Genomic DNA, 107,079 nt, shown 5'->3' with positions numbered 1-107,079 from the left:
TTTTGGAAATAACTTCATACTATATGTATTGTACTATAATAGTAGTAAGAATTTACGTTTATGTGCAAAACTAGGCTTAAGATGTTTTGCGAAATTGGGCCCTGGTGTGTGGGTAATGTGCGGCATGCTTCCATTAGATCACTTAATGTTTGCATATACCATAGTTTGACACTCAGTAGCCGATGTATGTTTCGTGCTGGGGTGTCGTTAAACATTCATTCATTCATAATTCCATCAGAGACCTATTCAAGCACGTCTGTTGTGGGTACAAGCTCTGACTTCGCCAGAGAGTTCTGTCTAAACCATGGAGTCTTGGATCAAGACATTTTGCATATTATATTATATACGTCTTTTGTTGATTGGACAGAGCTATTCTATTTTAAGAGTAACCTACAACAGCCAGCGGGCGAGTAGAATGATTTGGTCTCGCTCTTTAATTTTTCACTTTAACTTATTTTAGTGCTTATATTCAATTAAAGTTCAAGCACGCTACCCTGGGCACACACCTCATTTACCTGGGCTGTCTGTCCAGGACAGTGGGTTAGTTGTTGGTTGGTTAGTGGTTAGTGAGAGAGAAGAGGGTGCAGTAGCCTTACACCTACCCATTGAGCCCTTAAGAACTTGCTCTGGGTTGGGACCGGTACCGGGCTGCAAACCCTGAACCTACCAGCCTGTAGTCCGATGGCTTAACCACTGCGCCACTGCGCCACTGCGCCATTAATGTTGTTTTATCAGTTGATCTTTTGTGAGATACGCTAGTTTGATCAGCTGTAACCACCAAGCATCTCCAAGCCATCACAATCCAATAAAACCTTCATGAACCTAACATTATTAACCGATGTCGACAGATAGATAAGATGATGGTGATGTGTGTGTGTGTGTGTGTGTGTGTGTGTGTGTGTGTGTATGTGCGAGCGTCTGTGCCTGTCTGTATGTGTGTGTCTGTGTATGTGTCTGTGTGTGTGTGTGTGTCTCTGTATGTGTGTATGTGTGTGTGTCTGTGTGTGTGTCTCTGTATGTGTCTGTGTGTGTCTGTCTTTGTTTGTGTGTGTATCTGTGTGTGCGCGTGTGTGTGTGTGTGGGGGGGGGGGGACTATACTGTCAGAATTACCAAATGTTTTACGTCCAATAGCCGATGATTAATGATTAATAAATCAATGTGCTCTAGTGGTGTCGTTAAAGAAAACAAACAAATTTTAACGCGATTTGACTCGCCAAACAAAGCCGTTTTTCTTTTACGCGGCTGTCTTCCGTGTTCGGGGAGGGACGTAGCCCAGTGGTAAAGCGTTCGCTTGATGCGCGGTGGGTCTGGGATCGATCCCCGTCGGTGGGCCCAATGGGCTATTTCTCGTTCCGGCATATCAAAGGCCGTGGTATGTACTACCCTGTCTGTGGGATGGTGCATATAAAATAACCCTTGCTGCTAATCGAAAAGAGTATCCCATGAAGTGGCAACAGCGGGTTTCCTCTCTCAATATCTGTGTGGTCCTTAACCATATATCTGACGCCATATAACCATAAATAAAATGTGTTGAGTGCGTCGTTAAATAAAACTTTTTTTTTTTTTGGTTCTGTGTTCCGCGCTACCGTAACGCCAAAAACTATGCACCAAGAAAACGATCCTTACTTGGTATACTATCAACTGCCCTTTGTCCTGGACAAATAACTGAACAGCACGCTGAAATCTTAATTGGCCATAAACAGTACTTAATGATTCTTCATTCAGCTTGGGTTTCTATTCCATGGTGTATCAATATCGATATAATTTCAGCATTAAACTAGCATATGTTAGTGTACGTCTGAATATTAACACAGGCAAGCCAGTATTTAACCCATGAATAGACACGGCTACGGTCGGGCTGCTGGTGCTCCATTGTACCTGCCAGTGGAGGCGGTCCCTCCTCCTCCCACCCCCACCCGTTTCTGTCCTGGACGGAGGAGTCGGTCGAGGCCAGCACCTGTGCCCAGGACAGGCGTGCGCTACAATAGCTTGCTCTGAATGTGCACGTTAAACAATTTGGTATTGGTCATGGGAATGAAATGCCGCAGTGTTTGGAATGTTATCGAACTTTAATTCATTTCTATATACCGGCCTTGGTGGCGTCGTGGTTAGGCTATCGGTCAACAGGCTGGTAGGTACTGGGTTCGGATCCCAGTCGAGGCATGGGATTTTTAATCCAGATACCGACTCCAAACCCTGAGCAAGTGCTCCGCAAGGCTCAATCGATAGGTGTAAACCACTTGCACCGACCAGTGATTCAGAACTGGTTCAACAAAGGCCATGGTTTGTGCTATCCTGCCTGTGGGAAGTACAAATAAAAGATGCCTTGCTGTTAATCGGAAAGAGTAGCCCATGAAGTGGCGACAGCGGGTTTCCTCTCAAAATCTGTGTGGTCCTTAACCATATGTCTGACGCCATATAACCGAAAATAAAATGTGTTCAGTGCGTAGTTAAATAAAACATTTTTCTTTCATTTCTATCCCACTTACGCGGGAGAATAGCAGTATAATACTATTCATGACTGTCAGCTGAAATTCATTGGGATTTTAATCATTATAATGTGATAATGTTAAAGGTGCTTCTGGTTACGGTTTTCTTAAATTCATTTATTTATTCATTTCATAAATTTCTCTTTCTTTTCCTATTAATTTCCATTTCATTTGTATCATTTTATTTTTATTCAATTCCATTCATTTAATGTCTCTTCATTTCATTTCATATATATGCATTTCATCTGAACTAATTTTTTTAGTATTTTGTTTTTGTTAATTAATTTCATCTGTATTCATTTATTTCATTTACTAGTATATTCACTTCATTTCATTTAATTTATATTTATTTCATTTGTATTCATTTCATTTCATTTATATTCATTTTATTTCATTTTTATTCATTTCATTTATATTCATTTTATTTCATTCATATTTATTTTATTTCATGTTTATTAATTTCATTTGTATTCATTTTATTTCATTTTTATTAATTTCATTTATATTCATTTTTATTAATTTCATTTATATCCATTTCATTTATATTCATTTCATCTATATCCATTTCATTTCTGTTCATTTGTGATATGGTATGCAATGCTAAATACATGAAGTTTGTAATATTTGAATATACATTTTCATCCCCGTTTGTGAGATAACCTTACATCTGTTCTTCTGTAGGCCTACTATTCATATTAAAGGTTATCTAATTAGTGTCATAATGTACAAACTTAAGAAACCAAACAAAAATCTGTCTTTAATGAACCATTCGATGCGATCGGTGTAACCAAGTTCACTTGAGGACGCGTCTTTAAGAAAGTAAAGGATAGTGTGTACCACTGTCATAAATCTCTAAGACAGTGTTAACAATGCCGACAACGGTATAATTGGAACAATTACAAGTAATAGATATTTTGAAAGCGGAAACTTCAAACAGAAATTCAAAGTGGCTTTTATTAAGAACTGTTAGATTATTCAGATTTGGTTTTGAAATTCTTGCACTAGACAACCTTATCGCCACTGGCCTCAATATCGTTGTTATCTTCGGACGCAGTTTCATGAGGTACCATAAAACAATTAATGTGTGTGTAATTGTGTTGTGTGTGTGTGTTGTGTCTGTGGTTTTGAGTTGTATGCGTGTTGTATGTGTTGTACATATTGTGTTGTGTCTTGTGCTGTGCGTTATATGTGTTGTGTTGTGTGTGTATTGTGCGTGTGGTGTGTCATGCGTGTTGTGTCATATGTGTTGTGTATGTGTTGTGTTGTATGCGTGTTGTATGTGTTGTATATCTTGTGTTGTGTGTGTCGTGGTGTGTATTGTGCATGTGTTGTGTCGTGTGTTTTGTGTTATGTGTTATGTGTTGTGCGTTGTGTTATACTGTGCGTTGTTTTATATTGCAAGCGCGTGCGTGCGTGTGAGTTGTGTTGCGTTGTGTTATATGTCCAAACAGCGTGTGTTTTTCAAATCATCGCTGAAAAATTTAATTATAAATCAAACGAACCAACTATTTGAATATATAAAAAATATCTTATATATGTATATAAAATAAAAATGGTTTAATGATGATCTATGTTTAGATCATTCAATGCAGTGATATCAACGACATTAAAGGTAGCAGCCGGAAGTAACACGTCACGCCACGTGTCCTGTTCCCAGGTTTTGATCCGATAATTAAAGTTCTCTAGTGGCAATGCGATGGCTATTATTGACACCTCCCTCGCGTCATGAACGTATTACGGGTAACCTTTAAAACATAAATAGTTTGGAAATCACGATTTTCGATAACCGATCGATCAATAAGTCTAGGGCGATGAAAATAGAGACATTAAGCTGGGCGTCAGCCGACCGCTTCCAAATGCATTTCAGTGCAGTGCAATTACAATCGGGAACGATTTTTTTTTTTTTTTTTTTTTTTTTAAGTAAATTAAATAATAATATAAAAAATATACATAATTAACAAAACAAAAAAGTAAAACCCAAAAATCTGAACAACAAAAACATTTCAAAGCGAAGGTAAATAATTTTGACGGGAGGCGTCGTTAAGCCTATACATGTATCTTTGATAAGCACCTTTAAGTCCGATTGCTTAACCAGTATGTCACAGATCGGTCCCTGTGTATGCTAGTGACACATATCCAAGTACTAAACAATTGAAAATATTTTGTTAACGCGACACCAATAAAAAGTACACAGGAAAACGAAAATTCTTGGGTCAACCCGTGTAGGGAAACTCGAAAATCGAGCCAATTGTCATATTTCCGAGGTATGATTCGTGGAATTTGTCAAATACCGGCCTAAGTCGTTAAGCCATCGGACTTCTAGGTACTGGGTTCCAATTCGCATTCCGGTACTGGCCCACACCCACCCACAGCGAGTTTAACGACTCAATGGGAAGGCGTAAGACCACTACACCGATTTCTCTCACAAACAATTAACCACTAACCCATTATTCTGGATAGAGGTTGGACTATACCAATTAAAATCCCATAGGCGACCATGTTAACGTTTATGTTTAAAAACACTATATGCAATATATCAACCAAACTGTGACCCATAAATGTCAGTACTACAACCCCTACCTCAAAGTATTAACTGTAGAAAATGGTGCCTGGCTCATTTTCGGTATAACCAGATCTTTCTACAACACCCCTAGTTTTGCACAAAATTTGAGTACTTTATTTTACAGGTACCCCATACATGTTCGAACAACAAAGCTACTTGACACGGTGGTACTACATCAAATAATATTGCATACATTTTTAACCCAGATTTTTTTTACAACCAACACACTCACATTTATAACCAATCACAGGACTTGTGGTGTTAACTTTTCTATCAAAAGTTAGGTGAACCTCTAACTTTGACCCAGCCGGAAATTGATTGGTTTAGTGCTACCTGTAACATGTCTGATCCAGAACGTTCACTTCTTGTTTCTTTCTCTTTTTTTGAAAGAAAAAGCAAAACAAGAAATAGACGTGTCTGCAGCACCCCGACAGTTACTGTCAGAAACTATTATACCTTACATTTAGCAGCGACCGACTCAGTGCACCTCTCGCTTTAATCCTGGCGGGAAAACTTTCTCACTTTAAAACATATGGTTTGTGAACAAACAATAACATGAAGGTACATACGACAGTACAGACTTTTAAAAGCGCATGGTCAGTGCAGTACATTATATCAGAATTGATTCTTCAAATCAGTATGGTCTTTAAAGGCATATTGTCACAGACCACTGACCTATTTAATGGTCTAACAAAGTATTACCTGAACAAAAATAATTTGATTTGTCACTAAATGTACTTTATTCAACCATCTTCATAACCACCATACTCCATTTATTAATGGCATTTTGTAAAAATAATTGAATTATGGCAATGGTCCATAATTCAAAAACTAAAATTGTTGAGAGGGTTGACATGGATTTCACTCCATCATGGTTCAGTTACGGTGATGCGATAGCTAGATTTGGTTTCCTACAATTAATGTAATTTTTATTTAGTATCCATTTTTAGAGAAATATTCATATTCTGATTGAAATCTTTTTTTATTATCCACGGAAGTCTCACTGGGTTGGTCTGAGCAAAGCCAAGTCCATCATGTATTTAGATGACAGGTCATTCGGCCAATCAAAACACCGCTGGTATTCGGACTTGCTGCTAACGACAAAAGGTCATCAGAACAATGAAATTTCATTGGCTTATGTCAGAGCTAATAACGGACATATCCAACACGGAGTGGATAGTATGATCATTTATTCAGATTGCCTTTCATATAATTATTTAAACAAAATGCTTTAATGGTTGCCAAGGTAACCAAATTGGCAGCTAAAAATGTCAAAACCTGACCAAAACATTGGTATTTTTCCAAATATTTTCTCCGCAAATATTATGTGCTTGAATGTCTCTGTATATGTATGTACGCACGCAGCTGTGTGTGTGTGGTAACAATGCAGGTACGTTTGCGGGGGGGGGGGGGGGGTGTACGCACGCAGCTGTGTGTGTGTGGTAACAATGCAGGTACGTTGCGGGAGGGGTGGGTGGGTACGCACGGGGTGGGTGTGTTGTACGCACGCGGGAGGGGTCTGTGTGTGTGTGTGTGGTAACAATGCAGGTACGTTTGCGGGAGGGGTGGGTGGGTTGTACGCACGCAGCTGTGTGTGTGTGGTAACAATGCAGGTACGTTTGCGGGGGGGGGGGGTTGTATGCACGCAGCTGTGTGTGTGTGGTAACAATGCAGGTACGTTTGCGGGGGAGGGGGGGGGTTGTGGGTCGGACTCCTTATGCTGCCAGAGATTTTTTTCAATGTACTTTCTGGTGGAACAAGACCCGAACCCTATAAAAACTTCATTCGCCACAGTCTAGACCCCCCCCCCCCCCCCCGAACATGCACATGCAATGCGTAAGATCGGGCAATCTATATATAATGCTTATATATTTCAGACAACCTATAAATGCATTCACCCTTACACATATGAATTAACGTAACATCTTTAATACTATTTCAACAAAATGTAATCGTACAAACTGACATATTAAAGGCATATTGTCACAGACCACTGACCTATTTAGTGGTCTAACAAAGTATTACCTGAACAAAAATTATTTGATTTGTCACTAAATGTACTTTATTCAACCATCTTCATAACCACCATACTCCATTTATTAATGATATTTTGTAAAAATAATTGAATTATGGCAATGGTCCATAATTAAAAAACTAAAATTGCAGAGAGGGTTGACATGGGTTTCACTCCATCATGGTTCAGTTAAGGTGATGCGATAGCTAGATTTGGTTTCCAACAATTAATGTGATTGTCATTTATTATCCATTTTCAGAGAAATAAGGTCCTTAAATCCGTGACAGTATGCCTTTAAGCAGTGTACCGTATATACCGTTCAGAGATAGAGAGCTGGGCGGTATACCGGATATACCGTTCGATATCGGTATCATGTCATTTAGTAAAGCGCTAACAATATATCTGACGGACGCAAAATAGCAGAAAAAAAAAAGAGACACGAGGGCCTTGTGTATGGAAATACATTTTATTATGAAATTAGCGTCGGGTGAAACTTAACTCGGGCATGCATTCAAAGCCGAGTATACCGAAAATACCGCTCGATACCGAATACCGTACCAATACCGAAGTAAATTACCCCTAAAATACCGATACCGATACCGATACCGAACCTGAAATTTCAATATCGCCCAGCACCGATAATAACAGGCCACGTTTTAATACAAGTTCGTCTGGCTTCTTGATACTGGTTCACCTTTATTTGTGAGATGCGATGAACATTTCATAATTTTCAAAGTTTTAACCTTTGCGTGTGTGGTATAAAAATACCCAATACATTTTCCTGTCTTTCATCTTATTATAAATTTATCACTTAAGATTGCACGAGCGATTTGCAGAGGCGTTGACTGGTTCCCAGCAATCGCAGACGTGAACTACCATTGTCGTCTGGTACTGGCTTATTAGAACACAGAAGGATGTTATCTAGATCCATTAGCGAATACCAAACCATCTTACAGTGTTAGTGTTACAGAAGTCATTTTTACTATTTAGTACACACTTCCCTCTGGATACTTTCTTTTTTGTCTCTTTCTCTCTCTCTCTCTCTCTCTCTCTCTCTCTCTCTCTCTCTCTCTCTCTCTCTCTCTCTCTCTCTCTCTCTCTCTCTCTCTCTCTCTCTCTGTGTCTCTCTGTCTCTCTCTCTCTCTCTCTCTCTCGCCCCACCCTACCCCTCCTGTCCAGTCTGTCTTTCGTCATTGCTTTTTTTTTCTGTTGTCATCTTTTCAAGCATGTGTTATTTTAGCCTGTGTATTGTTATTGTCTCTTTCCTCTGTACTATTCACTTTATCCGGCCCATTAGCTAGCTTACTATAATCCGTCCCACAGGGAACGCCTTTTGTCATGCTATGGAATTTATTATAAGTTATTTATTTCTGAGCAGATTCTTTTCTAAATTGGACGTAAAAGTAGTAGGGTGGTTTTTTTATTTACAAAACACTTTTGACGTTTTTTTCTGACGTCAAACAAAAATGAAATTATTTGCAAAACTATAGACTCAACTTCAGTTTCCATTTGATATCATAACCAATCCAAGAACTGTAATATTGGCATTTTAAATGTTACAACAAAACTAGTTTTATTATAGACGTGTGTCCTCCGCCACAATGTGGTTACATTTGATTTTCTGTTTTGAAATATTTAGTCCTTGCCTTGTTTTCATGCAAAGTAGTAATATACTCTTCAAAAGAAGAAACGCAAAACCACATTGTCGTAACATTTGGAGAATTGATTTAATTATTGAATGGTGACTCCGATAATTACCAAATGTTGCAGGATTGTTCATAATTCACTCTAGTCCATTGTGAGTAAGTGATAGGACACACCACCAAGGTGAAGGTCATCTGGAGTCAATACCGGGTGTGGCCTCCGCGTGTGTTGACAACTGCCTGGCACCGCCTGCCCATTGAAGCAACCAGAGTACGGATGACGTCCCGGGGGATGGTGGCCCACTCGGCCTGCAAGGCTGCTGCCAGCTCGGGCAGGGTCTGGGGCTGTGGTTGTCGCTGTCGGAGGCGTCGGTCCAACTCGTCCCATAGATGCTCAATTGGGTTCAAATCCGGTGATATCGATGGCCAAGGAAGGACATTAATGTTGTTGTTCTGTAGGAAAGCCGTTGTGAGACGTGCTGTGTGAGGCCTGGCGTTGTCATGTTGGAACACTGCGTTGGCGTTGGCCATAACTGGAACGATGTGTGGCCGGAGGATCTGGTCAATTTAGCCCTGTGCATTCAGGTTGCCCTGCACGTGGACCAGGTCAGTTCTGCCAATGTGTGAGATGGCTGCCCACACCATGACACTACCCCCGCCGAATCTGTCCACTTCCTGAACGCAGTTTGCCGCATAACGTTCACCACGACGCCTATACACGCGACATCTTCCATCATGACGTCGGAGCAGAAATCGGGACTCGTCACTGAACCACACCTGTCTCCATCGCAGTTGAGGCCATTGTCGATGAATCTGGCACCACTGCAGTCGGAGTCGACGGTGTTGTGGTGTTAAGATGACACCTCGAACTGGACGTCTGGCACGAATTCCTACCTCACGTAGGCGGTTCCGTACGGTCTGGTCGGATATCCTGCGCAAACCTGGTATTGCTGCGGCTGTGGAGGTGGCAGTAGTCAATCGTTCCCGAAGGTGGCGTACCCGGATGTAGCGGTCCTGCCCGGGGGTAGTGACCCGTGGTCGACCGGATCTAGGGAGGTCACGTGTTGATCCATGTTGCTGGTAACGGTCCCACAGTCTGGAGATGGTGCTTGGGGACACATGGAATGCCCTGGCAACGGCCGTTCTGGATTCGCCTGCGTCTAGTCGGCCGATGGCATTGTTTCTCTGCGGTTCACTGAGACGTGGCATGTCCTGGATTGTCAACTGTCGGCCAAATACAGAGGCCAGGCAAGCGAACACCCTGCACTTTTATACTGTCGGTGTTCATGTTGCACGTGCAGACAACGCACGTGCAGTGGTGACATGGTTTGCACGTGGCTGCGTTTTTGCGAATATTCACATTTTGGAACTTTATTGTACAGTAGCTGCGTTTTATCGAATGTAACCGTGGGAATGTGTTTGGGACATGCAATGACCTTATATTCACAAAGCATGAACCGGTAGGAAACATAAAATCGGAGTTATAACCCATTTGTACCCTTTTGCGTTTCTTTTTTTGAAGAGTATATTTCTCTTTGCTTGAATGCCAACCTAAACGTCAGAATAATCGGATTTGAAACTATCATAGTCAGTCCGCAGTTATGTCCCTTTAGCTTTGATTGGATCTAACATTGAATAATTTGTATATTGAGTGTAGCTTTTGTTCAAAATAATCTGTATATAAGTAACTCTTGAAAGTAATCTATATACATGTATAAATAAAAAAGATGGTTAGAATAAGTTATGAAACTGTATTCAGAAAATATATTTACATAATAAATATCTCGAACCTGCGTGTATCTTATCGAGCACTGTACTTTTGGAATCGAGATGTCAGTTGAAAACTTATAATCTATTTCTATATTCTGTCGACCCTGATAATACTAGGTGACAAACGCTAGCAATTAGTTGGGCTTTTGCCTGTAAATACTTTGTACACTATTCAGGGACGGGTGCAGGAATTTTGTAGGGATGGGTTGCACAACGTTGAAAAAGGGCACCTCTAGTATTTAGGGAGGGGATGGCAACGTTCTAAAAGAACACCAACAGTACTCAGAGATACACTTTCTGTAAGGTATTCTTCCACATAAATATCAGGCTGAGCAAGATATTACAAGTTCCTTACCAGGGGCGGATTTAGGATCCCGTGCCCCCCACCCAAAAATGTTTGCGACAGTTATAATTTTATTATATATTAATTTTTTATTTTTTTTTACGATCCCCTCCAAACCTCCCCCAAAGTTCCATTGGCATTCCGCTTCATGTCACTGCCCCCCCCCCCCCCCAAATGGATTTTGTGGATTCGCCACTGCTTACTAAAAACGAATAAATGCACTGCATTCGTCTACTAAACATAACACTGGAATTATCGGAGCACTTGTAATTTCGGGGAGAGATGCACACTCCAGCACCATCCCCTTGGATCTACGCCTGATATTTCTGTCAAAGACAGTTCCCGACTTACATATTCTATGCATATCCGTCTGCACATTTAGACGATGTTTTTGGAGTCTGTACTGGCACGCGCTGCCTTACAATGAGGTCAAGACCAGCACTCCTTCTGTTAGTGTTGGGAATCGATTAGAATTCCATTATCGATCATCAGTTATAATCGGTTGGCACCAACCGATCAACTTTCGATTACACAATCGGTTAGAATTATATGAACATAAGAAGGATTTGAATACTAAGGGTCATGTACCTATTGCCGTGTTCACTAGGATCTGGACCCTACAAATGGTACATTTTACCTTTAATAACTATTTAACATATCTTTTTATTTATGTTAACATGAAAATAAACACTAACCCTAACATATTTAAATCAATTCTAGCATCTAAATTGAGGGTACAATTACAGTTAACATTTCCCCACACAATCGATTATGGATTTTGATAATCTATCATCAGATCGATAGAACCAAACCGATCAATTTTCGATTAAAATCGATATTTGTAACATCACTACCTTCTGCAAACAAAGAATCTGACGGCGATTCATGGGCTTCCTTTGGGCTATGCATTTCTTGTGCAGAGATAGGATATTAGATATGCCAGTGGAAGATTCGTAATCACCATGGATGTTAAAATAAATTTTGCTTGAAAGAACACATTTTGTACATCACGTCAAAGAACGTAGAAGGCAGTCTATTATATCCAAATTTGAATACCGTAAGGTTGTGTTAGGCGGCTGTTGCCAACAATGTTCTGTCTTCGTGCAACTCATCTGTTTTTGACAGCCCTATCCAGTCAACTTGCCAAATTTTGTGGATTCGCCATAAGATAGGAACCTAGTCGTAATGAATGCGACTCTGCACATTGCAATTTCGATACCCCTGAGTTAAGTATGCAAAAATTATGCGGGAAATCGATTAATCGATTAATTTGTAGTTATTTATTGCAAATAAATGTATGATATAACACCTTTACATTTAAATTAGTAATGATGTTTGAGATACAGTTCAAAGCTTAAGAATGTAAGCCTAGACTGGTTGTTGAGAAGGGAAGGAAGGAAGGGAAGAAGGAAGGGAAGAAGGAAGAAAGGAGTGTTTTATTTTACGTAACGCTACTAACGGTTATTTGTCATCAGATATATGGTTAAAGGGACACACCCTAGTTACGTTTATTTGTTAACCATTACGGCGTTGTTTTTCGCTATTAAACCCCATTTTTCACAAATAAAATTGCACTTTACTTACATTTTATTATTTAGAAAACACATTTCCATTCACCTGAAGTGCTTTTTGGTAATCCTGATGTTTGTAAAACCACGAAATGCATTTTTTCACAAGACGTGTTGTCGAGAAAAAACCGTTAAGCAAGCGAGGTCCAATCTATTTTTAGAGGGGATATTTCCATTTCAATGTCACAGACGTTGGTATATCACGTGACCGTTATCATTTTGGTTCGGTTTGCTTTTTCTCGTGCACGGTTCGCGCAATCAACATCCGATTTGTTGTTGTTCATTTGTGAGATTTTTCTTCACAGTTCGTGAACATTTTCAGTAAAAATAAAGTTCAGACAAGTAAGTGTCTCAATACAAAACGTTACAAACCCTTAAAACCAATAATTTTGCTAAGTCTTACGATATCTGGAGAGGGGATACAACCAGGACAGAACAGTTGGAACATGTCCAGGAGAGGTGACACGAACGCACCCCAAGTCTGTGAAATTTGTCGTGACGTAGGCATTGTTGTGCTTCGAGCGACATCTACCGGTGACATCAGAATACTAACTTTCAAAATTATTTCAAGCAATTGGGACATGGGGATTCCCATGGTATTTATCGATATAAAACCTGATTTTTCACTCCATTTGATAAAAACGTGATCTAAGTGTGTTACAGGTTTGTAGATTCAAATTATAATTTATTTTCGCTGGATGGAACTAGGGTGTGCGGCTTTAAGGAGGTCGGAAAGAGAGACTCTCGAGCAAGAAATAGTGTTGATAACAATATCACAAATATTCCCGAAATGTGTCTGTATCTGAAAAATAATGTAATTATTACAACAATTAAGAATGATTCAGTCATTTGGGAACGATTTCTCTTGCTAACTAGATCCCAATTCGTATCTAGTTCCAATTATTATCGTCTGGTTAGCGGTTTCGCCTTGACATTTGGTCCGCTTCCGTGTGCTTTGTGGAATTCGGCTCCATTATTTATAGATATATTGCTTGTTATTAAATACCGCCAATAATTAGTTATCACTGCGTGGTATTTCCAGCTTTTCTCATTAACATCACGTTGTTGGAGAAATGATCGCCAAGCATTCGATTAAAACATCCTGATTTAGCCATTGTCAAATTTGTGATATCGAAGGACGACTGTGTCAATAAATTGACGAAATCAGTGCGTCTCATATTAAAACGAAACAAGACGTCTGCGTTTCGGCTTATAGATTTTATACAATTACTGCCCCGGTTCAGAAAGTCGGGGGTGTCACTGATCACTCCCTCGAGAGCACTTGATTGTGATTTTAACATGATAAATACCGTGGAATACAGCAAAATAGATCAGCTTTCATCTGGTGAATTGGTTCTGCGTTACATTGGCAACATTTGAGAACCCTTCTGTCAGAAATATATATTGACTGGTGGAAGGAGCGCAGCCCACCAGCTCAATCTGAATGAATGAATCTAATATCGTGGCATAAATATTTATACTCCATTCGTCGTTCATCGTTATTGGTACCAAAGGGACATACAGATAAAGAAAATAGATTACATCCGCCCACGAATTTTTATATTTTCCAGGCGCGCGTGAGGGAATTTATGCAGTGTGTGTGCGTGTGTGTGTGTGTGTCTGTGTGTGTGTGTGTGTGTGTGTGTGTGTGTGTGTGTGTGTGTGTGTGTGTCTGTGTGTGTGTGTGTGTGTGTGTGTGTGGGGGGGGGGGGGGTGTCTATAGACAGGTGAACGAAGTGTCTAAGGGAGTCGAGTCCTAATTCCAATATATTTAAAGAAAGGAAAATTTGCTTTGAGCAAGGTGGGGGTCGATCCCCACCATTGTATATGCGCCTGGGTTTTTTTGTTGTTAGTTGTTGTTAGTTGTTATTTTGATGTTGTTGCTTTTTGTTGGTGGTTTGTTGTTTGTTTGTTGTTGGGGGTTCTTTCTTCTTTCTTTTTTTTTTGGGGGGGGGGTTGGGGAGTTTGGGTTTTTTGTTTAAGTTTCATGTTTTGCCATTGTACAGATTTAATTACAATGGCTGGTGTCGATTCCAATGCAGGTGTTTTTGGATTAAGATCGTTTTGCATTCATCTCTAAAAAAAATTAAAAACATTATCGAAATATACTAAAGTAGACACGCATTACGTGTTTTACTTAAATCTGTATTTTTATCGAATCGAATTTTATAATCAAGCGTTACAATAAACTTTTGCTTCATGTAGAAGGAAATGTAGGAATCATATTTCTAATGAAAGCCCGGGGCAAATGTTTTGTAATGAGATGACTTCAAAAATTATTTCCTAGCATCCAGAAAACAAAATAGCAATATTTTAGATAATTTTGCTTATGAATTGTAAAGGCTAGTTTTGTTTTTGTATGTACAATGTAAAATGAAAAACAATTACATTTTGTGGCCAGCTGGGGGCCACAGGCCATCGGCTCCTTCCCCGGTTCCAACGTGACTGACAGGAGTGTTAGATATATGCTTCTTATTAAATAACGCCAATAGTTAGTTATCAGGCGGGGTATTTACAGCTTTCTCATTAACATACGTGTGTTGGAAGAAAAGGACTCGCCAAGCATTTGAGTATTAAAACATCCTGATTTAGCCATTGTCAAATTTGAATCGAAGGACGACTGTGTCAATAAATTGACGAAATCAGTGCGTCTCATTATTAAGTCTCAACGAAAACAAGACGTCTGCGTTTCGGCTTATAGATTTTATACAATTACTGCCCCGGTTCAGAAAGTCGGGGGTGTCACTGATCACTCCCTCGAGAGCACTTGATTGTGATTTTAACATGATAAATACCGTGGAATACAGCAAAATAGATCAGCTTTTCATCTGGTGAATTGGTTCTGCGTTACATTGGCAACATTGAGAACCCTTCTGTCAGAAATATATATTGATGGGGGAAGGAGCGCAGCCCACCTGGTGGAAGGAGCGAGATCGAATGAATAATCTAATATCGTGGCATAATATTTATACTCCATTCGTCGTTCATCGTTATTGGTACCAAAGGGACATACAGATAAAGAAAATAGATTACATCCGCCCACGAATTTTTATATTTTCCAGGCGCGCGTGAGGGAATTTATGCAGTGTGGGTGCGTGTGTGTGTGTGTGTCTGTGTGTGTGTGTGTGTGTGTGTGTGTGGTGTGTGTGTGTGTGTGTGTGTGGTGTGTGTGTGTGTGTGTTGGGGGGGGGGGTGTCTATAGACAGGTGAACGAAGTGTCTAAGGGAGTCGAGTCCTAATTCCAATATATTTAAAGAAAGGAAAATTTGCTTTGAGCAAGGTGGGGGTCGATCCCCACCATTGTATATGCGCCTGGGTTTTTTTGTGTTATTTTGTTGTTTGTTATTTTGATGTTGTTGCTTTTTTGTTGGTGGTTTGTTGTTTTGTTTTTTGTTGGGGGTTTCTTTCTTTCTTTCTTTTTTTTTTTGTTGGGGGGGTTGTTGTTGGGGTTTTCTTTTTTCTTTCTTTTTTTTTTTGGGGGGGGTTGGGGAGTTGGGGGTTTTTGTTTACGTTTCATGTTTTGCCATTGTACAGATTTAATTACAATGGCTGGTGTCGATTCCAATGCAGGTGTTTTTGGATTAAGATCGTTTTGCATTCATCTCTAAAAAAAAATTAAAAACATTATCGAAATATACTAAAGTAGACACGCATTACGTGTTTTACTTAAATCTGTATTTTTATCGAATCGAATTTTATAATCAAGCGTTACAATAAACTTTTGCTTCATGTAGAAGGAAATGTAGGAATCATATTTCTAATGAAAGCCCGGGGCAAATGTTTTGTAATGAGATGACTTCAAAAATTATTTCCTAGCATCCAGAAAACAAAATAGCAATATTTTAGATAATTTTGCTTATGAATTGTAAAGGCTAGTTTTGTTTTTGTATGTACAATGTAAAATGAAAACAATTACATTTTGTGGCCAGCTGGGGGCCACAGGCCATCGGCTCCTTCCCCGGTTCCAACGTGACTGACAGGAGTGTTGGGTCTAGTTCTTATATTGCATTATTTATGTGCAGCGTATGATAAGGAATATATTTTAATCTACGACTATTTGGTTTGAGTATTTCGACGGTTGGTAATGAGAGAGAGAGAGAGAGAGAGAGAGAGAGAGAGAGAGAGAGAGAGAGAGAGAGAGAGAGAGAGAGAGAGAGAGAGAGAGAGAGAGAGAGAGAGGGCGGGAGGGAGAGAGGGAGAGAGAGAGGAGAGAGAGAGAGAGAGAGAGAGAGAGAGAGAGAGAGAGAGAGAGAGGCAGACAGAAAGACTATGTACGTGCGTTTCACTGTTCGTGTATATGTGTACATGTTACGAGATCATGTGATATATGAATTTCTTTTAATTTTAATTAATTTGTAAATATTTCCATGTTCCACGCCCACATAATATGTTAATTACTTTTGAATACTGAAATTTGATTGGGATTTGTTGAGCAATCATTGGGACGAATTAATCAAGTACTCGGGTGGGTTGGTAACTTTTTGATAGGGGTGGGGTCGAGTAGACTACACAGATTTGGGAGAGTTGACCAATCTATGGGTCGAGATGATGAGGGCGAGTTAACCTCCTTATTAAACTCCCATTATAGTTTTGCCCGATTCTGTTGATACTGCCCCTCCCAAGTCCTTAATTATTTTAGGCTGTGTACGGCCCGTTAGTTGAAGTCTAACCCTGTTGTGCACAAGATAGTTTTGGAAGTGGATAGAAGTTAAACATGTCGGCTTATATCTAGTTTTCATTCAATGACATCTGTTTTTATCTTGATTATATGGGTAACTGGCCCAGAAACCGTCGAACTGTGATGGTATTTGGCCTATTCTTATGGACATGAAAGGTGAAGGTCTCATTTTATAGTTTGGCGCCAAAGAAGATGTTTGTAAAATTATCTCTGTCATTGTTGTGATTGTTATTCATTATATTAAAAGTAGGTGTTGTTGTTGACAGCTTGATCAAAACAGAGACGTGAAGAGGTTTGTTCAACAGTAGAACCTATTCCCTCCATTAATGTATAAGCCAATGCTTTACAGTCGAGCATATTTTGTCTTTGTAAAGGTGTCTTTTTATTTTAGATAATTTAGTCCGAAACCGGCGAACTTCCGTGAAGGGACGTAGAATGTGTGGTTATTCTACGTCCGAACCTTGTTGCATACCCTATATGTAGCTAGTATTCAGGAAATGTTCGACCCGTACCCCTCTATATCAAAGGCTCTAAAGACTAGCCCTATCTATAAAACGACCTTAATCATTGAAAGGGGGTACGGGTCGAAGTCATGTCAAATGTATAACCTACCGTACAGGGCGTACTCACTAAATCCTGATTGAAGTACTTTTGTCATTATTAACAAAATAAATCTTTCAACCGTCAAAAGTCCCCAGCCATTTTAAATATGCTACATAGACTATATATACATATGATAGAGGGAAGCAACTCACCATGCATGTTACGGGTAACAGGTTGTTTCGCCATTATTACTAGTTCAGCCGAGTCATTTTGAGCAGTAGCGATTTGTACCTCCAACCGAGTTGTTTCGATTAGCCCAAATTTTATTTTATTAATAAAGTACATTTATTCATTGATTTGTCCTATATCCATTGTTTTTGAGATGTCACACATTGCGATCTGTATTGTGTGTTTATATAAATTTACAGATTAAAATAATATAATTTTATTTCCAATATCATTTACTCAAGCCATATACTGTATTATACACGAAATATGTACAGGCCTTAGATAATATACAGACAATGTATTAACATGGGTACCAGACGTTTCGCCCCCCAGTCAATTTTCCACCAGGTCTGTTCGCCCCCAAATAGGATGTCAGTTCGCTCCTACAAAGGTACCAGTTCGCCCCCAATCAGTTCGGGTCATGTTCCTGGCCTGGAAAGTCATGAAAATTTTATATTGGTCATGAAACGGCCTGAGTGTAATAAAGTTCTGTTATGATATATCCATACATGTTTGTTCTGTGTTGAATACGAATTCCAGGCTAGGCAGGTCAGGTCATAGGGTTTTACATGCACATTCAGAACAAGCTGTTGTAGCACACGCCTGTCATGACAGGCCAGGCTAGGCTGGTCGTACGCGCTTTTATGGCCATTATCACGCGTTAACTGTTATCAGTCATAGTGTTTTTATGGTTACTAATTAGTGGCCAAAAGAACCCCCGCAATAATCCCTCAGTTAGAATAATGCTCACCAGAAGAGGCCATATCGAATTGCTGTTCAAAGCCCTCTTAGGTGTTAGCCGAAGATGCATAATCAGCATCAAGGTTATGTAGCTGATTAACCATTGTTTTATTTCTTTCTTCTTAAAACAGATCATATCTGGCAGGAATGGATGTTTTAATAATGTTGATGATGTTTGTGAACTTTGTGAAAAATGTGTGTCTATGCTTATTCGGAATTACATCTGAAAAAAATATAACCCCGTATTACAATTCTCATGATTCATGATCAGTCCAAATTGTGGAAGGACAACAACCCCTCCCCTCTAAGAAAAGAAACAAACACACAGACACACTTTAACATCCTCTAAAGAAACAGTACAATAATTGTTTAAAAGTAACAAATAATTGGGGGCGAACTGACTAAAAGTTGGGGGTGAACAGGTCAAACTGGGGGCGAACTGGCTGGGGGATGGGGGGCGAAACATCATGGATTCATTCACATTAATAATTAATTTATGAACAGTCACACTGCATACTACTGATGTGCTGTGGTTTCTTATTAAATATACTACATACCCAGCTACGGTTCAAATGCCAAGTATGGTATGTTGATTTCACCTAGCTTCACTTGACAGAAAGTAAACATTAATATCCAAAGACAGAAAAATTACCTAATATTTGGTAATGAATAATGAATAAACAAGAAAAAAATACTTTAAAACCATAGTAAATATATTTATTTAGGGGTGGCGAAATGACTCGGTACAAATGAGATTTAGGGAGAACCAACTTAGTCCAGTCAATATATATGGAAAAAATAGCTTAACCCGCAACAAAAGGTTTTTTTAGCATTTTTGTATTCCACATTTGTTCCTTATTAACAATAAAAGTAGAGAACAGTGTTTGAGATTAAAATTTTTGGCCAGTATCCCAGTTGGATACTAACATTTCAAAATCTGGTATCCCACCTGAGAATTTAGTATTATATGGCATCCCGGTGGGATACTGGGTTCTTGAAGTCTGGTATCCAAAATTAAATTCTGGTATCGCTGGGATATCGGGATACTGTTAATCTCGAACACTGGAGAAGTATATATAACAGGGTTTTTTTTATGAGTTTTAAGGGTGGGTGGGGGGGGGAGGTATTTATTTTGAATATTTAAATTTATGACTAGGTATGTTTAATTACAGTCAATACCATCGTGCTTATTTTGAATATTTAAATTTATGACTAGGTATGTTTAATTACAGTCAATACCATCATGCCAATGGCATACTATTATCAGCTGCTTGTATAAATGTCTTTGTCTATAAATATAACAAATAATATGACAAATAATACATCTAATTCTACCACTGCCCCCCCCCCCCCACCTTTCCAATACATAATATAAAATTATAATTGATAATTGCTTAGTAATTAGAAATAAAGTATTTTCCCAAAAATATATCTGACCTAAATATATTTATATATAATAATTAAACACACCAATTATTTAATAACACTTTAACATGGACACACACACACACACACATCTACACACACACACACACACACACAAAAACAGTTATGCACACACATGCTCACGTGTTTGTGCATGCACATGCATACCCCATTTCCATATATGTGCATCTATATACAGGTAACTAATGTCCTATAGATGAGGCACTTCATACAAAATCTATCAAAATACCTTTCGACTCTACCTTATGTAGAGATACATTTTTTTAAAAGAAAAATGGTTTTATCATTCGGATTTGCTAGTAGTAAGGTGTCCACATCATCTTCCAAATTGTTTAACTGGACAACTAATGCCACTGCATTCAGCGCAAATAGCAGCGCATCCCAAGCCATGCTTTCCGCAGGTGCAGCGAGCCGTCATGCAATCAGTCTTGCACTTACATCTCACTACTTTCAGCAAGCAAACAATCTGGAGCAGGTAAATTCAGAGTTTGCACAGCCACCATTTTTCCTTTAGACACTTTCCAACCCCAGTCTTCTGGTTTTAAATCTTTGTTACCCTTTCATGGAATGGAATGGGAACTATTTTAACGTGCCCATATCCTTACGGTTTGGGCACGCCCACCATGGATTCGGATTCTGGCATAGCCAGTCCACGATTCCATGGTGGGGGTTACCCGTTCATGTTTGTATTTGGTAAAACGCTCTTAGGGTTAGACTATGATGCATCGCTGCTGCAGACGTTGGTGGTATACTATTGGGTGTCACAAATGTGTTGCTTACAGCCACTTTCTGGAAGAATTTTAACGACTTAGAGAAGCTATTGTTTCTTCAGGTTTCCCATTATAAAGAATGACTAAAGCCTTTTCTCCAGCTTGCACAACATCCATCTCATTTGCATTATCTCGATCAAATACACGTGCACACTCACGGAAGTTCTCATTTAAAAAAAAATTCTTTAGTGAAATACCTTTTTCCAATGCCAAATAGATGAGAGGTTGTATTACGTCCTAAAATTGCATGTACGAAAAGTATGTTTTGGCACAAAAAAAATTCCCAACCTTTTCTTTGTATGTTTAATATCCCAGATCTTGGTTTTGCCTTTCATGTGTATCTTTGGTTAAGGTTTGAAGTAAATGGTATAGGAATCAAGGTCAGCATAAGGCAAAGAAGTACCAATAAATCTGTTTAATCTCCAAGAACAACTGTTGGCCTTGTTTGTGCATTTTCAACAGCACTTGTAATTATCAGAACATCTACATTACCCGCTGCCTGGTGTGTTTTGATTCCAGTTATGTTCATTTCCTCTTTCAACAGGTCTATCAGGCGTTGCTTGTTCTGGGAGTTTGCAAGACACATGTCCAACGCCATGTCACTCTTATTCATGGGTACTGCCTGATCTTTTTTCTTGTAAACAAAGTCACTGACACATTTTTCCCTCCATGGATTGCAGAATTCTGCATCCACATTCTCGGGCAGTGTCAGCATTAACTGTCTCATCTGCAACCATACCACTAGAAATGTTAAAAAGAGAAGTGTCCTCACTGAATGGAGTTTTTGATTCAAGAAACACAGCTAATTTGGTCATATCATGAACATCTCTTAACTGCCTTGCCTCGCTATTATCCTTATGTTGTTCAGTGGAAGTGTACATTATGCCAGTAAGATGTTGCATTGCCTGATTTACATCAGCACAGTCTGGAGAAGACAACAACCAAACTGTCCATTGTAATTCTGTCATACCTCTCCCTCTTGTGAGACCTCCAGATGTTTTCGTGGTGCGTATAAGCATTTGTTCAATAGCCAAATCTGTTGAAAGACCACCCCAGTATCTATGACATCTTCTTATGACATGGTATCCTTCTTGAAAATATTTAAGTACATCAGGCTGTTCTTAACCCAGCTGGGACATGCTATTTAAATAAAGGTATACATACTTTGTATAAAATAATGTCCTGAAGCGGCAAAGTATGGCAACATTTCGGATAAAGCCTGGATTATGAATACCCCAGTTTCCCATACGTTCTGCTTTGATGAATCTTGTCAAAATTTCAGTCATCTCAAGGTGCTGTATCCATAGTTTTACTGTTCTGTGACCTTCCATCGATTTTTTTAAATCCATCAATTGCTTTGTGAATTTTTTTCAAGACATGCTGTCTGTATGTCAATTTGACCATTGCCCAATTTATCCAAGATATCTGTCACCAATAAAAAATAATTTTTTACATTCACTATTCAGGATTTTGTTGATCTGTTATTGTGCTCTCAGGTTTTGGTCCAGCATAATATTCAGTGCAGCCATCTGTAATTTCGTGGGTTCCTGGTTCATCAGGGCTGTTTTCAGTATCATCTGGGGTTTGCTCGGCTGTGTGTTGTACCATAGAGTATTCCATCCTGTCAACTGATTCTGGATCAGAATGTAACTCACCACCAACCTGGATAAATGGAATAGACATCCCATAAACGTTCAGGACTGCTTCTATGAGAATGTGTCTCCTTATAGCCCTAGATACGGCCTTGCCACTAAGCATTTGTCCTACAGCAGTATCAGCATAAATGGTCTCCAATAACTGATGAAGCCCAGAACCTCCCATCAGATGACCCATACTTCCAAGGAAACTCATTTAAATATGAAGTCCTCCATGTCTAAGCACAATACTTGGATAGCACTATCTGAAGATCTGCAAGCATAGAGGCTGGTCAAATCTGAAGAATCACCTTTTTGTGACATCATATATTGCTTAGGCCTGCTTCTTGCAAACTTCATGGAATATATACATGTCTCATCATTAGATCATTGGCATGAGATTGATCTTGGCGCATGCAAATACAAACTGACGATTTCCCAGGTGTGAGGACCATGCTGAACCATCTGGCATGAATCCATTCCTGTAGAGGGTTTAGTAACAAGGTTGTTCCAAAGCAGGTACATTGGTGTGTTATCGAGCTGGTGAATCATTTTGCTTACTATCTGTCGCAAAATTTAGGGCTTGCCCCCCACCCCCCTTACGAAACTTCAATGTGTGGAATAGAATACATATGTCTCAAATCATTAGTATGGTTCATTTTACTAAATCAAATAAAAATAAAATACAATTTCCAGATCCCCCACCCCCAGACAAAAATTAAGAAAAAACCCTTGTTACATACCCTATAGTACAGCTTCTGTTATTTTGTTTTGGGTCATTTTCATATAACACCCTGGGTGTGGCACCATGTTTTCAACCGTTTCTCATAACCTGCACACTAAGATAAATTGTAAGTTGAAATAGTTTTGTCAGTACTAAATAACGGGTAGCAGGTAACACACAAAACTTTCCGCCACAAAAAATGTTATCAATCAAACAGACGAAACTTAGTTCGACGTAGTAAGTAAGTATGGCGTTCTTACAAATCCCATTACCCTATGAAGTACTTGGCACCATGTTTTCACCGTTCATCCCAACCGAAATATTAAAAAACTAAATCTTCCCAATGAAATCAACCTTAAAAAAAATCTTCAAAATCAACCTTAAAAAATATCCACGCCATTTTTAATTTGCCAAGTAGAAGGAAGCAACTCACTGTGCACGTTAAGAAAAGTATTGACTTAACATGCCCCGTGCACTAGTTCTTTCTATGTCCGGAAATTGTTATATTATCCTATATGTAGCTGGTATTCAAAAATTGTGGCACTATGTTTCAACCGTTTCTCAACCGAAATAATGCAACAAACCAAAAATTTCATGTATAACCTACCGTATTCGTTAAATCCCAATTGAAGTATTTGCATTATTAGTGCAGGACGCACATTAAGTCAATAGTTTTCTTCTTTTTTTCTACCTCTGTTTAGACTATTGCATTATTACTAGCAAAATAAATTTTGACTTAATGTGCACCCTGCACTACAACTGGTCCCAATGGTTAGTGAATTCTCCCTAGGGATATTCAATCTCATGTCAACAAATATTTAGGGTCGCTCACGCACTTTGGTCTCAGATTCACTTGAAATTTTCCCAAAATATTCCTTAGTCATCCACATGAAGGCAATGTTTTATTTAATGACACACACTCAACACATTGTATTTACGGTTATATGGTTAAGGACCACACAGATATTGAGGGAGGAAACCCGCTGTCGCCACTTCATGGGCTACTCTTTTCGATTAGCAGCAAGGGATCTTTTATATGCACCATTCCATAGACAGGATTGATCCCAAACTGACTGCGCATCGACAAGCGCTTTACCACTGGGCTATGTCTCACCCCTCACCCACATCAATAAATCTGAAATTTGGTGTCTGTATTCCAAGTAGTTTTTGAGAAATTGTCATTTTGCTAACAGGGCTGCAGAAAGTACCAGTCTGATCTTTTTTTTTTCTGACTTTTGTTTTGTTTTGAATCCACGACTCCACATCAGCCCTGGGAGAATTCCAAAGCATTCAAAGAAACTGTTCAGAATTATGACAAAATACACATCAATACATGTACCGCATTGCCAATAGACGACTGATGTTGCACGCTAGCGCAACATCCCGAAATATATAGGTTATCTAGCCAAAACAGAAACTAGAATTGGCTGAAATGGCACCACAATATATGGCTAAAACGAAACCAAAATTTAAAAGATATATGGCTAAAACAGTACCAGAATCATTATAAATTGTGAACAATGATATCTTCAGTAAAACAACAGCTATATATTAATCATTTATTACTTTGTTTCGTTTTTATGTCCATGTAGACCTAAATAATAGCAGCTAGCTCGGGGTTTTATCACCCATGTTACTAGACTGATAATCAGCATAATTCCCCACCATTCACAAAAGGCTACGTCGATTTTTTATTCTCAATTTTGGACTAAAACATTCCAAATCTGAATGTAGGTATTTCTTTTGTTTGTTATTATATACAGATATATTTTGAAATTGATATGTAACATAAGTCAGATTTTTAGAAATAAAACCCTGTAGCTAGAAGTCAGCGAAATGCAAACAATCGTAACCATCATTTTTTTTGCATTATTTCAAGTCCCATTACTTAGGGAAATTATGTACATAGAAGGATTAAATTTTGTATGAGCACTAAGATCATAAAGTATGTATAAAGAGGGAACCTCGCCCTAAGTGTAACCTTTAACCTTTAAACTAGCGCTAACAATAGGGGGTAACAGTCGGATCAGGGCTTCTAGGATTTTTTAAAATTCATTAGCCATAGGATGAGTGTGTTTTTTAATTTACTAGCCACGATTAAAAATTATCTAGCCCTATCATTAAGTTAATATAATTTTACTAAATAATAGTTATAATCTGATATGTTACCTAAAGAGGGAGATAAATATTAAAAACACTAATGTTGGGGTACGGTCAGGATATTCATATTTATAAAATAGACTTAACTGCAACATTTGACTCTTTGTCTGTTTTTCACTAGCCGTCGGGCATGGTAGTAGTAGTTATTTACCAGCCCAACATTAAATATCACTAGCCATGGGAATGGGGCTACCATAATCTAGAAGCCCTGCGGACATTTTACCATTTTCAGTAGTTAGCCTGACTGCTTAGAGACAATTGAAAAATCTTTAAAATGCCATCTAACTTCTTTTTTTTTTTTTGTCAAGTCCACCCCACTTGCTGTATAAATGCTAAATATTGCAACTTTGTGATGATTAATTATGGAATAACATCCTGAAATATGTGTACCAAGTTTCATTATCTGGATATCCTTGAGAAATTTATTTTTCAATTATGTCATGTTTTAGCGTTTGCTGAACATTCACAATAACAGACATTAATTACACATTCATGACATTCTCTGATCTGTTTACATTAATAGAGAATCTTTTATTTCAGGTTTACCGTCCAGCTATGGCCTATGGTTGTACTTAGAAATACAGATGAAGACAGACATGCTGGAAGAAAAACAAGCTGATGTGAGCTCACAGTATATAATTTCCTTTGTTGTGTTTTTACATATTGTCTTCTGTTTATTTGTTATTGTTTATTCATCCTCAGAGCTGCCAACTGCTACACTTTGGGTGTAGTTTGCTACGCTTAGTCGACGTTTGCTACGCTCATGCCCAAATTGCTACGCTCAATTGAAAAAAAATCCAGTATGATACACTAATGAAAACCAGTAATAACTTTTGCAACAGATAAATATAACTGGATGATTAGTGTATTTGGCCAAAGTTTCTACTAACGAATTATGTTTTATTTGGCAAGCGTATACATTTCATCTTTATCACATATTATAGGTCTACAGAGTAAGTTGAAAAGCAGTCGATTTCTGGCATTTATACAAAAAATTTGATGTAATCTTGGAATACAGTAACTAAAAACTGAATTTGTCATTTCTGTGGCTTTTTTTTATTTTTAATTCCAACATATAAAAGTATAATTTGCAGATTAAGAACCATTGTAAAACAGTTGTAGTAAAATGTATTCAATAACAGACATGTAGTTTTACTGTAGGCCGAACCAAGTCTCGTGTACTATAAAACCTTCAAATAACTGTTCTTTAGTTATGTTACGCTTGCATGCCATGAATATAGAAAATTGCATGTGATAGTATGCCAGTTAGGAATAGAATAATTTTAATTTTAACTTGAAATAAGAATACAACTTATAAGCATTCAAATTTAGTATTGATCACATCATCACACAACAGTTAAATTTGGGTTTATTGCATTTCGATGCTGTTTTTAAAACAAATTCTGGTCATTCATAATCCTGTCCAAATCGCCCGACTTATTTGACAACATTCGTTGCATTTTGGGTATGTTTATATCCTTTAACCGACGACAAGCGTTATCTATGCTAAAAATAGCATGACCCAGTCTTTTGCAGTTACTATGACATAGTCATTTGGTGTTACTTGGTGTTTTCTTTTGCTGTTGTTTATGGCATTTGGCCATGCTATGCTCAGATATCATTTGCTACTCTCAGCTTATCATGAATGCTACTCTCACTTGTGGCAAGGCAGGCCATCGGATTTCACGGTAACGATCATTACCAGTAGCGTGTCGGCAAAACCACGGAACTGAAATTTCTTTTCCCATGATTTTTGTTGGCTGGATTGGAACCTTTATTTGTTGTAAAAAAAAAACAAAAAAACAGTCAGTTGGCTGGATTGGAACATTTATTTGATGTTAAAAAAAGAAAGAAAAAAAAGTCACTTGGCTGGGTTGGAACATTTATTTGTTATCATTTAAAATAATAAGTCAGTTGGCAAGATTCGAACATACATGTATTACCCAACCTGCATAGCATTTTGACAATCCATTGCATTATGGTATAAGAAAAGGGTTCCCATAACTTGTTTTAATGGAACCTACATGTAAAAACAGCTTCCGATGGGTTCCCATGATTTTAGGGAACAGAACCCAAAAAGTGTTTCCCATGAAATTAGAAATCCTATGGCTTGCTAGGGGTTGGCAGCTCTGCATCCTACATTTAGCATGTAGGTGATTGAAAACATTGTATAACAATGTTGTGTATAATATATGGGCATCGACATCAAGGAGGTTTTTTGGGTGGGTTTTTTTAGGCTTCCATTGGAATCATAAAATTATTTAATACTTGTATAAATATTTTTGGATTCCATTTCCAGACCTCAGAAAATTACAAGAATGGTCTTTTCGTTCACATAAATCTAATTTGTGTAACCTATGTTTCATTGATGAATGCATTAAATTAATGACATCATTTACGTGGACATTACAGGTTATGCAAAATGGAAATGTGTTACCTGACAGTGTTCGAGATTAAATTTCTTGGCCAGTATCCCAATTGGATACTAACATTCCAAAATCTGGTATCCCACCTGAGAATTTAGTATTATATGGCATCCCAGTGGGATACTGGGTTCTTGAAGTCTGGTATCCATAATTAAATTCTAGTGTCCCCGGGATATCGGGATACCGTTAATCTCGAACACTGCCTGAATTTTTGTTTTGCATTACTGATAAATGGTAAAATTACATGTATGTGGTATCTTTATTCTGTTCAAGCACCATTTATCAGTACCTGTTTTTCTTTTCATTTCTAGGTTTCTAAAACAGGACAGCAATGCCTGGGTGCTTCTGGACCACAGAAATCCATTCTGGATTTTTTTAAATCTCCAGGAAAGGAGAACTCTAATAACAAACGGCAAAACGGTAATAACACAGAACACCTTGAAAAAACTCCCACCCTGTCTGCATCTTCGAAGTTTGTAAAGAAATTCACAAGTGAGAAATCGACTGCTGAACTCGGGGATGAAATTGATGCATCTCCATTACCTGATAGTCAGTGCCTATCTGACCTGAGCAAAAGTTCTAGTAAAAAGAAAAAGAAACACAAGAAGTGTAAAACTTTGGACGCTGATTGTGAAGCGGTTCCTGTCGAGGTTGTTTGTGTTAACAGTAGTTTTGAATTAAAGGAATCTGTAAGCGATCAGTCACTCTGCGACTCATCAGAGAAGAAGAAATCTAGAAAAGGAAAGCAAGGATTTGATAAGAAGTTTGACACGGAAGGAACGTTGTGTGGCAGCGGAAATGTTAACAAGAGTGACGGAACAGAAAATATCTTCTTAGAATCGCAGGACAGAGGCTGCTGTGCTGTCAGCGACTATGTTACCATAAATGAAGATGAAAGTGTACAAGATGAATCTAACAGTTCTAGAGATAAGAAACTCAAGAAAAAGAAATTAAGACAACTTGAGCATAATGATAAAAAATTTACAGACGGAATAAGCAGAGAAAAGGAGGATGTGGGTGATGTATCTAACGGCTCAAAAGACAAGAAACACAAGCATAAGAAATCAAAACAACTTGAGTGCAATGATACAAAAATTACAGATGACGTTAATGGAGAAGACGAAAACATAGGTGATGTACCTAACAGTGCCAAAGACCGACACAAGCATAAGAAATCAAAACAACTTGAGTGCAATGATACAAAAATTACAGATGATGTTAATGGAGAAGACGAAAACATAGGTGATGTACCTAACAGTGCCAAAGACCGACACAAGCATAAGAAATCAAAACAACTTGAGTGCAATGATACAAAAGGTACAGACGAAATAGGCAAAACAACCGAAAACATAGGTCATGTACCTAACAGTGCCATAGAGAAACACAAGCATAAGAAATCAAAACAACTTGAGCATAATGATACAAAAGTTGCAAACGAAATAAACAAAGAAATGGAGAGAGATGTTGTTGATGTGTCTATCAGTTCTGAAAAAAAGAAACATAAGCATAAAAAATTGAGCCAGAATGAGCTTAATGATACAGATGCTGTGGGCAAAATGCACAGTGAAATGGAAGCTGTTTCCATTGTTGATGAAAGTGGTGGGTTAGAAATGAAAGTCTACCTAAATAATGACAAGGAATGTGTCTCCAAACATCACAAAAATAAAAGAGTGAAAAGAAACAGAAGTGGGTCTGATTCATTTCAGGATGAAGTAGATGGTGATAAACTTGGTGAATGGGAAAATGGTAACCGTAGAGAGAAAAACAGCAATGAAGAATGCGTAAGTCTCGGAGAAACTGATGATGTGGATATAGATGGTATGGAGGAAATGATAAACCTGTTGGAGGAACCGGACAGTAATAGTACAAATGGTTCTGAGAATTTGGAAAGCCACAATTCATCGAACAAATCTAACTCTAAAGCAAAGCTCAAATCGCCAAAGAAAACTGGCACAAAGAGGAAATTGGAATTGAGTTTTCAGTCGGATTCTGGTAAAGGTTGTCATGGTAATAAAAAACATAAAACGGACAAGGAAAATGCTAAAAGTGAAGATCCTGAGACTAAGTCAACCAAAAAGGTAGTAACAATGTCGTACCACGATTACTTGCAGACATTGGTTTCTACTGTGGATTCTTGTGATACGCCTGATGAAATGTCATCAAGATCAGACAATTCAGATCCCAGCAACTCGGAACATACTGGAAGAAAGACAAAATTAAACAATAAAAGTAGTCCTGAAAAGCAGGATATTACAGAAGATTCTGTTGTTAATGAGAACAAAATTGAAAATACTGAACCGAAGTCTTGCAATGGGAGCACCCCATCAATTATGATTTTTTTCACAAAAAAGTCTGAAAGTAAATCAAGTGAACAGGGCGTCTCTATGGTTATACAAGCTGATGTTCATAATGATCCATTGTCGTCGCCAGTTGTGAAACGGTCTAGTCAGAAAAAAGAAGTGTCTTCTGGGAAGAAGGAAGGTTCCCCAGTTACGAAATTATTGACATCTTCGTCACCTGGTGTGATAAGAATAAGCGATGATATTGAAATTCTTAGTTCCGAGACATACGCGGATGAAACTTGCTGTAAAACAGATAGTAAAGGAAAAAGATGGTCTAGTCCAAGAAAGAAAGCTAAGCTTAAAAAGTTACATGAAAATGCCACTAATGTTAACTCGGCCATAGTGAAAATATCGGGTAAATCTAAGAAAATTAAAAACTTGAAAAATAAATCTTTTGCTAAGAAAAAGGAAATTGTGGCTAAATTTTGTGACAAAACTGATCCTGATGTTGAAATAACAAAAATTGATGAAAAAGTTAATCAGCAAGTTAAAAATCACAAGAAAAATAACAGTAATTCCAGTGTTAAAAAAACACAGAAAGAAAATACTGATGGTCTAATGCAGGGTGAAGATAAAGAAAAACGTGAAGCCTTTCTGAAAAGTACGGGCACTGTAACGTTTCCTGCAAAGACTGCACAGGCTAAGCTATGTTTCACCCAGTCTGGTCTTTCAGCTGATAAATCTAGTGTAGCTAAAACGAATCACAATACACGTGTGAGAAATACTCCATTAAGAAGTGAGAAGAAGTCAAAAAAAGTTAACAAGATGTCCACAAGTGAAAAATCTTGTTTGATAACTGACATTGTTAATTCTGATTTTGTGCAGTCTCTAAGTGTCAAAAGAAAGAAGAAAAACTCTAAACCAATGACTGATGGAGAGGTCGTAGACGTTGAAGAGATTAAAACACCAAGCCGGAGACCTCAAAGGACCAAGTACAAAGTTTCCGGTTTCCAGTTTGATGATAGCAAGGAGACCCCTATAAAAATAAAAATAAGGTAGTGTATACATGCATCTATGTACTTACCATAAAATAGGCTCATATTTAAAAAATTTGTGTAGTTCTCATATCAACCCCTGCAATTACCTGTGGCAGTTGGCAATGCTGTGGAGATTGCCGCTGAGTTTTTCGTTCTCTGCGGCATTTTTTTTTTTTGCCGTGGACTATATTGGATTATGTTTTTCAAGATGTATTTTTTCTTTACTGTTAAAAATAATGAAAACAGATTAAAAAGTAAATTTTAAAACAGTAACTGCACCGTTATTACTAAGTATCTGAATCTCAGCATCATCGGGCATGATTGTACATACATGTAAATTACTAGCATGAAGCGAGTATCAACTAGGTCACTGAACTCTGTTGACTGTTCATAGCACATGCATTGCAGGGACCACTGGATTGCAGGGAGGTGACAGCTTATACATAGTTGAACCATGGCTATGGTGCATTACAGTGTTTTATTGTCAGTAAAATGTTTAACATACACTCCTACAAGTTACTTGAAGTGTTATGGTCAGCCTGATGATTAGACATTTGTAGATATACATATAGAGAGATCTTTCTCATAGTTTAATAAGAATTTCTGCGTCATTTATATTGGCAAAATATACTACCCTTTTCTGGTGCTGAGTAGCCTAATCTCTCTTCTTCCCCCCCCCCCCCCCCCCCCCCAAAAAAAACCCCACTTCACTGATTTACTTGGGGGCACGTCATTCGCATGCTAACTGTTATTTCACTTTTAATCAACGAATACAACCACTGGTATAAATAAATCTTACAGCATATTGGCAAACAACACAAATGACAAACTAATCATTCAAATTATTTACTTACAATCTGGAGTTGCAAACAAGTTAACGGAAAAATTGCCGAGGACACTATTTTTCCACAGGCAAATTATTTGCCGTGGACATTTTTTTTAATTGCAGGGACTGTCGTAATACAGGGTTTAAGCTGGGTAAAAATAAAACATTTAGTTTTAGGTTGGCATTCTGGTGAATTCTGTTTAAAAATAGTTTTAAAGTGAGTTTGTCTTTTGTACAATTTCCAATTAACTTTGTAAAGAAAGAAAGAAAGAAAGAAAGAAAGAATGTTTTATTTAACGACGCACTCAACACATTTTATTTACGGTTATATGGCATCAGGCATATGGTTAAGAATTAACTTTGTATCCCAGAAGAAAGAAAAGAAGTGTGATAAAAATGGGTGCAATAAACATTTATCATTACATTTCTTGGTGCTTCATCATGTTCTGCTTTCAATTACACCCGGTCTGAATTATAATATTTCCCATTCAAAGAAATCCCTGGATTTGCCAAAATTAATATTTTAATCACAAAGTTGTGAGGAATGGGTAATTTAATGGTTAAAAAACTCACTGGAAACCACAACTGTTTTACTCTGCATAATAACTAAGGTCAGTGCCATTCAATCTATAACTCAAACTATACATATATATATTTACAGGTATTACAAATCTCCTGGTGACGAAGAGAGTAATTTCACTCCCAAATGTTTGAAATCGAAGGATAAAAAGGTAAAATCTGCATTGATGAATAGTTGTTACATAGAGTAATTTGTGTTTGGATTGCAGTATTAAACTGTGTACATTTTTGAATTATGTATTGTTATGTTAACTTAACTTGTCTGCATATAACATTATTAGGACAAATTAGAGTTCAAACCTGACTTTTGATAGTTTTTACCTGAGCAATCCAGGGCAGGACTTGGCCCAGTGGTAAAGAGCTCACTTGATCCGCAATCAGTTTGAGATCAATCCCAGTCGGTGGACCCATTGAATTATTTTTCGTTCCAGCCAGTGCACTACATCAGCCAGTACACTACAAAGTCTGTGTTATTGTCACTGATCAGTAATCCACAGTCCACCAGTAGATTTTGCCTTACAGTGAAATTCAAAGACTTGAGTTACATGTATGTCCATGGATCAGTCCTTGACTAAGTGAAACCTGCTGAAGCTGCCACCTGTGTTAAAGAGGCCACATTTTCATTCTCCCAAATTGTCTCATATAGTATAAACTGATCTGTATTAAAGGGACATTCCTGAGACTTTTTAACAATTGTAATTACATATCAAATATATTTTTCTGCATAAAATATTAGTGGCTGTATATTAAACGTGTTTCAGATCGTTCTAATATTTGTACTAGGTTAAATTTCATTTTATTTCCTAATTTATTTATTTGTTCCCGTACATACGAAATTATTTGAAGACAAAATCCATTTTGGGCTTCTTACAAATATTAAGATGACCAGAAACACATTGAATATACAGACACTGATATTCTAAACAAGAAAATATATTTAATATGTAAGTTTAATCGTAGAAATGTTTTATTAGTCGGAAACATCTTACAATGCAGCAAACTCAGGAATGTCCCTTTAACGGCCTGTTTTTAAAAACTCTTTGGTGGCTGCTTAACACGAGTGCAACTATTTGGATTGGCTGTCCAGGACAGATAGGTCAATGTAGTGGTCTTACACCTTCCCACCGAGTTATACATATTAAGCTAGAGATCGGAGGCTGTTTGCATGCAATATTTACTCACCTATAATATTACGTTGCATGCTGTGTCATTAACCTTTATGTGCTATGTTGCATCTTTTTAATGCACAACAATTTGAATATTACCAGATGGAAGCAAGACTGGCTAAAGCACAGGAGCTACTCCATAGGGCAAAGAAACACAAGCGCAAGAGAAAGCTGTCATCTTCAGGAAAACCAAAGACTAAGAAGACTAAAAAGAAGAAAAAACACAGTAGAGAGCGTCTGGAGGAAGTCGCCAGTAATGACGAAAGTGGTCGGCGGAGAAGTCGGCGGTTGGCTGCTCATGCAAACCAGAGTCTGGAGGAATCGGTCATCGAGATTGACGAGGAAGAGGTTACAGAGGTTCGGTCAAAAACCAAGTCAAAGCTATCCACGAAGCCTGGAGCAAGTCCAAGAACGAAGAAAACAAAACCTTCAGGTTTCACCAATTCAATTCTGTTTGTCTTTATAATTCAACTAACAGGTTTTATAGCATTCTGTGTATGTTGTAGTGTTAAAATTATTGAGTTGTAAGAACTGAAATAATGTGTGTGACCATGTCATTAGAAGGAAGAAGGAAATGTTTTATTTAATGACGCACTCGACCATGTCATTAGAGGAGAAATGTAATTTTTTCCATAAACTGCAAAATTAATAATATTTATGTGCATTTATTTTCAAAATCAAATAGGCATTAAAATGTTTATTTCGATTACCAAAGCTTTATCTTTACATACTTAATGTATTTTTTTATCTAATTTTACTTGTGTTTTGTAGGAAAACTAGCTCCAATATTCATGAAAGGAGGAAAACCAGATGAATTTGCAAACATACCAAAACAACCAGAAGATCCAGAGAAAGCACGACTAAGAAAAGCTTTCCTGATGAGCGGAATTCCCGAAGAACTGAAGAAACAAACCACTAGCCAACCTGCAGTAGTTTACCCAGAGTTTGCTCCCTTGCCAGTTGTCAGTCATGTACAACAAAGAGAAAAATGTTTGGATTCAGGTGTGGATTTCTGGCATTTACCGCCCGTGTCTTTGTGTCTAAGATGGACCGGATCCCTGGTTCACTCACACTGTAAGTGGTCTTGTCTTGGATGGAAATCGCTGATGTCCAGAGCTTCCAAACGCATATTTGAGGTAATTTTAAAAGTGTTCAGTATATCACCACTAGAGCACATTTAATTGATTTATTAATTAATCATCGGCTATAATCTATTGGATGTCAAGTATTTGATAATTCTCAAAAACCAATTCAAAGCTGTCCACCCTCTATATTTTTCTAGCATCGGGGATCTTTTATGTGCACATTCCTTTTTTCTCTCTCTCTCTCTCTCTCTCTCTCTCTCTCTCTCTCTCTCTCTCTCTCTCTCTCTCTCTCTCTCTCTTTTTTTCCTTTTTTTTTTCTCTATATTATTTTTTTAATTATCATTAACCCTTTTACTGATTATATACAATCATTACGGTTTTTATTCCATTGTAACAATTAAAGTATTTTATTCAATTCTAAAGAAAAAAGGTAATGGTACACAAATGAAAATTATGGCACTTATTTGTTTTCACTCCCCCCCCCCTCCCCTCCCCCCCATTACTACCACCCTCCACCTCTATCAACACATGGTGACAAAAGTTCTGAGTTGTTTTTGTGAATTGCATAAAATTTGAACAGAAAAAAATTAATAATTAGAGCTCTTGAATGATACGTGGTCGGTTTGGGATCAATCGCTGTCGGTGGGCCCATTGGGCTATTTCTCACTCCAACCAGTACACGATGACTGGTTTATCAAAGACTGTGGTATAATGCTGTCGGTGGGCCCATTGGGCTATTTCTCACTCCAACCAGTACACGATGACTGGTTTATCAAAGACTGTGGTATAATGCTGTCGGTGGGCCCATTGGGCTATTTCTCACTCCAACCAGTACACGATGACTGGTTTATCAAAGACTGTGGTATAATGCTGTCGGTGGGCCCATTGGGCTATTTCTCACTCCAACCAGTACACGATGACTGGTTTATCAAAGACTGTGGTATAATGCTGTCGGTGGGCCCATTGGGCTATTTCTCACTCCAACCAGTACACGATGACTGGTTTATCAAAGACTGTGGTATAATGCTGTCGGTGGGCCCATTGGGCTATTTCTCACTCCAACCAGTACACGATGACTGGTTTATCAAAGACTGTGGTATAATGCTGTCGGTGGGCCCATTGGGCTATTTCTCACTCCAACCAGTACACGATGACTGGTTTATCAAAGACTGTGGTATAATGCTGTCGGTGGGCCCATTGGGCTATTTCTCACTCCAACCAGTACACGATGACTGGTTTATCAAAGACTGTGGTATAATGCTGTCGGTGGGCCCATTGGGCTATTTCTCACTCCAACCAGTACACGATGACTGGTTTATCAAAGACTGTGGTATAATGCTGTCGGTGGGCCCATTGGGCTATTTCTCACTCCAACCAGTACACGATGACTGGTTTATCAAAGACTGTGGTATAATGCTGTCGGTGGGCCCATTGGGCTATTTCTCACTCCAACCAGTACACGATGACTGGTTTATCAAAGACTGTGGTATAATGCTGTCGGTGGGCCCATTGGGCTATTTCTCACTCCAACCAGTACACGATGACTGGTTTATCAAAGACTGTGGTATAATGCTGTCGGTGGGCCCATTGGGCTATTTCTCACTCCAACCAGTACACGATGACTGGTTTATCAAAGACTGTGGTATAATGCTGTCGGTGGGCCCATTGGGCTATTTCTCACTCCAACCAGTACACGATGACTGGTTTATCAAAGACTGTGGTATAATGCTGTCGGTGGGCCCATTGGGCTATTTCTCACTCCAACCAGTACACGATGACTGGTTTATCAAAGACTGTGGTATAATGCTGTCGGTGGGCCCATTGGGCTATTTCTCACTCCAACCAGTACACGATGACTGGTTTATCAAAGACTGTGGTATAATGCTGTCGGTGGGCCCATTGGGCTATTTCTCACTCCAACCAGTACACGATGACTGGTTTATCAAAGACTGTGGTATAATGCTGTCGGTGGGCCCATTGGGCTATTTCTCACTCCAACCAGTACACGATGACTGGTTTATCAAAGACTGTGGTATAATGCTGTCGGTGGGCCCATTGGGCTATTTCTCACTCCAACCAGTACACGATGACTGGTTTATCAAAGACTGTGGTATAATGCTGTCGGTGGGCCCATTGGGCTATTTCTCACTCCAACCAGTACACGATGACTGGTTTATCAAAGACTGTGGTATAATGCTGTCGGTGGGCCCATTGGGCTATTTCTCACTCCAACCAGTACACGATGACTGGTTTATCAAAGACTGTGGTATAATGCTGTCGGTGGGCCCATTGGGCTATTTCTCACTCCAACCAGTACACGATGACTGGTTTATCAAAGACTGTGGTATAATGCTGTCGGTGGGCCCATTGGGCTATTTCTCACTCCAACCAGTACACGATGACTGGTTTATCAAAGACTGTGGTATAATGCTGTCGGTGGGCCCATTGGGCTATTTCTCACTCCAACCAGTACACGATGACTGGTTTATCAAAGACTGTGGTATAATGCTGTCGGTGGGCCCATTGGGCTATTTCTCACTCCAACCAGTACACGATGACTGGTTTATCAAAGACTGTGGTATAATGCTGTCGGTGGGCCCATTGGGCTATTTCTCACTCCAACCAGTACACGATGACTGGTTTATCAAAGACTGTGGTATAATGCTGTCGGTGGGCCCATTGGGCTATTTCTCACTCCAACCAGTACACGATGACTGGTTTATCAAAGACTGTGGTATAATGCTGTCGGTGGGCCCATTGGGCTATTTCTCACTCCAACCAGTACACGATGACTGGTTTATCAAAGACTGTGGTATAATGCTGTCGGTGGGCCCATTGGGCTATTTCTCACTCCAACCAGTACACGATGACTGGTTTATCAAAGACTGTGGTATGTGCTATCTTGACTGTGGGAAAGTGCATATAAAAGATCTCTTGCTGCATTAGGAAACATTTAGCAGGTTCCCTGTGATGACTGTGTGTCAGAATTATCAAATGTTTGACATCCAATAGCCAATGATTAATTAATCAATGTGATCTAGTGGTGTAATTAGATGTAGTTAACAGTGGGTTATGATGCTGGTTCTAGTTTATTTACACTGACTAACATGAATGTTTTAATTTCTTAAAAGAGAAGGAGAAAGTTATTTATTTTATTTCTTAATTGACTTTTCAGAATTTTCTTGGCCATGATGATATCCCCGAAGAGGTCACAGTTAAACTGATGGAGGAGATGAAAGCTTTCAACAGGAATTACCCGTTTGCCGACTTATTTAAAGAATTGCGAACCAAGAGACAGGATGATATTAATTTACAGAGTACTGATGATCAAAGTATGTAGTTCTGGTCATTATTCCAATGTAACGCAGAGTCATAGTCCGTCTGTGTAAAGGGGTGGGACATAGCCCAGTGGTACAGCGCTCGCTCGATGCATGGTCGGTGTGGGATCGATCTCCGCCAGTGGGCCCATTGGGCTATTTCTCGTTCCAGCCAGTGCACCACGACTGGTATATCAACGGCCATGGTATGTACCACCCTGTCAGTGGGATGGTGCATATAAAAGATCCCTTGCTGCTAATTGAAAAGAGTAGCCCATGAAGTGGCGACAGCGGGTTTCCTCTCTCAATATCTGTGTGGTCCTTAACCATATGTCTGACTCCATATAACCGTAAATAAAATGTGTTGAGTGCATCGTTAAATAAATATTTTCTTGAACAAATTGCCATCAAGAGGTAAGAATTAGTTTTGTTTAACAACACCACTAGAGCACATTGATTTATTAATTATCAGCTGTTGGATGTCAAACATTTGGTATGATTGCCATCAAATTGTAAAGATTAATGTCATTTTTAATGCAGGGGTGAAGACAAAATGCTAGCACATCCTTAGCTGCATTGCTATTGAAATACTCAATAATGCAGTACACTGAAACTAAAGGTAGAACTGTGTGTTCTCTACGTTGGCTGTTTCATCAGTTGCCTTCATACCTGCATTGTAAAATAAGATTTAGCCTATGCAATTTGATAATAATTTGTAAAGACACTTATTTACACTGAATTTGTTTTAAAAAATGTTAATTGAATTGGTATGGGTTTAAAATTTAATAATATATTTTTACAGGAATTTTAACTTTATTCATTATAGAGGTATATATGCCAATTCATTGGTTCGCTTTGCACACAAACAGACTAGTGTATTCTTTGCTTTCTGACAGATCTGGGACTGGGGGGGGGGGGGGGATGTAATGGTGGTGTTTAAACAAACAGCAAAAAGAGAACAACATAAATAACGATTATTGCTAATTTTGTTCTCCTTTTCTCTCTCTCTATATATATATCCTATATGTTCTATAGTTATAACAGTTATAAACTTTTCTGCATTCAGTAAAAATAGGTTCTTACTTTTTTCAAATGGTCTTCTGTTTTTAAAGATGATGAACCCTGTCTTTAATAATGAAATAATCTGAAAATTTAATTTTCATTAAGTTGCAATTTAGCAAAGCCAGCATAAACCTTTGTCTTGTGTTCATTTACAGCAAATCTCCCATGTCAGGAAGCTGTGACTGAGCATGAAGTTGTCAATGTGGATGATATTGTTTGTAAGAAGAAAAAACACAAAAAGAGACGCAAGTCTTCCAGCGATCACGAAGTAACTGTTGAAGAAAAGGATAAACCGAAAAACAAGCTCAAACTGCTACGGGAGGCTAAAGAAGGCAGCGAAAAGTCTGAATCAACTGCTGGCAGTGTCACTGAGTGTGTTAAACATTGTGTTAAAGGTGATAATAAGTTTTGGTCTTCATAATATCTCGTGTGGTGTGGTACCTTAAATGCAGATGGATGCAACAGTTGTCTCCCCTTTTAGGTTTGCATGAATTTACTTTGTCCATAGTGGCACTGTTGTATGGTGCTCTTAAAATTATTTTTGCTTAAATTTGTCGTTTTTGAAATTCTGTGATTGGATTTCAGATTTTGGCCTATAACTAAATAAAAATTTCTTTTTTGTTTTAATGACCATTCTTGTCACTGGAACTTAGCTTCCAAGATATGTGGTTGATTTTCACTCTGACCAGCCATAATTCAATGTTTTTGATGAATAACAGTATTTGATCTCTGTTATTGTACTGAAACATAGGAAAAAGAAAATAAAACTTGAAAATAAGTGTCGTACATTTTACCAATGATCGGTATAAAATAAAAATAATTATTAAAGGCTATGCATATGAGACTTTTCTGTGGATTTGTCATGATTCGGATCATTCTTGTGATTCATCTAAGAGGTTGTAAGTAATAATTAAGTTATTTCGTAGGGTCCACCACTGTTAAAGGCATATGGTCACAGACCACTGACCTATTTAAAGGCATATGGTCACAGACCACTGACCTATTTAAAGGCATATGGTCACAGACCACTGACCTATTTAAAGGCATATTGTCACAGACCACTGACCTATTTAATGGTCTAACAAAGTATTACCTGAACAAATATAATTTGATTTGTCCCTAAATGTACTTTATTCAACCATCTTCATAATCACCATACTCCATTTATTAATGGCATTTTGTAAAAATAATTTAATTATGGCTATGGTCCATATTTCAAAAAATAAAATTTCCGAGAGAGATGACATGGATTTCACTCCATCATGGTTCAGTTGAGGTGATGCGATAGCTAGATTTGGCTTCCAACAATTAATGTAATTTTTACTTATTATCCATTTTTAGAGAAATAAGGTCCTTAAATCTGTGACAGTATGCCTTTAATGAGGCTTTCTTTTAAAGTCCCAACATTCATTAATCTTCAAATACTGCTCTGTAATTTCAAGGTTATGTACTTTATGTATATGTGTCATTATGTAGAAAATTTTAAATTCTGTCCCTTTTTCCCTGGATTGGGACAGGGTTTTCATAACTGGGTTTTTGTGAATTTTTTTTTTTTTTTTTAAATGTAATCATTTTACCTTTAAACAGAACTAATGTGGACTGATCGCTACCAGCCAGGCCATTCATGTGAGGTCATAGGTCACAGTAAGAATATCTCTAGAATGAAAAGCTGGCTACTGGAGTGGAAACACAGAACTGACCTCGAGGAGAGAAAAATGAGAAAGAGAATGATGCAACAGACTAGAGGAAAGTCTACCACCAAAGGTGGGTAGTTTCCAAGTTAGTCAGACCTGCTTTTTAAGGTGTGCGGGTGAGATCGTGCTCGTACAATGCACGTAATTTCAACCTGACAAGTGTGAAAACCAACTCATGTTAAACTCAACAAACGGCGCACATAAAATAGATGGGTATATTTATTTCCATTGTTTACAAAAATCAACAGTTTTCATAGCTCTTTTAGCGGATAGAAAGGTCCTTGTATTAAAACAAAAAAAAATTAAAACATGGCAGTGGCTTCCATGCAGTTGTTAAACTGGTATTTCTCTTTTTTGAACAAATTATGAAATACTAACTTAATAGACTATTTTGTAGACGTACCAGTCAAAACCCAATCGCAGCTACTAAACTGGTATTTCTCTTTGTTGAACAAATTATGAAATACTAACTTAATAGACTATTTTGTAGACGTACCAGTCAAAACCCAATCGCAGCTACTAAACTGGTATTTCTCTTTGTTGAACAAATTATGAAATACTAACTTAATAGACTATTTCGTAGACGTACCAGACAAAACCCAATCGCAGCTACTAAACTGGTATTTCTCTTTGTTGAACAAATTATGAAATACTAACTTAATAGACTATTTTGTAGACGTACCAGTCAAAACCCAATCGCAGCTACTAAACTGGTATTTCTCTTTGTTGAACAAATTACGAAATACTAACTTAATAGACTATTTTGTAGACGTACCAGTCAAAACCCAATCAGAGCTACTAAACTGGTATTTCTCTTTGTTGAACAAATTATGAAATACTAACTTAATAGACTATTTTGTAGACGTACCAGTCAAAACCCAATCAGAGCTACTAAACTGGTATTTATCTTTGTTGAACAAATTATGAAATACTAACTTAATAGACTATTTTGTAGACGTACCAGTCAAAACCCAATCAGAGCTACTAAACTGGTATTTATCTTTGTTGAACAAATTATGAAATACTAACTTAATAGACTATTTTGTAGACGTACCAGTCAAAACCCAATCAGAGCTACTAAACTGGTATTTCTCTTTGTTGAACAAATTATGAAATACTAACTTAATAGACTATTTTGTAGACGTACCAGTCAAAACCCAATCGCAGCTACTAAACTGGTATTTCTCTTTGTTGAACAAATTATGAAATACTAACTTAATAGACTATTTTGTAGACGTACCAGTCAAAACCCAATCGGAGCTACTAAACTGGTATTTCTCTTTGTTGAACAAATTATGAAATACTAACTTAATAGACTATTTTGTAGACGTACCAGTCAAAACCCAATCGGAGCTACTAAACTGGTATTTCTCTTTGTTGAACAAATTATGAAATACTAACTTAATAGACTATTTTGTAGACGTACCAGTCAAAACCCAATCGGAGCTACTAAACTGGTATTTCTCTTTGTTGAACAAATTATGAAATACTAACTTAATAGACTATTTTGTAGACGTACCAGTCAAAACCCAATCGCAGCTACTAAACTGGTATTTCTCTTTGTTGAACAAATTATGAAATACTAACTTAATAGACTATTTTGTAGACGTACCAGTCAAAACCCACTTCATGTCTGCTGTGCTTTACCTGCATGAAGTTGGATTGTATGGGTTTTTTCTTGTCTTTTCTTTTCTTTTTGTTCCCTTTCCCATGATTGATATATCAAGGTCGCACACATTTGAAAAGGCCCTAAATTTGAAGGGTTGCCCTAAAATGTCCCTATTTTGATGATCTAGCCCTAAAAAGCCATATTTTACAGACACGTTCACAAAAGACCCTAAATTGGGCCGTATAAGCCCTGAAATTGATGGACATTTTTCTTCTTCCAGAAACATTAAATAAATTGCCAAAAATACATCGATACTTACTTTCATTTGTTTATCTCTGTGCTCGCTCGAACGTTGGTGTGTAAACAGTGCTAAAATGATACCAACGATTCATTTTTAAAACATCGTCAATGTTTGGTATTGTTGGTAAAAGGATTCATTCGTAACTTTTGGGAGCGCTTGATTGGTCATTCTAAAACGAAACACATTTCTAAAATACTAACCAATCTTGAGTCTTAGTATCAGTGCAAACTAAATAAAACAGAATATTCTAAAATTATCTAAACTGAATCGGATATTTATGCCTATGTGGATTCTACATATTTATGTTTATGAAAATGTGTAGGACAGTTCTCTGTCGATTCCGACAGCCCGCTCAAACACTCCCATTATTTTTTCGAGTTCGAAGGTGATTACAAATGGCAGACAGCAAAGTTGTAGTCCCTAAATTTTACTTACATTGACCCTAAAAGTCCCTAAAAAGCCCCTAAATTTAGGTTTGAAATTTCTGTATGGCAGTGGTATATATTGTCATGTCCGTGAGAGCATACATGTTTAAAGATTTCTTGATCCTTATTCGTTGGAGTAGCTTATGTGGTGGCAACAGGTTTCTTCTTACTTTCTACCGGCCTCGGTGGCATTGTGGTTAGGCCATCGGTCTATAGGCTGGTAGGTACTGGGTTTGGATCCCAGTCGAGGCATGGGATTTTTAATCCAGATACCGACTCCAAACCCTGAGTGAGTGCTCGGCAAAGCTCAATGGGTGGGTGTAAACCACTTGCACCGACCAGTGATCCATAACTAGTTCAACAAAGGCCATGGTTTGTGCTATCCTGCCTGTGGGAAGCGCACATAAAAGATCCCTTGCTGCCTGTCATAAAAGAGTAGCCTATGTGGTGACATCGGGTTTCCTCTAAAAAAACGTGTGTTAGCATGCCCATATGTTTGACGTCCAATAGCCGATGATAAGATAAAAAAAATCAATGTGCTCTAGTGGCATCGTAAAATAAAACAAACTTTACTTTACTTTTTTCCTCACTTTCTATACAGAGTATCACAGTAAGCATATGTTAGACACCAAATAATAGTATTTTAAAATATGCTGAGATGGTGATAAACATTTTCTATCTTTTTATTCCATGATTAAACATTTTAATTACAATATGAATGGTAGTAAAAAAAAATCTGCATGATATGGTTTTACTTACTACCTTTATTTTTCAGAAAAAGAGCCTGATGCATGGGATAGTGATAACAGCGATTTTGACATCTACTCTGAAAACAGCGATGATGATGATGATGATGACGACAGACTGTGTAACACATTGCTCATCACTGGACCCACCGGCATCGGCAAGACAGCCACAGTGTACGCTCTAGCACAGGAACTTGGCTATAAGGTTCGATTATTTTCCGCTTTGTATCTTCTGGGAAATTTTGTAGTGAATGAAAAAACTCAATATTGTTACTTCTCAGAAGGGGCAGGATGTTGCCCAGTGATAAAGTGCATGCTTGATGCGTGATCAGTCTGGGATCGATCCCCATCGGTGGGCCCATCAGGCTATTTCTCGTTCCAGCCAGTGCACCACGACTGGTATTTCAAAGGCCGTGGTATGTGCTATTCTGTCTATAGATGGGATGGTACATATAAAAGATCCCTTGCTACTAATGGAAAAATGTACAGGGTTTCCTCTCTAAGACTATATGTGAAAAAATTACCAAATGTTTGACATCCAATAGCCGATGATCAATAAATCATTGTGCTCAAGTGGTGTTGTTAAAGAAAACAACCTTTAACTTACCAGACCACATATTATTGTCTATTAATTTGGAGATACAGATATAGTAAAACATTTTTAAAACAATTTCATTGTTTGCTATTATTTTTCAATTAACTATATATTATATTTTCAGGTGATTGAAGTAAATGCATCGTCATCTCGAAATGGTAAACGTATTCTCTCACAACTACAAGAAGCCACCCAGTCTCACCAGGTGGCTCAGAGCAAAGAGGGGACAACTAACTGGACGAACATTACGCAGACGGACAGTGTTCAAGGTGATTGCTTGAAACAGAATATGCATGTCACTCCTCTTCACCCCTCTCCCTCCCTTCCTCTTCACCCCTCTCCCTCCCTTCCTCTTCACCCCTCTCTCTCCCTTCCTAATCACCCCTCTCCCTCCCTTCCTCTTCACCCCTCTCCCTCCCTTCCTTTTCACCCCTCTCCCTCCCTTCCTCTTCACCCCTCGCCCTCCCTTCCTCTTCACCCCTCTCTCTCCCTTCCTAATCACCCCTCTCCCTCCCTTCCTAATCACCCCTCTCCCTCCCTTCCTCTTCACCCTCTCCCTCCCTTACTAATCACCCCTCTCCCTCCCTTCCTCTTCACCCTCTCCCTCCCTTACTAATCACCCCTCTCCCTCCCTTCCTCTTCACCCTCTCCCTCCCTTCCTAATCACCCCTCTCCCTCCCTTCCTCTCCACCCCCCTCCCTTCCTCTTCACTCCTCTCCCTCCCTTCCTCTTCACCCCTCTCCCTACTTCTTCACCCCTCTCTCTCCTTTCCTCTTCACCCCTCTCTGTACCTTCCTAATCACCCCCTTTCCTTCCCGTCCTCACCCCTCTCCCTCCCATCCTCACCCATAACTGAGCCAACTTAAGCTACTGCCTTCCTCCCCTGTTTTTCCAATGGAAGCTCTTGTTGCCGATCCTTCCACCCTCGCCCCACTCCTAAGTTTAAGGACCATTAACCTTATGAACCCGAGATGCCAGTTTTCACGTGGTCTTGTTTGTAAACAAACTGTTTGCCAACAGTTCGGCATTATTTTCAACAATCAGAATTAATTTTACAGCATAGGTATTATTGGAAGTTATCTATCTGTGTGAATGTAAATTTGCAGAAGTTTTTTAAGTGTCAGTGGTGAAGAAGCGCTAAGTTAATAATGTCCGACAATGAAGGTGAGCTCGATAATGACACATACGACAATGAAAGCGACTTTGAAACTGAAAGTGATGATGTGATGTGAATTTTTACTGTATTTTAATGTGCAATAAATTTCTTAGCTTTTCAGAAATCTCAAGAAAAACCTGTGCCAAAATTGCCTACAGCATTCACCAATTTGTTTCAAAAGGCAGCAGCCAAGAAAACCTCTCCTATTGAAGTCATTGACGTGGATAAGAAATCGAAAAAACACCCCAAGAAGTCTAAGAAATCAAAAAAGGAGGTAGCTGACGAAGGAACTGACACGTCAAAAGATGCCAAGAGGAAAAGAGGCCACGATTCTCAAGGTTTCTGTTATAATGAGAATAAGAAACGAACCACTATATTACTCGGTGATCACCAGGCGCCTAGTTTACAAAAACATCATAAGCAAAATTGCATCATCCTTGTTAAACATTTTGCAATGCACTGCAAAATAGAAACATTGCAAGAGTTTACTTCCATTATTAGGGTTTCTGCCAGATGGTAAAACGGGTATGGCGCCATACCCAACTTTTATTTTTTTAAATTAACCTTTCGACAAAATTAATTACTTTTATCATTATTGTATAATTTTCTTAACCTGTTAAATCTAACCCATTTTCTTTCTGGGGGAGGCCCGCCCCCCCCCCCCCCCCCCCCTACCTCCTGTCGACTGGTTGCATTCAGTACACACATTGGAAATATTAAATTCCATAGTGCCATACCCAAAAATTTCTTTCTGGCAAAAATTCTGGTTACTTATAGTCCTTCCCATCAGGGAATGTTCTCTTACTATGGTATATACAACAAGTTATTTATTTCTAAACCGATTGTTTTCTAAATTGCACACAAAAATAACTAGTTGGGGTTTTGAAGGGGGGGGGGGGTGTTATTTCCAAAACACTTTTACTTTTCTTCTTACATCAGATGAAACTGAATTTTTGTATAAAAAACATACAAAAAACAATGTTCATGGATGCTAGGAAGGACTATAGTTGGTGCCATGCAATGTGACTGACGGATTATTTTTAAAAGTATATCTTGAAAAAATATGATCTCACCAAGCTTATAAAATCTGTATTTCCCTTGAAATAAATACATATACAATGAGTATGCAGATCTTTATGTTTAAAGTAGTGTTTTCCCTAGCTTGTTTTAGCATCAGCACCATGCCTCAATAGTCTAGCACCATGCTGCCCTGAGATTAAACACGCCTTTTTTACTAATTAATTCTAAAATTGCCTTTATAAAACACCTCAAAAGGTATTATTAATTAATAAAATATGCCTTTTATATCTTTTGCCATTCATTTATTAAAGCAAGCACATAAATTACATTAATGTTTATTTCAATTAATTTTGGTGTATTTTTAATGAAAAACAAGTGCCCCGAAAATGGTGAAAATGCCCCAAAAGTGTTTGGTCTACCATGCCGTGACAAATTTCTAGGGAAATCACTATTAAAGGCAGCCATTTTTAGCTCTTCTTAGCATGTGGATTTATTTTGTTTTAAAAGATGTAATTACATGTAGCTACAGTTAGTTATCAGTTGAAAGGACTAATTTACTGTGTAGAATAATGTAGCAATCTCTGAAAATGACAGCTAATCACGATGTGAGACCATACTCGTCTGTGCTTGAGCCTTCTGTGGATGTTAGTACGAGTCAGATGGTTGATTGACTGATAGACTGACCGAACAAAATATTCCCTTATCAGTATGGTAATATCTTGACTGGCTCTCTATAATCTAAATTAATGGAACAATTAATCCCCTCAGGTTTTGTTTTTTTGAGGGGGATGGGGGGGGGGGGGGGTCTTCTGACCATACGAAGTCTGTTGTCTGCTACGAGTTGACAATGGCTTTTAGAGCCATGTATTGTTATTCGCTGTGAGCTCTGAACCTCCAACATTTGCATCATTGAGCTATTGCATTACCATTGTTTGAGAAAAGTTGTAGAACTCGTAAGTACCAAGTTAATGTCCCCCGTCCCCCCCCAAAAAAAGGTTACACTTGGACACAACATATTTACCCAGCAATTTGCTTTCTTTCTAAATGTTGTATGGTTAAAAAAAGAAAGAAAAAAAAGATGTAATAGATAAATAAAATTGTATTAGTTAGGGGCGGGAATTCTCGGATCCGCGGTTTTCCTCTCGTGGAACATTGTGTTTTCTCGCATTTTAATCGTCCTTTCCGCGGGGGGAATCGGTCATGTAAACTTCTGCGCCCAGATTTTCGAATCGATCTTAGCGCTACGATATCGTAAAACTGTCTAAATGATGATGTTACACATCATATTACGCTGTGACGTCATTATGAATCAAAATGCGGCCGCGCTTCTTATTTGGTTTCATTTGCAAAGGGAGCGAGTAAGCTTGAACCTGTCATTATATCAAGGAGGTACCAACATCTGGACAAGTGATTTTCACTCTTACATTCCAGACAAAGATTTCTTCAATTTTGGCGGTGAAATGTTTTTTGCAAAGAACGATTCAAAACTTTGTTACAATTACAAATTCATATAATCATCACACTTTATTACATGTATATTAAATACTAATATCTTAGTGTTTTTATTTTAGATGGAAGAAGTCCCAAAAAGGCCAAGAAAGACAACACACAGCAGTTGTTACCATCGAGAATTCACGAAGACTCCAGTCAGACAGGCTCTCTGAATTTGTCTTCTACAACTCTGATATTGTTTGACGAGGTACAGAAACTTTTATCAAAATTATATAGTGTTGATGAGAAATGACTTAAAATTGCAGTTACATGGCTTCCCATTGAGGTAACTGATTGTTCGGTCACTGTTGCGCGGTCGGTGTGGGATTGATGACTTAAAATTGCAGTTACGTGGCTTCCCATTGAGGTAACTGATTGTTCGGTCACTGTTGCGCGGTCGGTGTGGGATCGATGCACGTTGGTGGGCCCATTGGGCTATTTCTCGTTCCAGCCAGTGCACCACAACTGGTTTATCAAAGGCTGTGGTATATACTATCCTGTCTGTGGATATAAAAGATCCCTTGCTGCTAATTGAAAAGAGTAGCCCATGAAGTGCCGACAGCGGGTTTCCTCTCTCAATATCTGTGTGGTCCTTAACCATATGTCTTACTGATGCCATATAACCATAAATAAAATGTGTTGAGTGCGTCGTTAAATCATTTCTTTCTTTTTCTTTCTTTTGTTTAACGACACCATTAGAGCACATTGATTTATTAATCATCCGCTACTGGCTGTCAAATATGGTAATTCTGACATGTAGTCTCCAGAGAAAACCTGCTACATTTTTCCATTACCAGCTAGGGATATTTTACATGCACTTTCCCACAGACAGCATATACCACAGTCTTTGAAATACCAGTTGTACAGCACTTGTTGGGACAGGGGGGAAACAGACAGAATGGATCCACCGAAACAGTTTGATCCTGCTACCCAGGCACCTCGGGCAAGGACCCTAGCAACTAGGCTAGATCCCCTCCCCTGATTGTTGTTCAGTTTTGCAAATCAGGCACCTCGGGCAAGGGCCCTAGCAATTAAGCCAGATGCCTTTCCCTGATTGTTGTTCAGTTGTGCAAACCAGGCACCTCGGGCAAGGGCCCTAGCAAGTAAGCTAGATCCCTTTCCCTCATTGTTCAGTTGTGCAAACCAGGCACCTCGGGCAAGGGTCCTAGCAAGTAAGCTAGATGCCTTTCCCTCATTGTTCAGTTGTGCAAACCAGGCACCTCGGGCAAGGGTCCTAGCAAGTAAGCTAGATGCCTATCCCTGATTGTTGTTCAGTTGTGCAAACTACCTTTGCTAAACTTGTTGGCTCTTTTGACGATGCCTTCGGAAGTTCAAGAGTTAAAGGTTATTTTGTTTAACGACACCACTAGAGCACGTTGATTTATAAATAATCAGCTATTGGATGTCAAACATTTGGTGATTTTGACATATAGTCTTAGAGAGGAAACCCACTACATTTTTTCATTGGTAGCAAGGGATCTTTTATATGCACCATCCTAAATATATTGATATACCAATCATGGTGCACTGGCTAGATCGCTGACTGACCGCGCATCAGGTGAGCATTCTAGAAGTCCAATGCAATATATTATAAACAAAAACAGGATTGATAGATGGTATTTAGCTTAGTTGGTAGAGTGGTCACCTGAGATACTTGGGGTCATATGATCAAACCACCTCAGTGGACCTTTTCTGCAATTGGATTGTTTTCCCCAACCCAACTAGTGCCTCACAACTGGTATGTTGAGGGCAGTGGTATGAAAAATGCATATAAAAGATTTCTTCCAGCTAATCAAAAACTAGGAGGCTTCATCAGAAGACTACATACCACAATTGCCAAATGTTTGACATCCAATATGGTTAATACATTGGTGTGCTTTAATGGTGTAGTTAGACAAAAACTTTAAACTTAATGGGATGAGGATGTGGAAAAAAGTGTTTTTGGTTAAAAATGTGGACAATTATAAAATGACACCTTGGCTAATTAATATTCTGAGCAAATGATATCTTATTTTATAATATTTCATCTTCATTTACTTCTATAATGGAAAATTGTCCTTAACCAACTATTTGAAACCACGAAATGTCATACCCTGAATCTTGTAGAGGGGTGCTACCGTATACATTTTGCTTAAATGTTATTTGTTCTTATTGTAGGTTGATATTTTCTTTGATGACTTTGACAAAGGATTTCTTCCTGCAGTCCAACACTTTATGTTCACTGCAAAGATCCCTATCATCCTAACAACAACAAACTCGAACTTCAGCCGTCAGCTACAGACGAGATACGAACAGATCACTTTCAAGCCGCCTTCACTGGTAAACTTTCATTGTCTGATTATCTTGGACGGGGGAGGGGGTTGATGGGGTTTTTTTTTTTTTTTTTTTTTTTTTTATGTTATTTCCTGCATTAGTAGATGGGGATATGACTTGCAACCTGTTACTTGTCGAAAAGGTACAATGTTTGCTGACAAAACCAAATGCAAGATATGTGATAAAATTACTTATAGTCCGTCCCATTCTTCTACAAAAGTTTTTTGTTTGTTAATAATTTCAGTTTGGTATGACATTTTGGAAATAACAAATATTATTTGTCTGTGCAAGTTACAAAACAATCGGCTCAGAAATAAATAACTTGTAGTAAATTCCATAGTATCAAAAAAGGCGTTCCCTGTGGGATGGACTATAAATCAATAACAATAATACAAAGAGTTCAGCCCTCTACATAACTTTTTCATCTAATAGCTAGATGGTACCTACTTGTATTTTTTATATAGATAGTATGGAATGTTTTAGTCGCCAAATGAAAAAACATAGTCTTGTATGCGACCAAAATCGATCGCAATGTAGAGGGCTGGAGATTGTGAAATTAAGGTTTCTTACTGCAGTGTTTTATTAGAAACATGTTGTAGATCTTGTTGGATTGTATCATTCTCACTAATGAGAAAACAAAATTGTATTTAGGGGAATGTGTTGAAAAAAATTAGGTAGAACAGTTTGTGGGGGTTTTGAGGGGTTTTGGGGTTGTTTTTTTTTACTGTATTAACCCCTACAGGTATAGATAAAATGTTATGCATGTACATTTTTACCTACTTTAAATTAAAAAATCAAAGAAAAAAATAACACTTTGGAAAACAAATTGGTGCTGGTTCATTTTTCTGGGTATGGTCGGTTCCTGGAAATACTGTTTTTTAGTCTTTCAATACAAAGGTATCCAGACATAAGGTAATGTTGTTTTTTGTTTCTTACTTGTGGGTTGTCAGGAAAAAATGCAACTCCATGTGATCCTATTTGGAATGGCCCTTGTATCAAAATTTATCATGCAACCATGCTTCCTATTGACCTTATAACCCCTACCTAATAATTCAAAGTGTTATCATGTCACAAGGAAATGAGTTGTGCGCATGACGTACTTTTGCTCAGTTTTCAGGTATGTCGTTTTCTCATTTTTAAAACATCCATTTACAGCAATAATTGTTGAACTGCATAAATAAATATAACATTTACACTTCCTGTAACATCAAATTACCTATTATTTTTCAATTCTCCATTATTCGCTCCCAATCGGAACTAATCATTGTTTTAAATTAAAAAAAGCAAGTAGCTTCCTGCAAAGAATGTTTACACTGGAACAGCATCTGACGTCACAGGACCGGCGTCGTGGTTAGGCCATCGGTCAACAGGCTGGTAGGTACTGGGTTCGGATCCCAGTCGAGGCATGGGATTTTTAATCCAGATACCGACTCCAAACCCTGATTGAGTGCTCCGCAAGGCTCAATGGGTAGGTGTAAACCACTTGCACCGACCAGTGATCCATAACTGGTTCAACAAAGGCCATGGTTTGTGTTATCCTGACTGTGGGAAGCGCAAATAAAAGATCCCTTGCTCCTAATCGGAAAGAGTAGCCCATGAAGTGGCGACAGTGGGTTTCCTCTCAAAATCTGTGTGGTCTTTAACCATATGTCTGACGCCATATAACCGTAAATAAAATGTGTTGAGTGCGTCGTTAAATAAAATATTTCTTTCTTTCTGATGTCACTGCCACTAGCAGCCAGTGATGTAGATCTTCTTCAGTTTACACATTAACTTGAGTTTAGTTTCATTGAAAAAGTACAAAATTTGTAATGTTGTTACACAAAGACTTTGAAATGTAATCAAAGTATTTATTTAAAATTTGGAGACCCATAACTTTTAGGCTGGCTATGCTTTCGGGCACCTACTATTGTCCGACTTCCAGTAGTAGTTTCTACACGATAAAACTAATAATTTCTATACCACTTTTGACTGAAACACATTACAAAAATATAACTTGAAAGGGGTTGCATGATAAAAAAAAATATCAGGTTACTATGTTTTGATATCGTGGTTATTTTGCTCAGTTCGAAAATAGTGTAACAGGCTCACTGAAGCTTGCCTGTTACACCGTTATCTAAACTTAGCAAAATAAACACGATATCAAAACGTAGTAACCTGATATTTTATATATAATTTATCATATGGTGACAGCATATTTCATTGTTGCGTTAGACTAGTAGTTTAGGTTAATGTAGTACTAGGTGTCTGTGTCAAATATTGACACGAATGGTATACTTTGCATAAATATTGAAGGTGGCTGTGTGACAAACAGGACTTTAATTTCTTGCATTGTTTCAGCCTGATATAGTGAGCCATCTACAGACGCTGTGTCTGGCAGACAACCTGAGGTCTGATTATCATGACATCGTGGGTCTGGTTCGGTTTTATGACGGAGATATCCGCAGGTGTATGCTGGCCCTACAGTTGTGGGTGGACTCCGGAGGAGACCGGAACAGTGAGGAGCGGCCGATCTCTACCAGTGTGAAGACCGTCAAACAAGATACAACACTGTCGGATATTGCTTTGGGAGATTCGCAGGACACACAAGGTATATATCAGATTTAGAGTCTACCACAGTGATTTATCCAGGCGTTCTGTGGGTCCAAACATGGGCCTCTTCCCAAAAGAAAGTGGCACTGAAATTTCCCTGTTTTTCTACTAAAAATTCCCAATAAATATATACAGACACAAATATCCTTAGTATGATTTACTTGCACTAATTTTCCCAATCCCATCAGACGTTGAACCCTGGCGAAATATCCTGGATAAAATCCTTGTATTGTCAAGGTGGTGGATATTGTTAGGCTTTACCCAAACCCACGAGGCATCACAGGCTCACGGAATAATATGTAATGATTCATTATGCAAATTTAGAGATAGCTACATAATTTTAAAATGATGTATGGTAAGGGACTGGCTACTGTCACTAATAAAAAGTTAAACAAAACAAACTTTAACCTTTTTCTTGTTGTTTTTTTCAACATTTAAGTTGAGAATCTAAACTTAACATCAGTAACTTATTTATTTCTTTTAGAAGAATCCCCAGTACATCTGACTGGTTTTGATGAAGATGAATCCGAGTTTGACACAGTAAAACGATCGTCGAAGGGTAACCGCAGTAGGATTATTTACGATGATGACGCCAACTGCAACCCTTTTCCTGTTGCTCTGACGGCAAGTGAAAAGAGTGGAGAAGATCTCCCCAAGGTACACAGGGTCAAGGTGGAGAGGTTGCTGGGAGCACTGACCACAGAGTCGGAACTTCAAGATAGTGTGTGTCGGTACTTGCAGGTAAGATATATATACTCTTCAACAAAAGTAGGGGAACTCAAATAAAAATTTACAATTGAAAGAAAAAAGTAAGAAAGAAATGTTTTATTTAACGACGCACTCAACACATTTTATTTACTGTTATATGGTGTCAGACATATGGTTAGGACCACACAGATTTTGATAGGAAACCCGCTGTCGCCACTACATGGGCTACTCTTTCCGATTAGCAGCAAGGGATCTTTTATTTGTGCTTTCCACAGGCAGGATAGCACAAACCATGGCCTTTGTTGAACCAGTTATGGATCACTGGTCTGTGCAAGTGGGTTACACCTATCCATTGAGCCTTGCGGAGCATTCACTCAGGGTTTGGAGTCTGTATCTGGATTAAAAATCCCATGCCTCGACTGGGATCCAAACCCAGTACCTACCACCCTGTAGACCAATGGCCTAACCACAACGCCACCGAGGCCGATAATTTACAATTTCCAAAATTGTAAGGTATATTAGCTGTGGGGAATGGTTATATGTTAATAGTAAATTAATTTGGGTAAACATTACAACCGGTAGTTAGTATTACAGTAGGTTTTATGACCACCAAAGATCTTGAAGGACGATTGGGGTCAGAAGTGAAATTTGAAAGTTGACGGGGTTTTTTTTATCAGTAAATCGCAAATTCAAACAATAAAAATGACTAAAAACAAAAGAATAACAACTGTATGATCAACAGAATGAAAAAGATTGACAGAAATAATGTTCCACAGTGATTAATGGACTTTCCTGGAAATTGTCAAAATGGAGAATGACACCCACGCATGTGTATGGGGCAATTGCGTGATGCATGCGCAAAATATGGAATGTGTTTCGATGTGTTGATAAACAGACCTGAGCGTTCTTTACTAGGATGTCTGTGGTCAAAACGTATGTTTTAATATTTCAGGTTCCCCTACTTTTTTAGAAGAGTATATAAATATAAAATATAACTGACCCTTTAAAGCAAAGTCACAGAAAGAAAGAAATGTTTTATTTAACGACGCACTCAACACATTTTATTTACGTTTATATGGCGTCAGACATATGGTTAAGGACCACAGATTTTGAGAGAAAACCTGCTGTCGCCACTACATGGGCTACTTTTTCCAATTAGCAGCAAGGGATCTTTTATTTGCGCTTCCCACAGGCAGGATAGCACAAACCATGGCCTTTGTTGAACCAGTTATGGATCACTGGTCGGTGCAAGTGGTTTACATCTACCCATTGAGTCTTGCGGAGCACTCACTCAGGGTTTGGAGTCTGTATCTGGATTAAAAATTCCATGCCTCGACTGGGATCCGAACCCAGTACCTACCAGCCTGTAGACCGATGGCCTAACAACGACGCCACCGAGGCCGGTCCAAAGTCACAGAGTACTACCAGTAGATTATTGCTTTTCATATGACCTGATTGAACATACTTGTTTGCCTTGAATAGATATTTATATCATTAATTTGAGTCGAAATAAAGTTTTGCATTTTGATAAATTAACAAAAAGTATGTGTTTATTGTGGAATATAAGCTTTAAAACCCCCGATTTTTTAATTGCTCTTAATTATAAGCATCATGCACCTATTGTTATGTTCACTGGGATAGTCCCTACAAATAGATAATTTTGCCTTTAATAACTATTTATTATTATCCATATGGTTCGACATAACCCAGTTAATAATAATCATACAAAGCACACGTGTAATAACAAGTGCATGGCTGTTAACTGTCTGTCGTGAGACTGATTTCCGTCATCAGAGAATTGTGGAAATTATTTTTTCAGTCAGGGTTTTTTTTTTTTTTTTTTTTTTTTTTTATTAAATGATAATCACTTCGGCCGTTTTCGGTTTCCGTAATGTCAACCCGATCGCTTCGGACGTTTTCTTTGCCCCACTGACCCCCTTTAGGGACCCATCCCAGGGTATAAACTACTATACATTTTGGGGCAGGTGAACGGCCCCATTCCCCTAACGTAAATTCCCAATCCAATATCAAACTTTTCCCCAATTAGACCCTTCGACCCAACAGTTTCCCAATAAAGATTCCTAAAGTTGCTCTTATCGTGGACACTTGGAACTCATAATTTTTTTTACAAATTTAGCTAACTGTATATATATTTTTTTTAAATGACATCGAAAAAGTTTCGTTTTGGTTTTCCGATCGATTATGAACACATGACGAACAACTTTGACCTGGATATGCAAATTAGGTGTATCCTGTTTTGATACAGTCTGTTGTATCGTAGTTTTTAGTAATAATGCCTACATTGTCTGATATAATATATTTTTGGTAGAAGAATATAACTTTTTGTTTTAATCCATCCATTTGCTTTAACACATACTTGGTATCTATCGCAACACGTCCAATCCACTATTTACGGACGTAGAAAGTAAAAGTATTGACTTAATGTGCATCCTGCACTACCATTTGCTGTGCTATTTTAAGCAGATGATCTTATTTTGTAAAAAGGTGTGTACATATGTTTCGTACATTTTTTCTTCAGATATTTTATTATTATTTAAAAAAAAAATTAAATCATGTTTGGTACGGTTTTTGTAATTAAACCCCCCCCCCCCCCCAAAAAAACCCACGTTACTACAGTAGTTGTAAATTAAGTGAAAAAAAAACCCTAATTTAAATGTGCTACTCACTCCCTTTGAAGTAATGGCCGTACCCGATGTCACACCATGTGACGAACAGCACGTGCAAGTTTGAACACTGTTACAATGTAATAGTTCTGCTTGGAGATTATTAGATTGCGTATTATAGATACTGAGACTTAATAAAATTGATCAGGTGAAAGATTAACATTTACTGACCAGCGGTATGTTACTTCTTTATTATTTACGATTGAATAATGGGGTCATTCGAGAACTACTCAACATGCACTAAGGAGAGTAGGAATTATGGGATGTGTGACAAAACGTAATTTGGGGGGTGGGGGGGGTGTTGTGCAACGTAATGTTAATTAATAAAGTATGCAACCAGTCATTGCTGTTTTATTTTAATATATATGTATTACTAAAGACCCCAAAGTAAAATATGACATGGTCACAAAACGTTACACGAGCGAGAGGGGTATTAAAACTGCAAGATTTTGCGTTACGTATTTGTTAAATGGACACAAAAGATCAACAGAGGACTATTCAACGTTAGCGTAATGCAGTATCAGACATTGGCTTTTACCCCAATTTTTAACGACCATAATGAATTTGCAATAAGACTACGGCGACCCGATGTAAATGTATTTGAATATTTGATTTGCCGTCCATTAGCTGGTGGTCAAGCCTAAATAAATATCAAGTAATAGGCCCTAATGCAAACTTTAAAAAAAAATTCCATAGCTTGTGAAAGAACACCACAGCAAATGTCAGCCTAATAGGACTATTTTTATTAATATATAGGTTCACTGCAGGACCCATCAAATTAGTGTTTTTTGTCCAATAAAAAAAATAATAACAGGGTTTGGGTGGAGAGAAATACATGTTTAAAGTGGACTACAATTGTCATGTAAAACACTACCATTTTGAATGGTGATATAATCATGGCACTGACATCCGCCATCTAAACCCCCAACCAGGGCAATGCCCTGTACCTTGAAATTTCAGTCACAACATTTTACTTTTGTTAACAGCCATGCAAGTGTGATGACGAAATTTTGGGAAGTGACGTCATAACATGATGTTGCTTCTCCAGTCCTAGCTCAGACTGTGCATTTAAAATATGACGACATTTTGTCGTCTCCTTCTAGTTGTGGCTGACACATTTTGAGTTGGGTCTTGTTATTCATAAAGAAAACAACAATAATAATATGGATAATAAAGAAATTATTACACTCGCGTGAGTCATGTTGATTTTATGAAACAAGTGTTACGATTCATGTATTACCCTCACTCTCACTCAGGCAATACAAAAATCCTGACAATCGTTTTGTAAAATTAGTACGAGACACAAGCTCGTATAATAATCTCTATATATCTTTTTCTTTACTTATACATGAAAGTAAGCACCAACATGTTTACATCGTTTCCATAATCTAAACTCAATTGTTTTTATAATCTATCATGATATCAGGAGATCCAAATCAATAAACATTTTTTATTATAATTGATCATTGTAATATCATTACAGTACATATTTCTGTTTGTTTTGTTTCAGGGATCCGACGTGGAGTCGTTATGTCTCACACTGCAGAATCTTAGATCTTCAAACATCGACGTACTTTATGACAACATTCTGCATTTACTCCCTTTACCCAAAACACACCTCGAGCCCTGGGTTAATGATCCACCAAAAACAACCCGTCCTGGTAAGAAGTTTAAGAGAATAAACAGTGATATTTTCGACAACGAAGAATCTCTGGACAGTGTTGCGGAATCGGAAGAAGAAACCAACAAAGAACCAACATTGTGTACCATGACCAAAGATGAAAAGGTTTTGAATTTAAAATCTTTGACTTCTTTTTCCGATTTCTATGAAACGATGTGTTTTATTGACACTCTGGAAGCTGTCAGTGCTAGGAGTGACTTGGACAGTCCTGCGATTGCCGACTCCAGCAGAGGAAGTTTGTGTTATGGAATGGACGCGTCTGTGGTCCAACACGAGTACTCGCAGTGGTGTACTCACTCGCTGAATCACGAGTTACAGTCCGAGTTACAACTACGAAGTGCGAGGTCATTTTGTAATAGTATTGACAATGGTATGACGGAGTATAAGAAAGTTTCTGGAATGCATGACATTCCAGATTTCGTGCATCTTCCCGTTGAAAATGGCAGCACTCTGTTAAGAATTCACAAAAGTTGTGGACCAAGGTAAGTTTCTTTTTTGCACTTTATGTTTTTGTGGAAAGTTTGAGTGGTTACAAGGGGATATTTTTTAGATATTGCTTTTTTTGCTATTTAAATTACTCTAATATTGTTATAAAAACACATTTTGAGTATCAATATTAGACTTGTGCATTTATCATACTTTTTTTTTTAATATGTTTTTAAATTTAAATTTAAATACTAACCGTTTCACCTGTAAGTTATTCTAGTCCAAAGTGGTTCACAGGGTTTAAATAGGTTAAATTCAGATTGCATGACAAGATCCTCAGTGTATTCATTTCTTCATCCTGTTTTGTTGCTTTCCATTAAATTTTCTTAATTATCATTCCTTTAATATTTGCTGTTAATTGAGGATGTGGGTGATTATTCTGTCCTTGTTATTTTCAGAATGAGCGGTGCTGTGCGGAGAGCCAAGGAGAACGTCACCTCGGTACTTCCCCTGTCACTGTACTGCCAGCCTCGAGTGGTCTCTCTCGACTACCTGCCCACGTTACGCATCATCACTAAAGTGGAGCAGCTCAGACAAGTGGCAAAAGCCAAACGAAGGTAATTCTATCTAGGAGTACTTACACACATACCTAGGTTTTTAACTGATAAAAAAAAAACATAAACACACCAGAGCCCCGTTCCACAAAGTGATCTTGGTGCTAAGATCACCGTAACTGGTTATGCACTTTAGGTGATCTTAGTGCTAAGATAGTTTCATGGAATTTTGTGGTCCTTTATTTATTATTTATTTTTTAATAGTTTACAGGGGTTAATTTTCAGACATTGAAATAATTTGGGAACGGTCGTTTAGGTTACCAGAAGGTTCCCACATGTCGATAAAACCAAAAATGGGACTTCGTTCTTCACTAATTCCTATTTAACAAAAACTACACCCCCTAAATTTTGATCACTTGTGTGTCAAATGTAAGATATGTATATACAAGTATCAGTACAATAAGAATAGTGCTATTAATGAAAAACAAAGTATACATGTGTCTTCTTATGAATTTTATAGCACATGTATGTAATAATAATGGGAATTGTAAACTTGATAAAATTTGATAAATGTATCATAACCCACAGGGTATCTTGTCTGTATTACAGTGATACCCTGAGCAAGGGCTACCAGGATCCTTATTTTGATGCCCAATTTTAATAATAAAATATGAGTAAATCATGGGACTTTGCAAAACGTCTGGTTTTGAAGAATTCTATTTTACTAAGGTTTTTCACTGTTATGTATAAAACTATAAAATGATATTTTCAAACATTCAAATTACACATCAATTATTAAATTACTGTCATATTTCATACTTCATAGTGTACTTGTAAAGGTAATGAAAATTGCAACTGAAAAAAATAATATTTATAAGTAAACAGCCCTAAGAGGATGCTTTAGATATCGCTGATTTACCATCCAGAAAACAAGATTTTTTTTTTTTTTTTTTTTTTTTTTTTCTTATTAAAGTTTGGCCATGATTTAATTTTATTCTGACATACAATTTTAAAAATGTGTGGTTTATTTTTCAGATTTCACCACTATTTTGACCACATTGGCCTGACACTGAAGGAGTCCACCTTGAACGTATTTCTGTCTACTTACTAACATATTCACTCAGTGTCTTGTGGTTTTAAAAAATGTTTATTTTATTATGGAATTGACCTGACTGCATGAATAGACTGCAAAATGGGAAGATGTGGAATTCAAAGCATTTCACTTACTGGTATTGACAGTCTCAGAGTCTGTCATATTGCTTTACATCAGTTAATTCATCGTTTTAGTATTTCTAAATATTTTGAAGCCATTTTTTAAATGTATATTTGTACATTGGACAAAAGCTGTGTATTAGTTAAAAACACTTCAGTCAATTTATTATAGAATCAACATGGTGTATTTTTTCTTCTTTCAAAAGCACAAGCTTTCGATGACTGTAAAATGTATTTCGACCATTGATTTATTTTGATATTTATTGTAGGGAATTATAATGTTGTATTTCTTTGTCATGACCATTCTTGGCCCGGCCATTAGAGCTGGGCGGTATACCGTTCGGTATCGGTATAATGTCAATACCGAATTACCGTACTGGACAAATTTTAAAATACTGAAATTTCGGTACTGAAAAATATTTCCTGCCATTTAGTAAAGCACTAACAATATATCTAGCAAACCCAAATGGGTTGGGTATAAACCAGATGAGGGCCTTGTGTATGGAATTTAATATTATTTTGATGAAATTAGTGGGTAAGTCTTAACTCTGGCATACATTTAAATCCAAGTATACTTAAAATACTGATCAATGACGGTATCAGTATTGTGTCAATACTAAATACTGTGTCAATACTAAATACTGTACCAATACTAAATACTGTGTCAATACTAAATACTGTGTCAATACTAAATACTGTACCGATACCGAGGTAAATCACCCCCACAATACCGATATTAATACAGAACCTCAAATATCAATACTGCCCAGTTCTAGCAGCCATGGTTCTTGGTTATCATATTATATACAAGTATTGTCTGCGTGGTCTCGCGCTCATATGATGGGATTAGTCTTCTTGTAATGGGAACTAGCGTCTCATTGTTCATGGATTAGTTTGTGTTGAAAATAGTGAACCGTAGTCATCATGTTGATCATATGTATCATTGCTATGTATATATTTTTGGAAGAGGTATTTGTTAATGCGTCAAAAATCAGTCTACATTTTTAGCTACAGTATTTATTTGCTCTATTTATCTTGATGAAAATAGAATGTTTAAACAGTGAATTGCACGATATTCATTTTGCTCAGTGCATATTAATGTGGATTTTCTCTTCCAAGTTACGTTTTATTTATTTATTTTTATTAATTTTAATTCTTTTTGATGTTTTGTTTTATGTTCTCTTTGATGTGGAGTGTTTATCAGTTAAGAAAATATTAATAGATCTCTGATAATAAACAAGTTACCAGTACTTCAGTGATGTGAGGTTTTCGCGGAATTCCGCGTTTTCATGACCCAAATTCCGCATTTTTATATTTTTTCCGCGAATAAATAAAAATATAAATTTAACGGTTTTGTCCGACTTTTAATATTAAGCTTTTTACCGGTATTTCCGTCTTTTAATCAACACGGAAGTCTGTCGACTTATCTCCCTTCCCGCACCGAACAGTAACGAGGTTTGCCGAGGTTTTCTGTTGTTAGGCAACATTTCATTGGTTCGTTTTAGCCAACCGTGTATAGCATTAGACAATTAGCCCGCATTTTGTGAAGCGGCAATGGCAACACGGCGTAAAGATATCGTGAAGAAATCAGATAAATTAAAACTTGACGTAAACAAAAAATCCCTGGCAATGGGAATGGCTAGAGAAACAGGTGGATGGTGTTCAGTTAGAAAGCGTTTTTGAGAAACTGTCGGCAAGTGGAAAAGCCTATTGCAAAATTTGTCAGAAGGAAATCAAATACGCCAACCAGGGTCTTAACACAGTGATTTAACACACTTCATAAATTTGTTGTTAAGTACCATTACATGACCATTTCTGTGATCTAAATAGGAAAAATAGCTCCCCCCCACCGGGGCGTTGCCCCTGGACCCTTTGACATTTGGTCACTCACATCCCTGGTACTTACCAGATTATGTTCTGAGTGAAATTATTTACACTTTTCACAAGCCTTGGCAAGTGACAAATGAACATTATTTACACTTGTCACAAGCCTTGGCAAGTGACAAATGAACATTATTTACACTTGTCACAAGCCTTGGCAAGTGACAAATGAACATTATTTACACTTGTCACAAGCCTTGGCAAGTGACAAATGAACATTATTTACACTTGTCACAAGTCTTAGCAAGTGACAAATGAACATTATTTACACTTGTCACAAGTCTTAGCAAGTGACAAATGAACATTATTTCATGAGGGATGTAAATTCAATTACTGGTTCTTCTATTTATTAACTCGGCTAGTTTTCTCTAAAGAAAAGTAAATTCTCTCTCTTTTTTTTTTCTTCTCTTTTTTAGGTCAGTTAAGTATTCATAGAGAGAGAAATTATCCAAGTTTTCAAAAAATTTCAGTATATATATGGATATAAAAATATTGTAAACAACTTAACACCTATGTTGGGTATTGCTATATCTTTGTATTTTATTGATGATCACAAATAATTTTAAAGACCAAAGTTGTATTTATTCTGTTCAAAAATGTTTTTTTTTTTTTTTTTACAAACACAAAAACATTGTAACAACATTTATATTTATATATCTTGGAAGTTGGAAGCAATATAAAATAACATTTACACAGCTTGGAAGAAGAATTCAAATATTTGATATTGATTTTTATTGATGAAGAATATTTGTAAAAGTACTAATGTATATACTTTTGTTTCCTGTATAGTATTCTGTAGTAAGCAAATTTGTACATTTATTTTCAGTTGTGAATATTCTTAATTTATTGGTGTATTATTTTCATTTTAATAAAAAAAAAGTATGTGCTATGATCAGAACTATCTAAAATCATTAACACTCATAGGGCTGAATTTACGAATCCTGTTTATGTCTTACACATGTGTAACTACATACACTTACAATGTTTAAACTCTTGTTTGTGTCTTACACATGTGTAACTACATACACTTGCAATGTTTAAACTCCTGTTTGTGTCTTACACATGTGTAACTACATACACTTACAATGCTTAAACACCTGTTTGTGTCTTACACATGTGTAACTACATACACTTACAATGCTTAAACACCTGTTTATGTCTTACACATGTGTAACTACATACATTTCCAATGCTTAAACACCCGGGTTTAAGAAAAACAGCCATCGTAAATTCAGCCCATAGTGGGGGGTTTATTATGCTGTGCATGAATACATAACCTCCTGAAAAGTTTGGAGGTATCTTTTTAATCTATAGTTGGGTTGAATATAACTGGCAAATTGCTGCAGTGTCTTAATTAAATGCTCTAGTGCTCTAAAACAATTAAGCATGGTCTCATGGCCAAACTGTCTGTGCCTTATTTTGCATGTTAGTAACTGGTCATTGTATTTTAACACAACTCCCGAATGTTGTTTTATTAAAATGTGGAACAGTTCACATTTATTTATTTTGAACGGGTGCTATATTAAGACAAATTTGTAATGTTTGCCTTGTTGTTTTCTGGCCAAAATACCACCAAAATACATCTCCACTACTCTTGGCCAAATGGCCTTGCCCTTTAACTTCACGGCGTGATAAGCTCTTAGAGTGCGTAAGTACTTAGACCCTATATGTACCTACAAAAAAGGCCTGACCCAAACTTTTTTCCAGTGTATTGTTATTATCATTTAAAAAAAATTAATGTGGCTGAATAAGAGTACACTGTGAGACAACATTCTCTGGACTTGCAACACCTGCATTTAAAAAAAATTACCACAATAAAAAACAAATTTTTCCATTATGGTCAAACAAAATAATATTTGTGGTTTCGATTACTTAACTGTCCCTAGAAAAACTCAATTGATATCACGAACAAGCAGATGTTTTGGTTTAACTTTTGCACAATTAAATTGCGTTCAGTTTGCACTTTGCTAAATATGAAATATCTCAGTCTTTAAAAAAGAAGTTTATACAATGTCTCAAAACAAAAGGATTTCAGCCTACCTATCCTAATTTTTCTGGTTTATGTAATCAGAACCACACATTATTCTGTTTGGCTTAACATGTTTCTAACTCTGCATACAATAGGCAAAATAACTATTCATAAATGTACCAGTGGTGGAGATGCTCTCTTCATTCGACTGAAAGTGATGTAACAGTTATTGCTTAAGAATTAAAGGTTATAAGTTTTGACATTCATGGAAGTATGAACCACAGAACTGCTTTACACCCTGTGAACTGTGCAGGCATTAGGGTGAAGCCATTCATATATAGGTGTGTAAAGCATTTTTGTGCTTCATACTTCTATAATGTCAAAAATCTATTTAAAAAATAATAATAATAATTCTTAGTTTATAACTATTTGATTAATTTTTATTATTTACTTCTAATTTGTTTTCAGTTTCCAAAGTATATTTTATTTTTAACAAAAAAAATGTGTCGCAGATAATTAAAAAAAAACAACCTCTGTGGCAATCTTCACGGCATTGACGATTACTCTAATAAATTAAAGGAGTTGCCCTATAGGGATGAATGTAGTACCTTTCTCACTTTTTGTTTTGTTTTAGGTCACAGTTAATCATAATATTTGCTATTTTGTAGTTGGAAAGTTATCTTGAAAGTAACTTGCAACATTAATATTATTTTATGTGTATACATTATGAAAGAATAATATCACAAATTTTTATATTTGTGTTTGAATTTTAAAATAAAAAGTGCTGCTTAAAAAACAATTATAATTGAAATATTTAACTTATTGCTTTGATCAAATTTGTTATTCATTTACTGTTCTACTGTGTAATACATTATGTCTCATAATTAGTTTTCAAAATAAAGCATTTTATTATAATACGTTTTTATTATAAAGTATGATATCTGTGTATTCTTTATGCAATTAACATTTAAAATATTTTTTAAGTGTACATTTTGGGTGCCAATATGTTTGTTTTCCATTATGATACTTACCACTGGCTTTTCCTGTTTCTTCTTTACAAATAAAGGCACTACATTAACTCTTAACATTTACTTAAAGAAACAAATGTTTTACTTAAGACATTTTTATACACCCATCTATGTTGGATCGTATTATGGTATGGCGTTGTCCGTCTGTTAAGTTTCTTGTCTGGACCATATCTTGCATACAAGACCATCAAAACTCACATGTAGGAACAACTTGGGATGGCAGTTTGTCGTGTATTATTACAAGGTCACTGTGACCTACTTTTCACGGTCTACTGCACATAACAGTAAATCCTTGTCCGGACCATATCTTGCGTACAGGACCATTAAACCTCACATGTAGGAACAATTTGGGATGGTGGTGTGTCACATACTATTACTAGGTCACTGTGACCTACTGTTCAGTCTACTGCACATAACAGTAAATCCTTGTCTGGACCATATCTTGCGTACAGGACCATTAAACCTCACATGTAGGAACAATTTGGGATGGTGGTGTGTCACATACTATTACTAGGTCACTGTGACCTACTGTTCAGTCTACTGCACATAACAGTAAATCCTTGTCTGGACCATATCTTGCATACAGGACCATCAAACCTCACATGTAGGAACAATTTGGGATGGTGGTGTGTCACATACTGTTACTAGGTCACTGTGACCTACTGTTCAGTCTACTGCACATAACAGTAAATCCTTGTCTGGACCATATCTTGCGTACAGGACCATTAAACCTCACATGTAGGAACAATTTGGGATGGTGGTGTGTCACATACTATTACTAGGTCACTGTGACCTACTGTTCAGTCTACTGCACATAACAGTAAATCCTTGTCTGGACCATATCTTGCATACAGGACCATCAAACCTCACATGTAGGAACAACTTGGGATGGTGGTGTGTCACATACAATTACTAGGTCTCTGATACAAATAAATCAAATAATTTGTCTATTCTGAACATCATATGGTTTTCCATCAAACTCCCGACGGGCGTATCATGTACCTCATCGGGAATCTTTGTTGACTATGGTTATATTTCATCAGACAGATTTAAGGACCACATAGAAAATGGGAGAAACATCTCTGTCACCACTTTGTGGGCTGCTCTTTTTGATTAACAGACAGGATTGTACATAACATGGCCTTTGTTATACCAGTTGTGTAACATCTACTTGCTCTCCATTGTGCTTGTCCCAAACAAATGTTTTCATGTTAAATAAAATTTGCCGAGTGCTTTCAAAATTCACAATTGGCAAATTTGTCAAGTGCCAGAGCTAGCTCTGCGGCAAGCAAACAACCTCATTGGACCCACTCTCTAATTAGATTTCCCCCTATTCAGACTAGTGTTTCATATCTGATATATCAAAGTTTGTGGTATGTGCTGTCCTGTCAGCGGGAAAGTCCATATATAAAAGATCTTACTGCTAATGAACAAACTATTGCAGGTTTCCTCAAAGACTACTTGTGCTCTAGTGGAGTTGTTAAACAAAAACTAACTGATCTTGGGCGAGTAGACAAGAATTAATGTAGAGTGATGCATTTGTCAATAAAGAAGCAGGACGTAGCCCAGTGGTAAAACACTTACTTGATGCGCAGTCTGTCTAGGATCTCATCAACGTTGGGTTATTTCTTAATTCCAGCCAGTGAACCACGACTTATATCAAAGGCTGTGGTATGTGTTATCCTGTTTGATGGTGCGTATAAAAGATTCCTTGCTACTAATGGAAACATATAGCAGGTTTCCTCTAAGAATTACCAAATGTTTAACATCCAATAGCCAATGATTAATAAATCAATGTTCTCAAATGGTGTTGTTAAACAAAAATTAAATTAACTAACTTGTCGATAAAAAGGACAGCCCAGATTATTATTTAATCAGCAGCTATTGGGTATTTAACAGCGTTATCATTATTATTATTAAACATGAAATTGCAGCATGTTGAGAGAAAACCGGCAAGGGATATTGACAGCTGTGAGCTATTCTTAATATGGGTTTTGCCTGTGACAAACACCTGGTATCATCACTTGTTTTCACTGATTCATGAGTGCATGCCGTAACAACTTTCAGTTGGGGTGTAATCAGTTCAGTCCTACAGATATCAGTAAGACTGTATCAAAGATTACAAGCATCCAATGACTGATGATTAATAAATCAATGTGCTCTAGTGGTGTCGTTAAACAAAACAATTGTTTGTTTTTTTGTTGTTGTTGTTTTTTTTGTGAGGTTGCTATATAACGATAACCCCAACCCCAGTATACAGCAGTTGGGTTATTGTTTACCAGAATACATCCACGGCTTCAGTGACCTATTGTGATCCGTTTTCGCAGTGCATAAACCTTTCACGTATTATACTTTTTTCAATCAGATTTTGTGATAAGCATCCTTGGCAAATGGAGGATAAAATTTGTGAATTTTGTCATTCTGACACACACACACACACACACACACCTGCGCACGCGCCTGAAAGGCCGTGGTATGTACTATCTTGTCTGGGATGGTGCATATAAAAGATCCCTTGCTGGTAATCGAAAAGAGTAGCCCATGAAGTGACGACAGCGGGTTTTCTCTCTCAATATCTGTGTGGTCCTTAACCCTATGTCTGACGCCATATAACCGTAAATAAAGTGTGTTGAGTGCGTCGGTGAATAAAACATTTCTCTTTTTTTTTTCTTTGCATTCAGTGAGTAGTAGATGGGGGTCAACAATTTACTCAAGTGATTGTTTAGGCCATTAGGCTTGTTAATTATTGAATTATTTAATACTTCTACAAAAGTCGGAATCACAGCAATAGAAAAATAAGTGTACATACACGTTTTACAACTAATTCGTCAAAGCTTCTGGAAATGTCAAACTGTCATAATCCACATGAATGAAATTTGATGCTTATATGTTTTAACATTCCTCAAGTTCTAATGAATTTCAATATTAATTAATTCAGTAATGTTTTTTGTTGGGGTTTTTTATCAATATTTCCTATACACGTTTCTACAAATGTAGTAGGGTATATATTTTAATATTGATGCTGTGCGGGATTTTGCTCAGTCGCCAAAGGTCCTTGCGTCGCAGGATCGCACCACCTCAATGGATTCATTCAACTGATTGGTATTTTTCTCGTTTCAACCAGTGCACCACAACTGGTCAAAGGCCATGGTATGTGCTTTCCTGTCTGTGGGAAAGTGCATATAAAAGATCCCTTTCTGCATTAGGAAACAATTAGCGGGGTTTCCTCTGATGACTACCGAGTCAGAATTACCAAATGTTTGACATCAAATAGCCGATGATTAATTAATCAGTGTGATTCAGTGGTGTTAAAAAAATAATATTGATTCATTCAATTCTTTTTATAACTTCACGACAGTGAAATTATTATACGAGTGTAAATGTTTAGCATCGATTCATTTAGCACTTCCACACACAGTAATGCATCTTATTCACGTTAATGATTATTATAGTCTCCAATATCGATTCATTCAGTACTTATACAAGTAGGATTTAATTGTGTATAGGTTTATTCGGTATTTTTTGTAAATTGATTTGGCAATTTACCACCCATGAATAATTGGCTTGAAATCGGAAAGAGAGGGAGTAATATATATATATATATATATATATATATACTGAACAAAAAAAGAAACTTCCGATTTGTACATATAGTATTTGTGTTAAAGAATTCATTGTGTAATGAAATTATATAGGTAGTATTAGCCTTGAGCTGTATTATCAGGATTCATGAATTTTATCTATTATTTTTGCACTGTTAATCGTCGACAACGTGAAATTCAATTTGCACGTGCATGCATGGTTCGACATGTCCCGTGTAGTATTCGGTCAATTTGTTTTACTTGTCTTACTGACATTGTTGTTAAGTGAACGAAAACGCTTCAAAATATGTAAAAAAAATTAACGTTTTTTTTACATTGTAGCATTTTTAGTATGCCAAGAATACCCAATAATTTACGCGAACGGGCGATTGGCATGCTTGATGCTGGCATGTCGACAGAAGACGTTGCAAGGCATGTTGGGAGTTCTAGTCGAGCGATACGAAATCTTCGCGTAAGATTTCGAACGACAGGAAGCGCCAACGACTTGCCACGTCGTGGACGTCCGCGTGTTACAACGCGTGGTCAAGACCGCTATATCATGAACACGCATTTGCGCAATCGATTCCAAACTGCCACTGCTACTGCTGCTAACACACCTGGGCTTCATAATAACCGAATCAGTGGGCAAACTTCGTATTCGTCTGCGGGAGAACGGTTTACGTGCACGACGTCCTTACGTCGGATGCGTTTTAACGCAACGTCATCGTCTAAATCGTCTTAATTGGGCACGTGTACACACTCGTTTGATACGGCGACGCTGGAATACCGTTCTTTTTTCGGATGAATCCAGATTTTCTTTACAACGTGGTGATGGCAGGGTGCGCGTCTACCGTAGGAGAAATGAACGCTATGCTGACTGTTGTGTTCTTGAACGAGATCGTTTCGTGGGTGGGGATTGTGTCATGGTCTGGGCAGCCATTGCCCATGGTTATCGTTCACCACTAGTCGTCATTGATGGCAATTTAAATGCTCAACGTTACCGCGATGACATTCTCGCTCATCACGTCATTCCTCTGTTCCATAACAACGCCAACATCTCGATTTTTCAGCATGATAATGCCACCTCTCATACAGCTAGAGACACTGTAAATTTTCTTAGGACAAATAACATTGATTTCATTGATGACTGGCCCGCTAAAAGTCCTGATCTCAACCCCATCGAGCATGTCTGGGATAGTCTGGACAGACGATTGAGGCGTCGTCCCAACCCACCCGCTAACGTCAATGAACTTCGTCAAGCGCTCATTCAGGAATGGAACAATATTCCACAGGCAGAAATCAACACTAGTCAATTCTATGCGCCTGCGATGCACTGCAGTGGTCAATTCAAGAGGTGGTCATACCCGTTATTAAGGTGTTTTTTTTGTTTTTTTTAACCCTTACCACACTTGGTCAAAATTTCTCCCAGTTTCTGTTAACTTATGGCCATGATTTTTGCACCAAACGATGCATCATGGAACACTCTTTAAACGCATATATAACAATTATTCCCCCGGTTTGTTTTCATCAAGTTATGTTCAAGCAAAGTTAGCGGAAGTTTCTTATTTTGTTCAGTATATATACTTGTAAAACGACATTTCAAAACGTGTGATCTTTTTATTCATCAGTATGTATTGAGGTGAAATTTGGCAAGTTGTAGCAACTTTGTGAGTATATCACAATACACATTTTGAAAATTTATTTTGTTCTGAAGTTATTTGAGAATTGCATCGATAGGATCAACTGTTGAGGAGGGTCACCGCACATCTTATATTTGTCAAAAAAAATATAAAATTGCAAATTGGCCAAAAATGTGGACGAAATATTGCCAGGGAGTCGTGGGCAATCGGTGTACACCATAGACCTAAGGAAGGCACACTCTTTCTCCCCCCCCCCCCCCCCCACACACACACACACTCCCGATGTCTGGCATACAATGTGTGGCAACATAAAACATAATTTCAAGTCTAGATTTTTATTAATGTACATTTTGTATTGATACTCTATAAATGTGTATATACTATAAAAGGATTCATGAATAAACAGACTATTCCTTAAAAATCAAATAGCATATCATCTTTGCTATTTATATGAAGTCTAAGCCTATAGCGAAACTAATATAAAAATTCACAAGAACAACAGCTAAATTTTGTAAACACTTCTGATTACATTAAGACTTGAAATATATGGGTAATAGAAACTTAAAACCAATTCATAATTTTTATGCCACGGTACAGAGTAACTTTATAAGTTCGCTAATCAAAACAACAGGGTTTTTGGGGGGGTTTTTGCTCATGGAAGATCACAATCCAAGATTTTGGTGGTCTTTTTTTTTTTAATGCGATTGAACTCCTTGGTTAGAGTTGGGAACAAAAACATATTTGCGTCTTCTTCGTGTTCTATTTCTCAGTGCAGGCAATTCTATGATAGTGTTCCTTAATACCTGTAAATAATAATAATAAAAGTTTAAAAGTCATAATACATTTTTTTTTACATTTTTTAATTTTTTTTTTAAATAAATAAAATAACTTACAATAAAAAAAAAAAACATGTTTCGGATGCCACCGAAGATATAAAACGGGTTAGAAGGAAAAATATTTGAATTGGGGAGGGCAAGCTATTTGGGAGATGCAAACGCATGGTATCTATCTGCAATTTTTTCTTTTTATCTTTAAGGTGGCCTTAAACACGATAAATAAATAATGGATGAACTTATATACGTCGTCGAAAACCACACACGTGTAAAATGACCCTGAAGGTCTCACTACACATGTCATCTGCCATTGAAATCCATGTTAAATTGCCCATCTTCAAATGAACGGGTTCTCGTTGGCACTAACAATATACACCAGCGAACATATATTATAATTATAAGCATTTATTTTCACTCCAAAACTGAGAACATTTCCGTCTCAGACTTTTGCAATATGACCGCATTTGGCTGTAGTACCGGTCCGAACCACCTGTTCAGGAGCTAAGTCGTACCGACCGCCTCTTCCGCTGTACACCCATGCCCCGAACAGACCATACACAATATTACAAAATAACATGGGCAAAATCCAACCAGAAGGCCCTACCATAAAAAATACAACTTGTTTTAATTCTTCCGTAATGACTAAAAGTGAATATGTGAACCACAACATATGTCACAATTAGGAACTATAGTGGACCGTCATCAATGAACTCTCACCCAGAAGTGAACTGTGTAGCGAGACCTAAGTCAGTCTTAGCCTGCATAGGCCCTACATTTCATAAAATTACATACCTTTTCAATTCTTATTATGTCGTCTGCAAAATAATAATAATAAAACAATTTTAAATTTAATTTTGTTTGTTCATAACGATACAATGTAGTATAACAGATCTTTTACAAAAATATATCCAACAATAGAAAAATAAATATATAAAAGACATGCATACTAGCCATGGCAATTAAAACAACATTAACACCAAGGTTTGAAATTGACAAGAAGCAACTGCCATTTGTCACTTAAAATAATATCAGTATTGTAAATAATGATGATGAATTTAATGTTGATTCAAAGAAATATTTGTTTTACACAACCAATGCATTGTTTAATAAGTGCCTATGGCGGTCCAACAGATGGTAATTGTGATTTTGTAATTATATACATGTATACATGTATTTGTTTTTGCAATAGAAGAAGCACATAAAGCACATACTTTTGATTGCTTGTCTTTATATAAACTTCCCCTCTGGCGGATATGCCTCTAGAATTTACGAGAGCTGAGTTTGCAGTAGTTGTAGCATGTTTTGTACAAACAGGACGACCCGAATCGCATGCGATATAAAGAAAGGAATATTCCAAACAATAAACTGTTCAAGATGTAACTAGTTTTTTGGAAATATGTTACAATGGTTGCAAACTCAGATTAGTTCCACTTAGGTGGTTGAAAATATTAAGATATAGTCTGTTTTGAAATAGTGTTTTTTTTGTTGGGGGGGGGGGGGGGGGGGGGGGGGGTCCCCATACTAGTGGATTGGCTTAGAGAAATGATCTGGACATGCTGACCCAAAACATCAAATTTGGCATAGCTATTTTTTTTAGGACAGTGCACTTTTTTTTTTTGAAAGGTAACCGATTTTAGAGATCAAGATAAAGGTAAAATTTAGACTATCCTGAAAAGTGATTTCAAAGCACTACATTAGACATACATGTACTGTAAGCATTACAAAATGTTTAAGACCCGACAGCCCCAATTTATACGTCAAGATCATGTCTAGGCCAACGGTCAAATTGAAATGGCATTCAAGAAATGAAGACAAGGGCACCAAATTTCACACGAGTAAACTAATTGTTTGCTAAACCCTCCATGTCCTTTGTAGTTTCTGCATATTTGGAAGGTGTTAATCAAGAATCCAGGAAGCGCAAACTTTGCACGCTTGAGCATTTTGAAATATTCAAGATGGCTGTCAAAACACAGAACTAACAATATATTGGATACTTTATCACCTATGGCAAACGGTTGATCGTGGTGACTGGAGTTTTTTTTTTTATCCAGGACATGGCAACATCATTTAAATCCAAGTTGGCCACCACAATAGCAGCCAGAAAAAGAAAATTGGATTATTATTTTTTTAATTTGGGGGGGGGGGGGGGGATTGTTAGTGATAAAAATTTTAGGGGTTGAGAAATTGATTTATAAAAATTTTTATGTAACAGATATTGTATCATTGTTTAAATCCAAGATGGCCATAAAGATGGGCACCAGGAGAAAGAGGTGGCCATATCTTACATTCTGTTTTACAGTTCGCTGAAGACTGCCAAGTCTGCACTCCTCGGATCTTAAATCAGCACTGTCCAAAATGCAAAAACCACAAAGAACAGTTGTGGGTACTAAACTGCAAAGTTCAGTTCTCTAACCCCACACTAACTGTTTTCTTTTGTCTTTGGACGACCATTTTGGTGGCCATCTTGTATTCATTGATGATACATTGTCTCAGTTAGCAAGAGGTTATTATAAATAAACTGTATTACTGTAAGTCCAATCATATGTTGGCTCAAGTAAGAATAGCAATTTCATATTTTGTCAGCAATATACGAAATGCCCATTTTACTCATATCAAGTAATTTAAAATACAACTGTGCCCAGTTTAGTGCTTTGAAACTTCTTTTCTAGACATGTCTAAATTTGACCTTTGGCCTTGAACTCTTAAAATTTGGTGCTATGGGCCAATGTGTCACAATATCGACCAAAGTTTGACCTAACCCACTCCACTATACCAGCCGTTTGGAATCCCATGTTTGTAAGCTTACAGGAGCTTTGTATTTATTACTATCAAATTGCTTTGTTTTTTTATTTACCTGCTAGTGATGGTAATAAAGATATTTTGATCCCCAGGTCGACTTCCTATAAATAAATAAATAAATAATAAATAAATAAATGAAAAAAGAAACATTACAAAACATAGTGGATTCTGTTTTAACCTGACTGGTAAAAAGCGACGTTATACCAGATAGACCGATTTCATTTATAAAATTTGGCATTTACCATTTTTATTAGGAGTTAACTCTAGAGCAAGTCTGAGTGTATTCGGCATATGTAACAGATTTCCTGAAAGACCATATGTCAGAACCTCTAACACAATATGTCACAATTACCAAATGATGGGACATTCAATAGCCGGTGATAATGAAAATGAAGACCAAAAGAAACTTTACCATAGTTTTAAATCACTCTGGTTTAAAAACAAAAGATAGATGGATGAAGTAAATGTATTGAAAAGATCAATATCTCAACGTAATCAACACTAAAAATGACAATCATACAGCATCCGATAATGACGTCAGAGTTGCCCAAAGTGATGTGGGGCATAAAAATCGAGCTTTCAACGTTATGACAATATGCAGAGCATACGGAAAATCGCTCAAGTTCAATAACAAGTCACATTAATAGCGTGTGTTTCCACCCCATGCCCCAAGACAAGTAAAAACTCTCCGATGCACAAATTCAGTCGTCTGATGAGGTCAAGTGGGATACGTTGCCATTCTTCTTGGAGGGCCTGGATCTTGTTGGCTGGCTGGAGGGTGTAGACGTTGGCGAACACGACGATCCATGACATCCCATAGGTGTTACACGGGGGACATGTCTAGTTAGCATGCAGGCCACGGCAACCGGTTGACGTTGTTGGCTCCAAGGAAATTATGTACGATTCTGGCTGTATGGGGTCTGGCGTTGTCCTGCTGATAAAGAACACCACGTGGCTGCTGTTGGAGAAATGGTAGGACAATCGGACGAAGAATGTCATCCATGTAACGCTGAGCTGTCAAGTGTCCGTTAACGATGGCCTGTGATGTCCTCTCCTGCCCACAGATCCCTCCCAACACCATGGCACTCCCTCCACCACATAGAATGACCTCCTGAACCCAATAAGCCGCCGTTCGTTGTCCCCTTCGGCGGTAAACACGCCGTCTTCCAATCAACTCTGAACAAAGAGAACAGGCTTTCATTAGTGAAGACGACCCTCTGCCAGTCACGTCGCTGCCAATGTCGTACAGTCCTGTCTCAACTATGTAGTAGCAGAGTCGAGTATATGTACTTATTTATCATCAGCATGTAGTATTAGCAATCGATGACATACTCGGTATTCATCCTCAACGGATTTATTCGAACAACTTGTACACTCTCGTATTTCAGGCATGGTTGGTGCGACGAACAGACAACTCGAACCGACAACTCTAGTTGTCTCCCTTTAACAATAGAACACCACATTTCCCCTTCTCTTAAGAAAATTGCTTTCACAAGGTATATCTAACTGAAATTAAACTTACAAACAATAGATAATTCTGAGTAAGAAATAAAACAGTAGACAGTGTTATGAACTATTAACAGCTGACTATTAAAATAGCAAAACCATATTAATGTTAACATTTTCAAAACTAACTAGTCTTTAAGCCCTCAGTTAAATGAACACTTCAATTAACCTTTTGTCTACCTGCAATTCAACCCTTCAAATCTAACCATGTCACTTCATAACATAGTCTTTGGTCCATGCAGGTAATCTGCGAACTCTGGGTTCTCTAACACGTTGTGGAATATTTGGATTATGGTTTTGTTCAAAGTGATTGTGTACCTGAGTTTTCAAACCACACATCTTCCCCCTCATCAAACTGGTTAGGTACTTTACCATAAAAAGGAGCAAGAAATTTAACATTCCAATTTGAACCATTTTCCATTTTGTAAGTAAAAGGACTAATCTGAGAAACAATCTTTATCGGTGCAGTGAATTTGCTCTCACCCTTTTTGACATGCCATGGTTTTCTTATGCGAACATAGTCACCAGGTTTGAAAAATCTCGCTTTTGTGCCTTTCCGCTTATCAGCATATGCCTTGCTCTTAGCTTGTTTCGCTGCCACTCTATTTTCAACCTCAGTACTAGTAGATGGATTGGGATAAAGCGTTACCCCTTTAATGTCAAGCATTGTACGCATATGTCGGCCATGCAGCATAAAAGACAGAGACTCGCCTGTAGTAGCATGCTTAGTCGCTCTATATGCACCAAGAAATTGTACCATTGTGCTTTTCACATCCTTTTTCTGAATTCTTGCAGACTGAATGGTTTCGGACAGAATTTTGTTTAAACGTTCAACCTCACTGTTTCCTTCCGGATGATAAACCGAAGAAAACCTGTGTTTTATATTTCTGTGTCGTAGAAATTCTTCAAATTCATGGGACACCACTTGAGGCCCATTATCTGTAACAATTTCGTCGGGATAACCTTCTCGACTGAAAACTGTAACAAGAAACTTCAGCACTGTTTTGGTACTTATATCCGAAGCGAATGCTACCTCTGGCCATTTGCTCCTGTAATCAATCATGGAAATAATATATCGCCGTTCAGGCGGTGCAGAATAGTCTGGCCCGACAAAATCGAGACCAAGTTTTTTTCCATGCAGCATTCGGAAGTGGTACTGGCTGCGTAGGTGCTGTCCGCGTAACAGCAGATTTGTCATTCAACTGACAAGTAATGCACGACTTTACCAGCTCAGTAACCTGAATATCCATCTTTGGCCACCAATACAAATCTCTCAGCCTCTGTTTTGTACGCACTATACCTTGATGACTTTCATGTGCCAAGTTCACCACATGTGCACAAAGTTCATCTGGCACTATCACCCGTTCCCCACGGAAAATAATGCCGTCATGTACAGACAACTCATCTTTCACCTGAAAGAATGGTTTCAGATCATTAATAATTTCTGTTTTTGTACAAGGCCATCCATTCTGAATGTATTGGGAAATACGAGTACAAATCGAGCTCTCAGACGTTGCTCGCTGTAAACGTTCTCTGGTTATCGCAATGTTATGTTCTACATGTTCAAACCAAAGTTGGCACACAGCCTCAGCCTCATCCTCATCCTGGATTTTGTCTTTACTTGTAGACAATGGCAATCTAGAAAGTGCATCCGGCACTTTATTTTGAACACCGGGTTTGTACTGTATGTCATATGTGTAGTGTAACAACCGCATTGCCCATCGCGCAATTCGCATTGGTTTGTGACCCGTCCCTTTTGAACTCAACAGTGTCACAAGTGCTTGGTGATCTGTACGCAAAGTGAATCTACGACCCCACAAATATGTATGCCACTTTTCTACTGCCCATATGCATGCTAAAGCTTCACGCTCTCCCACAGAATATTTCAATTCTAATGCAGTTAGACTGCGAGATGCGCATGCAACTATAACTTCTGAACCATTTTTCACCTGTGTGAGTGTTGCACCTAAACCATATCCACTAGCATCTGTAGTTACAATGATATCAAGGTATGGATCGAATAGAGCAAGAGCAGGGCTGTTAACTATAGCAGACTTAATGTCCTTGAAAGCTTTGTTAGCTTCTTCAGTCCATTTGAATTTCTCAGCAGTTTGAATACATCGCATCGGTTGTACACGCGCTGCAAAGTTTGGCACAAATTTGGAATAGTAACCGCAGAGCCCTAAAACAGACCTCAACTGATCCTTATTAGTCGGTACAGGTGCATCAGAAATGGCTTTGACTAAATCAGGGTTTGGACGCACACCGTCCTTCGAGATCACATGACCCAAAACTGTAAGGGATGGAACATTGAACTCACATTTGTCATTCAACGTCAAACCAGCATCAGGCAACCGCTGGAGTACCAAGTTCAAGTTGCGATCATGTTCAGCTTTAGTTCGGCCGTAAACAATCACGTCGTCAATGAAACACTGAACACCTGGAACATTGCACAAAATTGTAGACATCATTTTTTGAAAACATGATGGTGCAGAAGAAAGACCGAAGCAAACACGCTTAAAACGGAACAGACCTTCATGTGTAATGAATGCCGTCAGATCTCGGCTGCTTTCCACCAATTCAAGTTGATGGTAGGCGGATTTCAAATCAAGCTTTGAAAAATGGGTTGCACCATGCATTTCACTTATCATTTCGTCAATATTAGGAAGTGGATACCTATCCTCTATAATGGCTTCATTAGGTTTTCTCAAATCTACGCATACACGGACTGAGCCATCTTTTTTCCATGCTACCACGATAGGAGAAATCCATTCACTTGCATCAATACGTTCTATGATATCAGAATTTTCCAATTTCTTCAGCTCGGCAGAAACAGCATTACGCACTGCAAATGGCAATCGGCGCAATTTTTGTTGCACAGGCTTAACATCTGAACGCACTTTGATTTTGTGTTTAAAGCCCTTAACCTTTCCAATCTTATCACTAAACAGCTGTGGGAATCTGTCAGGGATACTCACCGAATCTGATTTAGGTTCATCAGAGCTTGCATTGCCTCGGGTCGCAAAGCAGGTCAAAGACCCCCCATGAATACCTATGTCTAGTGTCTGAATAATATCCTTACCCAGTAGACTGGTACCTGACTGTACAATGTAAAATGTGCCTTGTGAAACCTGACCCTTGAAGCAAACCATTGCATGAAAGCTACCTATTACTCCTACCTTGTGGTTGGAATAACTAGTAATGCTAGCCTTACACTGTTCTATTGCATTTGTGTCAAAATGTTTCTTAAAAAGTTTCAGTGACATAAGAGACACATCAGACGCTGTATCAACAACAAGTTTTAAGTTCACAGAATTAACCGAAATGTCACACTGAACTACTTTCTTGTTTGCACTTGCTTTGTCAGTTGCCAACACTTCGAAGCTGGGTCCCTCGGAACTCGTATCACTTGGTTGTTCACACTCAAGCTGTCGAACTGCACTTTTGCTTTTACAAACAACTTGCAAATGTCCCATTTTCTTGCAGGATGAACATCTCATATTCTTGGCTTTGCATGTTGGGTTGTTCGCCAAATGTTGATTGGATCCGCATCTGAAACACTGAATGTTCCGAGTTTTTGGTTTACTGTATTGTCTCTTCTGTGTGTTAATTTTGGAACATGCACCTTTAAATGTGTAACTGTCATTTCCCGTCGGTGCAGACATAGACTTTGCATCTTTAACTGCATTCTCGATATGTCTTGCGATTTCCATTGCTTTATCAATATCCAAGTTAGACTCCAACAATAATCGCTCTCGAATTCGCGTTGAATTGGTTTTTTCAACCAACTGGTCACGGTACATTTCATTCTCAAAATCTCGGAAAGCACAAGTCGTAGCTAACTCTCGTAGCGCTGAAATGTAGGAATCAACCGATTCACCGGGTAACTGTGCTCGTTGTCTAAAGCGGTATCGTTCAGGAACCACATTTACCTTCGGACAAAAATGTTTATCCAATGTTTTCATAGCCTGAATGTACGGGTTATCGGCGTCTTCGGCCGTTACCGGTAATGAATAGAAAATACGCTGGCCTTCAACTCCGAGCGAATGTAACAATATGGCTTTTTTTTCGTTCTGGTGTAGCCGATTCTGCATCTGAAGCGAGTAGGTAATTCAGAAACATACGTTTCCACTGAGTCCACGGAATTACTTGTTTCCCCGGAACAGGCATAAATGGCGCAGGTGCCGAAATGAGAAAAGTTTGCAAAGAACCGTTTTCGTTGTCCCCCATGGTAATCGTTAATCCTCGTCGCCAAATTGTAGTAGCAGAGTCGAGTATATGTACTTATTTATCATCAGCATGTAGTATTAGCAATCGATGACATACTCGGTATTCATCCTCAACGGATTTATTCGAACAACTTGTACACTCTCGTATTTTGAGGCATGGTTGGTGCGACGAACAGACAACTCGAACCGACAACTCTAGTTGTCTCCCTTTAACAATAGAACACCACAAACTAAGACGACGATGTTGCGCTGTCCATAACTGTCCTTTGTGTAGTCTGTAAGCCCTTATTCCATGAGCCCCGCGTCGCCTGGCTACTGTCCGTCGACTAACCCTGTGACTAGGCATTCGTCGCTGATGACGTCACTGTCAGGAAGCGATTCCGGAGATGCAAGGTGCGCAAATACCGGTCATCATGGGGCGTCGTCACCCTGGGTCTGCCTGTTCTTGGCCTGTCTTGATGTCTGCCCTGTCCGCCTGTAACGTTGTATCAAGTTCGTTACGGGAACAACCGAAGGTTCTTACGATGTGGGCATGGGTGGCTCCCATCTGTTACCATACCCAGGACTCGCTCGCGTTGTTCGGGTGTCAGTCGTGGCATTCCTATGGCGATTTTGTTTATATATATATATATATCATTGTGGATGTCTGACATGCCGTGTAAGCCGTTTTTATACCCTTATTGAACGTGCAGTTGCGGTTGTTCATGGGGCACGTGCTTTTCACTCTTTCGTGTGTTCCACCCAAAACGTGCCGTGGACGGGTATAATTTTCTGCATACAGTATTGTTGTGTTTGAGCTATGTGTTTTGGATTGATTTAGTTGGAACTTGTTTTTCAGTTTTTCTGAAATTTAACTTTTAAAATGGTAAATTTTTATCATGGCCATCAGTTTAGATCAATGCGCTCTCACTGGTGTTTAAAACAAATTAACTGCTTGTATACCCCTCCCCCAGAAGTAATGTGAAATAACTTTACTGGTGTATCTATCTGGACCCCCCTTGAGCCCACGTGGACCCGCTACTGAATATTAGAATTGTGTTTTACTCACCTCGATTTTCTTCGGTACGGGTTGCTGTACTGGTAGTATTCTCTAAAACAAAACATGTATTGATAAAACACTGATGTTGCTGATATACTAAATATAATTCATTTTCTATATTGTTGTATTCAAGTAACAGATTTTCTAAATATGAAATATGAATTATGTCGTAACTTTCTTAAAAGTCGAAAACCCAAATAATTATTAGATGGCTTTTTCTTCAATAGGGGGCGGGACGTAACCCAGTGGTAAAGCGTTCGCTTGATGTGCGGTCGGTCTGGGATCGATTCCCGGCGGTGGGCCCATTGGGCTATATTTCGCTCCAGCCAGTGTACCACGACTGTTATATCAAAGTCCGTGTCATGTGTTATCCTGTCTGTGAGATGGTGCATATAAAAGATCTCTTGCTGCAAATCGAAAAGAGTTGCCCATGAAGTGGCAATAGCGGGTTTCCTCTCTCAATATCTGTGTGGTCCTTAACCATATGTCTGACGGCATATAACCGTAAATAAAATGTGCTGAATGCGTCGTTAAATAAAACATGTCCTTCCTTTTCATCAATAACATGACTTAAAGGGACATACCCTAGCTTTTAAACACTAAGGGATATTTTTTTACTATTAGAGCCGTTTTTTGATGACTGAAATCATACCTTACATATATTTTATGGTTTAGATTATCAATTGCCGTACATTCGAAGTGTTTTTGGTCATCCTGGTGTTTTTAATATCACAAAATGCATTTCTCATATTTTTAAAAACGCACGTGCGTCTGAGAAGTAACAGTTATGGAGTCGAGTTGTAGTCTTACTTTTAGAGGGTATTTCTGCATTTCATAGTCACAAACTCATGTTTCACTCAACTGTAACATTATCCAAATGTTTTACAGGTTTGTAGATTAACTAAATTTAATGTTAATTTTCATGGGCTGAAACTTGGGTCTGTCCCTTTACAACATTACTTAAAACTGTGTGCTTAGGATATCAATTTTGTCTTTCTGGTCGACTTAATGTTTGTAATAGCTCCAAGTTAATTCTATCCGAAACAAATATTTTTAACGATTGATTTTTCAGAGTTTAGTGCCGATGTAACGTGGTATATTGCAACATGCGGAGAGTTGTAGTACTGCGTGGTTTTCCAGCAGCAGCAGCAGCAGCAGCAGCAGCAGCAGCAGGGAGTCATTTTGCCATTGTAAAATAGTGACCGGGGGTCAGTATTCTACGGGAGTCAAAATACCACGTTACACCATATATACAGTATAGTATACATACCTTAAAAACAATGGTAATTGGCTTTGACATTTTGTGTAATAAAACTCTTTGCATTTGTATTTATTTAAAAGAATCCGGTGAAACATGAATGATTTATATTATGGCAAAACATAATAAGCTGACACACACCCTCGACTACAAATTATCATTGAAATTCAAAGTGAATAAACGTTTTCTAACCTTTATTTCGTAGATAACAGTTACTGACTCTGATTCGAGCTCTGCAATAGTCGAAGAATAACTTCACAGTAAACAATACGAAGGTTACATTGCCGCTACAGAAACAAATCAACATCGTTTGTAGAATAAACAAACATTATTTCTCGAGTATGTTTGCAATATGAAATTTATGAAAAAGGATATTATTCTCCATGAATTTCATATATTTGATTCAACCATTTTAACCAAGTTTAATACAATTATTAGGAGTTTCCATTCAATTTTCAACAAGTTTAATACAATTATTAGGAGTTTCCATTCAATTTTTAACAAGTTTAATGCAATTATCAGGAGTTTCCATTCAATTTTCAACAAGTTTAATACAATTATCAGGAGTTTCCATTCAATTTTTAACAAGTTTAATACAATTATCAGGAGTTTCCATTCAATTTTCAACAAGTTTAATATAATTATTAGGAGTTTCCATTCAATTTTCAACAAGTTTAATAGAATTATTGGTGAGTTTCATACAATTCTCAACAAATTTTGTACAATTGTCAACGAGTTCCATAAAATTCTCGACAAGTTTTATACAAATGTCAACATATTTGTAAAAAAAAAGATTTATATAATTCTTTAAGAGTTTCATACAAAAAGGCAATACATTGTCGTGCAAGTTCCGTTGAATAAAGCAACACACGAAGTGCCACCAATATAATTTGTAAAGCTGATACCAGTTTGCCTTACACATTTTTAAAAATCTAATTGTAATAAAGATTTTGTAATTCTAGCCATTTTGAATTACAGTAGGTTTTTTTATTATTATTATTATTATTATTATTATTATTATTTTCTTTCAAATAAAAGTTAAAAACATATTATATTTACCTTCCAATGGGGGCGGCGAAGGTGGTTTTAACCTGAAATCACTCTGTAAAAGTAAACAGTATATTTAGTGATTTTTAAAACCGTTTAACACCAGGTTTTTGATGTATTTTTATGCAAGTTAATTTCTTTATAAACAAGCGTTCTGAGAACACTGTTAAAGCAATACATGTCGCCTACCGGGCGCAACACATTTTTGTATTTTCTAAATTTAAGGACCATAATTGTGAAAATCGAAAAATTGCCATGAAAGTCAAATTTGATTTGTAACAGAGATGGGGGGGGGGGGGGGGGGGAGAGGACCACACTGTATGAGCCGTATTGTTAAACAACACCGGCCTAGGTGGCGTTGTGGTTAAGCTATCGGAATACAGGCTGGTAGGTACAGAGTTCGCAGCCCGGTACAGACTCCCACCCAGAGCAAGTTTTAACGACTCAATGGGTAGGTGTAAGGCCACAACACCTTCTTGTCTGTCACTAACCACTAACAATTAACGACTAACCCACTGTCCTAGACAGCCAGCCCAGATAGCTGAGGTGTGTGTCCAGAACAGCGTGTTTGAAACGTAATTGGATATAGGTTAATCTCTCTCTCTCTCTCTCTCTCTCTCTCTCTATCTCTCTCTATCTCTCTCTTTCTCTCTCTCTCTCTCTCTCTTACACACACACACACACACACACACACACACACACACACACCTACTTTTCGGCCCCGCCTAAAGCTGTATCCTAGCCGGACGCGAGCGATTGTATTGTATTTATGTACACCCACCATCTTGTTACAATTATACTGACTGCTGTATGTATATATATCCTCATATGCCGTAGACTACGGCCTGAGTGTAAATAAAGTTCAGTTCAGTTCAGATGCGAGCGATTATTTTAGTAATCATTGATTTCAATTACCTCATCCTAACCCCACTCGTGCGACGCGACAGATTTACATGTTGCGCCGTACGCATGTGGTTAGGATAAGGCGATTGAAATCAATGATTTCTAAAATAATCGCTCGCGTCCGGTTAGGATACAACTTAAATCTGTAGTTGCCCTATGCCCCAATACACAGCATATACGCACACAAAACTCATCATACCGGAACTAGCCTAGTTTAGCAATTATTTTCTAAAACTTAGTTTTACCTTAAACGCAACTGCCCTTTCAAGGTTAGGTATATGGTTTGTGGCTGTAAAACAAATACAGAAAACATATACATATACTAGTTTTTAGTTTTGGATCAAACTCTAAATAAAGCGGAATAAAGGAATTTAAAAAAAAAAACCGTTTAGTGTAATAAGCGCATGTCGCCGAGGTCGATAACCAAACATTTTGGTTAAATAAATCGAATGTAGTCCTATGGTGCAGCATAATTAAGACAGCTAAACTATTTTTTTCATTTAATCAATATAATCAAAACAATTGCAAAACACATTAACATACTTTTTTTTTTTTTTTTTACACTGGCTTAGGAAGCGGAGGGTGGGGGTGGGCGGCAAAGGGGCATGTGCCCCCCCCCCCCCCCCCACTTTTCAGATATTTTGTTTTATAATAGTGTAAAAGTGTGTAAATATAAAAGTGTGCGCCCCCCCCCCCCCCTTTTTGGCACCTTCCTACGCCACTGTTTTAAAAAAGAAAAACAAAAGAAAAAAGAAGATGACTGTGGCTTACCAAGTGCAGTTGACAGTGGTGGATACCGGAAACTCTTAAAGGTGTCGTCCCTGGAATATTATTTAATTATTTAAGCATTTAGAATAGATAATCCAGTTCTGTTTGGTACATATAAGGCTCTCCACACTGCTTTCGTTTCACTACGCCCGTATCTACGTTATCTAGTTCAACTACAAAACGCAATGGCCAGGGCTGCGTTCAACCAGACGTAGGCTACGCTAGACTGGTTTAGGCGCCTCACGTTAAACCAAATTACCACACTGGGAACCAATCAAATAGTTCGCGGACGTTAGCGAAACGTTTGCTGGCTGAATTAAGGACTGCTGTGTGGCGGGACGCCAACCCAACTAGGACTTTACGTGATTTGCGCAGGCGCTGAGCTTCTCACGTGATATCGGACATGTTTAATTGTCTTGATTGTGGAATCGATCTCTTAACTCCAAAACATATATCCACAGACGTATGGTACAACACATTATCAGGGATGGGTGGGGGATTTATAAACGTATGGTACCTATACAGAACTTCGCATAGGGCCTACGTTGTTTTTGCTTCCTATTTATGGTACGAGTGAATATAGGCCTATGCCACGAGACCGCGTAGTGGTCGAGTGGTATATTCTTTCGCAAAATAAACCGAGTGCAATAAATAGGAAGCGAAAACAACGTATGTGAAGTTCTGTATTTATTACATACCTACTTTTATGTTTTACAAAAACTGTTTTTAATTTAACGAAACACCCAAGGGCTCGTATTTTGCATTGGTAAATGATGTTATAATATGGTACTATGGTAACCGTAATTTTAATTTTTAAAATAGGTATGAAATATGTTATAAAATGTGAGCTCTTGTCTTTTGGCAGTCTGTTATCTGTCTGTCCATCCGTCCGTCCGTCTATGAATAAGTCCGTGTCTGTCTCTCTCTCTCTCTCTCTCTCTCTCTCTCTCTCTCTCTCTCTCTCTCTCTCTCTCTCTCTCTCTCTCTCTCGTTTATTTTCCCACCTTCCACTCTCACCACACACACACAAATGCACGTATGTACATACATAATGGTTCCTACTACTGAGTACAACTGATTTTTTTTTTTTTACTTAGAATGTTTTCAGTCTGTTGGTTCTACAAAAAACAAAACAACAACACAACAACAACAAAGAAACAAACAAACAAACTTACTCGGACATTCTTGGATAATAACAAGCACAAATATAACTTCAAATCAATTTACTTGAATTTAAAAAAAGATATTAGATCGTTTTAATATAATTTCAAGTTGAGTTCAGACTGTGATGTGACGTCGTTCTATTGTCAAAGTCACGTGAAACGGGCTCGCTAGAATATAATATATGCATTACTCATTAGTCAAAATAAGGTTTGACGTAGAACAAATTGCAACCGAAATGATTTTTATTGCAACTATTCCCTGAACCCTACTTGAACAACATATCAAAACTGTACATTGATGTAGGTGGGGCAAATATGCTAATTTGCATAATTTCAAAATGACCGCCATAACTCATATATGCAAACACAATGGCATACTATTCTAAGAGTCAGTGGACAAATACATGGAATTAGCAGTTCTATGACTTAAAGGGACATACCCTAGTTTTTAAACACTAAGGCATATATATATACATATATATCTTTTTTTTTTACTATTATAGCCGTTTTTGATAACTGTAATCATACTTTGCTTAGATGTTATGGTTTAGATTATAAATTTCCGTACATGCGAAGTGTTTTTGGTCTTCCTGGTGTTTTAATATTACAAATAGCATTTATTGTATTTTTAAAAAACGCACGTGCGTCTGAGAAGTAACAGTTATGGAGTCGAGGTTTAGTCTATTTTTAGAGGGTATTTCACCATTTCAAAGTCACAGACTCGTGTTTCACTCAATTGTAACTTTATCCAAATGTGTTACATGTTTGTAGATTAAATAAACTTAGTGTTAATTTTCGCGGGTTCAAACTAGGGTCTGTCCCTTTAAATGTATTCACATATATTCTTTAAAATCCACTCAAAGATATATTGATGAAAATTAAAATTCAAGATGGCCGCCTTTGTTCAAAATGGATACCAATATCCTCCCAAATGTAGTTAAATATAAACAATGTAATGTTGTTAGTGTTACTAATATTCTCAAAGAAAACCTGTAAGTAGAAAATAATTATTTAGTTACAAAAGTGACATAAATGATATATTACGTCCACCGTTAGCTTTGGATTGTATCGACTTAAGTTGGCCAACTGATGAAAAGCTTGGGCAAATAAATATTTTGTTCTACATTAGATAAAAATGCCCGGTCATTTTTATGGCACTTTTGGTCAATAAACACGAATCTGATGGGATTTTTTTTTACAACCACGTTTAAAAACCGTAATTTTAATTTATTCAAAATGGCGACCACGTTTTGTCATTTTTAGATCAAACACCCTCATGTAGGCTAATATATCAATGTATGGGTTGTGGGTCGCACAGGATGAAAATGACACTTTTAGATAATATAGACGTCATAAAGAGGTCTTTCCTACATTTTTGGCTCTAAAAATATTATTGTTTTGTCAGCATGCAGCTTGTATGAATAATATGTAACTAGGTCATGTGTAATATGTAAATATGAATCTACCTCTTTATTGTTGAAAAATTATGACATAATCCTATAAACCATCTTGTGGACAAAATGTAAATTCAACGATTGGCCATTAACACATACAATGTATCAATCTAATTAAAATTAGCTCCACTGGTTAATTACTATTACCTGTGGATCTAACAGCACCCCATTGGAGCTCATGTCCAGTTGACCTTTCATTCGACTAATCAAAACCTTATTTGCAAAATCATGCCAGTGATTTGAAAAGAATTTGAAAACATTCGGGATTATGCCGAGGGTATACGAAATGATTCGGGTGAATTACGAAGTATGCCGGAAACTAATTTCAATATAAAAGTTTATATATAATTCGTTTCAAGACGAAAAAAAAACCGTGATGGTATAGCCATAAAATCTGTTTTTTTACTAGTATACAATCCAGAGTTTATTACTGCAATTTTACCCCTGTTTTTTAATGTTGAAATAGACCAACATGTTCGCCTATTGCATAAATAGTCTCGCCCGATATTTTTAGAATTTGTATGCTCCCAAATAACGCTATAAAAGGCGAAGTGTAATTGGTCGATATTTAAATTGTTATTTATAGATGAAATGTCACCTGGACATGAGAGTCTACGCAATGCTGTTAGATCTACTGGTAGACCAGTAGAGCTAATTTTAATCAGATTGAAAATGTATGAACCAAAAATTAGAATGAGAGTAAGCATAACTGAAAATTATAAAGACATTTACTTGAATATCTGTCATCGACCATATAATTCAACATTACATTGCTCCCTTTGTTCTTAAACCTTCTGATCCTTTTATATTGGCATATATGAAGATAGTACAAGTACATGCCATCAGAACTGTCTATAAATATACCCACAGAGTTTGTGCAGGTTTAACCAGTCGAGAAGGATACATCGTCCTCGTGAGTGGCAGACTACCTATAGACAGTGCACATGACTGCTTCATTGTAGCAGTATGACCATATCAAATGTCCTTTTGACTGCTTTCAGATTATAGTACACATGTACATTTGACTGGGTTTTGACTTAGTATAGTACACATGTATATATTAAAGGAAATAAACAGGGTTTGTGTGTGGGTGTACGTTATAAGAAGATCATCAGGAGGTCGAGATTTGTCCTAACCACAACATACAATGGCCGTTTCTGTGTCAGCATGTGCTGCTGTGAATGGTGTAATGCAAACACTCAAAAAAAAATTATGACATAAGTGATATAATACAAGCTAGATAAAAGACAAAGTAAGAAAGACAAATTTGCAAGACAGAACAGAAACCACTGAATGTATCAAATCTGATATATATCTTGGTATATACAGAGACATTCAAACCGACGTTAGCATCCAGTCTAAGTTATAAGATAAAAGGGATGACTTCAGCTTTTCAGAAACAATTTTTCTTGTATTTCACCGTTTGGAATTTACATATCACAATTTGTGAGGTATCTTAGGGAAAGCTCAGTGTATACCAGTTTCACTATGTCATATTATTCTTGTGCAGAAGTTGTTTCACCAGAGTTATAATAGTCAAATACTCCTGAATTCTTTCAAAACAGTTCATGGTAGACATGTAGAGGCTAGATCAGGTCACAGATTACAATTATTTACGCTTTAGATTATGTTTCTATATAGCGTTAATGCATATAGCGCTTTTATTAATATCAGCAGGCCCGTTGGGTTTCATGCGCCTTTGTCTACCTTGGGGCAACATATCTTAAAAAAGGACAGCTCGTCTCGGGATATTGGTTTAAACAAACACACCCACTAATACAGGCCGGCGTACACCCATTTTACAGTAAAAGTATTACATTTGCATTGGCTGGAATTACCACAAAAACGTTTTCAGTGACAACATGTTTCACATGTTTGCAAACTATATGCATTCCCCTGTCAACTTCAGTCTAATAGTTTCCACTGCAAAGCAGTCTGCCATGAAATCGTCAAACACCAGACTACTTGTAAGGAACCGGCCTCGGTGGCGTCGTGGTTAGGCCATCGGTCTACAGGCTGGTAGGTACTAGGTTCGGATCCCAGTCGAGGCATGGGATTTTTAATTCAGATAACGACTCCAAACCCCGATATATTTAGAGAGTCGTAAACTAGGCCGGTGAACAAGATGAGGTCATAGTCCTCCACATGTTGTAACAAGGTGGTACACTGTACTCGGGGGTTGTTTTAGTTTAGACACATCCAGTTCCAACGGACACTCATGTAGGAAGTAACATGTCCAGGGCCCCATTTTATGAAGCGACCTTAGCGCTAAAATCACCTTAAGTACATAAGCACCTACCTTATGTGCTTAAGATGATCTTAGCGTTAAGATCGTTTCGTAAAACGGGGTCCAGAACTATTACCTTGTCTAAAGGGGCAAGATTCGCTGACCCTAAAGGTAGTACTGAACCAAATAATTTCCGCCTGGGTCAAAGTTTGAGGTGCACAGAACTTTTGATAGAGAAGTTAACACCGCAAGTCCTGTGATTGGTTATACATGTGTGTTGGTTGTAAAACAAACTACTTTCATCTGGGCTAAAAATGTATGCAATTTTATTTGATCTAGTACCACTGTGTCAAGTAGCCTTGTGCTTGGAACATGTATGGGGTACCTGTAAAAAAAAAAAAGTACTAAAATTGTAAAAAATGTTGTAAAAATATCTGGTTATACCGAAAATGAGCCATGAAAGGTACCATTTTCTTCAGTTAAGACTTTGAGGTAGGGGTTGTAGTTCTGATATTTATGGGTCATAGTTTGGTTGATATACTGTTTTTAAGCACAAACGTTAACATGGTCGCCTATGGGATTTTATTTGGTATAGTACAACCTGTAGCACACGTGCGCACAGGGTAAAAAGAGCTGTATTCATACGAGCCCTCTACTATGCGACCGATGGCATCAGACTAGAGTTATCCACCCATACGGAAACGAATGCGAGAAAATATAGTTTTCTTGTTATGTGATTAATGGCCGGGGAGCTGCTTTGTATGCTAAATTGTTACACTGGGTTTGACAGGGAAGAGGATGCAGTTAGTGAATATGTGCACTTAGTTTACACTGGATACTGCATAATGTCCCCCACAGCACCTTGAAGTCATGCAACATTTGTATAAAATGCACAGAAATGGGTGTGATTCGGTCCCTTAGCCCACGTGTGTTTGTTTACATTGATATAACATGAAAAAAGAGATGGACAACAGAGGTCGTCCTTTTGAGTGTTCATTGGCCCCAGGCAGGTAAGGTTTCTTGTGAAATGCCAATGGCCTGATGAAATTAATAAAAGTGCTACAGCCACTGGGGCTATAAGAGAAAACATAGTGTAATTAATTGTGGTCCGAGGCACGATGTGGTCGCATATGCCACCATTTTTTATTTTATTTGGCGATTAAAACATTTCATACTATCTATATAAAAACACAAGTAGGCGTCATCTGGCTCCTAGATGGAAATGTTAACGTAGTGGGCTGACATGATCCCAATCCGGGGGGGGGGGGGGGGGGGGGGGGGGGGGGGGGGGGGGGGAGGGGGGAGACGTAGCCCAGTGGGGCAGCGCTCGCTTGATCGGTCTGGGATCGATCCCCGTCGGTGCGCCCATTGGGCTATTTCTCGTTCTAGCCAGTGCACCACGACTGGTATATCGAAGGCCGTGGTATGTACCACCTTGTCTGTGGAATTACCCGTTTGCCGACTTGTTTAAAGAATTGTGAACCAAGAGACAAGATGATATTAATTCACAGAGTACTGACGATCAGAGTATGTAGTTTTTGTCATTATTCCAATGTAACGCAGAGTCATAGTCCGTTTGTGTGAAAGGGTGGGACATAGCCCAGTGGTACAGCGCTCACTCGATTCGCGGTCGGTGTGGGATTGATCCCCATCGGTGGGCCCATTGGACTATTTCTCGTTCCAGCCAGTGCACCACGACTGGTATATAAAAGACAGGGTACCACCTTGTCTGTGGGATGGTGCATATACAAGATCCCTTGCTGCTAATCGAAAAAGAGTAGCCCATGAAGTGGCAACAGCGGGTTTCCTCTCTCAATATCTGTGTGGTCCTTAACCATATGTCCGACGCCATATAACCGTAAATATGTGTTGAATGCGTCGTTAAATAAAACATTTCTTTCTTTGATCCCTTTCCGTGAAAAATCGCTAAATAGGAAAGACATTGCGACACGGATGCGTTATTTTGAAGTTTACCGGCCTCAGTGGCGTCATGGTTAGGCCATCGGTCTACAGGCTGGTAGATACTGGGTTCAGATCCCAGTCGAGGCATGGTATTTTTAATCCAGATACCGACTCCAAACCCTGAGTGAGTGCTCCGCAAGGCTCAGTGGGTAGGTGTAAACCACTTGCACCGACCAGTGATCCATAACTGGTTCAACAAAGGCCATGGTTTGTGCTATTCTGTCTGTGGGAAGCACAAATAAAAGATCCCTTGCTGCCTGTCCTAAAAGAGTAGCCTATGTGGCGACAGCGGGTTTCCTCTAAAAAAACCAGTGTCAGAATGACCATATGTTTGACGTCCAATAGCCGACGATAAGATAAATTTTTTTATTATCTGCTCTAGTGGCGTCGTTAAATAAAACAAACTTTACTTTTTTTATTTTCAAGTTCGGCATGACCTCGATGACATCAATGACAGTGGGACCTGTTTTTTCTTTTCTTTTTCAGATTTTACACAATCCAGAGAGATTAAAAACAAAAAGGAAGCGTGTTTTCACGTATTTCAACACGTATTTATGGATGTTCAATTCACGCATACAAGGACACGGACCACATATGAATGGATTGCTAGGTTAAAACACATAGTAATCACAAGGCCCGTGGCTTGGAATGGGGACCGCTCTATAGTCCGAAGGTTCAATGGTCCGAAGATTCATTGATCCAAAACACTATACTCCATGAACATAGGGTAATGTTTTACTACGTCTAATATGTGTATGGTATAAATAGGATGTTATATGTTAACATAATCATGCATTTCATCCTCAAAGTTTTGCAACAACATTGCTTCAGTTGAAGTCGTAGCATTGCTTAAATTAAGATGAGGGTACATTTAACTGTTAGAATAATCCAGTGTCAAGCCCTAATTTAATTGTCAGTCGGCATCGCATGTTACCTAACTAGAACACGTTGAAAATTAAAAAGTCTTAAAAGAACTGTTACGGATCATCAAATCATTTTGTCGCCGGTGACAAAATGGTTCAATATTACACATATTTTAGGATACAAAAATACAAAATGATGAGGTGTGGTGAACTATATGTCAGAACACATATATCTATGCTTTCACCACTATAGTGCGTTCTTGTATGGCGGCCGTTGCATCATATACTGAATTCCAGAAAGGGTTCTGATATTTATAGAGTGGAGGAGACCCTGTGTGAGTGGTTCCTATCCATTATGTAAGAAAAACTTTGTTTATTCGACTACTTATGACTCACCATTCGGCAAAAATCAATTTTGGAAAATTCGGCCCCAAAATTGTGTTTTTCACTTATTCACCAAATATTTGGGCCAACGACTAAAATATATATGTGCCTAAAATTCGCCCACGCAGTCCGTATATACGATACATACATTTGCCTTTATATGTACACATTTTATTTGAAGGGGTGGAGTGAACTAGATGTCAGAACACATATATCAATGCTTTCACCACTATAGTGCGTTCTTGTATGGCGGTCATTGCCTCATATACTGACTTCCAGAAAGGGTTCTGATATGTATAGAGTGGAGGAGACCCTGTATGAATGGTCCCTATCCATTATGTACCAAAAACTTTGTTTATTCGACTACTTATGACTCAACATTCGGCAAACATCAATTTTGGAAAATTCGGCCCGATTAATAAGACTCAGTCTTTTAAAGTAATTTAAGAATTGTGGTATATTGCATAGCCTGAAAGTAACCTAGTCATATTTATTTATTTGTTCATGTGAATTTATTACTAAATGAATCAGTGAACATACAGTTCAACTGCATATGTGATTTGAGGTTATTGTTAAATAAATATTGTTGAATTTTAATCTTGTTGGTGATCTTTTGCCTTCATAGTTAGTAGTTATGGCAATTTACAAGGACACCCTCTAATTCAGGGTCATCACAATATGTGACTGTAATGTATTCGAAAATTATTTCGAAAAACTACCATGTTGCTCATTATTTCCTAATTTGAAACCGTTTTTCCCTGCGTAATTTTGGCGGACATGATACCCACACTTAAGAAATAAACAAAAAAGGGAGATAGAAATAATAATGACATATTAACAACACTATGCTTAAAAGTTAAAGGAAATTAATTTAGACCTAACTAGAAATCTTTTGCCTAGTATAAACTGGCTTTATGTCAGCTAATTAAAAAACATAAATTGATTTTAACACACACACACACACACATACACACACACACACACACACAAACACACACACACACACACACACACACACACACACACACACACACGCACAAACACACACACACATGGAAGTCCAGTTGGTCGGATCAATGGAGGTCTTCAGGGAGTTGTTTTGTTTGATATCGCCGACAACAGCAACATGGGGTGGGGTTCGTTTGCGCTGGTAATGGCACTGTAGGAGGTGCATATGTAACGTATAGATTCTGTTGCAATGGAGCTAGGGAGGTCTGTGTGGACAGTTCCAATTATACATTTGTAACATTTTCGTGACAGACAGAGAGAGAGAGAGAGAGAGAGAGAGAGAGAGAGAGAGAGAGAGAGAGAGAGAGAGAGAGAGAGAGAGAGAGAGAGAGAGAGAAGGAGGGAGAGGGAGAGTTTGAGTGTGTGTGTGTGTTCGTGTGTGTTCGTGTGTGTATGTGTGTGTGTTCGTGTGTGTGTGTGTGCGCGCGCGTACTTATACATATATAGTCATACAAAAACATACACACACATACACGCACTGATTCACACAGGTGTGTGTGTGTGTGTCTGTGTGTGTGTGTGTGTGTCTGTGTATGTGTGTGTGTGTCTGTGTGTGTGTGTGTATGTGTGTGTCTGTGTGTTTGTGTGTGTGTCTGTGTGTGTGTGTCTGTGTGTTTGTTTGTGTGTGTGTGTGTGTCTGTGTGTGTGTTTGTGTGTGTGTCTGTGTGTGTTTGTCTGTGTGTGTGTGTGTGTGTCTGTCTGTCTCTCTGTGTGTGTATGTCTGTGTGTGTGTCTGTCTGTGTGTGTGTGTGTGTGTCTGTGTGTCTGTATGTGTGTGTGTCTGTCTCTGTGTGTATTTGTCTGTCTGTGTGTGTGTGTCTGTGTGTGTGTATGTGTGTGCGTGTGTGTGTGTCTGTGTGTGTATATGTGTGTCTATGTGTTTGTGTCTGTGTCTGTGTGTGTCTGTGTGTGTGTGTCTGTGTATCTATGTGTGCGTGCGTGTCTGTCTGTGCGTGTGTGTGTGTGTGTGTGTGTGTGTGTGTGTTTTATTTCGCATCTTTCAGTTTATAACAGATCGCGTTGAGTTGCAGAAATGCGATATTTCAGTCAATGAACAAAAATCCCCAAAACGCTAACTGCAGTACTTCAGATCGCGATATATTATCTGCATTAAGGCTACAACATTTTGTAATTTTTATAACAGATAGCGGCAGCCACTGCAACGCTAAATGTAGTTACTGCAGATAGCGTTGATACTGCCGATTGCTGTCGCTCAAGGTTGGCATGAATTTTTTTCTATTGTTGTTTCAATAGTAGTTATGCTTTTCAGTTTTTCTCGTTTTCATGTTGCTAGACAATGCTATCAATTAATAATATAAGTTACTATGAGTATTCATAAGCATTAATAAAACTGTATAATAGAATGCCACGCTATATTGAGTTATTGATTTCTAAGGCGTCGAAGACCAATGCCCTGCCGTGTCATTCGCTGTCACTTTGACGGCATCTGGGGAATTCTGTTTAGATGAATACACACAAAAACCAGCATAAGGGTATACCAATCACTCATGAGAGAAATCACGTGGTTACTGAAACAAAACTACTCAAATCTCACGTAAATACTGTTATGTTTATGTTCAGAACTTGTTGGAAAATGTAACTTGGGGAAACTGGAAGATACATTCTAATGGATAGCTGGAAAATATTGTTGGTTTTCTGTGCCTATATTGGCAATGTTAGTATACAGTCTACAGTTATTAATATTGCGGATTCAGGTTTGTATATTTATTAAATATGATCAATATGACACCCATGTTTGCGTGCGTAAAGATGAGTTATATTAATATTACTAATATTCATTTTATATTACATTTTAACTACATTCTTGCATGTTTATTTTTGCGTAACTATAAAGACTACACACACACACACACACACACACACAGGCACGCACACACAAGCACGCACACACACACACACACACACACACACACACACACACACACACTATTTTTCTCCTCATTAAATGTAAATAGTGATATTTCGATTATTTTAAAAGTGTATTTTAATTTTTTAACAAGTTATATTCAAAAGGGGAAATTTAAAAAATATTTCTTGGAAACACTAATTCTAACCAGTGTAAAATAGTTTCGGCTAATTACAGATTATTTATACTAGTCTGTTTACCAGGGCACTTAACCTTGCAGTTCGGTACCCATGATTGTTCTATGTTGGTTTTTGTTTACATCTTTGGAAGGTGTTCACTGACGATCCGAGGTGTGCAAACTTGGTTCCCTTGAACATTTTGAAATTTTCAATATGGCTTCCAAAATGGCTACCGAACCACGGAACTGGCAATATCTTAGATACTTTATTAGCTATGGCGAAACTGTTGATGTGTATGATGGTGTTTTAGGGGTCAAGGGATTAATTTTGAACTATCATCAGCTAATCAGGACATTGCCACATCATTTAACTTCAAAATGGCAGCCACTAAGGTAGCCAGAACATGGAAATTGTAATTTATCACATTTTACATTAATTAGAGCAAGCTTGAGATGTTAGTGTTTGAGTTTTATGGGTCACGGAATTCATTTATAACAATTTCTTGTGAACAGATATATTGCATCATAATTTAAATACAAGATGGCTATGAAAATGGCTGCCGTACAAGAAATCGTCATATCTTACATTCTGTGTTACGCCAAACAATAACTTTTTCTTCAAATATAGAGTTTTTCGTGGCTAATTCAGTTTTTGTTTTCGCCTTTTAAAGGAGCTCAATTACGGATTTAGTGGACCTTGTTTCTCTAAATATGCATTATAAATGAAACTTACATTTCTTTGGAATACCAAACCTAGTTGTTGTATGAACCAAAACATTTTAACTGAACTACGATCGAGGGAATTCTATGATACGCTTCATTTTTAAAATTTTGAACTCTTCTTGTGATGAGACAAAAAAAAAATACGGAAAAACAGACTCGTCGTGATGAGACTATATATACGACAACCGTATAATATATTTTTGGATTTCATATATACGATCGCCGTGTATAGAGACTTGGCAAATGAGGACCGGCTATATACATGGCAAATAATAAAACATATATTATTTCATGACGAAAATAACCGCGAATACGCTGAACTAAAATAATAAACAGTCGGAACATGAACTCACCATTTATTATTATTATTATTATTATTATTATTAGGCGCGTGTGCAAATTATTTTGACTGGTTCGCAAAGTGGTATTTCGGTTTTAATGTATAGCGTTAAAAAAAACCCAGTGTACTGTTGCATGTTTTGTCGTCCAAAGGTTGGCTAATTATTACTTAACCCAGTTGAATCCAGTTCTACGTGCAGGGACAAGTTCAGCCTGCCGTTTGTGCTTGTGTGCACGCACGTTAATTTTGCATTTTTATAGCCAAAACTCCTCCAGATAAAACACCGCCCCTCCACCCCAAAAAGGTAGTAGTAGGCTAATAATAATAATAATAATAATAGTAGTAGTAGTAGTAGTAGTAGTAGTAGTAGTAGTAGTAGTAGTAGTAGTAGTAGTAGTAGTAGTAGTAGTAGTAGTAATAGTAAGAGGAATAATAATTGTGTATTATTATTACATGTATTTTAATGTTGGTAAAATCACGTCGCGGTGGGGTGGGGTGGGTGGGGGCGGTTGTTACAGAAACGTTACATAAATTTAGAGGGGGACCCGGGAGTGGTCTCAGCTTTACTAGTAGCCTATTAAAAAAATGTATTTTGAGTTTTATTGCCCCTTGCAATTTTGAGCATTTGAAATGTGAATAAATACAGCAAAATAACCTTTTGGTCATATTTATTTGCGGTAAACTTAACCTTTTTTTTTAAAATTTATGTAAGCAGCCTCAAAATTGCAATCAGTGAAAAATTATTAAGTTCAAGCCCTGTTGTTAGTTTGTGTACTCTCCGTAATTAGTTTCTCTTTCAGTTAATCTACCTCAGCAGCTGATAATTTGTAATTGTTATTTTATTTATTTATTTATTTATTCATCATTATTATTATTATTATCATTTATTTATTTATTTATTTATTATTATTAATTTTTTGTTAGTACTGTAGGGACAATATGACGCTATTCATGTATCTATGGAAAACGTACACAAAAGGGTCCGCTAAATTCATATACTCCCCCACCCCCTGTGTGTTTGATGCAATTTCGCCATGCCACGCCTCGGTGAAAATGACAGATGACGAGTCATGGGGATGCTTGAATCTGGGACCTCGCAGCGTGACGTCGCACGTCAATTTAACGACCACAGAAACACCATATGACACTTATGGCAACGATATCAACATAACAACCAGGTCAGGGACAGTCCCCGTAGTGGCCCACCACCCTTCACAACCCCTCGCCAAGACACATGGATCCGAACCACGCATCTGCGAAACAGGTTCCAGCCAGCAACCTTCACAGCCCGTACCATCCCTTCCTCCAGCGTTTAGTGGCCTCAATGAGACGACGGTGCCAGGCCTGTATCAATGCTCAAGGTGGACACACTACTGACTGTATGAACTTCGCTCTGGACCCCCTCTAGTGATGTGGCTCATTTGCATATGGCAGGTGCGTCCTTTTCATGGACTATTGCTCGTTTCCATACCTTCGGCATTTCTCTTTCCATGTTATAACGTTTCATACACGGCAGTAAAAACTTATCATCAATTATCTTTGTCTTTTAGTATATTTGGTCTTTATTATTTAATTTTACATATATATTTTTAAACAAAGATTGATGCACCTTGAAAACTTAGTAGCTGGTTTCAAAATTATTGTTTTATGTAATGCTAAACATATAATGTGGTCATTTGTTTGCATTTGCTACCATTCTCGTAGCCATCTTGAATTCAGACAATGATAAAAATTTATCTGTATTAGAAAGTGAATGTGAATTCTTAAAACCTTGTTTGAACTATAAATTACTGTTTGGGGTAAAATAAAATTCCATCTTGGATTTAAATGATTATGCAATATTTCAGTTAGCAAAAGGCTGTTATAAATAGATTCCTTGGCCCATAAACACTAAATCACTAACATCAAAATATTTGCATAGTTGATGGATTGCACTTTCTTTGTTCTGACTGCTTAATGGTGGCCATCTTGGATTTAAATGATGTTATAATGCCTTTATTAACTCGGGGTAGTTCAAAATGAATTCCTTGGAGCCCGAAACACCTTCATAAACATTAACAACTTTGTCATAGGTGATAAAATATCCTACATATTGCCAGTTATGTGTTTTGGCAGCCATCTTGGTCGCTATGTTGAATGTTTTAAAATGGTCATTTGTGCAAACTTTGCACCCCTCGGATCCTCAATCAGCACCTTCCAAAGATTAAAAAACTGCAAAAAACAACAACTGTGGGTACCGAAATGCAAGGTTCAGCCAAACATGAGAGACTATACCACTTCTCACTTATACTGTTATTATTATTTTTAATTTTTTTTTTTTTTTTAATGAATTAGCCGAACAAACGTTTACCATATGTTTGTTTTATTCAACGACACCTCTAGAGCAAACTGATTTATTAATCATTGGCTATTGGATGTTAAACATTTGGTAATAAACATTTTATTATGTTGATATTTTTGCATTTTGTATTCAATTTTGTTAGATTAAACATACATTTGGCATTAATTTGTACTATATGTCAGGTTTTAGAAAAATATTCCACAGTCTTGAAATTCCAAGCACCGAATATTCCAGTATCTTTTAGGAGCTGATGCTTTCTATGTGTTGGTACTTTCTAGAATCTTCCAATGGCTGCTATGTTTTAGTTCTTTCTAGAATGTTTCAGTACTTTCTAGAATGTTCTAGTGCTGCTCCCAGATGGTGTATATATAAGTCTATACGTGCATAGGTCAACTTAGTATTTTTCAGGTGTGCAATGTCTTCATCGCGAAGCTGATTACATTGTGGTGATTCATTGTGTCACGTTTGTGGATTCTACATTGGCCCAATGCAGGTAAAGCATGGAATCAAAGTATCTACGGAATTTTCACACGCTCATGAATGTTACTTTGGCATGACGATTGAGGATCAAGACAAATCATGGGCTCCACACGTAGTTTATGGTACATGTTGATCGAATGTGGAGGGATGGATGCGAAGTGACTGCCCCTCAATGCCCTTTGTCATACCCCGAATGTGGAGAGAACCACAGAACCACGTGAATGAATGCTACTTCTGTATGGTGTATATTTCAAGATTCAAGAAAACGAAACATCGACATGATATTACATGTCCAGATATTCCATCATCTATTGTTTCAGTTCCACACTCTGAAGAACTGTCTGTTCCGAGACCATCTGCTAAAGATTTGGAGAGTGAACGTGAACATTTTGAATCTGAATCAAGAATCTTACGTTGGTCAAACTGACGAAGAAAAGAAGCAACCACATTTTCCAAACCAGCAGGAACCGGATGATTTGATTCGAGATCTTGGCCTGACTTCTAACATCAAGACTGATGGAGTGAAACCTTTTGGACAACCGTTGTCGAACTACAGCTGCTAGGAAAAGACATGAAAGGTTCTCAATTTTCTTTTCGGTGAAAGATGATTTACGTTTCTGTAATGACATTGATAACTTGTTTCAAGAACTGGGTATTGGTCATGAAACAAATGATTGACATCTCGTCATAAACAGTTCCTCCCGAAGTCTCAAATGTGTTCTTTGCACAATGAAAATCAGCATCCATCAATACCAATTGGGCACTCTGTGCATATAAAGGAAAACTACGAAAATGTAAAATGGCAGGTCTGTGGCGATTTCAAAATGATTAGCTTCTTAAAAGGACTCCATTGAAGCTATACAAAACATTTGAGCTTTCTTTGCCTGTGGGACAGTCGTGCTACATCTCAACACTACCGCAAAAGGCATTGGCCTCAAAGAGAACACTTTATTCCAGGCTCACACAATGTGAAGTGCCAGCCCTTGGTAGAATCAGAGAAAGTATTTATGCCTCCACTGCATATCAAATTTGGGCTTGTCAAACAGTTTGTCAAAGCACTGAACAAAGAAGGCGAAGATTTCAAATACATTTCCAACATATTTTCACATCTGTCAAAAGCAAAAAATCGAAGGTGGTATTTTCACCGGACCAGATGTTCACAAGATGCTTCAGTCACAAGAATTTGAAGAAAAAATTACATCAAAGGAATGAAACGCTTGGAGGTCGTTTAGAGAAGTGGTTGAAAGTTTCCTTGGGAATAACAAAAGTGGGAATTACGAACAGTTAATAGAAAAGTTGATAAAGACTTATGAAAAGCTTGGATGCCGGATGTCTTTGAAATTGCATTTCCTCCATTCTCACCTAAATTTCTTCAGTGAAAATATGGGTGACATCAGTGACGAACACGGCGAAAGATTTCACCACGATATATCAAATAGGGAAATGGGACTCAAACATGATGAGTGACTATCTGTTGGGGTTAGTACGTGAAGACTCATCATGTCATTGATGAAAAACTGTTCATTTGTGATTTCAAATCTTTGTTGTTGATTTATATCTGTATAGTAGAACATGCAGAATATCTATGTAATAGTTGTGTTAATAAATGCCATTGTAAAATCCATCATTATAGTGTTCTGTATATGTCTTTGGAGCGAAAAATCTCATAAATTCGTAAAACATTTCCTAAAAATAGTGAAAGTGAGATTCTTTGACTAAAACTAACACTAGAAGAAGTAGTGACATGTTTGTAATCAGTACACTTTAACTAAACATAATCAATACAGATATTGACATAACTAAGAACTTGTTCACTGAGAATGAGCGTTTAATGAAATTAGTATGTGCACTGCATTCTAATGTGTAAACGTTATCACTAGGCCCGGCCTCGGTGGCGTCGTTGTTAGGCCATCGTTCTACAGGCTGGTAGGTACTGGGTTCGGATCCCAGTTGAGGCATGGGATTTTTAATCCAGATACCGACTCCAAACCCTGAGTGAGTGCTTCGCAAGGCTCAATGGGTAGGTGTAAACCACTTGCACCGACCAGTGATCCATAACTGGTTCAACAAAGGCCATGGTTTGTGCTATCCCGCCTGTGGGAAGTGCAAATAAAAGATCCCTTGCTGCTAATCGGAAAGAGTAGCCCATGTAGTGGCGATAGCGGGTTTCCTCTCAAAATCTGTGTGGTCCTTAACCATGTCTGACACCATATAACCGTAAATAAAATGTGTTTAGTGCGTCGTTAAATAAAACACTTCTTTCTTCTTTTTTTATCACTAGGATGCGTATCGTCGACGCACCAGAATCCAAAACCGAACTGACCTTAAGATAGGTACCCCTATTTAGTGTGTCACGACCTATATCCTATTCGAATCAAGGTGCACTGATACGGTTTAAATTGTGGTCTGTCAATGCTATACTAATTATATATAATGCTGCACATTGTTGTTGTTTTTGTTTATTTTGTATGGCTATATATATATATATATATATTTTTTTTTTTTTTTTTTTACTTGTTTTCCTTCTCATTAATATGTACGTGTGTGTGTGCGTGTGTGCGTGCGCGCGCGCGTCTTTATGTTTTACAAGTGTACTTCTGTTTTCAGGTACTGCAGTCCAGTATATTTACTACAGAGACGAACAAACGTGGAACACCGCTCGGCGAATATGTCTTGGGATCGGCGGACGTTTGGTTACAATAGACAGTCAAGCTATTTTGGATATGATAAAGGAGTTTGTGGCCAATGAATGGGGCACCGTGTAAGTCCTAACGAGGATTTCATTTCTAATCTTTTAAAAATATATTTTTATCTGAACTGCCACGATGTTTAATAGAGTTAAGTTTAGTATAATAAAAATAAAGTGATTCTGAATTGGTTCCTTGTTAATCCCGAATTTGTCTTGATAGTCAGGTCCCACTTTCCAGAAATGTGACATGTACGAGCATTTTGGGGGGATTTGGTCCAACATAGATTTTTAACCTAATTTTGGTATGCTGAATCCCCCAAAATATGTTGTCTGAGAAATTACGTTTTATAGTTCAAAATGGCCAAAAACAAAATGGCGGAAAATTGACCAATAAAAAGTATGTAACTGGTATCCCAACGATCTTTATAGGATTTGTTTTGACATTAACATATATGTAGATACATTTAATTTATAAAACAATCTATGTTAAAAATTTGAAAATATAGTTTTGTGTCAGAATGTTGAAAAACAAGATGGCGAAAAACAAAATGATGGTCATTTTCATAAAATCGACACCCAAGTCTTATGAAGGGCATTATATGCTGCCATAAATGCAAGAATGTATCGCAGCATACAACTCAAATGAGTTCAACATATGTGTGGTATGATTCAAGATGGCCGTCATATCATAACTATTTGCAATGGGTGGAAATATATCATCCAAAACGTAGCCTATTTAATAATACATTTCAGTATTTTTTATTTATTACATCAAATATTATGCTAAGAGTAATTTAACATGTATAGGTATTTAGTGAAAGGGTTATTTAACAACAGCAGCAACCTTTCTAATACTTTAACACAAACTGGAAGCAAAATCAGATGGAATTCATAGGTTATTCATCCATATGAGTCCATCCACTGCTGAAGGTGATGGAAGGTCTAGAATGGTACATGTAAGCTTGCTTTGTAAGGTAATGACATGACACAAGCAGGATCATCTGCGAACACCACGTTTTGGATCTTTCAATTTCCCAAGTAGAATATTTCGTACTTTGTCTCTGCTATCTACTGTCAGATTATACATTTTACAAATTAATTGTCTAAAGCATGCCTATTTGTTCTCAGTAACCACCATTTTTCAGAATCGTTTAATTTCTCCTGAAAGTCCATAACCTATGAAATAATAGTATTGTATCTCAGAGCATGAAAAGCAACCAAACTTAACATTCTGGTACTGAGATGTGTTTTCCAATATTATATTATAGGAATGGTTTACCAAAACGTGTACAATTGTTACATGGATATTTGGAATGTAAAAAAGCAAAAAACAACAGGATATCGGTGTCTCACTAATATGTACAGCAATATTTAGTCGGATAGTTTTGAACAGTGAATTGCATGAATTACTATTCTGGTATCAGATTCCCCGTGCTTGGTCTTTTGTTATTCAACATTCAACGCAGTATTACTACTCTACACTGCATCGTTCTCGGTGAAATCACCCACCCAGTTTGCATCCAATGCATAGTTTTTATTAAAACAGTTTCAAAGAGGAAATTAGTTAATTTTGCATTGTTTCTCTTCATCCTTCTTATGGGTTTGTATATCTCTAATTTGTGCATTTGGTTTGGTTATTAGAGGCTTGTAACGATTAAATGCAACATGTCAGCATAATTCTCAAACATTTTGTTCGCTTTGTGTTTTGGACTTTGCACCAATGCCTGTCCTTCAACAATCAATACTGACTTCCCGGGTAATTTCTTAGGTACATTTGAATCTTGAGTTTGTATTGGTATGGATAGCAAGTCATTATTTATGATCAGCAAAGTATTCTCTTCCAGGCCGGCTTTGTATGCTGTAAACAGTCTGTGTAAAATGTCTTATTAAACTCAAGGACTGTACCTGATTGTACTATATTGCAGTTTGGTGCTTTGGGCCCTTTGACCATAAAATTACCACATAATAAAATTCATGAAGGATTTCATGTAGCAACCGATGAGCATCTGCATGATAGACAGTACACCGTCGATTGTAGTTAATGTGATCATATAAATGCATCTATAAAACCATGGCAACATGTACCAATACTAGTACAGATACTGATCCCAGTGATCGTCAAACACTGCCCTTGTAAACACTGAAACCATTAATCAAAATTTGAAATCAGCATTCTGGTCAATATTAAATTTTGTGAAGTAATTTGCGAAACAGCAATAAGAACATACATCGTTGTCGTACAAATTTTAATTTTAATTAGTCTTTGGTACATGTTTCTCTATTTCTGTTCTATGAAAATCATTAATTGCAAAAAAAGATTAAACATTGGAGTGCTTGAGATGCTAGGGTATGAGCTGTCATTTCTCTCGTGTATTGTTTTTCTGCCAATTCCTGATCAACAGCCACAGGACCAAATGTCTCTATCTATACTTCATATATACCTGAACCTTTTCTGTGATATGATGTCAGATAACTTTAGTTCATAGCGATGTGTGAACCTTCTATTATAGGTATAGAGGTTAAAAATGAAAATATATATGGCATTGGTTAACTTGGAAGGAAGGAAGGACATGTTTTGTTTAACGACGCACTAAACACATTTTATATACGGTTATATGGCGTCGGACATATGGTTAAGGACCACACATATACTGAGAAAGGAAACCCGCTGTTGCCACTTCATGGGCTACTCGTTCCGTTTAGCAGCAAGGGATCCCACAGACAGGATAGTATATACCACCGCCTTTGTTACACCAGTTGTGGAGCACTGGCTGGAACGAGAAATAGTCCAATGGGCCAACAGATCAGAGCATCAGGCGAACGTTGTACCACTGAGTTATGTCCCGCCCCCATCAATCAATCAGGTCTGACATGATTTTATAATTGTGATGATCCAGTTTAGGAGGATGGATATAAACAAGTCCTCGAAACATAAGCGTCGGGAGAGGCCAGTGACGGGGGAGGGGGGGGGGGGTCGCAAACTGGAGGGATCAGTTATTACATGTGCGGTTGTGTCTGTAATTGTTACATAATTATACACAAAATATGTACACATACACTTGATATAAAACAATATAGATTGTCTATCATCAACTCTGGCCATACTAAAATAGTTTCTAATTTCATGGATAATTATGAGCTAGGGCTATATTTTGTATTTAGATTGCCTTTCAATGGGGGTGGGGGTTGGTGGATGGGGCAACACATACCCTGATCCCTCCAGGCCTATGCAAAATAAAGGTATACATATCAATCCTCTGATTTTAGTTTTAGGGCATCAATATTTTTATCACCTACAAATCCAAACTTATATTAACCAATCAATCCCCATTACATTGATATTACCCCCACCCCCCAATGTTAGATCCGCGCCTGTATATGGTAGGTAAACATAAGGGTTTTAAAAAATGATGTTAACATGTAGATTTAGGCATATATATTTTTCCTTTTAACTATTTAAATACATTTAAAAAAAATAGAATTCCCTATCTGAGATCGTAAAATCATTCTCCCTAAATTTCGTTTAGACAGTTGCCTCTAATTTCGATGCCTGTAAATACATTTGTATCTACATTGTTTGAAAACATTGATGTTCTAATATAGGTTGTCCATCTGAAAAATTACATTCAGGGGTTTCATAATATGAACGTCTACACATTATTATTGTGTCGAAAATGCTTTGTATCCAAGTATAAAGGCCTATTGTTGTTTTTGTTATTTTGACTACATAAGCATTATTTTTCAAATGGCCAACACATGTTTTTGGATTCAGCATATTTAAATTTGGTTAGAAAAGTATGTTGGATACAATCCTAAAGAAATTATCGCACAAAAATAGATAAAAACATAATCTGTGACACTCTATTATACTTAGATACAATATATTTTTAACACAATCCTAATTGTGTATACTATCATTTTGTTTTTGTCATTTGACCCTCTAAATGTAATTTCTCAGATGTGGATTCAGCATCTCGTACTTTGATAAATAAGCACATTTTTAAGAAATGGGACCTGACTGACATTTGGTCCTTACACCCCTATTTGAGATAACACCGTGACAGGTTAATGATATCACGCTACGATATCACACATTTATTATCAGTGAAATAAGTGTTATCAGTCACTCATTGACGATAACGATAACACATTCTAGAGTGAAAAGTTCACTAATTCACTCTAAAATGTGTTATCGTCACTGTAGAAAGTGTTATCGTCACTGTCACTTTAAAAATGAATGTAAATAATAAATAGAAAATTTCATGTTTTTTTGTCAAATATGATTTAGATCTAATCTCGTGAAGTTTGCAATCATATCACACTCGTCGCGCAAGCGCGACTCGTGAGATATGATTGCAAACTTCACTCAATGAGATATAAATCATATTTGACAAAAAAGATGAAATATCTTCTATATATTGCTAATCGATTTAATTGACTGTTTCTTTTTTTTTTTCTTTTTTTTTCTTTTTTATTACCCCCAGATCATAGGCAATGTCAAGGTTGGGGAGCCTTGAATCATTGTTTTACAGTAGCACATAAAAGTTATATACAAATATTATGACATACAAATTTATAAAAATATATATTATATGTGATGTTTAAGATTTTCTGTTT

General features: G+C 37.6%; 2 protein-coding genes across 4 annotated transcripts; one reads left to right on the top strand and one right to left on the bottom strand.

Annotated features, from left to right (window-relative positions):
• The first annotated feature begins 28,269 nt into the window (after window positions 1-28,269).
• LOC121379591 (ATPase family AAA domain-containing protein 5-like) lies at window positions 28,270-63,231 on the top strand. The gene is made up of 18 exons (XM_041508238.1): window positions 28,270-28,290; window positions 28,425-31,078; window positions 32,548-32,617; window positions 33,734-34,064; window positions 34,403-34,767; window positions 37,892-38,048; window positions 39,251-39,490; window positions 40,683-40,859; window positions 43,900-44,075; window positions 44,590-44,734; window positions 45,735-45,959; window positions 48,213-48,340; window positions 50,290-50,451; window positions 52,786-53,035; window positions 53,522-53,778; window positions 57,940-58,592; window positions 58,995-59,153; window positions 60,126-63,231. The coding sequence occupies exons 1-18, from the start codon at window positions 28,270-28,272 to the stop codon at window positions 60,199-60,201; spliced, it is 6,246 nt and encodes a 2,081-aa protein (XP_041364172.1). The 3' UTR covers window positions 60,202-63,231.
• A 7,141-nt stretch (window positions 63,232-70,372) lies between these two features.
• On the bottom strand, window positions 70,373-86,092 carry LOC121379042. 3 transcript variants are annotated; one of them, XM_041507484.1, is made up of 9 exons: window positions 85,959-86,092; window positions 84,787-84,836; window positions 84,261-84,304; window positions 83,125-83,167; window positions 82,258-82,298; window positions 80,817-80,858; window positions 74,089-74,134; window positions 72,027-72,049; window positions 70,373-71,204 (listed from the first exon to the last, which is right to left on the bottom strand). In XM_041507484.1, the coding sequence occupies exons 1-9, from the start codon at window positions 85,964-85,966 to the stop codon at window positions 71,097-71,099; spliced, it is 405 nt and encodes a 134-aa protein (XP_041363418.1). In that variant the 5' UTR covers window positions 85,967-86,092; the 3' UTR covers window positions 70,373-71,096. The 3 variants fall into 3 exon arrangements, with proteins under 3 accessions (XP_041363418.1, XP_041363420.1, XP_041363419.1); XM_041507486.1 differs by lacking the exon at window positions 72,027-72,049; XM_041507485.1 differs by lacking the exons at window positions 72,027-72,049; window positions 74,089-74,134.
• Window positions 86,093-107,079: the final 20,987 nt, after the last annotated feature.

Source organism: Gigantopelta aegis, chromosome 8 (assembly GCF_016097555.1).
Source record: "Gigantopelta aegis isolate Gae_Host chromosome 8, Gae_host_genome, whole genome shotgun sequence".
NCBI classification, from domain to species: Eukaryota; Metazoa; Mollusca; class Gastropoda; order Neomphalida; family Peltospiridae; genus Gigantopelta; species Gigantopelta aegis.
The sequence above is the reverse complement of the archived record's forward strand: the minus strand, read 5'-3'. Positions and strand labels throughout refer to the sequence as shown.

Bases quoted from the DNA above. Each gene is read 5' to 3' on its own strand.
- LOC121379042 (XM_041507484.1), bottom strand. The intron at 83,168-84,260 runs GTAAAACTAAGT...TTACTTTTACAG, and splicing joins AAAGGGCAGTTGCGTTTAAG to AGTGATTTCAGGTTAAAACC. The intron at 74,135-80,816 runs GTGAGTAAAACA...ATTTATTTATAG, and splicing joins CCGTACCGAAGAAAATCGAG to GAAGTCGACCTGGGGATCAA.
- LOC121379591 (XM_041508238.1), top strand. From the start codon at position 28,270: ATGCATCTCCATTACCTGATA. The intron at 28,291-28,424 runs GTCAGTGCCTAT...TTTGAATTAAAG, and splicing joins TGCATCTCCATTACCTGATA to GAATCTGTAAGCGATCAGTC. The intron at 38,049-39,250 runs GTATGTAGTTCT...GTTCATTTACAG, and splicing joins ACAGAGTACTGATGATCAAA to CAAATCTCCCATGTCAGGAA.